Source organism: Dipodomys merriami, unplaced genomic scaffold, assembly GCF_024711535.1.
Source record: "Dipodomys merriami isolate MVZ:Mamm:240054 unplaced genomic scaffold, mDipMer1.0.p SCAF_412, whole genome shotgun sequence".
Lineage (NCBI taxonomy): Eukaryota > Metazoa > Chordata > Mammalia > Rodentia > Heteromyidae > Dipodomys > Dipodomys merriami.
This window is the reverse complement of record NW_027205738.1, coordinates 340,961-461,654: the sequence shown is the minus strand read 5'-3', so window position 1 is coordinate 461,654 and position 120,694 is coordinate 340,961. Positions and strand designations below refer to the sequence as shown.

General features: G+C 42.7%; 3 protein-coding genes across 6 annotated transcripts; 2 read left to right on the top strand and 1 right to left on the bottom strand.

Moving 5' to 3' along the window:
• Nucleotides 1-21,049: 21,049 nt before the first annotated feature.
• On the bottom strand, nt 21,050-71,832 carry LOC138807155 (transcription elongation factor A N-terminal and central domain-containing protein 2). 2 transcript variants are annotated; one of them, XM_069992754.1, is made up of 5 exons: nt 71,761-71,832; nt 70,967-71,108; nt 46,310-46,451; nt 29,364-29,557; nt 21,050-22,055 (listed from the first exon to the last, which is right to left on the bottom strand). In XM_069992754.1, the coding sequence occupies exons 2-5, from the start codon at nt 71,066-71,068 to the stop codon at nt 21,867-21,869; spliced, it is 627 nt and encodes a 208-aa protein (XP_069848855.1). In that variant the 5' UTR covers nt 71,069-71,108; nt 71,761-71,832; the 3' UTR covers nt 21,050-21,866. The 2 variants fall into 2 exon arrangements, with proteins under 2 accessions (XP_069848855.1, XP_069848854.1); XM_069992753.1 differs by lacking the exon at nt 71,761-71,832 and adding an exon at nt 71,645-71,753.
• Nucleotides 71,833-72,090: 258 nt separating this feature from the next.
• LOC138807141 (transmembrane protein 59) lies at nt 72,091-94,057 on the top strand. 2 transcript variants are annotated; one of them, XM_069992727.1, is made up of 8 exons: nt 72,091-72,375; nt 76,597-76,702; nt 78,711-78,805; nt 80,357-80,509; nt 83,097-83,178; nt 85,393-85,474; nt 88,050-88,158; nt 93,406-94,057. In XM_069992727.1, the coding sequence occupies exons 1-8, from the start codon at nt 72,187-72,189 to the stop codon at nt 93,559-93,561; spliced, it is 972 nt and encodes a 323-aa protein (XP_069848828.1). In that variant the 5' UTR covers nt 72,091-72,186; the 3' UTR covers nt 93,562-94,057. The 2 variants fall into 2 exon arrangements, with proteins under 2 accessions (XP_069848828.1, XP_069848827.1); XM_069992726.1 differs by having other exon boundaries at nt 72,117-72,375; nt 85,390-85,474.
• Nucleotides 94,058-101,810: 7,753 nt separating this feature from the next.
• LOC138807154 (low-density lipoprotein receptor class A domain-containing protein 1-like) lies at nt 101,811-108,282 on the top strand. 2 transcript variants are annotated; one of them, XM_069992751.1, is made up of 7 exons: nt 101,811-101,893; nt 102,268-102,322; nt 103,265-103,291; nt 104,082-104,207; nt 105,371-105,508; nt 107,121-107,249; nt 107,826-108,282. In XM_069992751.1, the coding sequence occupies exons 1-7, from the start codon at nt 101,873-101,875 to the stop codon at nt 107,975-107,977; spliced, it is 648 nt and encodes a 215-aa protein (XP_069848852.1). In that variant the 5' UTR covers nt 101,811-101,872; the 3' UTR covers nt 107,978-108,282. The 2 variants fall into 2 exon arrangements, with proteins under 2 accessions (XP_069848852.1, XP_069848853.1); XM_069992752.1 differs by lacking the exon at nt 103,265-103,291.
• Nucleotides 108,283-120,694: the final 12,412 nt, after the last annotated feature.

Genomic DNA, 120,694 nt, shown 5'->3' with positions numbered 1-120,694 from the left:
TTGAGCTGAAGAGCTGAGGGATAGCGCCTAGGACCAGAGTTCAAGCCCCATGACCGACAAAAAAAAAAAAAAAAAGACACATGTTCTGCTTCACTGTTGGTTTTAGATCATTCTGGAAGAGCCTGGAGATCAAAGGCCCCAAACAAAACATGATTGTGCTCTCAGCCCCTAGTACTAAGGCCTGGCACAGTCAGAGTCAGCAAATGAATGAAATGAGCAGCCAGCTTCCAGTGGCATGAGCCACCTAGCTATCAGGAGGCTGAGATGAGAGGATTTGGGGCCAAAGCCAGTCCAGATAGTGAGGTCCATAAAACACCATCTCCAAAATAACCAGCAAAATGTAGGTCTGAAGGCATGGTTAAGTGGTAAAGCACTAGCTGAGCTAGCAAGCCCAGGAAGTTCGAGTCCCTAAGGACAAGCCACAATACCAGCACACAAGAAAGAATAGAGAGAGCAAGAGGAGGAGAAGAAAGAAAAGATTCTAGATGCCAGTGGCTCATGCCTGCAATCCTAGCTACTCAGGAGGCTCAGATCTGAGGATCAAGATCATGGTTTGAATCCAGCAAGACAGTAAATTCCATTATCTCCTATTAACCACTCCAAAACTGGGAGTGGTACTGTGGCTCACATGTTAGAATGCCAACCTTGAGCAAAAAACCTCAGAAACAGTGCTCAGGATCTGAGGCCCCAAGGCCAACAAAAAAAGAAGGAAAGAAAAGAAAAGGAAGGAAGATAGGAAGGAAGGAAAGAAGGAAGGAAGGAAAGAAGGAAGGAAGGAAGGAAGGAAGGATGGAACTGAGGATGTGGTGGCAGTTGGATGTATAAACTAGCACTGAAATTCACCCAGGAGCTGAAGGCTACCCAAAAGCTATCCAGTAGCTTCTGAGTTAGGACTGCTGGACTCTCTAGCCCAGCCCATTTCTCTCTAGGCTCCTCCAAGTCTCCTTGAAGTGCTAAAGAGGATAACCAGTGTCAGGGATCTGGGGAGGGACCAGAGAGGGAAAAACCCTGTTATGGTCACACATGTAGGTGCAAAGAAGCTAGAACCAAGGCTGTGGTGCAAATGGGGCACCAGAGTGCATTTCTAGCCCACGCTGGACTTGTGGCTGTTGGACAGTGGCCTGGAAGTTTAAGTAAACCCTGCCTGGGCTCTGCCTCCCCTGAAGCTCAACTTTATAGCAGAAGGGGCCCAGGAAAGCACGCCAATGGGTGTCAGAGGTTCAGAGAGACTTTGGTCTGAGCAGTGGAGCAAGTTCTCATACCACGTGGCCATATGTCCCTATGCTAAGCCCAGGTGTAGCCCACCATGGAGGGCAGGGCATAGGGGTGAGCAGCTTCATGGGTTAGGGTGGGTTGCATGTGTACACATCTATGATGTTTCTTCTGCTGCATCCTTGAATGTGCCTAGTGGCTTCCGTCTAGAAAACTCCATCTCCCCATTTATCTCTGTGATGCCCACCATGGGACTGGAGGAGCAAGACAGGGTTCCTGAGAAAAGGAGGCGGCAGGCCTTGGCAAAGCAGAGTACAAGGAGGGGCCAGAATTGCACTGGCACCTGGCTGTATGTGTTTTCGTGTGTGTGCATGTATGCATAGGTGTGTATGTGTGCCCAGAAGAACTTTCTCTGGAGGGGACTGGAGCTTTCCCAGGCTCTTGCAGCTCTGCCTAGCATGTGGGGTTGTATCATGGTATTTGGGGTCTGTGCCACAGGGAGGGGGTATGTGGGTTCTGTGGGCGGTTCCTGAGCCTCAGAACCAGAGCTGGGTGAGGTGGAGAGGACTTGGAGATCTGGAGTGGAGTCTATCTCAGCGGGCTGCTCGACTCTTTCCAGGCCATGCTGCCCACCTAGTAGAGGCCTGGGCTGGCGTTGGACACAGCGCCACCTTGTGGGCCCACAGGAATGGACATGTGGCCAACCTGGGGAGAAGGGATGGAGGACCTAGATCAGTCCTGACAGTTTTGCTCCCATCCCTATTGTCACCACACACATCCTCGCCCAGCCTTGCTGCCTCCTGCCATTCTCTAAGCTCACCCAGATCATAGATATGGCACTGAGGGGCATCAGCACTGTGATGGGGTTGGGATGAGGGGCGGGCAGAGGCTCCTGATGCAGGATGGGAGGAGAGACAAAAGTTTTCCCAAGGGAAATAATCTCTAGGTCCGGCTTCAAAGGATAAATCATGGACGAGTTAGGGGCTGGAGGCAGGGCTCTGTTGGCAGAGGGCTAGCTAATGAGCAACAGCAGGTCCCACCAGTGAGGAAGCTGAGGGAGTTCTGTGTGATGCTCTTAATTTCTTGTGTCATGGAGGCAAGGCCTTCTATGAGGAGTAAGGCTGAGGATGTGGGGTTGGAGGCTGGGGTGAGGGAGCAGCTTTGACTGGTGCCAGGAAACATGTAAATGGAAAATGGGAACCAGTGGATGTGGTAAGGGCCTTAAAGAAGACTGGAGGCCTGAAACTGGAGGCAATACCAACCTGCTGCCCCAGGAATATCACACTATGTGACTCGAGGAAGCAACCAACACTGACTTCCTCTTCTGCATCCTCAGGGGCCAGCTAAGGCCTGCCACAGGCCCGGAGGTTGAGTCAGATTTGCGGATTTTCAAAGGTGGGCAATCCCAAGAGCCCTTGCGAGTAAGAGGCTTGATCTAGAGAGACGGAACCAAAAGGCCTCATGTGTGCCGCTTGGGGTGGGAAGCACCCCTGTAGGTAGGTTTGGGGGATTGAGTTTGGCTGAGTGGCCTTGCTTAAATCCTTTCCCCTCTCACACATTTGAAGGACTGTTCTTGGTAGATCTGTGACTACTGTATGCTTTCCCAGCTGTACCTCCTCCCAGGTCCTCCCAGAGCCAGCTCTTACTTGGTGCTGTGACCTAGGGCCTTTGACTCTACACAGGTATAACCCTTTGGGAAGTGCTCATGATGCCTGGTTTTAAGTGTTCTTGGGAAGTGGGTAGGTGGAGAGAGAGTGAGACAGCTAGAAACTTCCAGCTTTTCTGCCAGAGTTTTCAGAATTCCAAACAGCTTTCTTACCCTCTGCTCAGCTGAGATTTTATTATTATTATTATCTCCAACGTATATAGCTGGGAGGGGGAAGGCATCTGGGAGGAGCTGAAACACCAGAAGCATGAGAACCAGAGCTGGCTCTGTGAGACAGGAGACAGATTCTAGTTCCAGCTTGGCCTTGATTAGCAGTCTGACCTGGGCCTCAAAACCTGTACAGACCAGAACCCTTGGAAGGTATAGAAAGCACAGACTGGGCTGGGAAGGTGGCTTAGTGGTAGAGTGCTTGCCTAGCATGCATGAAACCCTAGGTTCGATTCCTCAGTACCACCAAAAGAGAAAAAGCTGGAAGTGGTGCTGTGGCTCAAGTGGTAGAATGCTAGCCTTGAAGGAAAGTGCCCAGGCCTTGAGTTCAAGTCCCAGGACTGGAAAAAAAAAAAAAGCACAGATTGCTGGCTCCACCCCTGTTGGAATTCCTGACTCAGTAGGTGGAATGTGGAGCCCAAGAATTTACATGGCTAGCAAGTATTCTGGTGCCGCCCACGAAACAGGCCAGACCCACTGACCTAGCCACCTCCCTCTGCATTTGAATGGCCTCAGATTTGACCGGAAGAGCAATGATGCTATCCACCTCCTCCTAAGGGAGGCTCCAATTAGAAAGCCAGGTGAATATGGAGTCTGAGAGCTGGTTGAACTCCCCATTTCATAGGTGAGGAAACAAGACCGCAGATAGCAGAGACAAAGGTCACATGCTCAATGTGAAGGTGATGGCTAGAAGTAGATTCCCCGGCAGCCCCCACATTCCCCCGGTTTCCCCATCCTGAAGAGATGCTGTCCTGTTATCTTATCTTTCCAGATGACTTCCTGGTAACTGTGGCATAAGCTGGGAGTTCCTTCTGTACTTCACAGTGCTGTGTTTCTGAGCATGCCAACCTGACTGCTTCTGGGTGCCAGTCCCTGTCTCTCTCTGGGGACCCTCTCTGGTTGTGGAGCCCTCTTGGCCTGGTCTGCATGTCTGTAAGAAAGGGAGCAGGGAGCTAACATCCATCCTCACTGCAAATCCAGGGCTCATGACTAGGCTCCCAGATCCTTGCCCCCTGGCAGAGACAATTTGGGGCAAGTTCTGCTGCCATCCAGAATTTCTCAGTGGAACTGAGCCTGGCTGGTTACAGCAGATACCTGAAGCACCCTGTTTGCTGGCTTCTTACCTTTCTGTCTCACCTTCCAATACATTTGTGAAGAATTGTCTGCTCCAGTTACCTCAAAGCCCAGCAAGAATGAATGGCATATAATGTGTTGGGCACTGTGTTCCTAGGACCTTATTTGATCACACTTCCAGGTGGGCATCATCATTTTGTGTCCTGCTAAGGTTGCCTGGGTTCAGAAGTGGGAAGTAGCCTGACCGAGGACTTGCAGTGGGGAAGCTTTCTATCCACAAGAGGCCCAGGTAGACTGCGTAGACTCTGTGTAGGACTGACAGTCAATGACCCAGGGACTCAGCCTCAGTCTCTAAGGCCCCTGGTATCATGCCCTGAGAAGAGGCAACATTGGCACCAAGATACAACCCCATGGTAGGTACCATCAAGAGTGGCAGTCAAGCCAGGCACCAGTGGCTCATGCCTGTCATCCTAGCTACACAGGAGGCTGAGATCTGAGGATCCCAGTTCAAAGCCAGCCTGGGCAGGAAAGACAATGAGATTCTTATCTCCAATAAAAACTACTCAGAAAGGGCTGGGAAGGTGGCTCAGTGGTAGAGTGCCTGCCTTGCATGCATGAGGCCCTGGGTTTGATTCCTCAGCACCACATAAGCAGAAAAGCCAGAAGTGGCGCTGTGGCTCAAGTGGTAGGGTGCTAGCCTTGAGCTGAAGAGCTGAGCAACAGCACCCAGGCCCAGAGTTCAGGACCCATGACCACCACCACCAACAACAAACTCCTCAGAAAAAGCCTGAAGTAGTGCTCCGGCTTAAGTGGTAGAGCACTAGCCTTAAGTACAAAGAAGCTTGGGGGCAGTGCCCAGGCCCTGAGTTCAAGCCCCAGGACCAGCAAAAAAAAAAAAAAAATTAATTAAAAGAGTGGCAGCCACAGGGCTCCTCATCCATGGACCTTGCTGACTGAGATGAACACGAGGAAGGACCCTCAGCTGGAGAAGAAGAGCAAGGAATGATCTGAGGGTGACAATAACTGACAGGCTAGTCAGGAATAACTGGGACCTCTGAGAAGAACACGTTCCTGCTCAGGTAGAAGAGGGTTCAGAGTCTTTGCAGTTGTAAGTCAATGAAGCCGGTATTTAGGTGGATCAGTGGTAGAGCGCTTGCCTTGCATGCAAGAGGCCCTGGGTTCGATTCCTCAGCACCACATAAGCAGAAAAAGCCGGAAGTGGTGCTGTGGCTCAAGTGGTAGAGCGCTAGCCTTGAGCTGAAGAGCTGAGGGACAGCGCCCAGGCCCAGAGTTCAAGACCCACGACAACCAACCAAACAAACAAACAAACAAAACTTTCCCAGTATGTTTGTGGGACAGTCTCTGGTCCTTGTCTGTGGAAGTACAATGTTTTGCTTTCAGTTTAAGTTTCAAAGCCTGTTCCATAGTAAACATTTTCACCATAGAGAAAGAAAGTCAAAATCAGCGGGGCACGAGTGGCTCACGCCTGTAATCCTAGCCACTCAGGAGACTGATATCTGAAGATCATGGTTCAAAACCAGCCTGGGCAGGAAAGTCTGTGAGACTCTTATCTCCAATTAACTACCAAAACACCAGAAGTGGAGCTGTGGCTCAAAACAGTAGAGCGTTAGCCTTGATCAAAAGAGCTCAGAGACAGTGTCCCAGCACCCAGGCCCAGAGTTCAAGTCCCAAGACCAACAGAAAAAGAAAGCTTTGTGGCTTGTGATGAAGTCACGGCTCCCCAGGTGCTCAGGATCTGTATTAGGCCTCACACCAGACCCACTTTCTCTGGAGGGAATCTTGAATACACCTTCCTAGGTCTAGCCTCAGTTTCCTCTTGTGTGACAAATGAGGCAGCTGAAGGAGCCCCTGCTTTCTGTGGTCCTGGGGTGGGGGCGCTCACCCTGTGACAGGGCCTGTGGCTTTCCCTCAGGGCCACTTGGCAATTGCAGGCAGGTTCCTGCCCTAGTCTAGCCTGGAAGCAAGTCTGTAATTGAGCCTGCAGGGTCACTGTGACAGGCAGAGCCCGTAAATCTCAGCTGGGAAGCAGCCTGGAGAGATCAACTGTGCTGCAGTGGGCTCTTCCCAGAGCTCACATGGAGTGAGAGGGAGACTGACAAAGGCATCCCCCACAGATGAGACTCAGCAGGATGAGGCCACAAGGCCCTAGGCCACCTCTGGTAGGAGGACTGGATGCAGAATGCTGTTTGCTCCTTGGAGCCCACAAACCTGACACAGCATGATTTAGACAAACAGCAGTGGAATGAACACATTGTCACGGAGTGTTGGAGGGGCCCTCTTCTCCCCAGGTTCTGAGGCTGGAGATGGCATCTGAGTCAGCTCACCATGCCCAGCACAGAGAGGGGAGGGGCAGAGAGCAGGCAGGCATCCCTGAACACAAAGCAAAGAAAATGGAATGATAAAGGCCTGTAGCCAGCGCTAATTCTGCACCAAGCCCTGTGCTTACCGCTCTCCATGGGCCAACAACACCCCCAGGAGCTTCTTCACCGTGCAGCTGAGAAAGGATCTGCAGATGTTAGGAACAGAAGTGGAAGGAGCTTGTTCTGCTCACTTAGCTATGAAGCTGAGCCATGCTTTAAACCCAAGCTCCTTGGCTCCCAGAACCTGGCCACCGAACCACTCTGCAAAAGCACCAATTTAGAAGTGATCACAAGGACAGCGGATACATCAACAACAGATGAGCACAAGGTACCCCCCAAGCAACTTGGGGACAAAAACAAGGGGTTGAGGAGTGTCACTGTGTCTAAGGAATGACAATCATTCGGAAGTCTGGAGTATATAAGCATGGCTGGGATTAGGAGCCTGGGCGGTGGGTGGGAGCCAGTGCTCAAACTGGCGGGTGTGGGCAGGAAGGTTTCAGCAGGGTGAGACAAGGCTATCCCTCACCAGTTCTGGTGCCTTGGCCAAGTCACTGCCCTCTTGGAATCTCAATGTCCCTCTTGGCAAACCAGGAAGGACGATTTCTGCCTCACCAGGGTTGATCTAGAACAATGATAAGGCCCAAAAGGATTTTGTGAAGTGTCAAAATTTTCACAAATGCCAGCTGTTTTATATATTTGTGTGTGTGTGTGTGATACTGGGACTTGAACTCAGGGCCTGGGTGCTGTTCCTGAGCTCTTTTGCTCAAGGCTAGCATCCTATCACTTGAGCCACAGCTCCACTTCTGGCTTCTTTGATAGTTTATGGGAGATGAGTCTGGCTTTGCGCCTTGATCCTCAGATCTGAGCCACCAGCACCGGCATTGCCAGCTGCGTCACAAAGGGGCTGCCTAGGCAATGTACTCCAGTTTTTTCTGTTATTAAAAACCAAAACCAACCAACCAACCAAACAAACAAACAAACAAACCCAGCCCCACTTGCAGGGGCTTTGCTACTAACCATTGGCTCTCAGCACTTCTCCAAACTTTTTGAATTAGGTGGAATGATTCCCATTTCACAGACAGAGTGAGGGCAGGGAGGCCGCTGCGGGTGTTTGAGGCACTGAGCTGGGCTTGTCCTGTCAGCCTTCCCATAACATTTTTCATGCAAAACACTAGTCTGAGTCTACACCTCCAATGGCAAACCAAGGACACAAGACACAAGAAGCAGGAAGCAGCAAATACTGATGGCTAGCTAGATTCAGCACTGCCATATCCAAGGTTTTGACTATTTGTCAGTAATGTTGAAGGTCTGTGACAGGCCATAATTTGTCATGTTCCTGAGATCCAAACTTGAATTCCTCACTCAAATTTTCCCCCAGTGTGGGGTGCTTCCTAATGACATTTTCTGGGTCTCTTTTTGACGTGGGAGGCAGAGTAGACCTCGGTATACGGATTTTAAAGTGAGTACACCTAGGGCTTAATCCCAGCTCTGTGGCTTGACCTTGAATAACTGAACTTCAGTTCCTTGATACGCAATACAAAGATAATAAGACTGACCTGTGCTTGGATTAAATGAGACAGTAGCAACTTGCAGGCTATGCAAGAAACTAGTCAGTGACGTGGGGAGGAAGGGGGGAAGCGCAGGAGTGCTGGGGGGGGGAGGGTGATTACTTTCCTACATCCTTTATTGTAGTTTCTTTCTCTTTTTGAGACAGGATCTCATTATGTAGGCTGGTCTTGAAATTGCTTGATAGCCCAGGCTTTCCTCCAGCTCTTAATCCTCTTGCCTCTGTCTCCCAAATGCTGGGATTATAGGTGTGTTCTACCATACATGGCTCTAGCGTCTCTTATTTTAAAAATTATGCATAGGGGCTGGGTGCCGGTGGCTTACACCTATAATCCTAGCTACAAGGGGTTGAGATCTGAAGATCATGGTTCAAAGTCAGCCTGGGCATGAGACTATCTCCAATGAACTACCAAAAAGCTAGACATGGAGCTGTAACTCAAAAGGTAGAGCACTAGCCTTCAGCAAAAAAAAACAAAACCAAACTAAAAACACACAAAAAAACTAGCTTCAGGGACAGTATCCAGGCCCTGAGTTCAAGCCCTAGGACCAGCACACATATACATACAGAATTAAGTGTAGGGAATGTCTTATTCAGATAAATTAATCAATGGAATTTCATAAAATGAAATAGTATATGAAGCATTTAGCACAGTTGTGGCCCTGAACTACTCCATAAATAGGAGCTTTCCTTGTTTTACTGCACATCATTACACAAGTGATTTTTTTTAGAACTTCCTGACTCTTCCTCAGGCTGGGTGCCAGTGGCTCAGGCCTGTAATCCTAGCTACTCAAGAGGCTGAGATCTGAGGATCATGGTTCAAAGCCAGCCAGGGTGGGAAGATCCGGGAGATGCTTTTTTACTTTTTCTTTGTCAGTCGTGGGGGCTTGATCTCTGGGCCTGGGCCCTGTCCCTGAGCTCTTCAACTCAAGGCTAGCGCTCTACCACTTGAGCCACAGTGCCACTTCCAGTTTTCTGGTAGTTTATTGGAGATAAGAGTCTCAGGGCCTTTCCTGCCCTGGCTGGCTTTGAACTGTGATCCTCAGATCTCAGCCTCCTGAGTAGCTAGGATTACAGGCATGAGCCACCAGTGCCTGGCCATGAGACTCTTATGTCCAATAAACTACTCAGAAAAATCCAGAAATAATGCTGTGGCTCAGGTGGGAGAGTACTAGCCTTGAGCATAGAGAGGCTCAGGAACAGAGCCAGGCCCTGAGTTCAAGCCCAGCACCAGCTAAATAAATAAATAAAGTTTAGGGACAGCATTCAGGCTCTGACTTCAAGCCCTAAGATCAGCACAATAAAAAATAAATATTCCAAGCTGGGAATGTGGCTTAGTGGTAGAGTGCTTGCTTAGCGTACAAGAAGCCCTGGGTTCAATACCTCAGTACCACATAAACAGAAAAAGCTGAAGTGGCGTTGCTCAAGTGGTAGAGTACTAGCCTTCAGCAAAAGCAGCTCAGGGACAGTGCCAGGGCTTGAGTTCAAACCCCAGGACTGGCAAAAAAAAATCCTCACAAAAGCTAAATGGCTCCTGACAGAGCTGAAGGGACAATGGAGGGATCAGGGCAAGTGGTACCTTGTAGGCAGAGCGGAGAAACTTCACCAGCTCTGACTTATCAGCAACATCTAGGTGAAGGTGGGGGGCAGAGAAGGAAGGAGGAGGAGGGGGAGAAATGTGGGTAGAGGAGGGGAAAGGAGGAGGGTGGGAGCTTTCCCCTCGGCCTATGTGCTGAGTCCTTGGGCAAGTCGACCTCCTCCCTGAGGAGAGTGTTAAATGTAGGCTGCTGGGAGGGTTTCCAGGGGACCAGTGTAAGGCTTTCTGCCTGGTGAGGGATGGCTGGCTGTAGGGATACGTGGGCCCCTCCCCTCAAGGTCAAGGTGCACAGGTGCTGAGAGAGATGTTCTGTCTGTCCTGTCCCCAGCCCAGCCACCCCATCTTTCCTAGGAGCAGCACCTGAGCCTAGAGCCTGGCTCCCCCAGCAGCAGGAGGGCTCAGGATTGCAAAGCAAAATCCCAATGTAACTAAGGGAGCTTTGCCTTATCCACTTGCTGGGTCGGTGCTTATGCTAATCCCATTCGGGGCCAAAGCAACTCAGACTAATAAATCTGCACCCACTCTGGGCTCCACACCATCTGTCGCTGCCCGCAAGGGCAGACTCTGCTCAGACGAACTGGCCACCTGCAGGCTGGGTGGGAGCCACCTGGTGCTCTGCCCCAGATCCATTCAGCACAGTGCTGGTCCTGCTCCGCCACACTCTGCACCTGCATGGTGGCCAAGGAAGGAGGGATCTAAGAGGCCACAGAAGCCCTCAAGGAATAAGCAAATGTGGTCAGTTCAGATGTCATTACATGTTACGAAGAAAAAGCAGCACCGATTAGGCAGTCACTAGGGATGGGGAGCAGGCGTGGGGGAACGGGGAAGGAATCAGCCTAATTAGATAGGGTGCCCAGGAAAACCCCTGGGAGGAGGGTCTGAAGGTCAAGAAGCCACCCTTAGATGCTCAGAGTGTGCTGGGAAGGAGGATTGTGAATACCCAAGGGAAACTCACAGCCTGCCAGTTTAAAGGACAGATACAGCCAGGATAGGAGACAAGATGGAGCCCATGCCAGAGGCCAGGACATGAAAGGCTTGAAGGCCACTGGACAAATTTGGATTTGTTCTTACTGGGATTGATAGAAGTCCATAGAGGGTTCTGGACAGGACAGTGTCATGACCTGCAGTATGTTCTAGATACTCATTGTCTGCTGAGAGAACAGAATAGATGTGGAGCAGTAGTGTCCCAGAGAAGCCATAAAAGGCTCCGGCACTAGGGATGAGAAGAGCCGGGAGTGAGATTCTAGGTAGGAAGAAACAGTGAGAAGAGGTAGAATATGAAAGGTAACAATGGTTCCTAGGCCATCTCTATCCGGAAGTTACAAATAACTAGGAGGTTGAGGCTTTTTATTGACTCCCTTCTGGCACCTAGTCTCCCCTAAGCAACCAGTGGAAAGTATAATAGTTGATTGACTCAGATACTGGCCTGATGTTCTCTGCAACAATTCTAGATGCCTCTTCCTTTGTGAGCCTGCCTCAAGGTGCATCCCCACGGCCACGTAGACTGCTTTCCTGAAGTAAACCTGTCAGAGCCTTGTGCTTTCTGACTCTAAGTCTCCTTACTGCTGTCTCAGGGAGGAGGTGACACAATCTTGCCTTGATCCATCACCAGCTTCTGAGCCCTGGGAATCCACAGCCGAGGGAGGGCATGACCCCAGGTCTGTCTGGTCTTCTACTTGACTCATTCAGTGCATGTTTACTGAGCCTCTGACCTGCACTAGGGAAATGAATGGGGCCCAATCTTTGCCTTGGAGAAGTTCAGGTTCAAGTGCAGAGGGAAAGCGATAAAGGGCCTGGCGTGCTATAGGAACTCCATTTTTGTTGTTTGACAACGTGGCAAGCCCTGGATGATGCAACTAGGATTTTGCTTAGTAGGTTCCTAATCTCCCATCTTTAAAATAATCCAAGTAGAAAAGCCCAGGCCAACATCTGGGCCACTCATGGACCAGTCTCCACTACATTCTCCAGTTTCACTTCAGGCCATTTTCCTTCTCCCCTGCTTTTGCTCCAGCCATATTACATCTATGACTGCGCCCTGCATATATGCATGTTGTATCTTTGCTTGAGCCTGGATTTCCACTTGTCCTCGTCACTAGCTGGCAAGTTCCCTGATACCTGTCAAAGACCTGCTCAGAAATCAGCACCTCACCAAGCCTTTGTTGGTCTGTGCAGATCAGGCCCTCCACAGGCTTTAGAGAAGCCGCCTACCCACCTCAACCCTCCTGTCACCCCGTATTACACCAGACTGCTGTGGGTCAGTGACTTGGTTCCCTGTTGGGCCATGAGTCCTTGTTGGTTCACTTACAAGGTCTGTGAGCATCAACAGGGGCAGGATTAGAAATGATGGTGTCCAATCAGTATTCGCTCATTTCTACTAGGGCTGCCACAACCAAGCAACACAGGCTGTGCTGGAGACCACAGTTCTGGAGACTACAAGTCCGAGATCAAGTGGCAACAGATTTGGTTTTTCCTAAGGCTACTCTTTGGTTTGTAGGGAGCCATATTCTTGCTGTGTTTTACATCGTCTATGTATGTCTGTGTCTGAATCTCTTCTCTATGTATATATCATCATAGTGGATTGGGGGCCAGTCATGACTACTTCATTTTATATTAACTATCTCTTCAAAGGCCCTATCTCTAAACCTAGTCACAAGTAAGGTCTCACCTCTGAATGTGGGGACACAAGCAGCCTATAAGAGGGCCACAGGATGATGGCATGCCTGTGGCACAGGTAGACGAAGGGCCCAGATGAGACCTTGGTAGGGCAGAGTCTCCAACACTGGGTTTCAGGGTAGATTTCAGTCACTGGAGAAAAAGCTGTGGTAGAAGAGAACCACTTCCCACTTAGAGAGGGAAAGGGCAGGTAAGGAGAGTGATTTGGGGTTGGGAAGGTGATATAAATATTGATTATATTTATGGGATGTTCTCCAAGGGCTGTTAGCTCTGCGTTTACTTTCCAACATAAATAAAAGAAGATAATCATTAAGGACTTAAGGTCTCTTTAACAGGCAGCAAAATACTCAAAACACTTATAAATACCATCATCTCCTTTATCACCCCAAGACCATCTCATGAAGCATCTATATATTTGGATGGGGAAACTGAGGCTTGGAAAGTTGAAGCAGCCTGTCTCAGGTTGCTACTTGAATAGTGATGAATAAATGCTTATCTCTTCAAAGACAGTCATGACTAGATGTGGGTAAAATGTCTTGGGCCATCATAGGACTTGTTTATTACACAGCATGGTTATTTGAATGTTTTACAAATTATATATATTATACAAGTTTATCTGACTGGATTACAATCCAGTATATAAATTAAGTATACATGAGTCCATATTGATATAAATAAATAAAAAAGAAGGAAGAAATCTTCCTTAGAAAAGACTTCAAAGTAATGTAAGTAGATATTGCACCCTCCCCCCAGGAGCTGGGGGTGGAACTCACCCCCATTGTCCAATCTTTGAGAACAATCTGGACTTAATCTTTCCTCCCAGGTACACAGCATAAGAAGGGAAAATGGGGAGTCTGGCAAGCACATCTTCAGAGCCCCATCACCAGGAATAAGCCATGCGCCAGGGGCCTGGTGGGATCTGAGAGAAGAATCCCTCACCTCGGTGGTATGCTTGCCAGGAATTCACTGTCTCAGTGTAGACAGGAGGAAATCCTCATACAAACCCAAACTACCAAATACCTGGACTGTGCTGAAGACTGGTAAGTCATGGGAGAAACAAAGAGACTGAAAACCCACAGAGAAGGGGCGGCAGGAAGAGACAGGATGACCAAATGCAAAGTGGTGTCCCAGGCTGAACCCTAAGCAGAGGAGGGACATTGATGGCGAGGTCTGAATGATGACTAGGCTTAGTTAATAGTAATGTATGGCAGGGTGTGGTGGTACAAGCTTGTAATCCCAGCACATAGGAAGCACATCCTACTCAGGGTACGGCCCCTGTACTTGTTTATCTAGTTTATAAATACCGGTCAAGGGGGGGAAAAAATAGTCTTCAAGGGATCAATGGGGCACCAAATATCTAACTTCCTGCCTCTACTGTTAACAGCAGCCTGATGGTCAGGGTTAATGATCTCTGAAAGAAGGTTGACTGCTATTCTTGCCTAACATGAAGAGCTCCAAGTGGAGTCACAGCATAGCTAAAAGTTGAGTGGCCATCTTGTTTCTTCCAGCAGAAGTATTGCTTCCCACTTTGGGACTCAGGAACTCTAAACCCGCTGATCCCAGAGTTGTAGGGACAGAAAGTTTGAGGCCCAGGTGGGTCATTAGACAATTTATCTCTACTGGAGACTCTAGTAAACTGGGAGCAATTTTTCGAGAAGTACTTGGTTATAGATGGCGTGGCCCTGCTCCAGATCTCTAGGGGTCTACCTTGTGATTCTCCTATTGGCTCTTGTAAACTTCATGGGCATCTTTTCCTACAATCCTTCAACACCACAAGTTCTACTAGCTGTGTAGTCCACACAGCATGGCCACTTATGACTATAGCCTTCAGCTCCTTCTTAGACTAGTGTTCTTGGCTCCTATAAAAACTGGCAGAATCCAATGAGGTCTGTAGCATTGTGCTGCCTCCTCCTCCTCCTCCTCTTCCTCCCCCTCCTCCTCCTCTTCCTCCTCCTCCTCCTCTTCCTCCCCCTCCTCCTCCTCCTCCTCCTCCTTTTTTCATTTATCTGTTTTGTTTTTTTTTTTGTCAGTTGTGGGCCTTGAACTCTGGGCCTGGGTACTGTCTCTCAGCTCTTCAGCTCAAGGCGAGCAGCTCTATCACTTGAACCACTCCTGGTTTTCTGAGTGGTTTATTGGAGATAAGAGTCTCACAGACTTTCCTGCTTGGGCTGGCTTTGAACCAAGATCCTCAGATCTCAGGCTCCTGAGGGGCTAGGATTACAGGTGTGAGCCACAGGCGCCCGACTATTTATCTACTTTTTAGTGCCAGTACTGGGGCTTGAACTCAGGGCCTCAAGATCTTACTTGGCTTTTTTGCTTAAAACCACTTTTGCTCTACCACTTGAGCCGTACCTCCACTTTGTGCGTCCTTTTCTTTTCTTTTCCTACTCTTCCCCCTTCCTTCCTTTTTTTTTTTTTTGGTCGGTTGTGGGGCTTGAGCTCTGGGCCTAGGTGCTGTCCCTCAGCTCTTCAGCTCAAGGCTAGTGCTCTACCACTTGAGCCACAATGTCACTTCCAGTTTTCTGGTAGTTTAATGGAAATAAGCATCTCACAGACTTTCCTGCCTGGCTTTGAACTGTGATCCTCAGATCTTAGCCTCCTGAGTAGCTAGGGTTACAGGCCTGAATCACCGGTGCCTGGTTTTGTGTTTCTTAATAGTGGAAGTGGCATGTACAACTTGTCCTTTACTTTGGAGTGAATGTCCCTAGCACATCCCAGAAAAAGTCACAGACCTGGCCTCTGAATTATCATAGGGTTTTCTCCTGTTCTCTCAATGCATGTCTCATGGACGTTTCTAACACATGTGCCATTTTTTTGATCCTCTGGTCCAATTAGCTGATGGCTCCAATGAACTGGCTCAGTGTGACATCTAGGCAGATGTCTAGGCAGTGTAGGTCCTTTTTGGACTAGGTAGTGAGAGGGCTAGAGTTTACATTCCTAGGGTGAGTCTGCAAATGTATACGCCTATTTGTTCCAAGAAGATGGGAACTTTTTCTGATCTCAGTGTAATGGTGACTTATCATGTATCTGAGGCATGTTCATGTACTCTAGGAAAGATTCACATCTGCCACAGCAGCTGAACCAGAGCTACCTCTTGACAGGGTTTGCTATATATAGTCATCTTCAGGGATCCCTCAGCTTCAAGGCCTCTCGCTTGTAGGCAGATGTTCTACTGCTGAGCCATATCTTCAGTCCAATACCTGGGCTTGGTAGGGGCCAGACCAGGAATTAGAGAAAAATAGAAAATCTCCATTCCAGGAGGCTTAGGTTTAAGATTGGAATCCATCTTTACCATCCTGATTACCAGTGAGCCTGAATATCTTTTAAAATTGGCCTGGAGGTGTGGCTCAGTGGTAAAGTACTTACCAAACATTCATTCACAAGGCTCTGGGTTCCATCTCCTGCACTGGACAAAAAATTAGAGCTGAGTGTATTATTATATGCCTATAATCCCAGCACTTAGGAGGCTGAGGCAGGAGGATCAAGAATTTGAGGCCAGCCCAGGTAACATAGCAAGACCCTGTTTCAAAAGCAAAATAAAACATTGTGATGGATTTTTAAATTTTCTTTTAAAAGTCCTGTCATAATAGCCTTAAAAAATGGACTGCTTATTGTCTGTCTACATCACTGAACTGTGAGCTTCCAATGTTTTACTTGTCCCTGTGACCCCTGTAACCAGAAAGAAAGAACTCAACAAATAGGCATTGAATGAATGATTTCAACAAGATCAAAAAATGGCATTTCATTGGACATCTTAGGCTTCTTGGACCTTGAAACCAATCCATCCAGCTGATGGCTAAGTACATCCCTGATGAAGCAATTGTTTCATTCTGGAAAGTTTAAAAGAAAGCACAATGTTGTCCAATTGAATTATTCCTCCTTTGAAATAAAGGCAGTGCCACAACCCAATGGAAGCTCCCAGAGCCTTGTCTTCTGTCTGGACTCCCTTTGATAGCAATAATGGGCAGTAACAAACTGAGCCCTCACCCCATCCGACTGTGATAAACACATCCAAAACACATTACAAATCTCACAGTGAGGCTCTGAGGCCTGAGGCTGCTGCAAAAGAAAACCAAGGTTGACAGGCACAAGTTTAAGAACCCGATATCTTATAAATGAAAATGGCCTGCTGCCTGTCCCTTCACCACTGAGCATGGTAAATGTGTTATCTAGGCCTTCTGTCATCTTTCAAACCTGGGACTCTCTAATATCTGGACAACTCTAAACTTCATTTGTCAAAAAAAAAAAAAGAAGAAGAAGAAGAAAGAAAGAAAAAGCCTCCAATTTACCGAATCGCAAGTGTTTCTTTGCCTTAAACTATTGAAACATTTTTGAAGGTTTCATTTTTTTTCTGAAGTTATAGATTAGGAACATTTTTATCTTTCTGAAACACACACCTAATTAGGTTGTTCATCTCTTTAAAAGCTTCTCATGTTCCTCCATTACTTGATCAAGGTCCTGAATGTTTTCTTTTTTGGGTTTGTTTGCTTTTTTGTCTCCTCCTTATTCTGGGACTGGGTGCTGTCTCTTAGTTTTTTTTTTTCCCCCCTCAAGGCTGGTGTGCTACCACTTGAGCCACAGCTCTACTTCCAGATTTTTTGGTGATTGATGATGGAAGTCTGATGGACTTTCCTGATCCTTAGATCTCAGCCTCCAGAGTAGCTAGGATTACAGGTATGAGCCACTGATGCCTAGCTCATTTTCCTTTCTTTATTGAAGAAGGAAGTGTTTCACACTGTTAAGAACTCTGACCTTTCTTTCCAGCCTTAATAAATTCTTAAATAAACTCTTCTGTGAAGCTTTCCTCCTGGAGAGTAATTCATTCCTTCTCTATTTCCATAATATTCTGAGGTGCAGACTCAAGGACTCATGCTTGCTCAACCCCTTGAGTCACAGCTCCAGCTGGACTTTTAGCTGTTATTGTGGAGATCCAAACTGCAATTCTCCAGATCTCAGTCTCCTAAGCAGCTACATTGGCACCTAGCTCCTCACTTCCACAATAAATATCTACAGTGAACACCTAATGTGCTACATTACAGTTATTTAAACTTATATGCCCATCTCCTCTACAGGTTAAGTCCTTTAAGAACGAAAATCATATCTTATTAATTGCTATTCGTCAGTCTAGTCCTTGCTACACAGAAGATATGTAATATTTGTTGAGTGAATGAACAAAGATAGACTCAGTTCCTATCCAATGGACCAAGATCTCTAATTCAATCTCCTGAAGGATTATAAGCTGCTAGAACTCTCTAATGGTGTTTATGGCCCCAAACTGCCTCTAACAAATGAACAGGCATAGAAGCCTGTTTGAAGCTAGACTCAAAGGTAACTCAGAAGGACCAGGAACCTGTGCCTCATTCTAGGAACAACCCTTTTGTGTTAAGCAGGCCAAAGCAACAGTGCTTCTTAATGTGTGGGCAAGTGGGGATTGCTGTCTGCAAGCCTCTTTCCTTTCAGCAAGGGCTCAGAGTAGCTCTATTAGTGTTCATGGAAATTCTGCTCATGCATCAGGAGAAAAGAGCCACAAATAACACAGCTGCCTTCCCAATCTTCCAAGAACATCTCTACAATCATTTTACTTTCTAGCTATCACCACCAAAGCCTTTCAGCCAGAAAGCAATTTGCTTCCAACTTACTCTAGGTTCCTAAGTTAGCAGAACTCTTTGGTTGGTTGTAAATGAAGCCCCTAACCTTTTTCTCTCTCTCCTGACTCCAGCTTCTCCTTATATAGCCTGTTAACACAAAATTGACCAGTCCGAATTCATCTGATGCTCAATACCCTTCAGAACGTCCTGGTCTTTGCCTTCCTCTTCTGCCTCATCCACAGCAACGTGTCCTCCAATCCAATCATGCCAGCTACCTTTGAGGTGTCTCCGCTTCTAGGTCTGTGTATAGTCTGCTTTCTCTGTGGGTATTCACCTCAACCACCAACAAATCATTTCTGCTCTTGAATCACAAGCAGGTGTCACCTTCTTCAGGAAGGATTCCCAACTGGATTTGATGCTTTCAAACAACATGCTGTTATCCAACTTTGCAATACATACTTAGGAGGCCCAATTTGTACTAGGCTCCATTCCAGGTGCTGGAGATAGAGCAGGGAAGAAAACGAAAACAAAGACCAATTCTACAAAGAGTACATTCTTGAAGAGGGGAAGACAGTGAAGAAATAAATAGCTGGGCATGCTGACACATACCTGAGATCTCTGCACTTGGGAAGCTGAGGCAGGAGGATCACACGTTTAAGGCCAGCCTGGGCTACATAATGAAACCCTATGTCAAAAATAAGAAAGTTGAAAGTGGAGCTGTGGCTCAAGTTGTAGAGCACCAGCCCTGAGTGAAAAAGCCAAGCCAGAGTGCCAAGCTAAGTTCAAGCCCCAGTACTGGCACACACAAAAAGGAAGTTAAATAAGTAAATAAATAACTGTGCCAAGGGGTAATAAATACCGTTAAGAACAATAAAGCAGGATAAGAAGGTTTTGTGTTTTTTTCTTGTTTTGGGTGCTGAGAATCAAAGAAACTCAGGGCCCTGCACATGCTAGGCAAATGCTCTACCACTGAACTATCTGCCAGCCCTAAAGCAAGGTAGAATATTAAAGACCATTTGGAAGAGAATATTATTTTATTTAATCAGTACAGGCATTTCCGATAAGGGCAAGAGAGATCTGAATTAACAGATACATGCAGATATATAGGGAAAGAACATTCTGGTCTGAATTATTTGTGTGTAAAACAGCAAGGGGCCAGTGTGACCACAGAGGCATGAGGAGCAGGAAGTGTGAGGAAGTGAATTCAAAGGCTGCAAGGGCCAGATCATGGTGGGCCTTGTAAGGTCATGGTAAGGGATTACAATGGAAAAGACTCATTCTGGCTATTCTCTGGATAAGACTATGGGAAACTATGAAGATCACAGGCATCTGGACATCCATTATTTTCACTACAGTGTTAACTGGATAGTACCACAGACAAGTACTACTCTAGGCACTAACCGTATGCAATGAGCCAGAAACCCCTGATGGTAAGCTTACAATCCAGTAAGAACCAACCGAAGTACAAAACACATATGTCTAGGATAGTACACAGTGAACTCTGTAGGAAAGGAGTTAGGTAGACAAGCATTTCTAAAGGCACAGCATGTGAGCTCCACTGCTTCAAGAGGGCACAGATTAGGAGGAGGTAAGAACAGAGAAGAGGGAGCTGGGTCAGAGACAGCCTTGCCAAGCAATGCTAAGGCATATGACAGGTGTGAGTCACCAACTTCTGGTGGATTTCCATTGTGACGTCACTTAGTTCATACTGGAGGAGCAACTGTGGAGACAAAGGGACCAGGTAGAGGCCATGTAGTCATCTGGGCAAGAGGATGAAATCCTGAGCCGGTACTGCAGATAGAAAGGAGACAAGAGGCAGGCACCAGTGGCTCCTGCCTGCAATCCTAGCTACTCAGGAGGCTGAGATCTAAGGATCACAGTTCAAAGCTCAGCTTGGGAAGTTAAATCTGTGAGACTCTGATCTCCAATAAAACTATCAAAAAGCTGGAAGTGGAGCTGTGGCTCAAGTGGTAAAGAAGCTCAGGGACAGTGCTAAGGCCCTTAGTTCAAGCCCCAGAACTGGTGCATGTGTATGCGCGCGCGCACACACACACACACACAAATTCTAAATAAACACACACACACACACACACACACACACACACACAAATTCTAAATAAACACACACACACACACACACACACACACACACACAAATTCTAAATAAATTTAGGAAGCCAGGCATTGGTGGCTCATGCCTGTAATCCTAACTACTCAGGAGGCTGAGATCTGAGGACTGTGGTTTGAAACCAGCCCATCAGGAACAACACCCAAGTTCTCAGTTCAAGCCCCATGACTAATAAAAACATACATACACACAAACATACGTATGTACATAAAATATATACATTTGGGAAGCATTAGGACTCATCTGGCCACAGGAAGGAGAGGTGGGAGCTAGGCTGACACCCTCCCTCCAATGTTGGTTCCCAGCTACAGTGCTTGGGTTGCTGGAACCAGTAACTTACAACACCTCTCTGAATCTCCAGTTCTCATCTTTAATTGAGCATTTCCTTTTTTGTTGAATGTTACCACAGTGGGAAGTGCTCAATTAGTATTCTAGCTGCAATGGTTACTAGCAGTGGGAAATTGAACAAGATAGTTCTGCTCCGTGAGCCTCAGGGTTTTAAGCGAAGCTACTGCTAGGTGTCCACCAGGTCTCATGGAATGAGAGCTCAGGTAATGGGTGTGGAACAAGTGAGTAAATCTGAAACGTGGGAACAATACCTACGTCATATAATAGGTAGGAACGTTAAGCAGGGTTTAAAAAAAATTGAAGAAAGATTCATCTCAATCAACTATCTTGAGCAAGCAGCTCTTTGAAAGTAGCAGCCCCTTTTCTCCTAGCCTTGCTTTCCAACTCATCTCTTCTTTTCCTTAGCTTTTAATCTTTCTCTATTGCTTCCTTCTCTTTCGATGGCAAACATGCTCCCTTCTCCCCTGATCTACAAAAAGCATTCCTTGGGTCTAGCTACCTCCTGCAAACTCTTGTCCTGCTATTGTTTGGTTACACCAATTGTTCCTTTTCTCAACCCCAAATGCTTTTCAATGAAGAAAACATGCCTTTTGTTTTAAAATACACATCAGTTTATTATTATTTTAAAAAAGCAAATATCATTTACATAAATGTTTACAGGGCAGGCCCTATGAAAGTATTCCATTTTGAAATCTCTATGTATGTGTTTTTTTCAACAGCAGTAATTCATTGCAAGAGCAATTTCATTATGCATCTTCTACAGAGTCTTATACTGAGAGCAGAAGTATTCAAATAAACCCTGAGGTGCGGGGAAGGCTTCGGGCCAGTTCCTCATTAGAAGCCTCAGCATGGGGGCTCCGGAGACCAACGCAGAAGGTCTTCCAGGGAGAGCTGAACCACTCAGATAAGTGAGCTGTGGAAAGCAGGGCTAGTGCAAGGCTCTGGCAGGCTCACCCCTGGGGTAGAGCAAAGAGAACAGACAGGGAGTTCTGAGAGGCACCGGAGCTGTCTAAACTCAGGGGGATGGAACCGAGTGAGCAGCAGCGGTAATTGAGTTTCAGTTACCTGCAGGGTGGCGAAATAAAGTGGTAACTTCATCTGCCTGACATGGGAAGTTTAGAGGTGTCCTTGGCATGCTCACAGTGAAATCCATCACCCTTCCCCCGTGTTGGGTGATGGCAACCGTATGGCGCTTCCCAGTGACAGCCGGCGTGCGTCCTGTTAGGCAGCACCCGTGCACCGCAGCTAATGAAGCATGCTCCTGCAGGCCTGTCTCCCATGGCTCCCGCCTCCTGTCTGAAGGAATGGCACCATGGGAAAATTTAGCACAGCCAGTGCCCGCCGTCACCCAAACTCAAAAGAGTCTTTGAATGGCAAAGAGAAGCCCCTTTTCCTCTCTGCCCAGCCCAGGGTTGGAACGGTCCTGGGTCACTTTTTGTGGGTCTGTACAAACGTGCCGACCGGCAGTGAGCCGTTCTTCACCTGATCCCGGATCTCAGCTCGGTGCTTTAATGTGAAGACCAGAGCTCTCACCGTCCGCCGGTACGGCCCGTTAATGAGGCGGGAGCAGAGATGAAACGTTTCCCGCTCAATATTTTCAACCAGTAGGTGATCCATCTAAAAAACAGCAAAATTATCAAATTAGGGCCTTGCATTGCATAAGGATTAAAAGCAAGAGAGGCTGGAGCACTCTGCTCTGAGGCCTCCATTAATCAACTGAAATTCAAGGACATCTACTTCCTGTCACAAGAGAAACAGGAAGAGCAAATTAATTCCACCCTGGCAATTAAGGAACAAGGCCATGTGCTTTGTGACAGGGACCTCATTCACAACCCCTGCCGGGTGGTAATATTTGCCATTATAACAGGAAACTGGCCTGAACTAAGCAACCGGTACTGGGCTCTGTACTTTCCCAACCAGGAAACGAAGTCCGAGGATAATAAATCAGTGTAACAGTTTGTACTTCTTTTTGTTTTTCAAGTGCCTTTTAACCCCTTACAGCATTCTAGAAACAGTGGGCTAGGATCCTAAGATGTGTACAGGACAGGTTATAAATCACTTTGCGCACTGAATGTTCATAACTCATATGATCACATGTGCTAGCTAAGGTTCAAGGTAAAGAAGTCAAGCTTCTTGAAACTACTACAAGACAGAGCTGGGATATGACCCAGACTCCGATTGACCTCCTCCATGTCAGCATAGGTCCTAGAGGCAACCCACTGAATTTGGAGAGACCTCAGCAGACAGACTTAGTTATTAACAAAGCAAGCCTATGGGATGAGACCTGTAGCAATTCTGGGGACTTTGTCCACAGTCTGTCCTACTTTCCTTTCCAGCCCCACCTCCTCCTCCTCCTCAATCCCATCCTGACTGTGCAGTGTAACCACTATAACCTGCTGTCAGGCCCCTCTTTCTGTGCCTCTGACTGGCACATGTTCCCTCAGCAGGGCACTCCTTTCCCTAGGAAACATACTTCTGTGACTTTGTGTTAAAACCTAGGCAACACATGCATAGACACATACACACAGACACACAGAGAGCACAAAGGACAGGAGGTTTTTCAAGCTCCCCATAGCCATTGTTATATGTCATGCTATAATTATCTCTATTTGACTGTATCACCCCACCCCCAATAAGTTCTTTGAAAACAGGAACAGATTTTTCTCTCTTCCTTTGTTTCTCTCCTCCCACTAGGCATTATTCTACTATCTGATCAGCATTTACTATGCACCAAGCCCTGAGCTTGGGCAGAGGACCAAGCAGTGACCCAGGTAGGCCTGGCTTTGAGTCCAGGGGGAACCTCAGGCGGGGATTATAGGGGCACTGGCTGACAGAAAAGAGGAGGGGCTGAACAGTGAGGAGCAAGGCTCTAAGGAAGCCACCTGACCCAGGAGGCCAGCACCTGATTTTGGGAGGAGACTATATGTAGCTTGGGAGAGTGAACAGGAACTGGCAAGCTGATAAGGTATTTGTTTTGCGATAAATTCACCAAGATGGACACCGTGTTTTATATTCTATTATGCACATCTATTCTACTTCTATGTAAGAAGAAAAGATCAGGCTGGGTGCATGCCTTTAATTCCAGCACTCAGGAGACTGATGCAGGAGGACAGCAAGTTCAGGAGGAAGAGGCAAGAAAACAGAGTCTGCAAACAGCCTAGGAAGCATAGTAAGACCTTGCCTCAAAAAGCACACGAAAAACAAAGGGTTACCTGACATTTGACAACATGTCCTTATGTAGGAAAGAAGTAGGCAGAGGGGCTGGGAAGGTGGCTCAGTGGTAGAATGCTTGTCTTGCATGCATGAGGCCCTGGGTTCAATTCCTCAGTACCACATAAGCAGAAAAGGCCAGAAGTGGAGCGATGACTCTAGTGGTAGAGCGCTAGCCTTGAGTTGAAGAGCCAAGGGACAGTGCCCAGGCCAGAGTTCAGACCCCACAACTGACCAAAAAAAAAAAGAGAGCCAAAAAAAAAAAAAAAAAAGTAGGTAGAGAGAGAGAGGGGAGAGGGAAGAGAATTTTTAAAGATGTAAGGACCAAGCTGGGCTCTGATGGCTCATGCCTGTAATCCTAGCTACTCAGGAGGCTGAGATCTGAGGATTACAATTCAAAGCTAGCTTGGGCAGGAAAGTCTGTGAAACTCTTCTCCAATTAACCCCAGAAAACCAGAAGTGGTGCCGTGGCTCAAAGTGGTAGAGCATTAGCCTTGAGCTGAAGAACTTAGGGACAGTGCCCAGGCCCATGAGTTTAAGCCCCACGACTGACAACACACACACACACACACACACACACACACACACACACACACACACACACACACACACACACACACACACACACACACACACACACACACACACACACACACACACACACACACACACACACACACAGAAAGAAAGATGTAAGGACTAAGAAGGGAGCAGAATAAGAGAGACAGAGAGAGACACACAGAAAAACAGAGAGAGACAAAGAGACAGAGACACAGAGAGAGGGAGGCAGGGAGGGAGGCAGGGAGGGAAGGAGAGAGAGACTGAGAAAGAGAACTCTGATGAGTATCCTGAAGTTCACAAAACTGGATACTCATACATACTCCATTCAAGAAAGAGTTGCTACTAGCTGGGAACCAGTGCCTCATATTTGTAATCCTAGATACTATGAGGCTGAAATTGTGAGGACTGGGCAGAAAAGTCTGTGTGGTATTGCATGCCTGTTATCCTAGCTACAGTCCAGGCAAACACTCAGGTGGGAATCCAGATTATCTACAAAATAATCAGCACAAAAAACAGGCTGGAGGCATGTAGATCGACTATCCAGCAAGCATGAGACCCTAAGTTCAAAACTGGGAACTGGAGAGAACAAAAATTGCCACAATGTCTGGTCTGATCTTGGAGACACAGTACATAAAAGACCTGACCTCTCAGCCTAGAGGGGACAGAGTATACAAGAAAACTGTAGGCCACAGACCGGGGAGAACAGGAGCATCAAGAATTTTTGTCATGCTTCCTGCTAAATGATGGCCAATCAGTAAGAAATAAATCACAAAGGAAAATGATTCATTATACATTATTGTGTGTAACAAGTTCACTGAATGCAGTAAGGAACACCTCTAGGTGACCCAAACTTGCCCAAGATGATGAACCCTTTCCAGTGGGAGCTAAATTAGTGCTTTAAGGAAGTGCTTTAGGATGAAAAGACCAGTGTCTGACTGAGACTGAGAAAAGAGGTTGTTGTGAGGCACTTGTGGGAATAGGGCTCCTAGAAAGGAGTTTAGGGGTTTACTGCATTCAGTGACCAGATCTTTTCTTGGTATTTCATGAGATGCCTGGTCTCTTTTTACATGGTTTCATATTGCTTTTGCTTTTTCCTTGGCCTTACTACCAATCCCAACTGTTGCCCCTTTCCCTCCCTTTAGTCTATCCATTTCCCCACCTACAAAACCTGGTCAACCTCCTTTTTTCCTGTTTCAGTACCAAATGAAATTTGCTTTTCTTATCTATTGTGTCTATGTGTTATTCAGTTGTTCAATGCTGAACAAGTGGCTGGCTATAGCTGGAAGAAGATATAAAACACAACCACCTAGGGCTGTCCTTCATTAAACAATAGACTTACTAGCCAGGCACTTGCTGATGGCTCATGCTCATAATCCTAGCTACTTAGGAGGCTGAGATTTGAGGACTGTGGTTCAAAGCCAGCATGAGCAGGAAAGTCTGTGAGACTCTTATCTCCAATTAACCACCAGAAAACTGGCAGTGGAGCTGTTGCTCCACTCAAAGTGGTTGAGTACTAGCCTTGACTAAAAGCTCAGGGACAGTGTCCAGGTCCTACAACCAATAAAAAACAAAAGAGAATGGAACTTATACTTGGTAGAAAACTACCATAACTAAAGTGACTCAAGTGGTAGAGAGAAAAAAAATAAACAAGAACATCAGGCCCTGAGATTAAGCCCCAGTACTGGCATGTACATGTACATGTGTGTGCGCGCACACATACCCACACCCCCCCCCCCCACATACACAAAGAAAGAAAGAGACAGAGAGAAGAAAGAGAAGAGGGAAACAGGGAAAATGAAAGAAAGAGGAGAGAAAAGAAAGAAAAAGGAAAGGAAACTATCATAATCAATCAGTGTAGCTATAAGCTCTTTAAACACAAGGGAACAAGGTCTTTATATGTTTCTCTGTAACTATGCATTTGTCTAGCTTCCTTAGAAGACTGTGAGCACCTCTAGAGCTGACACCATATATTGTATCCATTTCTAAGTTTTCCATACCCAGTCTAAGTGCTGACACATATTAAGTGTTCAATAAATATCTGTCAGATGTATGTCTTTTCTCCCCATGCATACTCCCTCATTTCCTACTGTTTCAAACAATGTCTACCACCTCTTCCATGAAGTTTCATGATCAGCTCAGTCTTAATTGCTTCATACTTGGTGTTTCTAATATGATTTGCTAGCACCACTATTTCAGACCCCATCACATTTTTATTAGTCATTTACAGGTTCTAAGACAACAGAATAAGCTTTCTTAGAACAAAGTATGCAACTTAACTGTCTGCAATATCCTCTAGCACCTTAGTAGATCCCCACCAAACATTTGTTGAATTAAAATATCCACTGGAAGCAAACTTTGAATGGGTTTTCTGATCATCTGATTAGTTTTGTATATATCTATCTACACTTCTTTTTGACCACTTGATAACATTTATGAGAGAGCTGGTCAAAGCCAGGGGTGCAGTCCGAAACCATTAAACAAAGGAAAAACTAATAGTCCCATATGAGAACGTCCCCCTGACCTGGATCTCATTAGCACCATCTGACAACCAACTGCGCCAACCAGCCAGTGTTTCATAACTCTTAATGATACAGGCTCACTTTGAGAATCAGGTTCATTTTTTTTTTTAATGACATAATAGGAAAATGATCACAGGCCAAGAGGTAGGAAGGAGAGTGGATAATGAGGAAGGGGAAGTAAGAGAATGACACCACAGGGGATGTTCATGGGAGGAAAGATCTAAAAGACAAGGAAGAACAAAGATGATCCAGAAGGGAGAAAGAGGAAGGGAGCCTGGGTTTCAATGATGGAGTTTTTATTCATCTGTTCTATTATTCCAAGAACAAGGAAATAATCCATGAATTTAGAAAGCAAGATCTATAAGGCAATAAAGAAATGAACATTTGGCTGTGTGCATATTCTTCATTGGTGGTATTCACTATTAAAGGATATAACTGAAACAAATAAAATGGAAACATATTTTTCTATCAAAAAATGTAATGAGTAGATTATGGTATTTGCAAAAAACACATGCTAAGATCAAACTGTAAAGTCCTGTCAGTCACTGTGCCAATAACTTACCTGTGGTTCAGTACTGCCTGATAACAAGAACATTTATGGAAACTCAGTGTCTGATTTGAATACACCCAATATAGGTTATGGCCAAAGACAAGAAACTGGATTAAATGGTTCACTGATTTACCCTAATATGGAAATGTCTCATAATGATGGGTGCTAGAGTAAAAATGTTTGTATATTTAGTAAAATTGTTTGTATTTATATTTTCTGACATGCCATACAAAAATATCACTAAATGCTGCTTGTGCAAGGAAGAGCCATCAATTTTTCTTTTGCCAAGGAAGATAGTAAGATACATATTTAAAAAAATTAATTTAGGACCTAAACCAGTCAGTTATGCTTAATCTGATCTTTCCCCCAATTAAGTTGGAAAGCACTAACGAATGTATCACTTTTTTAACTTTGCTTTGTAACACTTGAGTGCTTACCACTTGATGTGCCATTTAAGGGATAATTAATGGATAAACTAAAAGGATAATTATTATGGAGTTTAATATAGCAGGCAAACTGCTCATTAATTCTTACAAGCATGGCTTCGTTATTATCATTTACTTAAAAAGATACCACAGGGAACTGATATTTACCACCACATTAGCTACATATTATATACCCACACTGTATGCGCAGTAATTTTAGTTTATTTCAAAAGTAAACTTTATTTAAAATAGCAAGTCTGTTGGCTAATCAATACTCTGGAAAATTACTTACAACTTTCACATTTTTCCCCCCTCTCTTTAATTCATATTGAAGTTTCCTTTAGGAATTCACTGAACTATCAAGAAGACATTAAAAATCATAAACATGAAAAACAAAGACATATAAACAAGGATACACAAAATGACACTAATTGAAATTGATCAATAGTCAAGAGACAACACAAACGTAAATAATTATGTCAATTTTCTGCATTATTATTTACATGATCAATAAAAAGTATTACAGAACATCTGATACATAATTCACTCTAAATAAGCCTTGGATAATCATAATTTGCCCAGTATTTCTTTAAAATGCTGTAATAATTCACCGAAAAAGATTATGTCTGGGTGATAGGTTTAGTGATCATTTTTTTCTTTTCCTTTCTGCATTTTTCTCATTTTCTTGTTTTAAAAACCCAGTACCTTATTTGGTATATATCAAACTCCAAGTGATTTTCTTTTGTGGATAAATAATTGAGATAGAAAGATTAAAAAGGTTGGTTTGTTATTTTTTTGAGGATATAGTAGTAATAGCTAGAGATGTAGCTCAAGTGGTAAAGGACTTTCTAGCATGTACACAGCAGTGCAGAAAAACAAAAACAAACTTCTCTAAGAATGTATGATATCTAGCACTTAAATTAGACTTCTGAATTCCATTGTTAGTAATACTAAATTATACTTTAAAAGTATTTCAATAAGGATATTTTGGAGTATGATGGGGAAAGAAAAAAATAAGTATGGTACATGTCTGATTTTTCAGGTACTAACTACTTTCAAGATTTGTTATTTGATAATGACTAATATTATTGTTAATGAGCAAAAATCCTCTGTCCACTATATATATATATATATATATATATATATATATACATATATATATACATATATATATACATCTCAAACCACTAATATTATGGAAATTTCTGGTAATGGAGATGATAGGGAATATGTCTATCTAATTCATTTTGGTTTTTAAATTTCTTTTTTCTTTTTTTTCCTTTTGTCAGTACCTGATCTTGAACTCAGGGCCTTGTGTTTGCGTCTGGCTTGCTTACTCACAGCTGGTGCACTACCACTTGAGCCATGCCTCCAGCCTAGCTTTTTGTTGATTAATTAGAGATAGTCAAGTTACTCAGGTTTTTCTGTCCAGGATGGCTTCAAACTGTGATTCTCCAAGTCTCAGCCTCCTAAGTAGCTATGCTTATAGGCATAAGCTACTAGCTCAACCCAGATCTTGGTGGTTCCAAAGCCTCTCTCCCAGAATCCTTAAAAGAATTACCTATTAGAATAAGACTACAGTGTTAAGATTGAAAGTTCTTCATGAAAAAAAAAGTTTAACCAAGAGACCCTAGTAATTACACTCCAATTAGTATATTACCTTTAATTCCAAGGCTTCTGAAAGTAATTTCTGGGCATTTTTTCTAAATGACTCAGTTTTGGGATCACTTCGAACTTCAATAGGAGGTCTGTCCAAATGTTTTTCAATGAAAGTTTTCCACTCAGTATAAACTTCTTTGGCAAGACTAGCCACCTCTGAATCTGAGTGTTTACGCATCTTGTTCACAGCATGACCTGGAACAGAGGAGAGAAACTGTCTTCTGAAAAGCACAGGACTAGATGAACTGGTGTATCCCTTAAACATACCCAAGGACGCAAAGGCTCCTGTGCAGAATCAGACATGCTTTCACAAATTAGACAATCTCTGGGAGAGAACCAGGACTGGCCAGTGTAATATCAATAGACTCTTTAAAAAACTAAGAGGTACTAACTCTTTAGTTCAAAAATTTCAAAGAAAATGAGCTAATCATTTCCTGTGGGTTTTTTTGGTATGTATTACATTACGAGACAACAAAACAACCCTAGGTATTAAAGGAAATTCTTTATTTAACTAACTGATAGAAATAAAAAATTTTGTAGCCCCTGATGAAGTAATTCAACTCAATGGAAGGTTGATGAGGCACCTTCAGAGGGATGAACTGTTAGCACCTAAAAGCTGGCTATGGCATCAAGGCAGTGCTTGACAACTCTGCCTGTAAAGCAGTTCTACAACCTCCCCCACAGAAAAAGTGGACCACAATCCAATTAGCCATTCAAAACTAACCTCCAGTCAGGAAATATGAGAGACAGGGATAAGTTAAAACATCATTATGCAGAAACAAAGAAGTTTAGAATGTGGAACATTCTACAGCACAGCAGACGTGTTTTCAATAGTCAATGGCTTTGTTTACAAAAGGGGCTTAGGGCTAGAGACTGCTAAAGATTAAAAGAGCCTTCGGAGTCCAAACTACCAAATGGGATGCAAATTCCTACCATTGAAAGATATTCTGAGATAAACAAGAAATAGGACTTTGCATTAGATATTAAATTATATCAAGGAATTACTGTTAATTTTTTTTAAGACAAAAATAGCATTAGGGTTTCCTAAGAAAACATGTGAAATTTGGCCTGGTGGATTGGTGAAGTGGTAGAGTGCTTGCCTAGCAAGGGCAAGGCCCTCAGCTCAAACCCCAGCACCATCCATAGCTTTTAGACACACAAACTCAAGTATGTTGGCCCCAAAAGACAAAAGGTTTAAGACCTGGCTTTAAAAAATACTTCAGTAAACACCACATACACATACATAAAAGAGAAAGATGAAATGGGACAAAAAGGGACTATGGGAACTTGTTAAAGTAGTGAGTTTATTTCTATGTCTTTCTGTATAGAAAAAAGGGAAGTATAAAAATATCAATATGCAAAAGTACCTCTACAAAAACAAATATCTAGAAAAGCCAGAGAAATGCTGCCTGAACTAGTGGAAATCACACAGTACCAAGTAACACACTAACAGCAATGGGATGAAAGCATGATAGGGGCTAAAGGTATATGGTGTAGGGGGCGAGTTTGCCCACAGTGCACTGGGTTCATATATAGACATATCACACAGAAACCCATTAATACAAATGTATGCTAACTCAAAAATAAAATGAAATAAAGAAATATTTAAGCCAGGCACCTGTGGCTCAAGCCTGTCTGTAATCCTAACTACTCAGGAGGCTGAGATCTGAGGATCATAGCTCAAAGCCAGCCTGGGCAGGAAAGTCCACGAGACTCTTTATCTCCAATTAACCATCAGAAAACCAGAAGTAGCACTGTGGTTCAAGTGGTAGAGTGTTTGCCTTGAGCTGAAGAGCTCAGGCAGCTCCCAGGCCCAGAAAAAAAAAACTGACTAGAAAAAAATTAATTAATTTAAATAAGAACTATTGGGGCTGGGAAGGTGGCTCAGTGGTAGAGTGCTTGCCTCACATGCATGAGGCCCTGGGTTCAAATCCTCAGCACCACATAAACAGAAACAGCCGGGAAGTGGTGCTGTGGCTCAAGTGCTAAAGCGCTTGCCTTGAGCTAAAGAGCTGAAGGACAGCTCCTAGGCCTAGAGTTCAAGTCCCATGACCAACCAAAAAAAAAAAAAAAAAAAAAGAAAAAAAAGAACTATTTAAAGATGCTTCCTAGCTACCAATGCTGAGGAAAATACTTTTGATACATATGCCACTTAAAAGCAAATTTACTGCTGAATACTTTCCTTTTCTGGGTAGAATTTTCCATATCCTGGAGATTATTCACTCGGCCAATAGCATTTGTAGTTAACTACTATTTCAGATGGTAATAACAAAGATAAGATTGGGGGTATAACTCAGTTATAAAGTATGTGCTTTATATATTTGAGAATTTAGATTTAATCCGTGGCATCAAAAATAAATAAACAAGGGCTGGGAAGTTGGCTCAGTGGTAGAACGTTTGCCTTGCATGCATGAGGCCCTGGGTTTGATTCCTCAGCACCATATAAGCAGAAGAAAAAAAAAAGCCCGAAGTGGCGCTGTAGCTCAAGTGGTAGAGTGCTAGCCTTGAGCTGAAGAGCTGAGGGACAGCACCCAGGCCCAGAGTTCAGGCCCCACAACCAGACCCCCCCCCAAAATAAAATTAAATTAAAAAATAAATAAATAAAAGATAAATGTTATTATAGGACTTGAAAGTCCTAAATTCAGGATGCTGTAACACTTTTACTGAGCATCTACTTCATGCCTGGTACTAAGGACCCAGAAATGATTAATACTCAATCCTTGGACTTTTGCCAACATTTATTCTGCTAAAGGGTGCAAAGAAGACAGAAATATTCACCTTAGTACTGTTTAAGATAGTAAAAACAACAACAACAACTAGAAGCAACCTACAAGCTCATCATTAAGGGTCTACTCTGCACAGAAAAAAAGAGTATAGTCCATTGAAACAATAACTGCTGTGTTGTCATTAAAAACAGGAATAGGAAATCAGGTGTGATGGCACACACCTGTGATTCTTACTCTTGAGAGACTGAGGCAAGGAGATTATTGAGTTTTAGGCCAACCTGGGCTTAAACAAACAAACTCTGACTCAAACAAACAAAAACTAAATGCTGGAATAGTTCTGCATGCAGTAACATGGAAAGATGATCACTGTGTTTAAAGAGCATGCTCATTATGTGCCAATATTTACTTTTAAAATTACATATGTGTATACATGTAAACACCATATTTGTTTATAAGCAGAGAAAAAAAAGCCTTAAAGAATTGATAATAAAATTATTAACAGAGGAGTCGCTTCTGAGTAGTGGGACCATATGCATCTATGCAGTTCTGTTCACAATCTAGTGGCTAGCCTAGCTAAACATCTAATAGCTTGTGCTGTTCTGTAATAGAGATACATCCAGGGTTCTTTGGAACAGAGCTCCTTCCCATCATGTAATCCTTACCTTATCCTTGTATTTTCTCTCTGGAAAGTCACTGTTGACCCAGTTTAATATATGTGAAATAAAGATGTGGAGAGCCCTCATGCCGAGTTCTTCTTACCAAATCCAGTAAACCTTCCCTGTCACGACATTGCTTATCCTGTCTGCATATAATACTGTTGCCTCATCCTTCAGAAATATTCTCTTCCTTCCTTGATGAGACAATACCTGTACTGGTACTGTTCCTTCTCTACCTCTTCTGCTGGCTGCTGATCCTTTGCTAAACATTTAATTAAAGAACTTCAACTTGGGACTGTACTTGGCCTTCCCTTCCTTTACCTGCCTTGCCTGGAGTAATCCTACCTACACTGGTAGTGCAACCTCTACCTACAAGTAGATGACTGCTAACTACTTAACTTCTAGCAAAAGTTTCCACTGAGTACAAGACTCAAATACCCAATTCTCACTGCACATGTCCACTTGCTTATTCCACATGCCCTTCTAACTCAGCATTTCCTGTCACACAGTGAAGCATCCTTCTGCAATCCACAATTTCTCTCATCCTATGTTCATGCAGTCATTCCAAGACATGCAGATCTACTTTTTTGTGTGTACCACTACTGTGGCTTGAACCCAGGACCCCATGATCTCCCCTGACTTATTTGTTCACAGATGGTACTCTACCACTTGAGCCATGCCTACTACCTAGCTTTTTTTGCTAGTTAATTTGAGATAGAGTCTCTCTGACTTTTCTTTTTCTTTTCTTTTTTTTTTTTTGTCGGTCGTGGGCCTTGAACTCTGGGCCTGGGCACTGTCCCTCAGCTCTTCAGCTCAAGGCGAGCGCTCTACCACTTGAGCTACAGCACCACTTCCGGTTTTCTGGTGGTTTATTGGAGATAGGAGTCTCACGGTCTTTCCTGCCAGGGCTGGCTTTGAACTGCAATCCTCAGATCTCAGCCTCCTGAGTAGCTAGGATTACAGGCGTAAGTCACCAGCGCCCGGCCTCTCTCTGACTTTTCTACTGGCTTCAACCACTCAGTCTCCGGTGTAGCTAGGATTACAAGCATGAGCCCCAGTTCTTTTTTTTTTTTTTAATATCAGCATAGATTAATTTTACAAAGGGGTTCCTTTGTGTTATTTTCATACGTGCAAATATTGTACTAAATCACATTCACTCTCTCTTTTACTCTCCTATCCATTCTACCTCCTTTTCAAACAATTTTATTTTCAAACAATTTTATTGCCATGTAGGCATATATGGTGCTTTGATCACATCCCCCACTTCCACTGGGGGTTTTGGGATTTCCACCCCCCCCAAACAGTAACAGTCCCTAGTCCCCATTTTATACTTATAAACATTTTTATTTTATTTTTTTAGGTCTAGATCGCACACATGCGAGAAAACACCCAGTACCTGTCTTTCTCAATCTGGCTTATTTTACTTATAAATGACCTCCAAGTTCCACCCATGTTCCTGCAAATGATATAATTTCATTCTTTATGGCAGACGGACCCACTTCTTATCATTCTCTACATCCTTTACTCTTCCTCCTCATTTCCCTCTCCTTCTTACTGCCCTGATTCAGATTCTCCTCATTCTCTACTGGTCTACTGCAGCAGTTTACTGAACAATTTCTGTCTGCAATCTGGCCCTCTCCAACTCATCCTCAACACTGAAGTCTGTTTTAATGACTGTTTTAAGACAATTTGACAGGCATGAGGACATACATCGGTGGAAGAGAGTTTGTCTAATGAATGTGAGGCCCTGAGTTCAAATTCCAGCATGGGGAGGCAGTGGAGTGAGGAAGGAATGGGGGAGGAGGAAGGGGAAGGGAAGAGGAGAGGAAGAGAGGGAGAGAATATGAACTGGATCACATAACATACTTACTTAAAACCCCTCAATGACTCTCCACTGCCCTTAAGCCAAATGTATCATTAAAGCTCTGGATGTTCTGGCCTTCTTGTCGTTACCTCTCACATGCTGCCCTCTTTCCTTCCTCCCCACATTCCTAGTCCTTCCACAAAGTTCTATCTATAGAAAGCACCTTGTATGTCCATTTTGGGTCATGCTGTCTGGTCTTCTCCTACATTCCTGACCTATAGTTTACATTGTTCCCTCGCCTGAAATATTTACTTAATTTTTTTATGTGGTGCTGGGGATTGAACCCAGGATCTTATACATGCTATGCAACGGCTAGCTTGACCCCGAGCTACCTCCCCAGCCCTGCCTACAGTATTTAAGTACCTATTTTATCTCTCAAGCAAAAACATCTTTTTTTTTTTTTTTTTTTTTGGTTGGTTGTAGGGCTTGAACTCTGGGCCTGGGCACTATCCCTCAGCTCTTCAACTCAAGGTGAGGACACCACTTGAGCTACAGCACCACTTCCCGTTTTCTGAATGGTTTATTGGAGATAAGAGTCTCACAGACTTCCCTGCCTGAGCTGGCTTTGAACTGTGATCCTCAGATCTCAGCCTCCTGAGTAGCTAGGATTACAGGCATGAGCCACCGACACCTGGCAAGCAAAAACATCTTGAGGCAGAACATGTATGTTAAAGCAAAAAAAGAAGCTAGGCTGAAGGTGTGGCTCAAGTGGTAGCACTACCTGTGAGCAAGCAAGCTGAGCAAGAACATGTTATCCTGAGAATTCAAGCTTTAGAACCAGAAGGAAAAAAAAAAAAAAAAACTAGAAAGGCAGAAATGTCCATGGGACTCCATCTCCAATTAACTAGCAAAAAGTTGGGCTGGAGACATGGCTCAAGTGATAGAGCACCAGATGTGAGTAAGCAAGCTGAGTGAGAATATGAGGCCCTGAGTTCAAACGCCAGAACCAGGAGTGTAAAACACAACAACAAACAAAACAAAAACAAAACCCCACTGTCAACTGGTTGCTCACACTTGTAATCTTAGCTACTTTGGAGGCTGAGATCTAAGGATCATGGTTTGAAGCCAACCTAGGTAGAAGAGTGCGTGCGTGCATGTGTGTATGTGTGTGTGTGTGTTTATATTCAGCCCTGCCTTTTGCCCTGTGTCCTGAGTTAACTTAGTCTTTCAGTACCTCAGTTTCTTTACCTGAAAGATAGAAATTATGTTAGCCCCTACTTTGGAGGGTTGTTCTTAGGATTACATGAGTGAAGATACTGTGTTAGTTTCCCATTGCTGTGACAATTACCTCAGAAAATGAACTAAAGAAGGAAAGATTTATTTGGGCTCATGGTTCAGAGATTTCAGTTGATAGTCACTTGACTCCATTGTTCCTGGGCCTGTGGTGAGGGAGACCATCCTAGGAAACATGTGATAGAACAAAGCTGCTCTCTCAAGCAAAAAGAATGAGGAGGACATGGGTATTCCAATATTCCCTTCAGAAGTGTGTCCCCAGTGATCTACTTCCTGCAACCAGCCCAACATTGTACAGCTACCACCATCTCACCTTTGACAAATGGTTCTCAGATTTAACATATGAACCCAGGGCTTTAGGTGCTATCCCTGCGCTGCTTCTTCTGCTCAAGGATAGTACTCTACCACTTGAGTCACAGTTCCACTCCCAGCTTTTTGGTAGATAATTGTCGTGAACTTTCACACCTGGGCTAGACTTGAACTGTGACCTTCAAACCTCAGCCTCCTGAGAACCTAGGATTATAGATGTAAACCACCAGCACCGGCTTATGCCCCTGCTTTTACTCTGTAGTATGGTCCATGCTGTGATCATTCAGATGGAAAAATGAGGCCCTATAACCCTTCCCTAAGGTCACAAGTTGGTCAGTAGCTACATCAAGGAAGTTAATGATCTGCAAAAAGTCATTATTTGCTCCACAAAGTTTCTGTTTTAAAATAAGCAATACCCCTTGCTGGTCCTATAACTTGGGTCAGATCCCCTGGGTTTAAAGTTAAGGGATTTCTGCATCCTAGAACACTGTTAAGGCAAATTCCTTGTGAAAACAGTCTTTTGCTCACTTAGTAAACATTACTAAATACTATATATAATACTAGGTATATACCAGGCCCTATGCTGGGCACTGGAATAGAACATTAAGCCAGTCATTGCCTAGAACTAAGGGGCTCTAGGCAGGTCTAAGCATAGAAGACAGCTAAATACATGAAAATGTCACAGGTCCTAGTTTCACAGGAAAAAGAACTTCAAGGAGGACTAAAAGGACAGAAGAGTCAATTCAGCTGGGGAGGGAAAACCACAAAATTGACAGCATTTATCCTGAGTATTGACAATGACTCAAGGGGACAGGAATAGCACAAGAAATAAAGAACTTTATGGTATAATCTGATTACTACAGTAAACAATAGAATGGTACCAGGCTGGGAAGTTGGCTCAGTGGTAGAGTGCTTGCCTTACATGCACGAGGCCCTGGGTTCAATTCCTTAGCATCACATAAGCAGAAAAAAGCAAGAAGTGGCGTTGTGGCTCAAGTGGTAGGACACTAGCCTTGAGCTGAAGAGCTGAGCGACAGCGCCTAGGCCCAGAGTTCAGCCCCCATGAGCGACCAAAATAAAACCCCCAACAACAAAATGCTTAAATGGAGGGGTGGGGGGGGATAGTTGTGGAGGTGGGAGGGAAGGGATGGTAGGTGTAAAACAAAGGAGGAGGCAACAATGTTCATAGGAAATGTACTCATCACCTTGTTCATGTAACTATAACCCCTCTGTACAGTATTTTTACAATAAAAAACATACAAGAAATGGTATATAGCCATTCACTAGTCCTCAGAAGCTGTAGCTGTTATTTTAAGTGGCGAAATAGACTTCAGCTATTAAGGACTCTGAGAGGGGGATTTTAGCCTTGATTCTCTAGGTGGGCTCAATCCTTAAAGATGGACGAACAAAACAGTAGAAGAGGCAGAAGGGTAGGTTGAGAGACAAGGATGAGGAGAATTCAACTTAACCCTGCTAGTTTTGAAGCTGGAAAAAGGAAACCACAAGCCAAGATATTCAGGCAGCTTTCACAAACCAGAAAAGGCAAGGATACCAACTGTCCCCTAGAGATTCCAGAAAGGAATGTAGTCCTGCCAAACCCTAACTTAATCTTTCATGCAACTTTAGGTTTCAGGAGATATCACATAGTTTAAGAACATCTTAGTGCTGTCATATTGTTTGATTATCTGACTTGAGGCAAATGAAAGTCTCCAAGCTTGAATTTTCATATTTGTGAAATGGAGAAAATAATTATATGACTTACAGTCATATGCACAGTACCGTAAGGTAGCACATGTCTGCTCACCAGGCTGAGTGCAAGGCCTAACTAACCCCATTACCTTATCAGCTGTGATAAGGCAATGAATGCTCCTTGCTTGCTGGTTTCTTTACAATAAAGGTTCCACTGTCGGGCCTGAATGCCAGATCCAGAGGTGTTTCCTGCAGCTTCCTCTCACCTTCCCAGACCACTGGGAAACCCTGAGGACCCTCATTTCCTCTGTCTCTGAAAACACCCCAGGTTCAGTCCTCCAGTCCTTAATCCTTCCTTTTACTCAGGATGTATACATTTGGATGATTTTAAACAAACATTTCCTAGAAATAGTCAAATTTCTCATCTTAGCTTCAATCACACTTCTTCTATATTGGGACATTTCCACCAGAAGAATTTATATGGTAGAGCAAAACACTACGGAAATTGACTAAAATGGAAATAGTAGGAGAAAATTCCCATCTAAGGTACAAGAGAGAAATAACTGAATTTTGATTTAAAAGAGGTTAAATCTGAGCAGATGGTAGAACCCACAGAGAAGGTCTGACAAAATAAAGGCACATATGGCTGGGGTCCAAGGCACAAGGCTGCATGCTAACCAGAAAGGAACTCTGCCCCCAAAGAACTGGGTGCTCACTGCATCTCTGGGCCTCTCACTTCAGCAAAATGTGTCTTACATTCCTTGTTTATATACTGAGGCAGCTAAATGGATTTATGGAATTCACAAAAACAAGTAAGAAAACTCTAAGATGTCACCAATACATCAACAAGAACACAAACACTTTATGAGAGAGAGAGAAAGAGAAGGAAGGAAGGAAGGAAGGAAGGAAGGAAGGAAGGAAGGAAGGAAGGAAGGAAGGAAGGAAGGAAGGAAGGAAGGAAGGGAGGGAAGGAGGGAGGGAGGAAGGGAGGAAGGGAGGGAGGGAGGAAGGGAGGAAGGGAGGGAGGGAAGAAGGGAAGAAGGGAGGGTACCAATAAACACATGGCAAATCATTCTATACAATAAATGAAGAGGTTACCTTTATCTATTAGATTGGTAAGATTTTAAGAAATGGTAGGGATTTTATTAGAACAACCTTTCTTTAAAAAAACCATAAGATTCAAAAATGGATCAAGACAGGTAATGTATAATCTTATTCAACCTTATCATTTTTCACTCCCTTGACACACATTCACTAAGCTTCAGTAATATGCCACACTAAGGCTTAAAACATATTGGTAAATTAAATAACATGGTCCTGACAGCATGGTATTACTGTCTAGCAAATAAAAAGTAAGACGTAAATAATTAAATAAATTATAAGCCAAAGCTGGCATAGTATTACACACTAGCAATCCCAGCACTAGGGAGATACATGCAGGAGGATCACATGGCCAGCCCCAACTACATAGTGAGGCAGGCCTCAAACAACAATTACAAGACAAAACAAGAAATGATAAACCAAGATAACGTTTTGGTAGGAAAATGTTTAAAAATAGATGCAGAAGTGACAACCAGGTAGGTGTCATTTATGTCAATAGAAAGCAGAATCACTGTTGCTGTCCAATTCATAGTTCTGGGAAGAGAACATCAATAACTCTGGATAGAACGAAACCACTTGTGTCCAAAGAGAGGAGAGAGGACTGACTGTGACAGAAGCCACAGCCTGAAAAGGCTGGAAAGGTTTTCATAAAGAAGTGGGAGGGTCAGAAATTCAAGTTGTGAGTATTGGCCAGTTTTAACGGAATCTGACTATAAAAGGAAAAAGAGAAAAACAATGTCTGGAAAAGGTGGCAAAGATAATTAAAGGGAAGATTTGTGCAGAAAGAGCCAGCATAGAGAATAACAATGGTAACAGTGTGAGAGGCATTGGGATGATACAGTTCCAAGGTCAGTCGTTAGGTCCAGCACCTTCTGAGGTCTTGCTAAGGAGCAGTTTCCCTTCTCTACTCTCTGGATCCTCCATGTGATCACTGCCTCACCCAAACAAGCACAGCCATGCTCTGGGTCCCATGATTCACTTCTTTGCCCTCACTCCTCTCTGCTCATCTACTGCCACCCCCCACTGTACCTGTCCCACTTTTCCCTTTTCCACAGCATTTATCATCTTCTAACATACACAATATGCTTACGCTGCTTCTTTACTGCCTGTAAAGAAGGGAAAGTTCACACTATTAGGAGTTTTATTCATGTCAATCTTTGGCACTCCCAACAGAATCTGGCACACAGTGGACATTCACTAAGTATAAGCTGAATGAATGTTGGAATGACTTCCTGTCTGATCTCCCTTTCTCTTGTCCTGTCCTCTCCTATACATTCTTCTCTTGGCCACCTGAAGTCCTACAACCATATCAATCTATAGCTTAAAATCCATTTAATAGTTCCATTAAGTTTTTGTTTTTGACAAAGCTAACACTGAATAAAACAAAATTAAACTCATTTTTGTTGATGTCTATTTGTAGTGCAGAGGATAGAAGCCAGGGGCTTCTACACTGAGCTCATCCCCAGCACAGATTTCTTTGTTGTGCGATTTCTCAGTCTATGTACATGAGAAATTAAACTAAAAATCTCCAAGGGAGAAGAAACAGTCATGCAGCATTTTCCAGCTGATCTGCCTTTGTTCCACGGGACACTTTACTACACCAGAATTCTGAAAAATATACAACAGAAAACACTGACCCAATTAGCCAGCTTTTTAGTTTCTTTATAATCAAGTCCTATCTCTACCTTGCTCTTGCCCATCCTGGTCACACATCCTAGATTCTCTTGCTGTTCTCAGATTTTTAGGCCTCTCTTCTTTATACTTCTGCCTGTAATCAGCAGGAAACCCCCCCCCCCCACCTCTGTCTCTGCCTCTCTCAGTGGCAATACCAGGGTTTCAACCCAGGGCCTGGATGCTATCCATTAGCTTTTTGCTCAAATCTAGTGTTCTACCACTTGAACCATAGTGCCACTTCAGGCATTTTGATGGTTAACTGGAGATAAGGGTCTTATGGACTTTCCTGCCTGGGCTGACTTTGAATTGTAATCCTCAAATTTCAACTCTCTGAATAACTAGGATTATAATGGTGAATCACTGGTGCCCAGACCCATGTGCAGTTTGTAGACTAAGCTATTGGCCCCCTTCACAGCCATAGACACTGCTGATCAATTTCCTCTGCCCCCGGAAAACACCATTTCCTTTGCATCCTATGACAGTATTGTTTCTGTTTCCTTTCTGTTCCTTTGATCACACTTTCTCAGTCTCCTTAAATATCGGTGTGCTTCAAGATTTTGGACTTGGTACTTCTCTTTCATTTTTGTTTACTGAGATAGTCTTAACTGTGTAGTTCAAGTTAGCTTGGAGTTCACAATATAACCTAAACTAGCCTCAAATTCATGATTCTGCTGCTTCAGCCTCCTGACTGCTGGGATTATAGGCATTTATCAACATGCCAAGCTTTTGCTTTTCTTATATACTTCTCTGGAAAAGCTTATCTATTTTCACCACCTTAATTCCTAACCATTTGCTGATAATAACTTATGCATACATAATTACAATCTTTCCTTAGTTTCAGCCTGTGCATCCAACATCCTGAGGGACATTTCCTCTGGAATGTTCTATAGAATGCCAAACATAGTAAGTCTAAAACTGAACTTACTATTTCCCCACCCCCAAACCTGCTGTTCTATATTGCTATAGTAGTACTACCATCCATCCACTTACTTGTTCATACCAGACACCTACGCTTCTACCTTCCCCCCATCATCATTCCCAATATCCAATCACATTTATATCTCTTGATTGCATTCTGTACCCCTACCACTATCAGTCTCAGGCCACTCTCATGTCTTATCCAGATGTTTTAGCAGCTTCCTAACTGGGCTTCCTACCTCTAGGCTTGCTTCTCTCCAACACTTTCCCACAATAGAAACAGATAGATTTTTCTAAAATAAATATCTGAGCTAGGACTAGTGGCTCACATCTGTAACTCTAGCTAGTCAGGAGGCTGAGATCTGATGAGGATTGCAGTATGAAGCCACACAGGGGAGGAAGACTATTATCTCCAATTAATCACAGGAAAAGCTCAAGTATAGCCGTGGCTCAAGTGGTAGAGAACTGAGCACAAAAGCTCAAGAATAGTGCCGAGGCCCAGAATTCAAGCCCCAGGACCAGCAAAAATAAAAATAAAAATCTGAATGTCTTTCCTTCATTCAAAACTCTTGAATAATAACAGTATTACTTTTAGGATAAAAAGTAAACACTCTGACTAAATTTAGGCTAAAGCTATCATTTCACTACAGTACAGCTAGATATGAGACAAAAGTCACCTCATGCCCACCAGCCAAAAAGTGAGCAGTAGCCAGAAAAGCAGGTTCAGAGAGGAATAGGCTAGGCCTAAGAGCTAAACCAATCAATAGTAATGCTGCTGAAATACTTAGCTGTAGACTAATGGTAGGTGAGAGAGCTAATCCTGAAACTCCTATATTGACTGAGATGAATCTTTGAGATGTGCTCAAGTGTCCCAGGCCTGAGGTGCCCCTGACTATTGGCAGAAGCGAAGCAAGAAGCTAATCCTCTTTAGCGGGAAGCTTCACCAATTTAGTCCCATAGAATTCCTTTATACTGAAAAATACAACAAGTTCACAATGGAAAATCAACAAGCTGAAGGGAAAACAAGCACCATGAGAGTCAGCACACACTAAATAAACAACAGATTTAGATCCCTAAGGACTATCAATATTAGAACAGCCAGCTGAAGGATACAGAAGAGCTATGTGCTAAATGTTTCAAGAAATAAAAACATAATCATAATGTACAAATAGCATTGACACAAGTCAGATTTAGAGGAAAGAGCAAACTTGCAAAAATGAAAAGCAGTTTTTGAAATGAGCTTAATGAATGGGTTAGAGTCAACTGAAGGAAGAATTAGTGGGTTGGAAGAAATATCAGAATAAACTACCTAGAATGCTGTGAGACAGAAAAATTATGGCAGAAATGCCATAAAATTGGCTATAGAAATAGCTATAGATATGGCTATAGAATTTGGAAAATGGAAGGCTTAACCTAATTCTTTTTTTTTTTCAACATTTTTTTTTTTTTTTGCCAGTCCTGGGGCTTGAACTCAGTGCTGTCCCTGAGCTCCTTTTTGCTCAAGTCTGGTGCTGTACCACTTGAGCCACAGTGCCACTTCAGGATTTTTCTGCTTATGTGGTGCTGAGGAATTGAACCCAGGGTCCCATGCATGTAAAGCAAGTATTCTACCACTGAGCCACCTTCCCAGCCCGGCTTAACCTAATTCTAACTGTAGGATCTCAGAAGGAAGAAACAGGGATAATGAAAGGGAGACAGGGCTGGAAGTGAAACTCAGTAGTAGAGCCTGCCTAGCAAGCACAAGGCCCCCAGTCCAAACCCCAATACTACCAAAAATAAATAAATAAATAAATAAACAGGAGACACTTTAAAAAATATGGAAAGCCAAGCACTAGTGGCTCACTCCTATAATCCTAGCTACTCAGCAGGAGGCTGAGATTTAAAGATTGTGGTTCAAAGCCAGCCCAGGCAGGAAAATCTGTAAGACTCCAATTAACCAACAGAGAACTGGAAGAGGCACTGTGGCTGAACATAGTAGAGCATAGCCTTAGTAAAAAAAAAAAGTTCAGGAACAGCACCCAAACCCTGAGTTCAAGCCTCACAAACAACAACAATAACAAAAATATATGGAATGCTTCACTTATTTGCCTGTCATTGTTAAGAGGACATGCTAATCTTTGCATTATTCTTATTTTAGTACATATGCAGGCCAAAACAAGCATAGGGAAGTATTTTAAAATTGAGAGATAATGGTTGAAGTTTGTTTTCAAGTTTGAGAATTATCTATAAGACAGCCCCCAGACAGTCGCATCCCCTGGTATCCACATCTTGTCGAGTTGCCTTTCAAACTGTACCAACATTGGTCTAATAGAGATATAGGATGGATATAATAATGTATCCCTTCTGAGATTAGGCTACACCAGAAACTGTGACTTTCACGTGCATTATTCTCTTGTTCTCTCCTGGATCACTTGATCTGAGGACAGCTTCCATACCATGACAGCCCTAAGCAGAGGCCCACACAATGAGGAACTGAGACAATCCTGTGAGTAGACCATTTGGAAGCAGATCCTCACACTGGATGACTGCTGCCTTAGCCAACAGCTTGACTGTAACCTTTTAAAAGATACTGATGAGCTAGAACTGCCTAGATAAGTAGTTCGTGGACTGCTAACTCTCAGAAAAACTATGTGAAATAATACTGTCGTATGAAACTAATTTTTAGGATAATTTTTACACAGTGACAGATATCTAATACATTGCCAAAACCAAACAGTTTTGAATGGCTTACAAAAACCCTTTTCCATCTGGTCCAGACTATCTCCAGCCACACTTCTTACCACGCTCTCTTTAGAGTATTTTATTTTAAACACACCAAATAAATTTGAGTTTCTGGAATGTACAACGTTCTTTCCCACCTCCACCTTTTTACAGTTTACATGGTGTACCCCCTGCCTGACACATTCTTTAACACTTTCCCCCTTTCTCTTAACATACACAATTGACTAACTAACTCCTCCCCGTCTTCAGAGCATTTATCACTGTATGACAAAGTCTTGTTAACTTGCATGCCTTTCCACTAAACTTCAGGTTCCAAAGAGATGAGGCCATGACTTTTCTCTTTCATTATTGTGCCAGCACAGTTCCCAGTACAAAGAAGGTGCTCAGTAAATATTTGTATCTTACAAATATCCTGTTCACAGGACAGGGTCAGGCAGGAAGGCCAACCATTGGAAAATACAAATATTCTTAAGAACAATCCCAATGAAATCTTCAAGCACCACACAGGGCATAACTCTCAGAATCAAGAAACCCCTGTATTCCACATATCCTTGTTTAGGAAAGGACTGGGTAGGTCAAGATCCCAAAGTTGGATGGTTTCCAGTCCTTCTAAGTCAAGTACCATTGCAATTTCATTATGATTCTTGAACTGTAATCTTTCAACATCAGACACACCCATTCTTGAAAATAAATACTTACCATTGTACTCAAAGGCCATACAGAAATGTTTTGAAAATTATTACCTGTTTTGCATTTTTAGGGAAATTCTAGTTTATTATGCTGACATGTAAGATCTGATCATCCATGGCATGTGTGGCACATGCCTAAATATAAACATATACATACACATATGTACACATACACGTCATAAAATATTAATCACTAGTACCCTCTACTGGTAGAGGTGCCTCATGGGCTCATATGAAAGGTCTTATTGCCCTCTAGTGACCACAACCTATAAAGACAGGAAATCCAGCAGCAGATGGAGAGTCTCCATGGCTATAATGATAGGGTTTTATGTTTTTTAAGCATCTAATTTTCTCCAATTCTGGTTTATATTACAGGGGTGCAACTCTAAAACTCTTGGGGGTCCTCCTGGGGATTCTACACAGCCCTTCCCAGCTGTTAGTGCCAGGGTGAAGCAGCTTTCTCTCCTCCTTCTCAGAACAAGAGGTCAGGGAAAGGCAGGCGAGGCCCTGGCTGCACTACTGAGGGCAAGAGCAGCAGCTGTGAATGATGCCCTGGGCTCTCTGGAGACTCAAGAGCAGCTTGAGGAACACATGTTGGTCCTCCCTTGCATATTATCCACAGTTGTGTACTGTACTAAAATGGCAATTCAATGTGCCTCACTTACCTTTGAAATACCTCCAAAGCTACAATAAATGATATGGTGGAAAGCAAATGTTGCTATCATCTTGCTTTACAATCCAGGCTTTTATTTCAACTCAAGACAGAAAAGCTAAGTTTCTTTCAAGATTAACTAAAATGTCACTTCTTCTACGATGTCTTTTATTTAATTCCTCATATCTAAGTGATTGCTCATTCTTTAGAGACAGCACAACAATTGTCCACAGCAGAACAGTGCTCAGAAAATTATTTATGTGTTTATTTATAACCTACAGGATTTTACACCTCCATCTGTCCACATTGTTGTCTCTGACCAAATCCTAAGTTTTCTGAGGTCTCTTCATTTTGCATACCACACTCAAAATGTTATGTGTCATGTAGATCATTGTTAGTTACCATTCCACAAAGTTAAATACCAAAAATTAATATAGGCATTTACAAACGTACAGAAATTTGACAGTAATTTTACATCTGATGAGTTTAATTTTAAAATTGAAGTTTGTACATTATATATTCTCAATTTTACTTTTCTTGTTATTTTTACTATCTTACAAAAGTATTGGCTCATGGCCAATGAACATTTCTAAAACAATGGTCTTCTCCCAGAGATAGTTTTAAAAGTCCTGATGAGGGGACACTACTTCAAGGAAGGTAGAAATGGGGGTAAAGGAGACAAAATACAAGTATGTGTCAGAAAATTAGACAATACCTATTCTCGTTGACTTTAACACTTCCCTTGAGGGTATCTTCTTCTTTAATTCTTGTAAGGCTTCAACTAGATTCTCTTTGGTTTGGTCAGGAAGCTCCAACATAGACTTCCATCTTTTTATGTCTTCTACAACCACAACTCTCTGAGAAAAAGAAAAGTCATTTGGAAAATGGAACATTTTCATTAGAAAGACATCTGCCTTCACCTGAGCTAATGGGGTTCCTATTGACATATGAATTATTGATTATGACCTGAACCAAAGCACAATGTGTCTGGATGGCCCCAAATGAGGGGTAATTGCTTAAAAGCAGGTCTTGCTCACTGCAAATCAGGAAGAGTTGTATCTATTAGGAAAAGTGCAAGTTTTAATCTTACTATGTCAGACACTACTGGGCACTTAGCAGTGAGAGGTAATAAGGAAGAGAAAAAAAAAAAAGAAAAATGATGTTGAGGTGAATCAACCTTATAGCTCACTTAAGAGAGTCTTAATTCATATTAAGGAAAAAACAGAGAAGTCATAAAGATATATTTATTTCAATAGTACAAAGCACCTTCAAGTCTCCCAACTTCCCAGAGGGGAAAACTGAACTCTTCCATTTTAAAGGAATTCTTTTAAACTTCAAACACATAGAAAACTATAGAGAGTAAGCCACAAGTTATAGTGGAAAAGGCTAATACTTTGCCATTTTCTGCAAAATATTATAAAATTTAAGTCCTTTTACAGACTTCACCAAAGTAATTTCCTTCCTTCCCTTTCCAGAAACAACCATCTTAAAAGTTGGTATGCTCTTTCCCATTAAGAGTAAAATATTAGCAATTAAGGAATATGGGTAAAGAATAATAGAAAAGTTCTTTGTATTATGATATAACTTCTCTATAGTTTTAAAGTTATTCCAGCTAAGAACTTTTACTAGTGGTGCTGGAATTTGAACTAAAGCCTTTGTGCTTTCTAGGGAAGTGCTCTACCACTTAGTAGAACCATACACCAAGCAGTTGCTAACCACAACCAAAGGCAATGTGACAAGATACCATACTGAAGAAAAGTAGAAAAGGCAGAGACAGAGAGATACGAGTGGGGACCAGGGGTTCCAAGCCTCTCTGGCACTTAGGACCTGAGTCCCCACAAGCAAGCGTATTTATTTGAGTTCACACAGGGAGGGTTATCATGGATACATGCAAAACATAAAGCATCTATATTAATATTACAATCAGAGCTAAAACAGAGTTTGTGAGAGACACTGGCTCCCTTATTCTCTTGAGACAGGAAGGAGACTGCAGCCCAGAGGAAGTCCAGACACGATGTCCACTTAGCTAGCCCAAGCTTATGCTCTGCAAGTCTTTCCTCCAGCCTACAAGGTCCCTAGCACAGCGGCCAACCTCTTAAGGAAAGTGGGGGAGGGGAGCACTCCAGTCTCTTCACCTTCTCCAGAGCTGTTTTAACCCTTCTATGGCCAGTGCTCAGCATTCTGAATGCTGTCTAGGTAGTGTTCCAATCTCTCAAACCTTTTCCAGGATTCACAGCTCAGCTTCAGAGTTCCCTACATTTGTCCTCAACTAAGAACTTAATTAAAAGCACAAAGCAGAAGACAAAATTTAAAATTGCTTTTATAATCACAAAATAACAAATCTTGCTTTGGATCATTATTAGCCCCAGGGAGGTGGGCTGTTAGGAATTAAAAAGGGGCATGGGTTTCTGAGATCCTGGTAAGGTTTCTTGATCGCATGCTGATGCATTCACATTGTAGAAGTTCCTCAAGATATATGCTTAGGTTTCTGTACACTTTTTTTTTTTTTTTTTTTTTTTTTTTTGGTCCTAATCCTGGGCCTGAGTACTATACTTGAGATTTTTTTGCTAAAGGCTAACACTCTACCAGTTGAGCCACAGCTCTAATTCTGGGTTTTTGGTAGTTGAGGTAAGAGTCACATAGACTTTCCTGCCTGAGCTGACTTTGAATTATGATCCTCAGACCTCAGCCTCCTGAGTAGCTAGGATTACAGGCATGAGCTACTTGTACCCAGCAATCTGTACACTTTTAAGTACACAATTTTGATATGACAGTTTGGTAAAATGTACCCTCAATCAAGTCTCATCTCCTTCCCTTGGAGGGAAGTTTTTAGCCTAGAAGTCCATGTTGGGAGGAGGATATTTGACTCCCCTATTTCCTAGTCCTGCCCCCCCCCACCATTTTTTACCCCCACCTCCAGTAATCTTCAATGTTTGCTTTGGTTTCTATGACCTCCAAGTTCAAAGCTGGGAAAAGGAACAGCTTTGCTTTCTGCTTCAATACTGCACTAATAAGGTTTTGGTGCTCTCTGAACTGACATATTTAAAGCTGACTCTCTTTTTCTTACAGGGTAGCTTTTGTAGTCCCTTGGAGAGCCCCCTACTGCTGAGAACTCACTGGCAAGTACCCATAACATGGGGTAATGCTTCTTTCAGCCAGCCACTTCTAAGTCCTTCCCTAAGTCTCCCATTTTGGCAACACACTTCACAGTGTGACTCTCTGTAGGGGTTTCAAAATCCTTCCAAGGATCCTGTGAACCTGGCTACCCTAATTCAACTCCAGGCCAGCAGTATTTTCTCCCATGATTGCCATTTTTGTAATGGTCTATTCCCACTGGCTTTTGCCAGTCGGTCTCTGTCTCTAAACTTTCCCAAGGGCAGGACGTGCCTGTGTTCACCAACCAGGAACTGAAATTAAGTTTCCCAAGTGAAACTAGTCACAGCATATGCTCCACCCAAAGCAACTCCTCTCTGTGGGCTTCATGAAACCTCACCCCTCTTTATAGCCTATAGTGGGTGGAAGGTTCAAAAACTGTTCTACATATACCATGCAGGTAGTCTAGAAGCTCATTTGGGAATATCATTTTGTATCTTATTACTTTGCTCACAGCCTTCAGAGTCTCAATCAAAATGAGACAAAATGTACAACCTGGTCCCCACAAACCTGAGACAATGTCCTTGCCTATGATCCACTACATTACAAAATAGTATTATTATTAGTGCTAAATCACATGAACAATAAAATCAAATAAGAGGAAATTTTCTTTTGGAAAGAGGTATAAATATTTTACTGTTCTCAGTGTATCTTCTTGATTCACCCAAATAGAGATATATAATCCCAGTTAATCCACTTGATTACATTGGAGAGTGTTTCATTATTCTTACATACAAATAATTTAAGACCATGAAATCAATTCACCTAATGGATACTGAAGAGTTCTTTCACCTGTATTTTCCTGTTATGAACTTCAATGAACTCTTGACTGTGATACTGTTAGATATATTTTGTATAATTTCTTTTATCCTTACTTTTGACTTTTCTGGATTATTATGGTTTAAATAGCCTATGGCTGTTTTATATTGCTTCTCCAGCTCCACCTCTATCTAATCTGAGGTTCTTCACCTTTAATAGCATATTTAGTTTTATGTGTTTATATGGTTGGTTGGTTTGGTGTTTCGAGACAGGTCTACTATGTAGACTAGACTGAACTGGGGGTTCTCTTGCCTCAGCCTGCAGAATGCTGAACTCATGGCTGTGTACCACCCTCCTTGGCTGAGTTTAAGCTGTTTTGCCTTTTTAATTTGCAAGTTAGACATTATATTTGTTTCATTTTGGTGTTTTGCCTTACAATTTTAAACATGTATGTATTCTCAATAAAATCTGACCCTCACCAAAAACTCTATTCAAACCTATTCATGACCTCTATTTAAAAAACTATTATAGACCTTTTCTTTCATATTTCTGTACTTTTCTCAGATTTACCTATTTCTCCCTTTAGCTATTAGCTTATTTCTTTTTAACCTGTTTCTGTACCATAAACAAATTTTCCCTCATTGGACAAGTTTTTTTGTTGTTTGTTTTTTTTCCCTGCTAAATCTGCTTGCTGTCTTTCCATACTCTATTCTTACGATTTCTATTTCTTTTTGGGGTTCTGTGAACATTGCAAACATGTTTAATGGCTCTTTAAGATTTTTAATCTCATTTTTTGGGGGAACAGAGAATCTATTACATCTAACTACTCATTGTATCTCTAGGCAATTTATTGTCTTACAGAGTTTGTTAACTTTTTTGTTGTTGTTGGTGGTGGTGGTTGTGGGGGCTTGAACTCTGGGCTTGAATGCTGTCCCTGCACTCTTCAGTTCAAAGCACGTGCTCTACTGGTTAAGCCACAGCACCACTTCTGGTTTTCTAGTGGTTTATTGGAGATAAGAATGTCACTTTCCTGCCATGGCTGGCTTTGAACTGAGATCCTTGGATCTCAGCCACCTGAGTAGCTAGGATTATAGGTGTGAGCTACTGGCACCTGGCTCCCAGAGTTTGTTAACTTTTTGCCAAGAGTTTTTTTTTTTTTAAGCGAATTATTTTTGATGGAGTCCTGAGTACCCTAGGATGTACACAGCCTTGTACTTGTTAGACAGGTAATCTATCTACTTGAGCTATGCCCTGCTCCTTTTTGCCTAAGTTATCCTTCAAATAGGGCCTCATGTTTATATACAGATCAGCCTGGATCACAGTCCTCTTATGCCTCCCACATAGCTGGGATGAAAGACATGTGCCATTGTACCTAACTTCTTATTGGCTGAAATGGGGTCTCATCAACATTTTGTCTGGACTGAACCACAATCCTCCCAAAAGACATCTTGTTAAGACACATATGAGCCATCACACTCAACCTTTGGCCATACTGTATGTTAATTTTTAGGTAGTATAAATTTAATGTATGGTAATAAGTATGTGGTTCTAATGTGTGACAGTCAACTCTTTTTCTACATAAGACCTTAAGAAAATTGCCCTCTTCATATTGCTTTCTTGAAATAGTGGATGGAATTTTTCTAGTTCACCTATCACAAACATGATACCTGTTCTGGCTCTCAGATTCAAGTGTGTGTCAGTTCCAGTTCCCATCACATTAGCCTGAGGCCTTCTCTCCTGCCTCTTAAAGTATCAAGTCCCTCAGTATTGCATCAATATTCCCAGTTGCAGATCTGGCTTTGTTTCCTCTTCCTGGCTGGCACTTGAGGATTTTTTGCTTTCAAACTCAGCTCAGACTTTTTTTTTTTTTGTGCTAGGATTTGAACTCAGGACCTGGGTGTTACCCCTGAGCTTTTTGGTCAAAGCTAACACTCTATCACTTGAGCCACAGCTCCACTTCCAGCTGGAGATAAGAGTCTCACAAACTTTCCTGCCCAGGCTAGGTTCAAACCACAAACCTCAGATTACAAGCATGAACCACTGGTACCTGGCTAGTAGAGACTTTTTTTTTTTTTTTTTTGTCGGTCGTGGGCCTTGAACTCTGGGCCTGGGCGCTGTCCCTCAGCTCTCCAGCTCAAGGCGAGCGCTCTACCACTTGAGCTACAGCGCCACTTCCGGTTTTCTGGTGGTTTATTGGAGATAGGAGTCTCACTGTCTTTCCTGCCCGGGCTGGCTTTGAACCGCGATCCTCAGATCTCAGCCTCCTGAGTAGCTAGGATTACAGGCGTGAGCCACCAGCGCCCGGCAGTAGAGACTTTTATATAACATTTCTACATGGTTGTAATTGAGTTAGAGATGCCATATCAGATCATATTAATTAGAACTACAGAAGTCCAAACTCTTTAGTATGGTATAGAAGACCTATGACTTGGCTCTGACAATCCTTTTTGGTCTCATCTTTTTGCTCTTAAATGGGAACTACCTAAATGAGTCACAAAATTTCAGACCCTTTGCCTACACATGCCCTTGCTCTGCCTGATAACTATCTGTTTTTTTAAGACTCTTTATAAAAATCACCTCTGCTAGCCTTTCTTGCCTCTCTCCTACCACATTTGACCAATTTGCCTTCTGAGTCCTTTTACAACCTGTATAGGCTCCTTGCTATTGCTACATCTATGTTTTCTGCATATACTAACCAACCCAACTATCTTTCTCACCTGACTGAGTAACTCAAGAGTAGGTTCAACCAGTTATTTGCCTATTTATTTTCTATGCTCAACATAGAATAAGTGTATCTGATTCAAACTATTTTTTGTGTGCCAGTCCTGGGGCTTGAACTCAGGGACTGGGCATTGCTCAAGGCTAAGTGCTCTACCACTTTGAGTGACAGCTCATCTTCTAGCTTTTGGTGGTTTATTGGAGTCTCACAGCCTTTCCTGCCCAAACTGGGTTTGAACCCTGATCCTCAGATCTCAGCCCCTTAGTAGCTAGGATTACAGGTGCAGTGGCTCAGCCACCAGCATCTCACTTGAACTAAATTATAGTTTTCAGAGCTGAAATTTTAGGACAGAAAAAGTCGGAGAACAAAAGAAATCCATTTCTATCAAAGAATACCTCCTTGCCAGATACCGGTAGCTCACACCTGTAAAAAAAAAGCATTTCAGAAATGAAAGAACATAAGGCAAATGGACACAAATTGTCAATGTTGGGAACTAAAATGAGTAGAAAAAGTTATCTACAGAAAGAAGACATACCTTTCATCTGGTCTTATACTTGGGGGTACCTAGAATATGAGGTTTCACAAAAACACAGATCAAAGTGGTACAGTGCCATGACTGACCTCCCCATCCTCCAAAAAATAATCAGGGAAAACAATCCACTCATAAGTAATAATATGATACTATTCCACTGTGGGGGTAGGACAGGAGACAACACATTCAATCCTATGACGGAAAAAAGGTTCATAGAACAGTCAGAAATGCTGAACCTGGAAGAACTGTCCACCTAAAAGAATTAGCATATTCTAGGATCCTTTTTATTTTTGTGGTATTGAGATTTGAACTCAGGGTACTGAACTTAGGAGGTAGGCCCTCTGCCATTCAAGTTACATCTCCAATCCTTTGTACTTTACTTGTTTTTCAGACAGCCTCATGTTTTTGCCTGGGCCAGCCTGGACTGCAATCTTCCACCTAAGGCCTCTTGCATAGCTGAGATTACAAACACAAGCCACCACACAGCTTTTTTAGTTGAGATAGGGTCTTGCTAAATTTTTGCCTGGCTGTCCTTGAATCATGATCCTTATCCAAGAAGCTGAGATTACAGGCATAACCCTTTATTCTAGGACATCTTTAAAAAAAAAAATCAACCAGAAAAAAAGATCACTTCTAGATTGGCATGGTAGGACATATCTGAAATCCAGTACTCATAAAGTTGAGGTACAAGGATCCTAACCTAAGTTCAAGACTAGACTGTGCTAAAAAGTGATACTTTGACTCTAAAATTAAAAAAAAATCACTTCCCCTTTAAGGAATAAGAACAGATTAACCGAATTAACCTTTACCATTTAAATGTACTCTACATGAGCTCTATTGAGATCACTTTTATTGACTGTGATAAGGCTACACGGAATTACTTGTAATGCACTGATAACAGAAGTACAATGGTCCTAATAGTCTAAGATCCTTTACATCTCAGCCTGGCAGTCAGAAATCTACATTTTGTGGGGGTAAGTTTGAGCATAGTGCATGCATGCATGCATGCATGTATGTGTATAAATGTCACAATTGCCCCACCTTGTACAATCAATATATGCTAATAATAAATCTTAAAAATAAGTCTCCAGGGCTGGGAAGATGGCTCAGTGGTAGAGTGCTTGCCTTGCATGCATGAGGCCCTGGGTTCGATTCCTAGGCACCACATAAGCAGAAAATGCTGGAAGTGAGGCTATGGCTCAAGTGGTAAAGGGCTAGCATTAGCTGAAGAGCTGAGGGACAGCACCCAGGCCCAGAGTTCAGGCCCCATGACCGACAAAAAAAATAGAAAATAAAATAAATCTCTATCTTTTTTTGTTCTTTATAGGACAGATTATGGATTTAGATTACTAGTTCAAGTCCAAACTATGCCAGTATAAGCTGCATGACTTTAGTCAAGTTACTTAATCTCTTATTCTTCAGCTATAAAATGTCCATAACAAACTCATGTATTTCATAGCTATTATTAAGATTTAGAGTTAATATACATAAGCATGGTGGTTCACACCTATAATCCTAGTACTTGAGAGGTTAAAGCAGAAGGACTATGGGTTTGAGGCCAGCCTGGGGTGATATACACATACAAAAACACACATACAATTGAAGAGTTAAGACATGTGAAGCACTAGCACATGCCTTCCTTGTCCATAGAACTGGACTCAGTGTTAGTAGCAATCATTACTGCCTCCATTATCATTATCATTATCAGTTTGAGTTTTACTACATAAGCCTCTCCTTTTTTGTAAACAAGGAAACTTTTTACTGCATGTCAGCTTTTATAAATACACATTTATTTAGTTAGTCCTCATAAAAATTCTTCAGGTAGCCAGGCTCTAATGGCTCACGCTTGTACTCCTAGCTATTCAGGAGGTTGAGATCTGAGGATCACAGTTCAAAGCCAGCCCAAATAGAAATGTCTGTGAGACTCTTAATCTCCAATTAATCACCAGAAAACCAGAAGTGGTGCTGTGATCCAAAATGGTAGAGTGCTAGCCTTGAGTAAAAAAGCACCCAAACCTTGAGTTCAAGCCTCACATCTGACCAAAAAAAAATTCAGGTAAGGTATATGAGGTATCATTCCTGATATTCATGAGGAAAAGACAGCTTTAACAGTCAGCAGATTTGTGGCATTAAAACACAATGCTAAGCATAGTGTGGTGATATAGGCCTATAATCCCATTAGCTTGGGTGGTTGATATAGGAGGATTATGGGTCTGAGGCTACCCTGAGATTCATGGAAAGACCCTGTCTGAAAACAAATAAACCAAAAACCAAACCCAAACATAGTGAGAATGAGTAACTTAAATGTATACATTCAATACAATTTGGTTTTGTTTGCATGTATGTGCGTGTATATGTGTTGGAATTTGAACTTAAACTCAGTATTGTGTTTTATGGGTTTTTTTTGGGGGGGAGGCAGTCTTGGGGCTTGAACTCAGGGCCTGGGCGCTGTCTCTGAACATTTTCACTCAAGGCTAGCACTCTACTACTTTGAGTCACAGAGCCACTTTGAGTCACAGAGCCATTTTGAATCAAAGAGCCACTTCTGCTTTTCTAAGGGTTAACTAGAGACCAGAGTTTCATGGCCATGCCTGCCTGGGCTGGCTTTGAACAGTGATCCTCAGATCTCAGCCTCCTGAGTAACTAGAATTATAGGTGTGAGCCACTGGTACCCTGGATTTTTTTTTCTTATGCTGGAGTTCTACCACTTGAGAAGTGCCTCTGGTCTGGCATTTTGCTGGTTAACTAAAGATAAGAGTATCTCAGATTTTCCCGTGCAGGTTGGTTTTGAACAATGATAATCAAATCTCAGCCTCCTGAGTAGTTAGGATTACAGGTGCCTAACACAACTTGCCACTATATATACATAAGTAAAAAGTTAACAGAATAGCAAGTACTACTCATCAAATGGTATGTTATAGCTTTCTGCTACCTAACCAAACTGCCACACAGCCTCTGACCACTAATTCCCTGAGCTCTCTTCTCTACTGTCTACATGACAATTCTGCAATAAATTACAATAATTTGCTGGTGGTTCATGCCTGTAATCCTAGCTATTCAGGAGACTGAGATCTCAGGATCACAGCTCAATGCCAGCCGGGCAAGAAGGGCCATGAAACCCCATCTCCAATTAACCACCATAAACCAGAAGTGGTACTGTGGCTCAAAGTGGTGGAGCACTAATCTTGAGCAAAAGAAACTCTGGAACAGCACCCAGGCCCTGAGTTCAAGCCCCATGACGAACAAAAAATAATAACAACAATTTGTATCATTATTAATTTCTTGTATTCAGATCCTTTGTAGGAAGTCCCAACAGGTCTTAAACTTTGATCTTTAATTTCTCCTATGTTCCCTATAGGACTTAGCATAATTCTGGGCACAGAGTTGTTTCAAAGTAGTGTGTGTGTGTGTGTGTGTGTGTGTGTGTGTGTGTGTGTGTGTGTGTGTGTGTGTGTGTGTGTGTGTGTGTGTGTGTATCATATATATTCTTTATACATATATATCATATATATATATATATATATATATATAGAGAGAGAGAGAGAGAGAGAGAGAGAGAGAGAATAGTTTACTATCAAAACACCAAGGGTAGGTGCAGTGGCTCACACCTATAATACTTGCAACTTGGAAGGCTGAGATCAAGAAATCATGGTTCAAGGTCAGCCTAGGCAAAAAAAATGTCAAATCCCTTCTTGACCAATAACTGGGTCTAATGGCACACACACACAATTGTACACCAGCTATGTGGGACGTTAAATTTGGAACTCTGTTGCTCTAGGCCAGCCAGGGCAAAAAAAAAACCTTGTGAGATTTCATCTCAACAGAAAGAAGCTGAGTGTGGTGTTATACATCTGTCATCTTAGCTACCTCAGAAGAATACTGTCTAGACTCAGGCCTGAAAATAAAGTGAGACCTTAAACTCAAATGGTATAAAAAAGGGCTGGAGGCCTGGCTTAGCTTGAGATCCTGAGTTCAAACTAAAGAACCACACACAAAAAATTAAATGTACATGCCAAAATAAGGGATGATACTGTTTATTCAATAGATTTCACTTACAATGTAGCAGGCACTACATTAAGTTCTGGAGCAGAATTAGAACATAATAAGATACTATAGTCCCAGGCCTCAAGAGCCTATAGTGGATCTCAGACAGCTACAGGTAATCGCATTATTATCATACACTGATAAGTGCTATTTCAGATATTTGAATTAAATGTTAAGACAATAGTGAAGAGGGAAGGATTCAGTCCCCACAAAGAACGCAGAAGGTATTTCAAAATTCACTAACTTATATGTGCCAGGTCTAGGACACAGATGTAAATAAAATACTCAAGGGTCTCTATACCCATGGTCATATAATAATCTAGGATTCCGAGGTGAAGTGGTTCTGGTACGTTGACAAATGTGTAAGAAAGCTCTCTATAAAAAGAAAGAGAAAGGCTTTTCAGGAAAAGTGATCAAAAGAATCCTCAGGACAAACAACAACAACAAAATAATCTAGTTTACATAGTAAGAAATGGGATATAACCAGAATGCTTTCACATAAATAGGGAGCTACAAGGATAAAGCATATTTGGGCAGAATAGGAGAGGCCTCATATCCCATGCCAAAGCTTTATTTAGAAAAATATATTGTGGCCTATTGTGTGCCAAGTTTTATGCCAGGTACAAGGAACACAAAACCATTAAGGTACAGTTTTTCAGGAAGCCCAGTCATATTTAAAAAAAAACTGTAATGAAGTATAAATTGGTGTAATGTGAGGGAAATGTTTAAGATATTAGGATGGCTCAGGGAAGAACCAGCCTCAGGTTAGACTGGCTGTATTTCAGAGAGAAGAGTAGTTTGGCTTCATAGACTCTTGAACTAGGTCATGGGTGATAAACAGTATTTCATAAAGCAATGTTAACAACAATGATAGCAAATACTTACATAGTACTTGGCATGTACCAGAACATTTTATAAATATTGCTTCATTTAAACCTCATAGCACATTATAAAACAGGTGTTATTAGTCTCATTTTATAGATGAGGACTCAGAGATGTAAAATAACTTACCCAAGGTCATAAAGGCAGAATTGGATTTTAACACAAACAGTTTGGGCTCATGTTAAAATTAAGAACTCAGGGTCTGTGTTCTAAAGTACTAGTGATTTTACCTTCATGGCATTAAGTAGGGTAAGGGCACTCATGACAAACAGGATCCTATCTGAAAGTTACAGATATATCAAAGGGAACCTCATAGGGAATATAGTTCACTGGTAGAGCAATTGTTAGCATGCAGGAGGCCCTGAGTTTGATCTCCAGCACTGCCCACTTATTTCCTCCCTACGTCCCACAAATAAAAAGAACATAATCATCTTTGTTGAATTCCAAGTTGCTGATAATTGGTGGAGCGTAAATAGTAAGATTAGGAGGAGATGATACAGGCAGGTGACAGGTAGGAGAAGGTACAGGGTGCCTTATGGTAACATGTGGTCTTTATTGACAAGAAGAAATTACCAAACGAGGGCTGGGAAGGTGGCTTAATGGTAGAGTGCTTGCCTTGCATGCATGAGGCCCTGGGTTCGATTCCTAGGTACCACATAAGCAGAAAAAAAAAAGCTGGAAGTGGCGCTTTGGCTCAAGTGGTAGAACGCTAGCCTTGAGCTGAAGAGCTGAGGGACAGTGCCCAGGCCCAGAGTTCAGGCCCACAACCGGACTCAAAAAAAAAGAAAAGAAAAAGAAATTACCAAATGACTAGGCATGGAAGTAATCAAAGTAGATTTTCTTTTTTTTTTTTGGTCCGTCGTGGGGCTTGAACTATGGGCTGGACACTGTCCTCAGCTCTACAGCTCAAGGCCAATGTTCAACCACTTGAGCTACTTCCAGTTTTCTGAGTGGCTTATTGGAGATAAGAGTCTCATGGCCTTTCCTACCCCAGCTGGCTTTGAACCATCACCTTCAGATCTCAGATCTCAGCCTCCTGGAGTAGTTAGGATTACAGGTGTGAGCAACCATGCCTGGCTCAGAGTAGATTTTATTTTATGACTGAGACAAACTTCTCCAGCACAAGCATGGAGAAGAGACCAACAGGGGATGCCAAGGTCAGGAAGACAAAATAGCAGACTATAGACAGCTGAAAAACCTGAATGTGTACTATGAAGTCACAGTACTGAAAGACTAGGAGAAACTTTAAAGATCCTCTAGCATTCATTAGGTCTCAACCAAGGGTTGCTTGGAAATGAAGGAACCTCAATGGGAGGTGCTATTTACATTTAGTCAGGATGTTAAACATCCTATAATTTCAGGATAGCTTCAGTAATTTAGGATTCTCTTGCTCCAAATGACAATTGTACCATTTGTAGATATACTACAGTAGCTCAACTTTCACATTTTGAGAAGAATGTCTTGTTTAAGATGACCAGTTGCACAGTTGGACCTTGAGTCTAGGGCTTCTGTTCATAGCTAATTAATGCTTTCTAAATGGATCTATAAACCCCCTGGGGGGCAAGGGCTCATGCCTGTAATCCTAACTACTAAGGAGGCTGAGATCTGAGGATCATGGTTCAAAGGCAGCCCAGACAGGAAAGGCTGTAAGACTCTTATCTCCAATAAACCACTCAGAAAACCAGAAGTGTCTCAAATGGCAGCCTGCTAGCCTTGAGTTGGAGAGCTGAGGAACAGGGCCAGGCCCAGAGTTCAAGCCTCATGACCAAAAAAAAAAAAAAAAAGGATCTGTAAACCTGAGAGCTGTCCAAAAAAGGAGTCTCACAGTATTTAAGTCAAGTCCTCAGGATACTACATTGCTATCAGGGCTTTGGCACATTGTTTCTAACCCCACATCCTCTTTCACTGTCAGAGATTTAGATTGGAGGTACAGGTTTGATAGTCTTCTTGCATAGAAAGCCTTGAGATGGAAAAGACCCCCAGGCCAAATACTTTATGGACTACTGGGTGACAGAATACTGGAATGTGCAAAAGTTAGAAATCTAGTGAAGAAACAGGAACCAATAAAAGGAAACTGAGTCAGACATATGGGATAAGTAGCTCAAGATAAAAAAGGGACTAACTGCAAGTTGTTTGTGTTTAGATAATAATTACTGAATCATTTATAATGTATCCATGTTAACTGATTCTGCATATATATATATATGTATACACAGTGCTTCTTCAATGCGAACAAAAATCAAAAGTATAAAAAAGGGATAAAAAAGGGACTAACTGCAAGTTGTTTGTGTTTAGATAATAATTACTGAATCATTTATAATGTATCCATGTTAACTGATTCTGCATATATATATATGTATACACAGTGCTTCTTCAATACGAACAAAAATCAAAAGTATAAGGAATATGAAGAAACAAGACAACATGATTTCCAAAATTCAACAACTTTGTAACAAACACTACTGACAGTGAGGGAAATAAAAATCACAATTTTAAAAAGTGATTATAAGAATGATCAGTAAAGGGACTGGGAAGGTGGCTCAGTGGTAGAGCGCTTGCCTTGCATGCATGAGGCCCTGGGTTCGATTCCACATAAGCAAAAAGAAAAAAGCCAGAAGTGGTACTGTGGCTCAAGTGGTAGAGTGCTAGCCTTGAGCTGAAGAGCTGAGGGACAGCGCCCAGGCCCAGAGTTCAGGCCCCATGACCAGACCCAAAAAAAAAAAAAAAAAAAAAAAAAAGAATGATCAGTAAAGACTATGCACCAGTGCTCATATCTGTAATCCTAGCCACTTAAGAGGCTGAGATCTAAGGATTGCAGTTTGAGGCCAGCCTTGGCAGGAAAGTCTGTTAGACTCTTATTAGCCATCAAAAAAAGCAGGAAATCAAACTGTGGCTTAAGTTGTACAGCACTATCCTTGAGCAAAACAGCTCAGGGACAGCACCCATGCCCTTAGTGCCTCAGGACCAACACCACACACACCCACACCCACACCCACACCCACACACACACACACACACTCATGAATAACATGCCTGAATTCCAAAAAACTCAAACAACTAAACAAAACAAAGAAGACACAGTAAGATATAATAGAAGAATTCAATAAAGATAGAGAAATTCTGGGAAAGAAATCAAATTGAAATTATGGAAACAAAAAGCTCAATAAGCCAAACGAAAACTCAGTTAAAAGCCTTTCCAGTTTGGGTGCTGGTGGCTCACACCTGTAATCTCAGGAGGCTGAGACCTGGGGATCACAGCTTGAAGGCAGTCTGGGCAAAAAAGTTCTGTGAAATTTATTGCCAATTATGTATGGCTCAAATAGTACATAGAATGCCAGCCTTGAGTAAAAAAGCCAAGCAAAAACATGATGCCCTGAGTTCAAGTCCCAAACTGGCACTAAATTAATTACTTAAATAAAAATCACACACATCTCTGGGAGCTAGAACAAATTAAAGACAGAATACCAGGGTTTGAAGACCAAGTAGATAGATTAGAGCATGCAGACAAAGATAAGAAATATAAAAACTAAAGAAATATGAATAGAATATGAAAGACCTCTGGCTTACTATTGGAAGACCGAACTTACAAATCATAAGTATATCAGAAAGAAAACAGGCACAAGTCATAGGCATAGAAAACACCAAATAAAGGATAGTAGAAAACTTAAATCTTAATATGGTAGTCCTCCAGGTACAAGAAAGCTTTTAGAACTCAAAAAAAGATCAGAGGGGCTGGGAAGATGGCTCAGTGGTAGAGTGCTTGCCTTGCATGCCTGAGGCCCTGGGTTCGATTCCTCAGCACCACATAAGCAAAAAAGGAAAAAAGCCGGAGGTGGCGCTGTGGCTCAAGTGGTAGAGCGCTAGCCTTGAGCTGAAGAGCTGAGGGACAGCGCCCAAGCCCAGAGTTCAGGCCCCACTACCGGACCCAAAAAAAAAAAAAAAATCAGAAAAGAACCTCTCCAAGACATATTATAGTTAAAACATTTAGGCATACAGAATAAGAAAAGAACATTGAGGGGTTGGAGAGTTAACTCAGTGAAAGAATACTGAGTTGTGTCCTCAGCTCTGAAAAACAACAACAACAACAACAACAACAACAACAACACTGGAAACTGCAAAAGAAATATGCCAAATACTCCTATCAGAATAAAAGCAGATTTCTCAACAGAAACTTTAAAAGCAAGAATGGCATGGAATAATGTATTTCAAACCCTGAAAGGAAATAAATGCGCGCGCACACACACACACACACACACACACACACACACACACACACTCTCTCTCTCTCTCTCTCTCTCTCTCTCTCTCTCTCTTAAAAAAAATAATTGAATGATAATGGTCTCAATTCTCCAATCAAAATTCAGACTGGCAAACCGGACTAAAAAACAAGACCCAATCATTTGTTCCTTATAAGAAATGTACCTAGCCAGGTGCAGGTGGCTCACATCTATAATCCTAGCTACTCAGGAGACTGAGATCTGAGGGCCGGGCAGGAAAGTTTGTGAGACTCTTATCTCCAATAAACCACAGAAAATTGGAAGTGGTTGCTGTAGCTCAAGTGGTAGAGTGCTAGCCTTGAGCTGAAGAGCTCAGGGACAGCGCCCAGGCCCCGAGTTCAAGCCCCATGACCACCACCACCAACAACAACAAAAAGAAATGTATCTAATTCGCAAAGACAAACCCAGGTTTAAAGGGATAGGATAGAAAAAGATTATCCCAGCAGATGGAATCCAAAGACAAACATGAGTAGTTATACACGTATTCAACAAAGCAGACTTCAGCTAAAATTAGAAGAGACAAAAAAAAGTCACTTCATAAAGAGAACAATCTATCAGGAGGACATAACAATTGTAAGCATACAGATATACTGGATTTCATAAAACACACATTCCTGGCCACAAAAGCACCAGTAGAAGCCAGGTACAGTGGCTCATGCCTGTAATGTTAGACACTCAAGAGGCAGAGATCAAGACTGCCAGGTCAACCAGGGCAAACAGCAAGACTCCACCTCAAATCAATTAAAAAGTGCAGTGACATGTGCCAGTCAAACCAGCTATATGGGAAGCATAAACAGCCGGATTACACTCTAGGAGAGCTTAGACATAAAAACAAAACCCTACTGGAAAAATAAGGCAAAAGGGCTGGGTAAATGGCTCAAATGGTAGATTTCTTTATTGGCCAACTCAAAGCCCTGAGTTCAAACCCCAGTATTAGCAAGAGAAAGAAAAGTACAGACTGATTTCCAACATAATAAGAGTGAATGACTTTAATACTATATCCTTTATTAATAGATTGGTCACTCAGAACCACCCCACCCCCCAAAAAAACAAGGAAACATCAGAATCAAGCAAAACTATCTTTCTCAGTCCATGGAACTGTCTCCAAAATAGATCATATATTGAGACATAAATCAAGTTTTAACAAGTACCAGAAAATTGACACAACTTCTTGCATTTTATCAGAGTACAATGGAATAAAAGTAGAAATCAGTAACAAGAAAAGTTACAGAAAATATTTAAACACATCAAGACTGAACAATATACTTTTAGTTTATGGTTGGGTTTTTGTTGTTGTTTTTTTTAATTCTTTCTTTAAAGCCCATGATTCTTTGGGAAGTGATACGAGATTGGTAGCCAGGAGTCAGGAGGCAATTCCCAAAGTCTCCGTAACAACCATAAAGACAAAAGGCTCCAGCTTGGCCCACCCCCATTCACTTTTGGTACCTACATATGAAATGTTCACATCCAAAAAATGGGGTAAACGTGCTAGAGGCTTTTTTTTTTTATCACAGCCCCCCTTTCCCAAGAGTTTCTAACTGCCAGGAAGAGAGAATGAATGCTCTCATGAGCGTATTTCTTTTTCTAAACAACTCCATCAGACATTAGGAGCAGCCATCTCTCAGAGGTAAGGGGACAATGGCTTATGATTCTCCATGTCTCATTGTACATTACAATTACAGAGCATTCCTGTGAGAGGTAGCAGAAGGTCTGGCACAGGCTCTAGCTTTATGATTTTAGAATACAGTTGCAACACATCACACCTGTCAGAAGAATTTGTGTGTCACTGAGAGAAGAAAAGCTCAACCTCGGCGCAGCGAGGCTGCTCGGGAAGATGGCTTGAAGTGAACAATACACTTTTTTTTTTTTTCTGGTCATGGGGCTTGAACTCTGGGCCATGGCGCTGTCCCTCAGCTCTTCACATCAAGGCTAGCTAGCTCTCTACTACTTGAGCCACAGCGCCACTTCCAGCTTTTTCTGTTTATGTGGTGCTGAGTAATTGAACCCAGGGCCTCATGCATGCAAGGAAAGCATTCTACCACTGAACCACCTTCCCAGCCCAAACAATAAACGTTTGAAGTATCACTGCACTAGGTCATCAAAGAAATAAGATGGAAGGCCAGGTGGCGGTGGCTCACTCCTGTAATCCTAGCTACTGAGGAGGCTGAGATCTGAGGATCACAGTTCAAAGCCAGCCCAGGCAGGAAAGATCCTGTGAGACTCTTATCTCCAATTAACCACCAGAAAACTGGAAGTGGTGCTGTGGCTCAAGTGGAAGAGTTCTCGCCTTGAGCTAAAGAGCTCAGGGACAGTGCCTAGGCCCAGAGTTCAAGCCCATGACTGACAAAAAAAAGGGGGGGGGGATTAAATTCCTAGAATAAAAACACAGTTTACCAGAAATTATGGGGCACGGCAAAAACAAGAGTGAGAAGTTTATAGCTATGAGTGACTATGTTAAAAAAAACCGAAGGGATCTCAAATAAATAACCTATGTGTCTTAAACTCCTAGAAAACAAGAATAAGCCAAACCCCAAAGTAGCAGACAGGAAAGGGAGAATCAATTAAATGGAGACTAAAAATAATAAATAGGCATCAATTAATCCATGAAACAAAAATTGGTTTAAAACAAAACCAAACCACAAAATTGACAAGACCTTAGCCAACTAAGGAACATGAACTAAAAGAAGATCCATATTAATAAAATTCAAGATGAAAAAGGAGATATCACAACAAATATCAATGAAATTCACAAAATCACTAGGGCATACTTTCAAAGTATATTCTAATGAACTGGAAAAATCTAGAAGAAACATTAATTTCTAGATGCATATGAACTACCAAAATTGAACCAAAATGGATATAAACCACTTAAAACATTTATCACAAGGACAGAACTAAAGCAGCAACAAATAATCCCTTAAGGATGGAGTTTGAGTTCAAAGCCAGCCTGGGCAGTAAAGTCTACAAGACTCCATTTCCAATTAACCTGCAAAAAGCCAAGCTGACATTAGAAAGAATAATATTGCCATTTGCAGGGAAATGGATGGACCTCGAACAAATCATGTTAAGTGAGATAACCAAGCTCAAAGAGACAAATGGCACACATGTGGAAGCTAGATCTAAAATACACTGGGACACGATAAATTATATAGGAATCTAGTCATTCACAAAAAGTGAGACTAAACGAGGATATGTTTAGGGGAGGAACACAAAGGCACAATGTCTATGTGCTTCTGATCATATAAAATAATATTTATTGAAATGAACTCCAGGAAATATAAACAAGAGGGTTGTTCTTTGTGGATTGTGTTTCCTTTTCTTTTTGTCTTGCTTGTTAATTTATCTGACTTTGGGAGGAAAGGGGGGGGGGGCACAGAAATGGAGGGAGAAAGCATAAACAAATGCAGCAGTACTAATGAGACACTACCTAGATAAAATGGTAGAGTGGGCGCTGGGAAGGTAACTCAGTGGTAGAGTGCTTGCCTTGCATGCATGAGGCCCTGGGTTCGATTCCACAGCACCACATAAGCAGAAAAAGCCAGAAATGGTGCTGTGGCTCAAGTGGTAGAGCTCTAGCCTTGAGCTAAAGAGCACCCATGCCCAGAGTTCAGGCCCCATGGCCAACAACAACAAAAAAGGTGGAGTGGCAGCCACAAGCAAGCAAGCTCATTGAGAGCTCAAAGCCCTGAGTTAAAGCCCTGATACAGCAAAAAAAAAACAAACAAAAAAAGCAAAGAATCCTTCAACAACAAAAGTCCAGAAATGGATGCATTCATTGTTGAATTCTACCAAATCTTCACAGAAGAACACTGAAATTAGTTCCTTAAACTAGTCTATAAATAGAAGGAAAAATGCTAACAAACATTCTGAGTATGACCAGACAGTATTACCCTGATACAATACCTAGACTAGAGAGACACACATTAAAAAAACTTCCTTGATGAACATGAGATAAAAAATTTTAAATGAAATACTTGAAAATTGAAAGTAATAACACATCAAAAAGATTATGCAAGCTGGGCACAGGCTAAGAATTGAGAATCATGGTTCAAAGTCAGCCCAGGGAGGAAAATCCAAGAGATTCTTCTCTCCAATTAACCATCATTAAACTAGAAGTAGAGCTGTGGCTCAAAGTTGTAGAGCACTACCCTTGAGCAAAGAGCTCAGGAACAGTGCCCAGGCTCTCAGGTCAAGCCCATGATTACACACACACACACACACACACACACACACACACACACACACACACACACACACACACACACACACACACACACACACACACACACACACACACACACGCACACGCACGCACACACGCACACACACACAAAGATTATACACAATGATCAAGCTGATATCATTCCAGAGACACAAGGAAGGTTCAAATACAATCAATAAATGTTATATAACACATAAAGTATTAAGAACAAAAATCATATTATCATCTCAATAGTGTAGAAAAAACCTTTTACAAAATCAAATATCCTTTCATGATAAAAACCTTGTACAAAAAGGAATAGAGGGAATGTACTGCAACATACTAAAGAGTATATAAGGGGCTGGGGGTTTAGCCCAGCGGAAGGGCACCCGCCCGGTGCGTGCAAGGCCCTGGGTTCGGTCCTCAGCCCTGGAAAAAAAAAAAAAAGGAAAAAAAAAAAGAAAAAGAAAAAAAAAAGAGTATATAAGACAAACTGTAGATGACATTATACTAAGCAGAGAAAAACTGAAATCATTTTCCACTAAAAGCAAGAATAAGAAATAGTGTCCACTCTCCCCAGTCTTATCAATATAGTACTAGAAATTCCAGCAGGAGCAGTAAGGCAAGAAAAATAAAAGGAATTCAAACAGAGAAGAAAGAAGTCATAAACAGTATCCCTATTTGCATATGATATGCTCCTATATGCAAAATACCATAAAGAGCCTATCAAAAATCCCCTCAATCTGATAAATATTATCAGAAATGTAGCAGGATATAAATTTAACATATAAAAATTAGCAGCTTTTATTTATACTAACAATGTAAAATATGAGAAAGAAATCAGGAAAATAATTCCATTCATGATTGCCAAAAAACAAACAACTGTTAACAACAAAACAAAATAAAATACCTAGGAATAGACTTAACCAAGCAAAGAGCGTCACAATGAAAATGACAAAACACTTTGTTTTGTATAAAAGTTTATCTGTTTTGGGCAGGATAGGGAAGCACAGAAACTGAGAGACCAAAGGTGAACCAACTCAGCAGTGAAACCCACTAGATACTATGTTGGAAATTAACTATACAATTTGGGGGGAAGTTGGGATGGAAAAACTGTTCAAAAGGAAATGTACTCATTACCTGATTTATGTAACTGTAACCCCTCTGGTACATCACCTTTACAATAAAATTTTTAAAAAAGAAAGAAAACGACAAAACTTTTAATTAAGAGTGAAACTGAAGACACTAGAAGACAGAAAGACCTTCCATGTTGATGGGTTGGCAGTATTAGTTTCATGAAAATGGGCTATATAACCAAAAGCAAACTACAAATTCAATGTAACTCACATCAAATCTCAATGTCAAAAATCAAAAATGTCAAAATCAGTCTTAACAGTCATATAAAAACATAAAAGATCCCAAATAGCAATAATAATCCTTAGCAAAAAGAGTAACATTGAAGGTATCTTAAAACTTGACTCTAAGTTACACTACAGGGCCATACTAACAAACTTAGTATGGCACTGGCACAAAAACTGACATGTAAAAATAAAGAAAAAAAACTTCAGATGGAGACCAATGGAACAGAGCAGAAGATCCAGAAAAAATTATACACAGATCCAGCCATCTGGTTTTCATCAAAGGTACTCAACACATACACTGGAGAAAAGACAACCTCTCCAACAAATGATTGTGGAAAAACTGCATATCCTCATACAGAAGACTAAACTAGGTCCCTAAATATCACCCTTTACAAAACAATTAATTCAAACTGAACTAAAGATCTAAATGCAAAATCTGAAACTTCTAAACTATTACAGAAAAATATAGGGGAAACCCTTGAAGACATAGGCCTTTCTGAATACTCCCATTGCTCAGAAACTTAGAAATGACAAATGAGATTTATAAAACAAAAAAACAAAAAACAACCAACAACGACAAAAAAACTTCTGTACAAACTAGGTACTGATGGCTCATACCTCGAATTCTAGCTACTGAAAAGGCTGAAATCATGACTGTGGTCAAAGCCAACTGGAGCAGGAAAGTCCAAAAGACTCTTAGCTCCAATTAGCCACCAAAAAGCTGGAAGTGGAACTGTGACTTAAATGGTAAGGTCTTAGCCTTGAGAAAAGAAAAGCTAAGAAGAGTGCCTAGACATTGAATTCAAGCTCTAGTACTGGCAAAAACAAGCAAACAAACAAACAAAATACTCTGTACAGCAAAGGAAATAATTACCAGAATTAAGAGACAACCTACAGGGGCTGGGAAGGTGGCTCAGTGGTAGAGCGCTTGCCTTGCATGCATGAGGCCCTGGGTTCGATTCCTCAGCACCACATAAGCAAAAAGAAAAAAAAGAGACAACCTACAGGGAAGAGGAATAACAAAATGATGAAATAAGGACACAGGATGACCCATTGCAACAATGATACTCACAAGACACTATGTTGGAAATGAACTTTACAATTTCTTAGGGGGGGGGAGGAGTGGGACAGATGGGGGAGGGAAGGGATAGTAGAAGAAAAACAAAGGAGGGGGTAACAATGTTCTACAAGAAATGTACTCATTAGGGCTGGGAATATGGCTTAGTGGTAGAGTGCTGCCTAGCATGCATGAAACCCTGGGTTCAATTCCTCAGAACCACATAAACAGAAAAAGCCAGAAGTGGTGCTGTGATTCAAGTGGTAAAGTGCTAGTCTTGAGCACAGAGAGGCTCAGGACAGTGCCAGGCCCTGATTTCAAGCCTCAGGACTGTCAAAAACAAATAAACAAACAGAAATGTACTCATTACTTTACTCATGTAACTGTAACCCCCTGTGCAGCATCCTTACAATAAAATAAAACTGAAAAGAAAAAGAACTGGGTGCTGGTGGCTCATGCCTGTAATCCTAGCTACTCAGGAGGCTGAGATCTGAGGATCACAGTTCAAAGCCAGCCGGGCAGGAAAGTCCATGAGACTTTTATCTCCAATAAACCACTCAGAAAACTGAAGTGGTGCTTCGGCTCAAGTGTAGTGTGCTAGCCTTGGGCTGAAGAGCTGAGGAACAGCACCTAAGCCCAGAGTTCAAGCCCCACAACCGACCAAAAAAAGAAAAAAAAGAAAAAAAAGACAAACTACAGCATGGAAGAAAATCTTTGTCAGCTACTCATCAGGAAAGAATTAATGTCCAGAATATATAAAGAGCTCTAAAAATTAAACATCAAAAAAGAACAATCCAATTAATGGTCAAATGAGTTGCAGACAGTTCTCAAAAGTAGAAATGGTTAATTAATACACACAGGAACATATACTTAGCCATTAAGGAAAAGCAAATAAAAACTACACTGAGATTCCATCTCATCCTAGTCAGAATGGCAGTCATTAAGAAAACAAATGCCAACTAATACTGGCAAAGACAGGAGTAGGTGAGCAATGTAAATTAGTGTAAGCCAATATGGAAATTTGTATGGTGGTTCAAAAAAAACACGGTATGATTTTGTTACACGACTGTTGCACATATATCCTAAAGAACGTAAGCTAGCACACACTAGAGATAACCACATTTTATAGCAGCACTATATTCACAAAAGACAAACTATGGAGTCATGAATAAAGAAAATGGGTATATATACAGAACCAAGTATTATGTAGCCCTAAAGAATTATATTGTTTGCAGGAAAAATAGCTAGAACTAGAGATCATGTTGAATGAAATGAGCCAGACTAAGAAAGACAAATATTACATGTTTTCTCATATTCTCTTATATGTCGAATCTACACTTTAAAATAAAAGAGTGGCATCAATGTAAAATGGAGACTGGAAGTGGGAACAGCGGGAGTGAGGAGGGTAAACAGAGAGGGTGAAGGGGATGTAAGATCATAGAAGCATTTTATTCTTTCTCTTGTATGAAAATAGAAGGAACCCTGTTTAAATCGGTTTTAAAAGGGGGGAAAGAGGATACAAAAGAGAAGGTGAATGTGATCCAAGTGTATTATATGCATGTATGGAAATATCACAATGAAAGCCTTTTGTATAACTAATGTACACTAATGAACATAATTAAAAGGGCTGGAGGCATGCCTTAAGTGGTAGTTGCCTAACAATCATGAATCCCTGGCCACCTAAGAATAATAATGAAAAGAAAAAGATACAGTTCCAGGTAGCAAAAGCCCACTGAGTCTCTTTCCCAGTCCCAAGTGTACCTGTGGAGGCTATGTGATAAGAGTTCTGGCCAATAAAAGTAGAATATCATTATTTAGCCTTACCAGTATGTACAGGGCCTATAGAATCTTTTATAGTTTGACGTTATTAAGAGATGAATTGTTTTTCAAAAATTTATAGTCTTGGTGGACCCACTGCAACAATGAGATGTACAAGATGTTATGTCGAAAAATGAACTTTACAATTTTGGCCAGGAAGAGGGGGTGAGTGGGGAAAGGAAGATAGGAAGGGATGGGAAGGGGAAACAAAGGAGGAGCCAACAACGCTTTATCAGAAATGTATTCATTACCTTGCCCGTGTAATTGTAACCCCTCTGTACGGTATTTACACACACACACACACACACACACACACACACACAATTTAGTCTCTACTTTCAGCAAGCAAACATTCCATAAAACCAGAGTGATTAAAAATTCTAGCAGAGGTGGGTGGTGGGGAAGGGAATTGATAAACAAAAGACACCCTGCACTGGTTATGAGGGAAACAGAAAGAGTAAATCAGATCTGTTTTCAGGGAGGGTGTAGCAAGAATTCAGTCTCCCATAATTAGTACCCTTGGTATCCCAATCCTCTGCACATTTCCTCTAGCCCAAATCCCCTCTCACCTTTAGAGATTCAATCGTAGCCTGCTTGTAAATCTTTCCTCCAGTACCTTTCTTCTGTGGGCTATTCTGGGTTCTAGGAGTTCGAATGACAAACTTATCCATTGTTAGGACTCCAACTATTTTCCCGTGCTTGCAGCGTATTCTGCTCAAGAAAGATGGAAGATTCTAAAATTTCACCAAGACTGTTGTGCTGTGTATTCCCCAAAATGACAGGACGGGGTTTTAAGGAAACATTCCTAAATTATGGCCACTCTTGGGTGGTATTAACAGGAGTAAGCTTTTCTATTGGGCTTGGGGGAACACTTCCTAAGCACTGAAAGTGTATACACTAGTCGTTCTACTTCTGGGTTAGGAGTTCCTAGCTTCCAGAAGTGCAGGGAAGTGCGGGGGGCGGGGGGCGGATGGGACTGGTTCACAGCCAGATCAGGCTCTAAACCTGACTTTAAAACCCTCTTCCACGCTTAGAATGGGCTGGGCAAGGTTAGGGGTTCCAGTGCGCTCCACGGAAGCTCAGTCCTAAAAGGTGCCCTTAGAACCCCAACAACCATCTTCACATCTCCGCGGTACAGCAGAGGCCCCAATCCATGTCAGATTATGGACCCAGATGGGAGAGAAGCACCATTAGCACTCCAGAGGCCCGAAAAGAGGCACCCCAAAACAACCCCACAGGGGACCCACCAGGAAAAACAGCCCTGGCAGCAACTAGGTCCCTGTATTCCTACAGGCTCCAGGCCATGAAGTCGGAAATATACACTTGGTTCCTCCCAAGGCCTAGTCTCAGGGTGGTTGCTTACGAGGGTCCTTCCGGGACCACGCTTCCCAGAACGCACCGCGAGACGCACACGCGGGAGGGCGACGCAGACCGATTTGCGTCATCCGAGGGCGACTCTCCGACGGCACCAGGCCGAGTGAGAACTACAGGCCCCAGGCTGCCCCGCGAGGGGAAGGACAAGGAAGGCACCGCTCGGCCGGTCCGCCTGTCCTCCCCTATTCTCGCGATGGTTGGACCACGTCGTCAAGCCCAGCCCGGAGAGGCTGCTAGTCCCGGAGGTGGGGCGCAGGCAGCCGGGTGGGCCAGTCAGGGCGGAGCCGACGAGACGGCGGAAGCGGCGGACGGCGGGGAAGGGGGCGGGGAAGGGGAAGGAGGCTGGCCCGGAAGAAGGAGAAACCCTGAAAAGAAAACAGCAACAAGCCCGGCCGCGGTGACAGAGGGGAGCAAGATGGCGGCGCTGAAAGGGAGCTACTGGGTCCGGGCCCGACTGGGACTCCCGCCGCTGCTGCTGTTGACCATGGCCCTGGCTGGGGGCTCGGGCACCGCTTCGGCCGAAGCGTTTGACTCGGTCTTGGGTGATACGGCGTCCTGCCACCGGGCCTGTCAGTTGACCTATCCCTTGCACACCTACCCCAAGGTAGGGCCCGTCCGAACCGGTCTTCCGCCCTTCCATCGCCGCCCATCTCTCCGCTGCGTGCCCCGGTGTGGGCTCTGGGACCCTAGCGCTTCCGCCGCGGCCTCCCCGGGGGTATAGCTCCGGTTTTCCTCCTAAACCCCGTCTGCACCCCGCTCCTGCTGTAATTACCGGAAGTTTGTGCTCCTCTCCTCGGTGATAGGTGGGCAACACAAAGAGGGGGAAAGACGCGCGACCCCTTCCCTCGGTGGGGAACTCGAGGGCAGCGGCGGGGGCCGGGGCCGCTCGGATCTGGAACACCGGGTCCAGATGTGCGTGGAGCCCTCGCGACGCGAGCTGGGAGGCGCAGATGCACCCGTCCAGGAAAGGCTGATCCGCCACCCCATATTCGCTGCGGGCAGTCACTGTAGTCTGAAAGTGTTAAGTCAGCCCCCAGGAGTTGTTTGAGACGTACAGGAAAGACTTCCTGCCTGTGTTGAGTATACTCTGTGCGAGACGGCGCCACTAGGAATTAGAATGTCTTAAGAGAGGCAGATTTCTGCCTTCAAATAACTTGCGCCCCCCCCCCCCATTCAGGAGACAGGAAATCCCGTGGGGTGGGTGGGGAGATGCGACTGGCCTCGGGAAGGGGGTGTCCATTGCTTAGAAGAGTTAACCCCATTCGCATCCCTAATCCCTTCACTTCCCCCACCCGCCCCTCAGTTGCTCCCTTGCTTTTAATTTTCTCTTAGGTTTTTCAGCGTCTTAAGAACTGTTTACTCAATGCTCAAAATTGCTTGCTGACTCTCCCCACACCTTCCCCACATGTAATTTGGGTGTATTCCCCTCCTCCACTCTGGAGTTATAAATAAGTACTTATGCCGGTTGGCTGGTCTTTCTCTTGTTTTTCTTTCATCCTCTGTATACTATTTGCTTAACTGTTGTGTCTAACCCTCTGCCTTCAACTACTACAAAGTGGCTACAAGGACAGTGCCAGTGACATTTGCTTACTAGGTAGAGCAGGCGTGTTTTGAACTCTCTGCCCTTCCTCAGCCTCCAAGTGCCAGTATTACAGCTATGTACCACTTTGGTTCAAAATATATGGATTCTACTGTTAGGCAATATAATGGGCTATGCCATACCGTTATCTCTAATCCCCAGAATAATCCTACAAAGTTTGATTTAATAATTAAGTTGAGGCTTAAAAAGTTAAGTGACTTTCCCAAAGTTCCATAACCAAGAAATATTTGACAGAAGTTTGATCTTCAAATTAGCTACACTGTACTGTCACCTCCTTGTACATTGGGTTACAAATAGTTACTTCACTGATTTCTGTCAGTTCTCCATTGTGTGTGTGCCTGCTAGGTTCTCATGCATGCTGTACATGCACTCTGCAAACTGTGTTACACCTCAGTCTCTTACTGAGGTTTGCAGTTCAGGGAAAAGCAGTGTATTGTTTAAAAAAAAAACCAACTAGATAAAGCCAGGCACTGGAGGCTCAAGCCTGTCATCCTAGCTCCTCAGGAGGCTGAGAGCTGAGGATTACAGTTCAAAGCCAACCTGGACAGAAAAGTCCATAAGACTCCTATCTCCAGTTAACCACCAAAATCAGAAGTGGCACTGTGGCTCAATGTGATAGAGCGCTAGCCTTGAGCAAAAGAACTCAGGGACAGCACCCAGGACCTGAGTTCAAGCCCTATGACCAATTGAAAAAAGAAGGGAAAAAAATTAGATCAATTCACAAGTTCTTATAACTGCTCTTGATCTGGTACCTGTAATTAGAAAGTAGAAATCTCATTTTAATGACTGTTTTTCAGAATTACTTGTTGTAAGAAAATAGAATGCTCTACCTGTTTGTAAGTAGCTATTTTAAAATTGCTGAATTTTATCTTGTGTCTTCAGAAATGTACTAGTGTAATTTGTCTGGCTTCAAAAACAAGAAATATAAGTCCTGTTAATAACAAAGCTAATTAGAATCACTATGGCCTTTTTTTTTAATTGAGTTTGGGCTTTGGAACCATGCAGGCTTGGTTTCAGCTCCACTATTGCTCCCTGTATGTCCGTATATGTTACACGCTTAGCACAGTGCCTAACACACAGCCACATATATTACCTGATATTCAATATGATTAAAAGCACTATTTTCCTTGTACTGTATATTGGAGGATTTAACATTTACATAAGCTTGCCATCATTTACAATTTGTACAGCATAAAATATTTATTATATAGAAAGGAAGTATTTGGATTTGATTCTTAATACCTATTGAGTGCCTAGTCTGTGCAGGTATTAAATAATATATTAGGTGTTTACACAGTACCTGGCACATTATTTTATTATTATGTTAATTATTAATGTGATGTATTTATTAGATAATACAGTATGATAGTAATCTGAATTAGATGTGATTTTATAATTCTCCTAATGTGTAATCAAGACTGACTTCAGCATGCTGTGTAGTTTCAGCATGCCATATGGTTTTGTGAGCTTTACTTCTGGTTACCTTTTGGGATTGGTTTAGTAACTAAAGGTATATTGGCTTACAACTGTAATCTCAGCACTCGGAATGCAGAGGCTTGGAGCTTGAGTTCAAGACCAATTTGCTGTCTAGCAAAACCTTATCTTAGGGGGAAAAACATATCTGAAAATATAATGACAGTATTGATGGTGTCCAGGAGCTCATGCTTCCTCTGTACAATAAAAGGAAATATGTTGGTGCTTCAAATACAGGAGAATTATTTCACCATTTTGAAAAGCCTGCAGATTCTATTCAGTATGAAGTACATCTTAATTATAAGAGTTCTTTAAATTTTCCCAAATTAAATACAGGTAGAGCTGAGGTCCAAAAAGATACCACTTTCAAAATTGTATAATAAAGGTATTTAATATTAAACTTGCAGCCACCTCTTCTTACAGATGGTTGCTGCTGCATTAATTTTAATAATTCTTCTGCTGGAAAGAAATGCATACTATTACACTCCATTGGATGCTAACTGGTGTATACACATGCTGTTTCTTTATTAGTTGCCTGCCAGTTTGTACACAGTGGATCACACAGTAAGTTGGGGGCTCCCCATATGCACTAGTTTGTTTCAAGTACTATATGTATTTCAACAAGGGAAAAAAAAACTGAAGACATTGTTATTAGTTTTATTAAGCAATTGCTATTTTCTAGTAATGAGGAATCATTTATCTCATTTTTGCCCAACACACATACACCATGATGCTTGTCTTTATTTTTGAAATCTATTATGATTAACACTACCATTAACTAAGCACCTTTCGATGTCTCAGGCACTGTGCTAAGAATAGCAGCTTCCACAATTATTGAGGAATCTGGAGACAATAGCTATTGTCTCTTTTTACAATGAAAAAACAGATTTTAACAGATAAAATAAAATAACTTGTGCAGTTAGCCCCCTAAAAGGTTTGATTCTCATCAGGTAGCTTACAGTGTCCTTTTCCATATATCACTTTGTTGCTCCTGTATATGTTTTCAGTTAAGCCAAGTTTTCAAAAACCTTTAATATAAAATTTTTATAAATATGTACCTCATTTTATCAGGGGAAAATGTTTCACCATTTGCCTCTTGAAGTGAGTCATGATACTTTTCCTGCTAAATCTGATTTTTTTTTTTTGGTCGGTCGTGGGGCTTGAACTCTGGGCCTGGGCGCTGTCCTTCAGCTCAAGGCAAGCGCTCTACCACTTGAGCTACAGCGCCACTTCTGGTTTTCTGGTGGTTTATTGGAGATAGGAGTCTCACGGTCTCTCCTGCCCGGGCTGGCTTTGAACTGGGATCCTCAGATCTCAGCCTCCTGAGTAGCTAGGATTACAGGCATGAGCCACCAGCGCCTGGCTTTAAATCTGATTTCTGTAAGCTTGGCCTTAGGAGAAGCATGCCCTTAAGCCTAGTGGACTTTCTTACTCCTTCCTACCTCTGTGAGATAGATTCTGTCACTGCTATTTTTATTTCCAAATGTTCTTACCACAAATTATGGGAAAAGGATGTTATTTTTAGCCACTAGACCTTTTCTTTGTATTGCTTTTAAAATACAGAATTAAAACCTTTTTGTATGGCTAAGATCTTGAACATTGCCTTCCATTATTTTTTTTTTTCCTTTCAGTTATCAAACTACTGGATGGTTTAAAATAAACCCTACTAACATTGCTTTTTTTTCTTGATTTCTTTCAACTGAGAGAAATATTTTATGTTTTCATAATGCTCTCTGTTCTTAAACTCCCCAGGAAGAGGAGTTGTATGCATGTCAGAGAGGTTGCAGACTGTTTTCAATTTGTCAGTTTGTGGATGATGGAATTGATTTAAATCGGACCAAATTGGAATGTGAATCTGGTAAGATGCTACGCTAATGACATCAGCTGTGTATAACATTGTTTTTTCTTGAGTTGTGTTATGTTTTTTTTACGTTTTCCTTAGAAAATGACATACTGTTTAAATTAGTTATCCATAATTACATATATTGTAATAATTACAAATTTAGAGTTTTAACAGATGCTACTAAAACATTACATGGACTTTAAATTCATCTGTTTGTTGGGATGATGTTTATTTTGTACTATGGACAGAATGTCTTTGTGTAACCTGAGTGTTCTACTTCCACAAATGCAGCAGTAATTACCCTGCCTATCATTACCTTTTCATAGATAGTATAATTTTCCTACTAAGCCTTTCAATCATAGGATAGTTAACTTCATTCCAGAATTTTTACTGAATCAAGTCTTTGACTCATTATTTAATAGTGTATTCTTTATTGGTCATGCCAGTAAAAGTAATTGGAGACTTTGTAACCTGGTAATCACTGTTCTGATGCTGAAAGACATATAAGCCTATAATCAGGACACATGAACATTTACCTTTTTAGAAAACTAATGGGATTGTCTCCATTTGTTAGTTTATTCACAAAACAACTCTTGTCAGTCATTGTTGTAACTCATACCTAGTTTTCTGTGATACTGCTTTATTTTTAAAGCTTTGTCTACTAACTGGCCATTTTTCTATGTGCACAGTACTGTTCAATTTATTATTCAGCACCTTTCAAAAGAGTATTATAAATGCATATATGACTTGAATAAAAATAAAATCAGTACATACATACAAAAATGACTATAATGAACTAAATGAAGAGATTATATCTAGTAAAGATGCATTTCAAGCCAGCTGCCAGTGGCTCACGCCTGTAATCCTAGCTACTCAGGAGGCCTAGATCTGAGGATCTCGGTTCAAAGCCAGCCTAGGCAAGAAAGTCCATGAGACTCTTATCTCCAATTAACAACAAAAACCAGAAGTGGTGCTGTGGCTCAAGTGGTAGAGCACTAGCCTTGAGCTGAAGAGCTGAGGGTCAGCGCCCAGGCCCAGAGTTTAAGATCCATGACCAACAAAACAACAAAAAAAAGATCTATTTCAGTGGATAGTGACTGCTCTACCATTTGAACCACAGCTCTACTTCTTGGTGGTTAATTAGAGATAAAAGTCTCACAGACTTTGCTGACCAGGCAAACTTCAAACCAAGATCCTCAGATCTCAGCATCCTCAGTAACTAGGATTATAGGCGTGAATCACTGGCACCCAGCCTCAACCTTCCCCCTTCCCCCCCCCTCCCCCGTGCTGCAGATTAAACCCAGGGCCTAGTACATGCCAGGCAAGAACTGTGTCACTGAGCTACAGTCCTAGCCCTATTTCAGTTTTAAAATCACTTGCTATAGAACAGTTCAGTTTTCTTAAGTCTTAGGGTATTAGACTCATTGTTTCATCTTACTTTTCTCTTTCCTTGTTGTTTCATCTTATTTTTTTTTCTTTCCTTGTTTCTCAGCTAAGTGATCCCTTTTTTTTCTACAAAATCCAGTACCCTTTAATGATAACACCATTAATCAGAATACCAAATGGTTCATTTCTTAACAGTAATCACAAATATTTGTATAAATGACTTAAATACGTTATTTTTAACCCTATGTAGTAAGCAGTGATATTTCCACTTTAGACCTATAGAAATCAAGTTAGCGGTTAAATACTACTGCCCACATAGATAGTCAACAAAAAACTTCAAATGGCATCTTCAGGACACTAATACACAAAACTTAGCTTTAAGGTTTCACTTACATGAATGTTATCACATAACCAAAACCTGGATATTAAGAGATTTACCATGACACATTTAATTTGTAAGAAATACACACAGGGGGAATTCTCTTAAAATAATACACTTCTTCTATTAATAAATTTGTACGTTCATGTTTAAAATTTGTACATTCATAAGAAAAATGTCAGTTCTAGCCTTTACCCTATTCTTTATTTTTTGCTTACCCCCGTCTCTTTTTTAAAATGTACTATTTTTCTCTTTCAGCATGTACAGAAGCATATTCCCAACCTGATGAGCAATATGCTTGCCATCTCGGATGCCAAGATCAGCTACCATTTGCTGAACTGAGACAAGAACAAGTAAGAAATAATAATAATATCTTTTAAAATTGTCTACTTTTGAGGACTGGGAATGTGGCTTAGTGGTAGAGTGCTTGCCTAGCATGCATGAAGCCCTAAGTTTGATTGCTCAGTACCACATAAACAGAAAAAGTCAGAAGTGGCTCTGTGGCTCAAGTGGTAGAGTACTAGCCTTGAGCAAAAGAAGCTAAGGGATAGTGCCCAGGCCCTGAGTTCAAGTCCCAGGACTAGCAAAAAAAAAAATTGTCTACTTTTTCACTTTGTCATAACTATTCCTGTTGTACCATGAATAACTTGTTCCTAAGTCTTAAAATATAGTGATATAACTGGCATATTATTTATATGTTCAAAGATAGAATGAGGATCTTAGACAAAGAGTAAAGATGTGACATTTCTTTATTTCCCCTTAGTAGAGAAAAAGTCTGTCAGCTAAGCATTCTGGCCCATACCTTTAAGTCTAGTGCTGGAGAGTTTGAGTCAGGAAGACCATGAGTTCGAGGCCAATCTGGGATACATAGCAAGATATTTATTTATTCATTTATTTATTTACTGCCAATCCTGGGGCTTAAACTCAGGGCCTGGGCACTGTCCCTGAGCTACTTTTGCTCAAGGCTAGTACTCTACCACGTGAGCTGCAGCACCACTTCTGACTTTTGCTGTTTATGTGGTACTGAGCAATCAAACCCAGGATTTCATGCATGATAGGCAAGCACTCTACCACTAAGCCATATCCAGCCTGCAAGATCTTTCTTAAAAAGAAAAAAATAAATGCCTGTTTAGATGGTATTGACTTGCATTATTTCAAAGTGTTTTTTACCTGCTTTGTCCTACTTTAATAGTGATTCATTTCTTTATTCATTTAAGATTCATTTTGTTTTGAAGGACTCGGGATTAAACTTGGCCTTGCTCTACCACTTGAGCCTTATCCTCAGTCCTGTATTTAATTTTCATCAAGTGAAATTATGTTTGTAGCTGGGCTCCGGTGGCTCACACCTGTAATCCTACCTACTCAGGAGGCTAAGATCTGAGAATTGAGGTTGAAAGCCAGCCTGGGTAGGAAAGTCTGTCACTCTTAACCACCAGAAAACCAGAAGTGGCACTGTGACTCAAGTAGTAGAGCACTTGCCTTGAGCCGAAGAGTTCAGGGACAGTGCCCATGCCCACATTTCAAAACCCACTACCACCAAAAAGAAAAAAACACACACAAAAAAAACTGAAGTTAAGAGAAACTGATAAGAGTCCTTTTTTTCTGCCCTAACTTCTAATTGCCTTGCTTGACATTTCATCAGATTTTGATTTTCCGTATATTTGGACCTGACTCAAAAACTGACTATTCTAATAGAAGTGAGAGGTAGTGCGTTAATATGTTTGGTGGCAAGTAAAAGCAGCCTGGGATTTTAAGTTTTACTCTAGTTAATGTGCATAAATAGCAGTTTAATGCTAATGATTGTGGTAAATTCATTTAATTATTTTTATGATTATATTGATTATATGTGTATGTTCTTTATAATACATAATAAATGCATTTCAGATTTAATTTTTTTTGTTTAGCTAATGTCCTTGATGCCAAAAATGCACCTCCTCTTCCCTCTAACTCTGGTGAGGTCATTCTGGAGTGACATGATGGACTCTGCACAGAGCTTCATAACCTCTTCATGGACCTTTTATCTTCAAGCTGATGATGGGAAGATAGTAATATTCCAGGTAACTATTGTGCCTCAGATTCATCTAAGTACCAGCAACAGTGAATGTATATGATTATGTTTTGGCATAAAACTATGTACTTGGTCACTTAAAAATACTTATCAAATAAAAATTACTTATTTGGCCTTGATGAAAACATTAGGCATGAGGACTCTGTAATTGCCCTTTCCTCTTTCCCTTGTAATCAGAACTCTTGAATTTTCTAAATTTTCTAGTGGCTAAGTAAATAAAATTAAAAGGAGATAATATATTTATATACTTTGAACATAAGTAGTGGTATATAATATGTAGATACTTGTGACATAATATTTAGAAAGTTTACTTTTTTCCTATCTTACCATGTACCATGTGATATGATAATAGCTACTATTCTTAGAAGTTTCTGTTGTAGTAGACATTTTGTATGTACATTTGTCCCAAGTATTGGAGATGGTTCTGAGACTCCCTTGGAAACCAAAATTTGATAATGTCAGGTTCTTTTTTTTTTTTTTGGGGGGGGGGGGTCCGGTCATGGGGCCTGAACTCTGGGCCTGGGCGCTGTCCCTCCTCAGTTCAAGGCTAGTGCTCTACCACTTGAGCCACAGCACCACTTCTGGCTTTTTTTTCTTTTTTTTGCTTATGTGGTGCTGGGGAATCAAACCCAGGTCCTCATGCATGCAAGGCAAGTACTCTACCACTGAGCCACCTTCCCAGTCCCAATGTCAGGTTCTTTAATCTACACACATCTCCCTACTATGTAGTTTCCTTTTCTTTTTTCTGGTTTTTTTTTTTTTTTTTTTTGTCTGTAGTGGGGCTTGAACTCAGTGCCTGTGCACTGTCCTTGAGCTCTTATGTTCAAGGATAGCATTCCACGACTTTGAACCATAGCTCTACTTCTCTTGTCCTGGTGGCTAATTGCAGATAAGAGTCTCATAGACATTCCTGCCTGAGCTGGCTTTGAACCATGATCCTCACACTGAGTAGCTAGAAGTAGCCATGAGCCACCAGCACTCAGCTTGTAATTTTCTTTTAATGCAGTAAATTTCTCAAATATACCATTCAACAAATTATATTGTTAAAAAATACATGGGGCTGGGAAGGTGGCTCAGTGGTAGAGCGCTTGCCTTGCATGCCTGAGGCCCTGGGTTCGATTCCTCAGCACCACATAAGCAAAAAGAAAAAACCTGGAAGTGGCACTGTGGCTCAAGTGGTAGAGCGCTAGCCTTGAGCTGAAGAACTGAGGGACAGTGCCCAGGCCCAGAGTTCAGGCCCCACGACCAGACCCCCAAAAAAAAAAATAATAACATTGTGATACTCAATTTTTTCAGGTAATAAAGTAAATATTTTAATTATTTTTGCTAATAAGGTACATCTTTTAATTATTTTATTTTTTTAGGTCAGTGATAGGGCTTGAACTCAGAGTCTGAGCTCTGAGTACTTTTTTTTTTTTTTTTTTGTGGGTTGTGGGGCCTGGACTCTGGGCCTGGGCGCTGTCCCTCAGTTCTTCAGCTCAAGGCTAGCGCTCTACCACTTGAGCCACAGTGCCACTTCTAACATTTTCTGCTTATGTGGTGCTGAGGAATTGAACCCAGGGCCTCATGCATGGTAGGCAAGCACTCTACCACTGAGCCACCTTCCCAGCCCCGTCTGAGCTCTTTACCCAAGGCTAGTACCCTACCATTTTGAGCCACAGTGCCACTTCCATTTTTCTGGTAGTTTATTGGAGATAAGAGTCTCACAGACTTTCTTGCCCAGGCTGCCTTTGAACCACAATCATCAGATCTCAGCCTCCAGAGTACCTAGGTTTACAGGCATAAGCCACCAGTGCCCAGCTATTTTTTAATTTTTTTTAAGCATTTTTTGGTTTACTCATATGACTACTGTGTGATCATGTTATAGCACTGTCGTAGGCCTGGATCTTTTGTACTTGATTTAGTAATAAGTGACAGTAATTTTCTCTCCTTAAATTTCTGAGCAAATTTTATGTCCTAAACCTTCTTGTGTTAAAGCTTCAGTTGATGTTCAGCATAGAACGCTAATTCAGTCCTCCTTAAATGTAAGAGTAGCTCTGTTGCTCTCAGAAATATGACTATAACTGGGAGTAACTCTCATTCCAGAGGATCAGAGCTATTAAAAAATGTAAAGTATGGTGTGTTCATCTGTAAATTACAAATTATTCCTATTTAGAGAATGGGATGTTTCAGATAAAGAATAGAGATAATAGATGTTTAGCCAAAAGTTTTGGCAATCTGCTGAATTATTCCTGATCAACTAGAATTAGAGCTCGTTTTTTCAAAGTATAATGTTTAATGCAATGTTTTGTCGTAATTTTTCCCTCTCTTGTCTCTTTTTTTTTAAGAGACAGGAAGTTGAAGTGACTAACTAGTTGATGATGCCAGAAATCTGTCTATTTATCTGAAAGGCACTGGATCTGATGTTCAGGAAGTGCAATTAAAATTATATTGTGGTTAATGTGTTTTATGTTTTATACTATACTTTTGTTACTTTCTCTCAATTTAAATGTTTATAGAGATGATGTGTTATAGAACTAGTTACCAAAAAAAGCTTTAAGTACAAATGACTTAATTGACTTTCATTACCATTTTAGTCAAAGCCAGAAATTCAGTATGCACCACAGTTGGAGCAGGAGGCTACAAATTTGGGAGAATCATCTCTGAGCAAAATGTCCTGTAAGTTTTATTTTAAATAACTTGTATAAAAAATTAGCATCAGGGGCTGGGAAGGTGGCTCAGTGGTAGAGCGCTTGCCTTGCATACATGAGGCCCTGGGTTCTATTCCTCAGCACCACATAAGCAAAAAAGAAAAAAGCCGGAAGTGGCGCTGTGGCTCAAGTGGTAGAGTGCTCGCCTTGAGCTGAAGAGCTGAGGGACAGCGCCCAGGCCCAGAGTTCAGGCCCCATGACCGGACCCAAAAAAAAAAAAAAAAAAAAAAAAAAGCATCAGGCTGGGAATATGGCTTAGTGGTAGAGTGCTTGCCTCACATGCATGAAGCCCTGGGTTCAATTCCTCAGTACCACATACACAAAAAAAGCCAGAAGTGGTAGAGTGCTAGCCTTGAGCAAAAGAAGCTCAGGGACAGGCCCAGAGTTCAAACCCCAGGACTGGCAAAAAAAAATTTTTTTTAATAAACAAATTAGCATCAAGGGGCTGGGAAGGTGGCTCAGTGGTAGAGCACTTGCCTTGTATGCATGAGGCCCTGGGTTCGATTCCTCAGCACCACATAAGCAGGAAAAAAAAAAAAAAAGCCAGAAGTGGCGCTGTGGCTCAAGTGGTAGAGTGCTAGCCTTGAGCTAAAGAGCTGAGGTACAGCATCCAGGCCCAGAGTTCAGGCCCCACGACCGGACCCCCCCCCAAAAAAAAAAAAAAATTAGCATCAAATCTGGTAGAATTAGTTGCCCATCCTCTGATTTACTAGATCTGAGAAGTGATCTGAGGATTTGTATTTCTAACAAGTTCTACATTTTTGCTGATGCTATTGGTATGGAGACATTTGAAAAGCACTATTCAAAAATATTTAACTTGTTTCAAAGGATTTGTGTCTGCGTGCGTGCGAGCGTGCGTGCGTGCGCATGTGCGTGTGCGTGTGCGTGTGTGTGTGTGTGTGTGTGTGTGTGTGTGTGTGTGTGTGTATACGTACATATGTGTCTATACTAGGGCTTGAACTCAGGACCTGGGTGCTGTCCACAAAGTTTGCACTCTACCACTTGAGCCACAGCTCTGTCTGCTCTTTTTTTTTTTTTTTTTTTTTTTGGTCAGTCTTGGGGCTTGAACTCTGGGCCTGAGTGCTATCTCTGAGCTTCTTTTGCTCAAGGCTAGCACTCTGCCACTTGAGCCATAGCACCACTTCCAACTTTTTCTGTGGTTAATTGGAGATTAGAATCTCATAAACTTCCTCTCCAGGCTGGCTTTGAACCATGATTTTCAGGTCACAGTCTCCTGAGTAGAATTCCAGGCACCCAGCCACTTCCAGCTTTTTGGTGGTTAGTTAGAGTTGAGAGTCTCGTGGACTTTGCTGCCAGGACTGGATTCAAACCTCAGTCCTCAGATCTCAGCTTCCTGAGTATCTAAGATTACAGGAGTGAGCCACCAGCACCCAGCAAAGGATGTTTTAAGTATGAACCAATCAAACATTTAGATATTTCCCAATAAATTAAATGGTAGAACTACTGAAAAATGTTTCCTATTTTATTTTCATAGTAGAAGTGAATTTTAACCCATAAGAACACAAAATATCAAACTAAGGCAGAGAGTACCTTTTAAAACTTTTATTTTAAATACTTAATTAACCTGCTGATTATATTGGTGAATGGGAATGGGTGGATAATAGCACATAACACTATTATATAGACAGTTTTGATTAGAGTAAACCAAATTCTATTATTCAAGCCCACGTGTTTTTAAATAGAAAGTATCAATGTCAAGAATTTGAAAATTAAGCCGGGCGCTGGTGGCTCACGCCTGTAATCCTAGCTACTCAGGAGGCTGTGATCTGAGGATCGAGGTTCAAAGCCAGCCCGGGCAGGAGAGACCGTGAGACTCCTATCTCCAATAAACCACCAGAAAACCGGAAGTGGTGCTGTAGCTCAAGTGGTAGAGCACTCGCCTTGAGCTGAAGAGCTGAGGGACAGCGCCCAGGCCCAGAGTTCAAGCCCCACGGCCGACCCAAAAAAAAAAAAAAAAAAAAAAAAAAATTGAAAATTAAACAGGAAACCAATAATATGGTAAAATAACTTTTCATCACTGTTGTACCAGATGAATTTTCACAGATTATAAAATATGTCATTGAAAGCAATTAGATGTCTGTACAGTGTTTCTACCTAGAAGTAGTTATGAGACTAGTGTTTAGAATATAAGATATAAACTTGGACCTTATTTTTTCAGCAGATCTGCACTTGAGAAGTTCCCAGGCACACAGAAACTATCTTGAAGATGGAGAAAGTGATGGCTTTTTGAGATGCCTCTCTCTGTATGTATTCTTTCTTCTATGTATAAAAGATAAATATGGTTTATCTAAGAAACTAATATTTTCTTAATATTTTTTGTTATTCTCTCTCTCCCTCTCCATAGTGGTGTAAGCCTGTTTTCCCAGCTATGATAGGAAGTGAAAGGGGTGTTACTTTCTGCCTCTGTTTAGTTCTTAAGTCTAGACAGACCTGAAAATGATTAGTAGTTGCTCCACATATGCACACACCTTTCCATATACTTCATGTGCAGAGCATAGGAATATCCCTACATCTATTAGAGGTTTCAAGGAGAAGAAAATATTGCCAGGAGTTGGTGGCTCACACCTGTAATCCTAGTTACTCAGGAGGCTGAGATCTGAGGATCGCAGTTCAAAGCCAGCCCAAGCAGGAAAGTCTGTGATACTCTTATCACCAATAAACTACAAGAAAACCGGAAGTGGCGTTGTGGCTCAAGTGGGAGAGCACTTGCCTTGAGCTAATAGAGCTGAGGGACAGCACTCAGACCTAGAGTTCAAACCCCACAACTGACTGAAAAAAAGAAAAAGAAAATATTGAGGTGATAGAAATAAGTCTTTAATGATGAATAGAGCTCTTTGCTAGTTATAGGAAGAAATTTGCTAGCACTGGAGCTTGAGGCTTGGGTGCTGGCTAACATTTGGAAGTTAATTGGAGATATGAATCTCACAGCTGGAAGTAGCACTGTGACTTAACATAGTAGAGTGCTAACCTTGAGCAAAAATTGCTTAGGCCCTGAGTTCAAGCCCCATGACCAACCAAAAAAAAAGAATCTCACAGACTTCCCTGCCAGGGGTGGCTGTGAACCATAATCTTCAGATCTTTGTCCCCTGAGTAACTAGGTTTACCGGTGATGAGACACTGGCAACTGGCGACGTTAATTTTTTTAGAATTTCAGATAAGCTGTCTTTCAGCTGAATGTGTAAGATGTATCATTTTGTACTATAGCCCAAAGAGCCAAAAATTAGACCAAACCAGGTAAACTCCTGCAAATACAGTGGCAAAGAAAGCAATGTGTTAAGAACCCTCTATGTGAAGGGTAATCAGAGGACCAAGCTAGAGAGCTTTAACCAAGAAATTATAAGGCCTAAACTAGAGCCATGGACAAGAAAATCAAGAGATAATGGAGATAGTAGAGAATCTATAAGATCTAGGAGTTGTTTTTCTGTGGAGTGAGGAAGATGATGGATTCTAAGATGAACCCCAGTTTTCTGTTTTGCTGTTGCAGTCCAAATATCAAACATACCTTTCTTTTTCATGGATATAAATTCCTTAAAAACAAAGGAAAGTAGCTGGGCACCGGTGGCTCACACCTGTAATCCTAGCTACTCAGGAGGCTGAGACCTGAGGATCGAGGTTCAAAGCCAGCCTGGGCAGAAAAGTCCATGAGACTCATCTCCAATTAACCACCAGAAAACCAGAAGTAGAATCGTGGCTCAAAGTTGTAGAACGCTAGCCTTGAGCTGAAGAGCTGAGGGACAGGCCCAGAGTTCAAGCACTACCACTGACAAAATAAAAATTTTAAAAAGTAAAGGAAAGTGAGTATTTTTTCACTTAAAGCTTTATAGCAGAATTCCCTGCATTTCACTTTCTGGGCAACAGTGTCCAGCGGTACCTTTTCCTTTTGCATACCCCAATGTTAACAAACCATCAAGTGAATGGTTTATGGTGGTAATACAGGTCTTTTTTAGGCAATGTTTGATGAGCAGTGACTCTCTTAAATTATATAGTTTTTCAGAATTAGATCCTTTAGTATTAAAAAATGTGTTTTGAATCTTATTAAATCGATTATAAAAAAAACCTCAGTCACTGATTCTCATAAACTGGCCTTCTACCTTAAAATGTTTTAATCATAAGTAAAATATAACTCTTTATTAAGACAGATTATAATAGCCACAAGATGCGTCATTTGAAATGTAAATAAATTGTTGCCAGTTAAATGTTTGAGCTGTTATAAGAAACTGACTTCTAGAAATCTGTTGTGAATCCTTTTATAAAACAATCATCTCATAATGTATGTATTGTATACTTTAATTTTTTGGGATACAGTTTTCTTAAAGTGAGTATAATTATAATACTTTGTAAAATAATTGTAACATTTATATGACTTAAATTTATAGGATACTTATTTTTAGTAATTAGGAAGTACTCTTAGCAGAGAAGCAATGTGACTGGTTTTATTGTTATTATACAAGTTCTTTAGCCAGGCTACAGAAACTTTTGGAATAGAAGAAAATGTCATATCAAGAAGTGGTGCTGTAGCTCAAGTGGTAGAGCGCTAGCCTTGAGCTGAAGAGCTAAGGGACAGCGCTCAGGCCCAGACGTTAAGCCCCACGACCAACAAAAAAAAAAAAAAAAAAAGAAAGAAAATGTCATATCACCCTAACATACTGGCTCTTATTTTTCCTTCTATAATCATGTCTTTTAAATAATTTTAAAGTTAGCACACCAAGTTTCAATTCAGGTATGTAAATACATAAGGTTGATTGCCTAATTAAGACTCTCCTAATTTTTACATTGTGAGTTTTAATATGACTAATTGTCATTTGTTTTGTTTTTTAGTAACTCTGGGTGGATTTTAACCACGACTCTAGTCCTCTCAGTGATGGTTTTGCTCTGGATTTGTTGTGCAGCTGTTGCTACAGCTGTGGAACAGTATGTTCCCCCTGAGGTAAATTTAATTCTAACCCTTGGGCCATTTGAAGAATGAGCCATGACACAAACCATTTTAAGTGCCTTATTTGTTTAATTAGTAAAAAGAAACAAAGCCTCTGTACTAATATAATGAGAGAAGATCTGAGGACTTTACCCTATCTGTTTGAAGTTAACACACATGAAAATTGTAAATTTACAATCACTAGCTCAAATTCCTGGTTCCAGTGTTCTGGGTGATATGTGTTGGCTGGCTTGAGTAATGTCTCCCTGGTACTCTGAGACTGACAAGAAAGGTTGATACAGTTTTCTAAGATAGTATATAGAAAAGAACACTTGTAGACCACTTAATTTTGAGCCAATTGCCATGACTGTTCAGAAGTAATTGTTACTTTAGAAGCCACAAAACTGGGACTTTTGATTCTTAGTTATTTTGCTCTGATTGCTAACTACCAGAGAGTTGGAAGACCATTGTGTGAATTATTTGGGAATTAAAATATAATGGTCTAAGAAGCTTAATTGTTAAGATAAAGGGGTTTTGTTTCATTATGAGGGATGATTGCTAAATATCTGTAGCCCTCTTCTGTTTATAATATGAATATACTGACAGTGTCCTTTTTTCTAGATTACCTGCTATATTCCCTGATATGTATTTTTTAATTATTTACTTATTAATTTTACTATGCTGGATAATGGAACCCAGGGCCTTGTACATGCTAAGCAAGTGCTCTACCACCAAGCTATACTTCTGGTTTCTTTATCTTAAGAAATTTATTTTCCCTAGTAAAGCTGAAATTGTACATCTTGCATAGAATTGTCTTTTCTGTTTTTTTTCCCCGTGAACTACCTCATGCAGTCTAAATCCTCATGGTGACCAAGCTGCAAACTTATGATAATAAATACCCTGGGAGGGCTGGGAAGGTGGCTCAGTGGTAGAGTGCTTGCCTTGCATGCATGAGGCTCTGGGTTCAATTCCTCAGCACCACATAAGCAAAAAGAAAAAAGCTGGAAGTGGTACCATGGCTCAAGTGGTTGAGCGATAGCCTTGAGCTGAAGAGTTGAGGGACAGTGCCCAGGCCCAGAGTTCAGGGCCCACGACTGGACCCAAAAATATATTAAAATAAATAAATAAATACCCAGGGATAGTTGGTTCCTTTCTCTATATCTTATTTCTGGGAAGCCTCTTGTTAAAGGAAGATATATATATCTCCATTGGTCTAGCTATTGCCTAGAAAGACTAAAACCAGCTTCAGGTAGAATTTACCCTGATGAATCCCCATAGCCTGGTTTGTGACTAGTGTTCAGTGCTTTCTAATGGGTTCTGTTCTGAGTGTTTCATGTGTAAGGTGACTGCTGTTGTCATCCCCATTTTTCAGATGAAGAAACTTCAGGAGAGAGTTTGTAATTTCCCCAGTGTTAAATATCAGGAAGTGTTAGAACCGGACATGAACTCTAGTAGTATGATTCCAGAGCTGTTGCTCTTAGCTAGGGGAGATGGTTATATGACTCTTATCAAGAGCTGCTGTCCTGTGTGTCAAAGATAGACACCACTGCGACCACCTGATTCATGTGGTAAGCCCCACAATGCCCAAAACTTTTATATAATGGTTCTCAGCCAGGCAATTCATGGAACTCTATTTTTTCCTTTCCTTTTTTTTTGGGGGGGGGGGGGGGCGGGGGGCGGCCGGTCGTGGGACTTGAACTCTGGGCTTGGGCACTGTCCCTGCGCTCTTCAGCTCAAGGGAGTGTTCTACCACATGAGCCACAGTGCCACTTCCGGTTTTCTAGTGGTTTATTGGAGAGTCTCATGGACTTTCCAGCCCGGGCTGGCTTTGAACCACGATCCTCAGATCTCAGCCTCCTAAGTAGCTAGGATTACAGGTGTGAGCCACCAGCGCCCGGCTTATTTTTCCCTTTACTTACAAAGGTAACTCCTCTTCGGAGGTGTTTTCGCCCTTTAGTGCCTCTCATACTTTTGGTTAGATATGCTAGACATGAGGATCTTTCTCCCCTTAGGTGACTTTTGCTCTTTTTCTTAGAGTTGATGTCTCTGTTGGGACAAGTTTTATTGGGAGCATATATCTTTTTAATTTTGTGAGAAAATTTCACCCCTAAGTTCTTGGGGAGTATATCACATCATTCCTAGATGTGTCCCTCTGTCACCATAAAACGTATAGCATCAGAGACACACTTGTGGCCTTGTTGGCTGCCATTGCATTGCCTCTGGATAATCAGCCATGAAGGCGCTACTTCCTTCCCCTTCACTATGGTCTCTTCTTCCTATCCTTGGCAGTTAAAATGATGACTGCATTCTAAGAGAACCTGTTCTCTTCTAAGGAAATACATTTTCTGAGAAAATGTGCATTAAAGAACCATTTGGGGTGGTTTTTGGTTGTTGTTTATTTAAAAGAGCCATTTGGATGTATTACTTTTAGACTTGACTTTTACATGTGAAACTATACTTTGGCAAGGTAATAATTTTGTTTAAGTATGTTTTTCTATAAAAGTGTTACGCACTTAACGTACCTGTAAGGCAGGAAAATCACTCATTCTACCATCCATAGTTAGTGTGCTGTTTATTTCCAGTATGAGCAGTTTGCAATACATATTAATAATCAGTTTTTATTTTAGAAGAAACAAAGGCTATCATTTACTTGGTTATCCTCAATTAGTATCTTTTTCTCTTCTCTCCTAGCCTCTCTTCTCTTTCTCCATTCTTCTTCTTTCCTCTCTTTCTTTTTTGGTGCCAGTACTGGGGCTTGAACTCAGAGTCTCAAGCTCTTACTCAGCTTTTCCTTACCACTTATGCCATACCTCTTGTCTTTTTGCAGATTAATTATAGATAAGAGTCTCTTGGATTTGTCTGCCCCAACTGGCTCTAAACCACTACCAGTGAGCTGAATAATTAGTGTCAGTTTAGTTTCATAAAATTTTGATGCTTTGTTCCCATTTCTTTTGGGGGGGGGAGAGTCGGGTCATGGGGTCTGAACTCTGGGCCTGGGCGCTGTCCCTCAACTCTTCAGCTCAAGGCTAGCGCTCTACCACTTGAGCCACAGCACCAACTTCCAGCTTTTTTTTCCTTTTTGCTTATGTGGTGCTGAGGAATGGAACCCAGGGCCTCAGGCATGCAAGGCAAGTGCTCTACCACTGAGCCACCTTCCCAGCCCTCATTTTTTTAAACAGTTATGATGTCATATTCATTCATTCATTCATTCATCTAGAGACAGAATCTTGCTATCTATGTAGGCAGGCCTCAACATTCTTCTGCCTGAGCCTTCCAAGTACTAGGATTATAGGCATGTACCACCGCATTTAGTTTAGAATGAAGCTTTTCTTTCTTTCTTTTTCTTTTTTTCTTTCCTTCCTTTTGCGCGCGCGCGCGAGCGTGCATGTGTGGCTTTAATTCAGGGCCTGGGCACTATCCCTGGCTTTTTCTTACTCAAGGCTAGCACTCTACCATTTCAGTGGTTCTACTTCTGGCAGTTGTTGTTGTTGTTGTTGTTGTTGCTACTTAATTACAGATAGGATAAGAATCTCACAGAATATATCTCCCCACACCACCAAGCTTGAAACTGTAATCTTCAGATCTCAGCCTCCTGAGTAGCTAGGATTACAGGCACTGACATGAATCTCAGGTGCCCAGGGAATATTTTTGTTGAGCTTATTGTTGTCATTCATAGTGTTGTTTTTCAGGCAGGCCCAACTTGGCATGAGAACAGAGTTTACCAGTATTCTTTCCTAAGGACTAGGCAGCCTCAGACAGAAATTTGCTATGGCAACAGATAGTAATGATAGGTGCTTCCTTGGTGGTGTCTCATTATCTTTGCCTGCTACTTTTTCTGAAAGAGTAGTGTTTGAAGCTATTTGTCAAGACCATGATTGTCTTAATTTCATACAGTTAGTTAAAAGTGGTTAGGAAAAGCCAGAATTGGAGCTGTGACGCAAGTGTTAGAGCACTAGGCCTTATCGAAAAAGCCCAGAAATGGTATGCAGTCCCTAAAAATCAAGTACCAGGACTGGCACCAAAGTTAAAAAAAATTTTTTTTTAAGTAACTTATCTCAGATCGTTTAGTTGCAGGGCTGAGCCTGTAGCCCATAATGTATTTGTTGATTAAATTTCTTAACTTTCAGAAAGAAAGCATACATAAAACTTCTTGCTCATTCAGATTTTAACATCTATTTTTGTTATTGTATCAACTTGAGATATTATCTAGTATCTTCCTGCTAAAGGGAGAGGAATTGGTTCTCTTACATTTCTTCACTGATGGTTATTGAAATGCGTATTATTTTGTCTACTTTCTATAATTATTTTATAAATTTCTACTGATAACATCATTATCTTTCCCCTTTTCTATAATTTTTAGTAATTAAGTTACTATGAACTTTGTTTTTTGTTTTTTGTTTTGTTTTTTTGGTCCGGTCGTGGGGCCTGAACTCTGGGCCTGGGCACTGTCCCTCAGCTCTTCAGCTCCACTTCCGGTTTTTTTCTTTTTTGCTTATGTGGTGCTGAGGAATCGAACCCAGGGCCTCCTGCATGCAAGGCAAGTGCTCTACCACTGAGCCACCTTCCCAGCCCTTATTTTCTCTTTTATAATTAACATTTGTACAAAATCCTGTTGCTACTCAGAATGAGAGTTAAGATCTTAAAGAACCTGGTCGTTTTAGCCTTCAGAGTCAGAGCTGTTAATAGGAGTACTCTTAACTTTATATAAACTTAACTCCACTTGGTACTCGTTTGCTGTGCCTTAGGTCACATGGGAAGTCTTTACATGTGAATCACATCATCTCTAATACTTTGGATTTTTATTATTGGTTTTTGTGCTGGTACTGGGGTTTGAACTCAAGACCTAGTTTGCTGTTCCTTAGCTGTTTTACTCAAGGAACCTGAATCATAGCAGCTCTAATACTTTGGATTTTTTTTAAATTTGTTTTTGTGTTGGTACTAGGGTTTGAACTCAGGTCCTAGTTGCTGTCCATTAGCTTTTCACTCAAGGCTAGAACACTACCACTTGAGCCACAGCTCTACTTACAGTTTTTTGTTGATTAATTGTACATGAGTCTCATGGACTTTCCTGCCCAGGCTAACTTTGAACTATCATCCTCAGAGCTCAGCCTTCTGAGTACCTAGGATTTCAGTTATGAGCCACCAGAACCCTGCTAAATACTTCCTTTCCTTTTCAAAAATATTTATAGAATTTTTTAAACTAAATATCGATTGATTAAATTGCTATTTGGAAATAAATTTTTGTTTTGTTTTTTGTTGCAGAAGCTGAGTATCTATGGTGACTTGGAATTTGTGAATGAACAAAAGCTAAGCAAATATCCAGCTTCTTCTCTTGTGGTTGTTAGATCTAAAGCTGAAGATCATGAAGAAGCAGGGCCTCTGCCTACTAAAGTAAATCTTGCCCATTCAGAAATTTAAGAGCTCTTCTTAAAAAGAAAAGTGTCAGGGACACTGAAATTTCCATTCCTCATAGAGCTTTTAAAATGGTTTCATTGGATTTAGGCCTTAAGTCAATATGAAGTGCAAATAAACTCACCCAAATGTGTGAGGACTGTATTTGCTATAACTTTACCTATAGGGTTTTTCCCCCTAGTAACTTAAGACATGGACATTTGGGGTTGTATTTTTATTTTACTAATATCTGTAGCTACTTTGTAAGTTGTGTTGGTTTTGTTGTTTGTTTTTTTCTCTGTTAGCCAATTTCTATGAGCTGATTGTAGTTCTTCCCCACCTCCTGTCATGATACTGTCAGTTATCTTAGTTAATAAGCTGAATACTTAGTAGGATATGACGCTTTTGCTCAGCAATGGCCCACAAAGCTGTAATTTGAAATTTAGCAGAAAATGGCATTTAATGACACTACATTTTCAGTTGTATTGAACTGAAATCATTAAAATTTTATTTGAATAATTATGTGCTGAAATTTGAGTATCTGATTTCCCTGGTCTTCCCACCCATTACTTCCCAGCCTAGAAAAGAATTATGTAGTGTTGTGTTTACTCCTCTCTAACAGGACTGAAGCACAGTGACCCTCTCAGCAATGCATTTGCTATTACTTTGTAAAATAACACAGGTTGGAGGAGTTCCCAGAGAACTGCTTTTCCTCTACATTTGACAAAAACTAATATTACAACCATTCTTTCGCCAACAAGAATACAGATTTAAAAACTAGAGTGATGTCAGGTAACAATATACCAGAATCTTAACGTGCTCCAGCATTGTACTAAATACCTTTGCAAACCAACAGTTGTTTTAATCACAGAGGATGGCTGGCAGATGCAGTAGTGCTGTTCTACTAGTGAGTCATACTCGCCCAATGGCCTAGTCTTCAGATTTTCCTGAGTCCAAAGAAAATAAGTAAGACTCTTCACACAAAAATATAGGTTTTCATTTCTAAAATAGTTTGTCTGGATTTGGAAGATGGAGGGTCAGAAAGTGGTGAACACATACAGATGGGGAAAGGAGTAATTACTAAGCAGTCATTGCCAAGCAGGCAAAACATGACTATGAGTTACCTTAAAAGACATTGTCTCACATCACATCCCTAGTGTATGCTGACACTTCTTAATCAGACACGTTTAACTGAAATACTCAGTGAAGAAGGCTGAGAAAAGTACACAATTCTACAAGCTTAGGAGTTAGCCCACTGGGAAGAAATGCTTCCCTTCTAAAAGCAATACCAAGAAATATTTAGATAAGAAGGTCAAACTAGGCTGGATAAAGTGGTTCACACAGAATCCTGGTAACTAGGGAGGCTGAGATTGGGAGAATTGTGGTTGAAGGCAAGTCCAATGGAAACATTAATAAGACCCTAACTCAACAGAAAAAGCTGGGTGCAGTGGTACATGTCTTTAAAGCTATAGCAGAAGCATGAATAGAAGCATCAAGGTCCAGGCTAGCCTAGTCAAATAATAAGACTTTATTTGAAAAATAAAAGCAAAAAGGGCTGGTGGTATGGCTCAAGTGGCAGAGCACCTGCCTAGCAACCACAAGCCCCTGAGAAATCTGAGGGAAACACTGTTAGTACAAGTACTAGGACCCGATGTGTACTTGTTGGTGCTGTGACAAAATAGAAAATCAACTTGAGGGAGAAAAGATTATTATGATTTGGGGGTTCAAGCCATCCTCGCTGTCTCCATTGTTCTGGGCCTGAGGTAAGGTACAACACGGGAGCTGCTCCTCTCAAGAAACAACTGATGCCTCTCCAGAGCACAGCTAGAGGCTTGCTTTTTTTGACTGGGACCAACTTCTAATAAATAACTTGTTTAGCTATTAGCACCCTCAGGATCTAGCCACCTCTCAGTAGTGCCACAAGCTTGGGAGCAAGCCTTTAATATACGCCTTGATGAGGACAGCACTTCATATTCAAGTCATATCACCAGCATGGAATACTATGGAGCACATGGGCAGACCCCTAATTTCTGCAGGGAACTGATAGCCAAGCTTCAACCTGGAGGAAAGGGAAAGCCAAACAAAATATTAAGGAGTGGCTTTCTAGGCAGTGCAGGCAGGGAATTGCAAGTTGTGCAGTAGGCCCAGACCCAACTTAGAAAAACAGCAACAATGAGCTAGAGAGGCCAGATAATAAGGAATGTTGTTAAACCTAGACTTGATCCTGAGCATGGAGGAGAGCTGCAATGTGTTAAGCAACAGAGTTAACAGTGTTTTAAAATAATTGAAATGACCATGTGGAAAGTAAATTGGGACAGAGTAGTCCTGAGGCCAACATTTTATCCCTGTTCTTTTAATACCCAACAGCCCTACTTTTATGTCACTCCATTGCTCTTATCTAAAAAGGTCTCTTGTTCCTCACTGTTCAGAGGATAGGTCTAGGAGTGGTCTTGGCTGGGTCTTGGACAGTGCTGCCAAACCAACAAAACCAGCCCACCATTAACAGCACTTCCCACATGCTTCCTGTTGTGCTGAGCCTTAAACTACAGTGCTAGTCAACTCATTGCCGTCCTCTAACCCTCTGTTGGCTAGCCAGCCTGTACATGCTCAGCAGACTCTTGAGCTGTTCCCCTTCTCCCCTGGGTTTCCAGTTGCTAAGCATGTCATGTTGTGTTTGTATGGTCAGCTGGAGGTTCTTTCATAATCTCTCCTTGACTACTTGTTCTCAACTAGATTCTGGGGTGGGGAGATCTTGGACAGCAATAAAGACAGAGATAGAGGGAAATGTAGTCTGCGGGAAACTAGATTGGACAGTTAGTGTGGATTTTCTGGTTCCTTGCAGTGATGACATTCTGAAGCACCTTTTCTAAAGTTTATAATTGTTGTTTTGTTTTTTGCTGGTCATGGTACCTGAACTCTGGGACTGGGCTCTGTCCTTCAGCTCTTCAGCTCAAGGCTAGCACTCTACCGCTTGAGCCACAGTGCCACTCCTGGCTTTTTCTGTTTATGTGGTGCGGAGGAATCGAACCCAGGGCCTCATGCAAGCTAGGCAAGCACTCTACCACTGAGCCACCTTCCCAGTCCAAGTTTATAATTGTTTAAAGTCAAATATTTCACTTTCAAGCACTGTCTTCCTGGGATGTTCATGACTTAACTTGTTTACAGCAGAGAGTCTCAACCTGTTCTGTTGTCATAGACCTTTCTGGCAATCAAGTGATCTGTGAATACCTTCTCAGAATAACGCTTTCTAATGCATGAACACTAAATATGAAGGGTTGTAATATTTTCCAGAAATGTATTATCTTCTTATTAACACAAAATAAGATTTAGTGGTAGTTCTAAAAATTCTGTGATTTCAAAGTCGTGTTTTGAAATAAGTTCAATGGAATACATCTACATCTAAATATCTGAGTTTCTATAGGTAATGACATCACAGGCACTACTAATAACACTGGATTGTTAAAGGGTACATTTCAGCTAGAAGCTGCTAAAAATTATTTTCCCCATCCAGATTCACCAAAACCCTGGCCTGATTTTACTTCATAATCTAAAGAGCAAACTATTTTCATTTGCCAGCTCAGTTCTAAGTTATTTGTTGCTTCTTATATTGCTTCTTGCGTGCTTTTTTATATTTGAATTTTTTTTGTTGTTTTTTGGATCCGGTTGTGGGGCCTGAACTCTGGGCCTGGGTGCAGTCCCTCAGCTCTTCAGCTCAAGGCTAGCGCTCTACCACTTGAGCCACAGCGCCACTTCCGGCTTTTTTTTTCCTGCTCATGTGGTGCTGAAGAATCGAACCCCGGGCCTCATGCATGCAAGGCAAGCACTCTACCACTGAGCCACCTTCCCAGCCCTTGAATTGTTTTTGAAGTGTTGGAACAGCAATAATTGATGGCTTGAGTGGAAAGAAATCAGCAATGGATTGGAAAAGAAAGGCTTCAAGACAAGCTCCTGATATTGTTCCTTAGGTGTACTATCTTGCCATTGTTGTGGTACTCCAAAATCTATTAATTTCATGATGCTTAAGTGTGTGAGCGTTAATAAAATGTGGACCATCTACATTAAACAGTGGTATAATGCAATCTTGTAAACTTAGATAATTCACTGTGGGGTTGGTTTGTGTATCTCCCCATGATGTCTGCAAAGCCGTTTATAACAGCCTTACATGTCTACTGAGTGAATCCTAATTTCTCTCCCTCTAGGAGAACAGGATGGGGTTGTCATCTCTGTTTCACAATTGAGGAAGTAGTCTCAGAGAGTGGAGCTAGTCAGCTGGAATTCTCAGTTGTATAAGGCTACAAGGAAGAGTGATAATGGCTGTGACAGGCTGGGCCTCCCTCTAAGCAGACTTGATGCCCTCTCAGCTCCCTTATCAGTCCAGCTAACTTCAGTGCCCACAGCATTGCTCAGTGCTGGGCCCCAACAGCACTCAACCATCAAGAATCTCTAGAACTGGAAAGAAAGCAAAGCATCCAGGAAAAAAAAAATCCTATCTTCAAAGAATGTACTCATTCCATCCCCATTATACCTCTTGAGTTTAGTATTATCCCCGTTCTTCAGATAAGGAAACTGAGGCTTAGACAGACTGACCTGCCACCATGGGTAGACACTAACTTGGCAATCAGGTATCTGTGTAGTTGATATATCTACTGAGTGTCTCCTGACTACAGCTTGGCTAAGATGAAGACAAAGCCTAAGAAATGCAAGGAAAGAAAGAACCTGGGAGAGAAAGGAGAATCAGAAGGTTTTGTGGAGTGAGATTTTTATCTGATCTGGGCAGGAAAGAGATTTAAAAGGTAGAAGGAGCCAGCACACATGACAAGCAATATACTGAGAGATGTATAACCACATAATGAATTATTCAAATCCAGCCTGTAGAAATCCATAGGTAGAGCCAGAATGACATAGCTGATATGGGCCATGGGTATAGAGGTCCTAATTAGCATTGTTTTTGGCTTCAAGGTCACCTACTGATTCTATGCTGGCCTTAACTGTATCAGCAAGGGCAATCAGCAACGACTATATCCTTGTTGACACAGAAATAGGTCAGCATCAGCAGGCCTATCTAGAGGCCAAGGACAACCTTGTGAAGAGCTTGAGGAAGTATATCCCAGTCTATAAACTGGACCTGATGTTCAACTACAAGGTTTATACAGCCGTGAATGAGTTATTCTGTGGGACCAGCCCAACAAAGATGTTAGAACAGCTGCAGTCCCTGAGGTAAGGCAGGCATGTCCCTTCCCCCTCACCTGCCCACTCCCTATTTCCAGGGAGTGGCCCACCTTCTGCAGCTACCAGGAGGAAGGCACCCAACCATGTCTGGACCACCAGGGAAGAAACTGTACCCACCAATGCCTCTGGGCCCCAGCTGTGAGCAAAGGCCACCTTGTATGCCCCAACTATGTTTGTTTATATGTCTTTGGGAGGCACAGAAATGGAGGGACAAAGAGTAAACAAATGCAGTAGTGGTACTCACTAGACACCATATTGAAAATGAACTATGCAACTTATGGGTGGGGATGGGAGGGAGAAACGGAGAGAGAAAAGGAAGGGGTGACATTGTCCAAAAAGAAATGTACTTTCCCAGTTCTTACGTAACTGTCACCCTTCTGTACATTACCTTTATAGCCATTTAAAAAATACACTGGGTGTGTGCATTTCCTTCCTGGTGAATTGTTTTTCATACATGTGGCCTTCCCCTTTTAGCTTTGTTGGGTTTTTTTGCTGTTTGTTTAGTTTTGTTCTGTTTTGTCGGTCATGGGTCTTGAACTCTGGGCCTGGGTGTTATCCCTGAGCTGTTGAGCTCAAGGCAAGCACTCTACCTCTTGAGCCACAGCAACACTTATAGTTTTCTAGTGGTTAATCATGCATAAGAGTCTCACGGGTCGAGCACCTGTGGCTCATGTCTGTAATCCTAGCTACTCAGAAGGCTGAGATCTGAGGATCACGGTTCAAAGCCAGCCTGGGCAAGAAGGTCCATGAGACTCTTATCTCCATCTAACCACCAGAAAACCGGAAGTGGTGCTGTGGCCCAAGTGGTAGAGTGCTAGCTTCAGCTGAAGAGCTGAGGGACAGTGCCCAGGCCCAGAGTTCAAGCCCCACAACTGACCAAAAAAAAAAAAAAAAAAGTCTCATGGACTTTCCTGCCAGGGCTGCCTTTGAACTGTGATTCTTAGATGTCAGCCTCCTGAGTAGTGAGGATTACAGGTGTGAGCCACCGGCGCCTGGCAAGGTTGTTTTGTTTTTGAATTCATACTTCACATAGCCTCTACCAGTTGATTGCAGTTGACATAAAGAAGAAGATTAGTGTCTTCTGAATATGTTAGACTCCTCAGCCCTTCTCATTACAAGTTCCAGCAGGCCAACTCTCACCTGCCATCCTGGGCCTCTGTGCCTACTGTAGGCCAGTGTGTGGTGCCAGGGAGGAAGGCTCCATAGTAGTTCCCAGAAGTGGCTGTGCCCTCAGCTTTCAGTGGATACCTAGGGTAGGAGATATTAGGGTTGAAGTTAGGTCCTTGCTCTTGCTAGGCAGCATTTGAGCCACAGCTCCACTTCTGGTTTTCTGGTGGTTTTTTCTCTCAAGTTTTTTTTTTTTTTTCTCTCAAGTTTGTTTTTCAGATCAGATCTCCATGTATGCTCTGGCCGACCTTGGACCACGGATCTCTTAGCTGCAGTAGCTGGGATTACAGATGTGCAATACCACATTCAGATTAACCTCCTTCCATTCTTAAGGTCTGATTCTGAGGAACTCTAAAACATTTCTTTTGCTAGTCTATCCCTTTGTTTTATGGATGTAAACACAAGTGACTTCCTCAAGCCAGAGTCAAGCAGGGCTCTAATGAGGACTCTGTTCTCCATGCCTAGCCCAGGACTCAGCGCTTCCCAACATCGCTTGCTGCCCCCTGCAGGCTGCTCCTGGTTTGGCATCTTATTTCCCAATGCAAAAGAAGCAGTTGACCACAGGTTAGAAAGCCTACTGGCATGGGAGAAGTTTGCAGGGGCTTGCCTACCTGGAGCCCCTGAACTTACTTCTGGAGGTGCAGGCCTTGTTCTCTGGGTACAGGCCCTTGAATTCAGCCCTTCCATTTCTAGTGCACTTCTGCTGCCAGGAAAAAATGGCACCCTCTGAGTGGGTGCAAGAGTTGGGGTATGCAGTCAGCTCCCTGCCTTCCCCCAGCCTAAGGCATCATCTTAGGGGAAAACCAAAATGTGCTTTACATGTTCTCTTTTTTTGTACGTTTTTATTGTAAAAATATTGTACAGAGGGGTTACAATTACATGAGCAAGGTGATGAGTACATTTCCTATAAAGCATTGTTGCTTCCTTGCTTCCTCCTTTGTTTTTCCCCTACCATTCCTTCCCTCCCACCTCCACAACAACCCCGCTTCCCCCCCCCCGCCGAAGTTTTTACTATGTTCTTAAAGATGAGTTCAAGATTGTATTTGCTTTAGCTTTACCAAAAAAGCATCTTTCAATCTAGATTATGTAACTAAATAGAAGGACATGGGTGACAAAGTGAACCTGATTTCTGGCCATGGAAAGGGGGGCTTGGAATGTGGCTCAATGGTAGAATGCTTCCCTAGCATGCATGAAGCCCAGGGTTCGAATCCTCAGTACCACATACACAGAAAAGCCGGAAGTGGGGCTGGGAAGGTGGCTCAGTGGTAGAGTGCTTGCCTTGCATACATGAGGCCCTGGGTTCAATTCCTCAGCACCACATAAGCAGAAAAAGCTGGCAGTGGCACTTTGGCTCAAGTGGCAGAGTGCTAGCCTTGAGCTGAAGAGCTGAGGGACAGCACCCAAGCCCAGAGGTCAAGCTCCACGACCAAAAAAAAAAAAGCCAGAAGTGGCACTGTGGCTTGAGTGGTAGAGTACTAGCCTTGAGCACAGAGAGACTCAAGGACAGTGTCCAAACCCTGAGTTTAAGTCCCAGAACTGGCACAAAACAAAAGAAAAAAAATAAGAGAGAAAGGTGGCTGTTGGTATTCGTATCTGCAGCCCTATGAGTGGAGCTTTTAGGTCCAGTAGCTTCAGCATAGATGTAGAGGAGAAAACATGCTAAGTCCTCACCCATCTACTGTGTGACTCTTCCTCTATAGAATGGGGATGAGGGCTCCCAGCATGCTGCATTGGAGAAGGCCTGCTCTGAGCAGGATTCCCCTGCCCTCTTCATGCCAGGAAAGTAGCCCAGAAGTAGACTGCCCACAGGGAAAGGTGTGGCCTGGGGTGAAGCCTTCTTCTGTCTCACCCTCCCTCCCCCAGGTTGTCCCTGGTGACAGGCAGGAAAACCTGCCTTAAGTTCTGTGCACTCCATTGGTTCTGGGAGATAGGAGCCAGAGCCATGAACAAGATCTTCCCTCAGGTAGGAGCTGTCCTGGGGAGACAAACCTGCATTCAGTCCTACTTGCACCCTGGGATGCTGGGAGGGAAGAGGCAACCAGGAGAGTGAGAAGGAGCTGCTTAGACTGGCCTGAAGGACCGTCAGGTGCCAAGTGGACAGCAGAAAGAAGCACAGCACAGAAGCCACTCACTTCCCAGGCAAAGTGTAGGGATGTGAGGCAGGCAGGCAATATGAATGTGGGGTGCTTGGCATGCTGGGATGTGAGGGACCAATAAACTCAATGCTCTCAGAGACCCATTGTGAATACCCTGAAGTCTACAGCCCCTACCCTAGCTCTACTCCCTGGCTTGGTCTGGTCTCTCCCAAGCCCACCTTGGCTCTGCTGTCTTGGGCAGGGAGACGCAGAGGACAATGCTGCTGCCAGAACAAAAGCTGGCCCTCGAGGGGAAGGTAAGAATGGAGGGCTGGGCTAGATGCTGTGCATCCAAAGTGCTTCCTTAAGCCCATAGTTGGCTACAAATGCACGAAGAGTGTCCAGGGCTCCCACCGTCACTCTTGCTTCCCTCTTCTCTGTTAATGGTGTCAGCTTTCTAGCTTCCTGCTGTGCTGAGGTCACTTGCTTAATAGGATTGCTTATGCTCTCCATGCAAGAGCATTTATTGAGCTCCTACTGCATGCTGTGTACCTACCAGGTACTGCACTGTATACAGTTCACACCTATAACCTGAAGAAAAAGGGACCTTAGAGCTAAATTCCTGATTCAGAGAATGACCTAGACAATTTGCTTTACCTTCAGAGGGATAAAGTGAATGCCACACTTAGTATTTACATGTGTTACTGACTCCCTGTACAACTCTGACCATTTTTCTTCACCTTCATGGAATGAAGGAAATGGGTGAGGAGGGAGAGGAGGAAGAGCATCTTCTATTCACCCTATCTTGGCCCATGTTTGGCAGGTGAGGAAGCAGACCTGAGAGGGACAGGACAATGAAAGCTATAAAGAGCCTGCCCAGGGGCTGGGAAGGTGGCTCAGAGGTAGAGCGCTTGCCTTGCATGCACGAGGCCCTGGGTTCGATTCCTCAGCACCACATAAGCAGAAAAAGCTGGAAGTGGCACTGTGGCTCATGTGGTAGAGCGCTAGCCTTGAGCTGAAGAGCTGAGGGACAGCGCTCAGGCCCAGAGTTCATCCTCCGGACAGCTCTTAGGGACTGGGAGGACATTAGCAAGACTGAGAAGTGGGAGAGGCTGGGTGTACATTCCAGCTGAGGTCCTTCTGGCTGCAAAATCCCAGAGCCTTCTTAGTGCCACATTGGTGGTAGTTTATTTCCAAGTCCTGGCTGGTAGAAGGGGTGGTAGTAGAACCAAGAACCTCCTCTTTTCTTCATCTTCAAGGGAAAGGACTACACCTCAAGCGTTTTGGTATGCATCTTCACCTGGGCGACAACCTCAGCTCTGCAGCTTCTCCTCCAAGTGACCCCACTTTGTGCCTGGCTTGTGCTGCACAAATATTTGAAGAGCAGCCACTTGGCTGGCCAGGACACCTGTCACAGCCTGCTTTACCTTGTCCCCCTGGTTACCTGAGTTTGCTAACAACTAGAGTTGGAAGGATTCCTGGTTTCAGATTTACACTGAACCTCCTGTGGCCTGCCAGCCCCTACTGTCTCCACCCCCCCCCCACAGTGCCCTCTTCATCCACTTCTGGGGAATGTCTGCGCTTCTCCCCTCTCATCTCCCCTACCTGTGGAAATCACCAGAGCTCCAGTGCTGCGATATGACCTTTCTAACACACACTCTCTCCTCTCTCTCTCTCTCTCTCTCTCCTCACCCACCCCTCTCTCTCATGGGCCAATCCTGGGGCTTGAACTCAGGGTCTGGGCACTATTCCTTAGCTTTTTCACTCAAGGATGATGCTCTACCACTTGAGCCACAGCCCCACCTCCAGATTTGGGGTGATTAATTGGAGACAAGAGTCCCTCAGACTTTCTTGTCAGGGCTGCCTTTGAACTAGGGAACTCCTTCCTGTCTCAGCCTCCTGAGTAGTTTCAATTACTGGTGTGGGCCACCAGTGCCGGGCTTATGAAGAAGGCCTAGGAGCCCTTTCCAGGGCCATCCCTGGAGGGGAATGGGCTGTATGCAGATAGCAGGGCAGGAAATCCTGGACCAGCCTGGCCATCCCTGCACCCCCATTTGTGTTTCCTCCTGTCCTCAGGCTACAGCCTCCTCTGCTGCTCTCGCCGTGAGGCCTGCCTCTCTGCCTTCCTGCTGCTCCTGCTGGCAACACTTGCAGCCCTTCTCGTCCTAGTCGTCATCCTTGGACTCCCATCCCGCACACCAGGTCAGAGTGGGCAAGAGAGGGCGACTCAGACCTGCTGAGGAGAGGGTGGAGGCACAGAGACAGGGAGCCCACACTCTGCTTGGCTCTATAAAGAGACCTGGATGATTCCTTATATTGAGTGTGGATAGACACACAGATTCCTGCCCACACCCTAGACAAATGCCTGAGCCTTTGTTTGTACATCTGTGACATGAGCTATTGAGACTAAGCCTGCTCTGATGTCACCTCCGGGGCCTTCCCAGGAAAACCGTCTCCCAGCCCCAGGCTGGCTCATCTGCCCAGTTTCCCTCTCATTCTTTGAGGCAGCCCTAGGGCGGTATTCCCCCCCCACACACACACACACTGCTCAGTGGAGAACTGATAATGACTCCTGCACCTCTGGCAGAGGTGTTTGGGGGAATGGTAGAATAAGAATGTAGAAGATATGCCCAGCCAGGTGCTGGTGTCTCACGTCTATAATCCTAGCTATTCAGGAGGTTGAGATCTGAGAATCTCCATTCAAAGCCAGTCCAGATAGGACTGAGACCGTACATGAGACTCTTACCTCCAATGAACCCCCAGAAAACCAGAAGTGGTGCTGTGGTTCAGTGGTAGAATGCTAGCCTTGAGCAAAAGAGCATAGGGACAGTGTCCAAGCCTTGAGTTCAAGCCCCATCACACACACACACACACACACACACACACACACACACACACACACACACACACACACATACATGTACACGCTCACACACACTCACAGACATAGATGTGCCCAGATGGACAAGATTATAACACGTGCTCTCTGAGATGGCCCAGACTCATTGATCCAACAGCTTGCCTGTGGCCAGAGGTCCACTTCAAGCCACATTATTGCCTAGAATATTGCCCTCAGCTCCTGCTCCGCACATTGAGTTCACCACCTATCCATAGGGAAGCTCTCACCGAACCCCTCTTCCTCAGCAGTCCCCATCCCAGGGGTTCACTACAATCCCCACGTTGCAGACAAAGAACCTGAGACTCAGAGAGGTTATATCACCTGCCCAAGGCCATACAGTTGCAAATGCAGAGGCTGCCACTGAGCCCAGAGCCTCCCTACTACCCCAGTTCAGGGCGGGCCTCAGGTGGGAGAACCCGTCCAGGTGTTGTCCGTTGGTCCTCAGGCGCCTCCTCTGCCCATGCAGGGGCCCAGCTCTGTGTGACACCAGCCAACAGGACAGGCTTCTTGTGCCATGACAGGAGGAGCTGCATCCCTGCCCACGGCGTGTGTGACGGCGTCCGCACGTGCCCGCATGGCGAGGATGAGGACGAGAGCTTGTGCCGTGAGTAGCTCGTCATTGGTACTTAGGCTCTGTGTGGCCCTCCCAGGGCTGATTCCATTCCCCCTGAAGCACTACTGAAGCCCTGCCCTCCAGAGCATGCCAGGCCCACACAGCCCCACTGCCCCCAGACAGCCATGTTAAAGGGTGCTTCACTATGCATCTGCACCCCTGAGCATCAGTGTTCATCCTTTAGCCTTCTCTGACTCCCATATGCCTCCCACAGCCCTTGTGCCTCCCTATATGCCCTAATCACACTGTTGTTACATCTGCAACTCTCAACAGGCTGTGAACTTCTCTGGGATAGCGCTGGTCTGCTTGATCATGATGCCCTAGTATACAGGAGTTATTCTGAATGAATAGATGAATAAATGAATGAATGAGTGAATGAATGAATGTATGATTCAGTGTCTGGATCTACAGCTAGGAGAGAGGTGCGTGAGTTGGGAAGAACAGCAGCCGAGCCAGAAGTGTTGGTTCATACCTATAATCCCAGCAATTGAGAGGAAGAGATAGGAGGATTAGTTTGAGGCCAGCCTGGACTACATACTAAGTTTGAGGCCAGTCTGAGTTACATAGTGAGGTACTTTCTCCAGAAACCAAGGACTATGGGTAATAGCTCAGTTGTAGAGTGCTGGCCTAGCACACTCAAGGTGCAGGGTTTGATCCCCCACATTGCGGGGCAGGAGAAGACTCTGAGGAGTCATCTAGTCTCCTACCCCAACTCCTGCTCAGTCTCCTCTGTAGCAAGACCCAGAGGCCAACTCGCTGCTGCTTGCATGTTTCTGGAATGAGGAGCTCACTCCCTGAGGTAGCTGCTCCTAGTTCTGGGGTAGATTTTCCTCAGGGGGTTTCTTTGTTCTGAGCTTAGAGCTGCCTCCAGAGCCCCCTCCACCCCTGCTCCCATAGATCCCATTTAACCTCTCCCCAAGATAGTAGGAGGTGCTGTCTTGCCCTATGAGTATCTCCTTCTCCAGACCATGCCTTGAACCCCAGAGTCTCCAGCACCTCCCATGACTCAGTTCTTGGCCCCTCAGTACACTACAGAATACATTCTACCTGCCTGCATCCTTCTCCTTGCACACACCCCTGCAGTAACCATAATGTCTCTAGTGGAATCTGGCCAGACCAAAGAATGAAGGCTGGTTCTTTCCTGTTTTGTATCTGAGACAATGTGGCTGAGTTTGCGTGAATCTGGGCAGCCCTGGCCTACACCTGCCTAACACAAAATCTGCATCCTTAGCCAAAGCCTAGCTCTACAGTGTCTCATTTCTCCTTGCTACACACACCCCAGTTGGAGGAGGCTTTCCTTGAGGTGGCATAGTTTTGTGGGGGTGCTAAGGAGATCTTTCTAGAGGGAAGAATAGTGCTAGCACTGATGTGGGGTAGGGAATGAGAATGAGGACAAGACAGTGGCTTTGGGGGACCACCTGCTGGTGGGGAGCAGGCATACTCCTCTCCCTTGGGCTGACCTCCTCCCCAGGAAAACTCCTGGTGCTCTTTCTGGGTTGGGTGGAAGGCAACCGGGTGCCAGGATCCATCCATCTTCACATGGTCCTGGAGCAGCCATGGACTTCAATGTGGACTTCATCCTGACTCATCTGTCCCCTTGCAGAAGATGTGCCCCAGAGCCTCCCCAGCTTCCTCGTGGCCCACTGTGGAAACCCGGCCTCCTGGATCTACTCAGACCAGAAGTGTGACGGAATCAACAACTGTGGGGACTGTTCGGATGAACTCAGCCCAGGTGGAGGTCTAGGCACAGGCTGGGCCAGAACAGTGGCCAGACAGTGGCCAGAGGGTAGAGGCTGTCAAGGGCACCTCTGAGGTTCCCCATATCCTCTTTGACTCCTAGGTATGCTCGTGGGTGTACATCTCCCAATGGGGTATCCAGTAGCCCTCTCGTGGCTCTCTCTAGAGGTTCATTCTTCAGGAGGGGAGTATTGGAATGCTGGGGACCAGGGCACAGGGCAAAGGACAGAGCTGAAGCACCCTTAGGGAGTCCTAGGGGTGGGCATGGCTGGAATCAGGGTGAGGCAGAAGGAAGAGCTAGATGATGGGGAAAATAGTATACACCCATTAGTATCAGAATTGCCTGTCTTTCTTTCCTTAACAACCTTCAACGATGAGAAACAGAAGCTTAGACAGGGTGTTGGAGGCACAGTCTCAGTTCTGTCTGCTGCATTCAAACTCAGTCAACCCACACCTGACAGGGCAGGCCTGGCTCTGGAGAGCTGTGGCAGGTTTCACAGCAAAGGAATACCCTCATGTATGAAGCAGTCCAGACAAGCAACTGTTCCCATGCTGACTTTTCTCTCTCTAGTGACTTCATGCCCACTCTGTGGCCCTGGGTGGTGGCGTTGCTCTTCGACAGTCTTCAGGTACTGCAGCTGCATTCCAAAGAACCTGTGCCGGGACCACGTGCAACACTGCTCAGACTGGTCTGATGAGTTCTCCTGTCCTGGACCTGAATAGGGCCCCCAGGCAGGGGTGACTGGCTGGTTGGAATGGTACTGATAACCCTTCTCATAAACATCAAGTCCTAGACCATGAGGGTAGGAAGGAACCTTTAAATCAACCCCCCACCCCACCCCCCAAGATCTTCTGATTAGGAATTTCTTCTTCTACTTTCAAGTTGCTCTGACTCCGTTTGGAGGGCTCCAGTGCCAGGGAGCCATCTACCATGTTGCCCAGCTTCTAACAAAGAGGTGAAGAAGCTGCTCTAGGATTATAGGTCTATCTCTGGGTCCTTACAGAGGAAATAAATTCTCCTGCTCCAAGACAGGCTCTTGTATCATTTTTTTTTTCCAGTCCTGGAGCTTGAACTCAGACTTGGGCACTATCCCTAAGCTGCTTCTGTTTAAGGCTAGCACTCTACCACTAAGCCACATTCTCAGCCTCCCTGGATCATATCTTGTTGACCCTTGAGAGAAGATATGTCTGGCCTTAAGTGCCAAGATGAGGAGTTCAGTTCCACAGGTATCACTTAAGGTCACATACGAATTTTCCTGTCCCTTTGGTTAATTAAGGTAGATAGTTTGGGGTTTGGAGCAGCCTTTGAAGGCTGGATGGACTGATCACATGAGCCTACAAAGGAGGCAGGGTGAGGGTCATCCTCCCAGAAGGAAGCATGCCAGGAGGCTTGGGCTGGAGAATAGAAGATCTGGAGAAAGGACGGCTTGAGGGACCTCTTTCCCGCTCTGTCCATCCCCACCCACCACAGCCCTTTCTCTTACGTCTAGCCACCAGCTGGACAGCCCAGGGTTTTTGAAAAGGAGGTTTTATTTTGATCCTGGAACTGGAATGAGCCATCTCCCTACATAGCTTCCCAGCTTTTCAGCATCCAGCCAGGCAAGGATGGGTGGTCCCATCAGACAGATGAGGAAACTGAGACCCAGAGGAAAAATGACTTACCTAAGATCTCCAACAAAGTCAACTGCTGGAATTGGGACTCAAACACAGTTTATGGCAGCAGCCCAACCCCAAAGTCCTCCTAGTTACCGATGTGACCATTATCATGGTTGGGAAGAGTCTCTGTGGGATATTAAAGAGGGAGCTTGAGAGGCACAAGATGCCCCACCTTTATCGTGAGAGTCATGGAATCTAGTCAAAGTAGAAAACTCCTGTTGAAAAATACAACTCTATCAGCTATACAGTCAATACACTTGGTTTTATACATCAATCTCTTGTTGACTTGGAAATGGTGAGCACTGGGTCATTTGGTGCCTCATTCCTTCATTCACTCATCAGTCTCTGTACCAAGCCATAAGCTGGGCGCCAGAGCCGGAGTGGCAAAGCATGGATCCTGGCACATGAGGAATGAGGGGACTAATGAAGGCCACACCTCACAGCACTGAGGGACCAGTGGGACAGCAGGAAATGCTGGGCCCTAAAGAGACAGCATTGGAGGACCAGCTCCTGAACAGGTGTCTCTGGAATCTGGCCTGAGGATGGTCAGCCCCTTCTGCTAAGATTCTTTATAAACGCAGCCCAAGCAGGAGCGGTGGGGCCTCTGGCTCCATAGAGATGGAGCCTCCACATGGTATGGCTTAGTCAGGAGACAGCCAAGAGGCTACAGTGGCCCAAACATAGAGCAGGGAAAGGAGACGGGAAGAGAAGGGAGAGAGGAGATAGGGGCTGGATCCTAGTGGATACAGCAGGTTACACTTCACCCCAAGGAAGTGAGATGTCCTGGGGGTTGGGGGGGAATGTAGCAGGGAAGCGTCTATTTTTAGAGTGCCTGTTGCTTGGAGAGGTGAAGCAGCTTCATGGATATGTGACTGATGGAGGCCAGAGCCTGGTGTGTGGATTGGACAGCGAACTATGTTCACGGTTCTAGGCCATCTCTGCAGGTCTGGGAAGGCCTGCGAGCAGAGGTGATGCCTTGGCAGATCCGAGAAGACTGAGGCATTTGGGAAACAGGGAAAGGCATGGCTGAATCCTGGGTCGCAGTGGGATACCAGGTTGGGGGGGGTGGTGGCATTGGAGAGACACATCTGATGTCTCCTTGGGGAGGAGGGTTGCGATGAAGGCTCAGGAATAAAGATCCAGCAGCACTAGGCAATCTTGCAAGCTTACTGAGTGGGAAGAATAAGATCTGGAATGTGAAAGCCTGCTTCACGCAGAGGAAATGGCGCCCGGCATGGGACAAGTGGCTGTGTGTTAGTGAAGGAAGGGAAAGACTAGGTCTAAGTAAATCATTTTGTTTTCACAGCCATCCTGATGCTTAGGTGATGGGGGCTGTCCACCCTCTTCCAAGGCCATGGTTTGGGGGCATTAAGCCATGCCATCTTGACATTTGGAGTCTACCTGGCCTTCTAACAAAGACTCCCAATTCAATCTTTCAAAATGCAGCTTCTCTGTTTTCTCCTGACTGGATTTTGTATCTGATTTACCTGACAACATTAGCAGCCTGTGAATGTTCAGGAAGCATTTAGTTCATGTCAGGCACTGTGGCAAGCCTTTGTCTGATCTCTGCAGCAGGATCACTTTTTCTGATCCTTACAACTGCTCTGGGAACCTGGTTTAGTAATCTGTGCATTCCACAGGCAGAGAGAAAGAGAATAAGCTAGAGGTGGGGGTGGAGGAGAGGCGTGCTCAAGATCACACAGCTTTTTTTTTTTCCTTTTGTGTAGTTCTGGAGCTTGAACTCAGGGCCTTGGCACTGTCCTTGAACTTTTGTGCTTAAGGTTAGAGCTCTACCACTTGAACTACAGCTGCACTTCTGGCTTTTTTTTGGGTGCCGGTCCTGGGGCTTGAATTCAGGGCTTGGGCCTTGTCCCTGTGCTTTATGAGTTCAAGGCTAGCGTTCTACCACTTGAGCCACAGCTCCACTTTTGGCTTTGGGGGTAGGTAATTGGAGATAAGAGTTTCGTGGATTTTCTTGTCCAGGCTGGCTTTGAACATGGTCCTCAGATGTCAGCCTCCTGAGTAGCAAGGATTATAAGTGTGAACCACTGGCACCAGCCATACAGCTTTTAAGATATAGAGCCAGGAACTAAACTTTGGTAGTCCCAAGTCTGGCTCACCACAACCCTCCTGATGTCTCTCCCTCTTTCTCAGCTAGGTATCTTTAGGTGGAAAGCTGGAGCTCAGGCAGAAGCCACAGCCTAGAAGCAGGGATTGGCTGGTGTTGGCACAAGTGGCATTTATTCTTTTCTTTCTCTTTCTCCCCCCCCTTTTCCCTCCCTCCCTTCCTCCTTCCTTCCTTCCTTCCTTCCTTCCTTCCTTCCTTCCTTCCTTCCTTCCTTCCTTCCTTCCTTCCTTCCTTCCTTCCTTCCTTCTTTCCTGCATGCTTGCTTTTTGTTGGTTGTGGGGCTTGAACTCAGGGCCTGGGCCCTGTCCCTGAGCTTTTTTGATCAAGGCTACTCTACTACTTTGAACCACAGAGCCACTTTAGGTTTTCCGGTGGTTAATTGAAGATAAGAATGTCCTGCCTGGGCTAGCTTTGAACCACAATCCTCTCAGATCTCAGCCACCCAAGTGGCTAGGGTTGCAGGCAGGGGCTACCAGCATCTGGCTGCATTTATTCTTCTTGTCTTGTTTATTGGCTCTTACTTTCAGAAATGAGCAGGTATCATAGCTTCTTCCCAAACAGATTTCCCAGGAAGATGCAGGGCCTAGGAGGCTAGGCAGGCCCTCCCCTGGTGCCCAGCCGCAGAGCAGCAGCCGGGAGACAACCCAGAAGCTTGTGTCAATATTTGTCCTCTCCCAGCCTCCCTGGCCCCAGCTCCAAGATCAGGGCTCTAAGTACAACAGGTTCTTTACTGTGCAAACACGCAGGGATAGATTAATGGAATTTAAAGTGGCTCAGGCTTGGCCCCAGGGTTTGGATGGGAAAGCTGGTCTGGTTTAACTGTCTGCCATCACTGTTTGCCAGGGGCTCTCCTTTCATCCTTAGACTCACAGAATCACAGACATTAGCTCTGGCAGAGACCCCAGAGCTCAGCCAGGCTTATGACTGAAGAGGAGAGGAAAGACAGGAAAGAGACCAGCTCAACGCCTCACAGAGACTCTGATTCTCAAAGCCATCCTACTCCAAGCAGAAATAACATCTTTGAGTTCTTACACACACACACACACACACACACACACACACACACAAATGTATTTAAACAGTAGTTCTCATCCTTCTAGGTAATACATCTAAGACTTCTATAATTCCCAGTAGATGGACAATAATATCAAACTCTATAATACTAAGCCCCTCCCCTACACATACCTGTGATAAAGTTTAACTTATAAATCCAATACAGAGATGAACAATAATGTACTGTAATGATAGTACCAACATCAACCACCACATAACTACTTTAAGGCTGTTTGTTTCCTTGTTTATTTGTTGTATCACTGGAGATTGAATTTAGGGTTCCATGCTCCAACTTAGCTTTTACAATTCAAGACTGATGCTATAGGGCTGGGAAGGTGGCTCAGTGGTAGAGCGCTTGCCTTGCATGCATGAGGCCCTGGGTTCGATTCCTCAGCACCACCACATAAGCAAAAAGAAAAAAGCCGGAAGTGGCACTGTGGCTCAAGTGGTAGAGTGCTAGCCTTGAGCTGAAGAGCTGAGGGACAGCGCCCAGGCCCAGAGTTCAGGCCCCACGACCGGACCCAAAGGAAAAAAAAAAAAAAGACTGATGCTATACCATTTGGCTTTTTTCTACTTCTGGCTTTTTCTGATGAATTGAAGATAAGAGTCTGTTGGATTTATCTGCTTTGTGTACCTTTGAATCTCAGTCCTTAATCTCAGCTTCCTGAGTAGCTGGGATTACAAGTACCTGGCTGGGTTTTTGTTTTGTTTTTGTTTTGTTTTGTTTTTGTCTTACCCCCACCCCTACCCCCCTCTACCCACCGTCCTAGGGCTTGAACTCAGGGTCTGGGTGTGATCCCTGAGCTGTTTCTACTAAAGACTAGCACTCTACCACTTGAGTCACAGTGCCACTTCTGGACTTTTCTATTTTTTTGTTTTTTTTTTTTTGGGTCTGGTTGTGGGGCCTGAACCCTGGGCCTGGGCGCTGTCTCTCAGCTCCTCAGCTCAAGGCTAGCACTCTACCACTTGAGCCACAGCACCACTTCCGTTTTTTTTCTTTATGCTTATGTGGTGCTGAGGAATCGAACCCAGGGCCTCAGGCATGCAAGGCAAGTGCTCTACCACTGAGCCACCTTCCCAGCCCTTGGCCTTTTCTGAGTAGTTTATTGGAGATAAGAGTCTCATGAGCTTTCCTGCCCAAGCTGGCTTTGAACTGCAATCTTGAGATCTCAGCCTCTTGAGTAGCTAGGATTACAAGTATGAGCCAGCGGTACCCAGCTTGACAGTCTGTTTTTTGAGATAAGGTTTTGCTTAGGCATCCCAGGTTGACCTTGCACTTGAAATCTTCCTTGTCGGCCTCTGATGCTAGTATTACAGATCAAGTTAATTGACAGTGTTGTCAACTGTTTCCTTGATGGTTTTCTGACTACTTGTTCAATGACTTTTTGACAACCAAAATTCTGTATTTGTCTATTTTTCCTCGTAAGTTTATCACTTTTGCTTCATCCACTGTAAAGCTCTGTATTTAGTGCATAAGCTTTTAGGATTGTTAATCCTCTTGATTCATTGACCTATTTCTCATTGCTAATTGGTCTTTATTCCTCAGATATTCCTTGCTCTGAAATCTACTTGTCTGATACTAATTTAGCCAAACTAGTAGTTGTCTACTCAGTGTATCTTTCCCATCTTTTACTTTTAACATATTTGTGTCTTTATAGGATGTCTCTTTTAGTCAGTATATACTTAGGTCTGACCTGGATGACTATCTATTTAATGCTCCCTCTTGTAAGGATGACAGGCACATGTTACCACATCCAGTTTCTTCTGTTGAGATGAAGTTTTGTGGACTTTTCTGTCTGGGCTGGCCTGGAACCTTAATCCTCCCATTCTTAGACTCCTAACAAAGCTAGGATAACAAGCATGTGCCACTGCACTTAGCTATGGGCTGAGAAGGGGTCTCTCAAATGTTCTTCTCTATCTGGGCTTCAAACACAATGCTCACAGTCTCTGCCTTCCAACTAGCTAGGATTACAGGCATGAGCCAGTAATGCCTAGCTAAGTCTTACCTTTTTTTTTTTTTTTTTTTTTTTGTCAGTCATGGGGCCTGAACTCTGGGCCTGGACACTGTCCCTCAGCAATTCAGCTCAAGGCTAGCATTCTACCACTTGAGCCACAGCGCCACTTCCGGCTTTTTCTGCTTATATGGTGCTGAGGAATTGAACCCAGGGCCTCCGTATGTTAGGCAAGCGCTCTACCACTGAGCCACCTCACAATTTCTTCTGGTTTTTAATTAAGTCATTTAGTCCATATGAATTACACTTAGTGAGATTATTGTTATGGTTTAAATTATCTGGCTATTATTTTCTCCCCATCTGTTCTTCATTCTTTTTCTTTATGATTTCTTTTGGGTTAATTAGATATTTTAAATTTTATTTTTATCTCTTTGGTTGGCTAATAAACTAAAAGTATTTTAGTTTTTTTTTTTTTTTTTTACCGGTCGTGGGGTCTGAACTCTGGGCTTGGGCACTGTCCCTCAGCTCTTCAGCTCAAGGCTAGTGCTCTACCACTTTGAACCACAGCGCCACTTCCGGCTTTTTTCTTATGTGGTGCTGAGGAATCGAACCCAGGGCCTCAGGCATGCAAGGCAAGCGCTCTACCACTGAGCCACCTTCCCAGCCCCTAGTTATTGTTTTAGGATTTACAGTGAACATCTTTATCAGAGTCTGCCCTCTTCACTTCTATATTTTCCATCTAACCTCATGTAATTGTTGTCATGAAGTTCATAACACATTGCTGCTATTCTTAAACAATCAAGCATTTTTTTGTGTGTGGTGGTAAAGGGGTTTGAACTTAGGGCCTCATACTGGCTAGTCAGGTGCTCTACCACTTGACCCACACCCCAGCAATTTTGGCTTCAGTCCTTCCTTCCCTTTCCTTTCCTTCTTCTCTCCTTCCATCTGTCTCTTTGTTTATTATTAACATCAATTTTTTTTTTTTCAAATAGAGTGTCTCTCACGATTTTGCCTGGGCGAGGCTGTTTATGGTTCCTGCATAGCTGTGATGACAGGAACACAACACCATGCCCAGCTATTTCCTTTTAGAAATATGAAAAAATGAAATTTTTGCCCGGGCAGGCTTTCCTACTCTTAAGATAGAGCAGAAGAGGAATGGAGATTGGGGTTGGAGATGAAACCAGAAGCATGCTGAATATAAACAGGTTCCATTGTAACCTTTGGGGATCTTCTGGAACCCACTAAACCAAACCCTAATAACTTTCTTCTTAAGAGTTATCTTAGCTGGGCGCTGGTGAGTCACACTGTAATCCTAGCTAATCAGGAAGTTGAGACCTGAGGATTCTATTTGAAGCCAGCCCTGGAAGGAAAGTCCATAAGACTTTTGTCTCCAATTAACCTCCAGAAAACTGGAAGTGGTGCTGTGGCTCAAAGTAGTAGAGCGCTGGCCTGGAGTGAAAAAAGCTCAGGGACAACATTCATGCTCTAGATCATGACTGACAAAAAAGAAAGAAAGAAAAAAGAGAGAAAGTTAGTTTAACAAAATAGCAAGTATTATAACTCCTAAGGAGAGTTCGTTTTCACAATCATGTTCTCTCTCTTCTTGTCTCCTAGTTTCTTTTTTTCCTTTTTGCCAGTCCTGGGGCTTGAACTCATGGAGGGAATTGCGGGGAGGTACGGGGGGAGGACTGTCCCTGAGCCTCTTTGTGCTCTACCACTTGAGCTACCACTTCCAGCTTTTTCTGAGTAGGTTTTACTGGAGATAAGAATCTCACAGACTTTTCCAGCCCAGGCTGGCTTTGAACCATGATCCTCACAATGCAGCCTCCTGTGTAGCTAGGAGTACAGGCGTGAGCCACTAAGCCACTGGTGCCCAGCTTGGTTTCCTTTTTTTTTTTTTTAAATCATTTCTTCTCAGTTGCTTACTACTGCTTACTACTGTTTCTCTTTAAATATTGGAATTGCCTTAGCTACCTGCTTGCCCCCATCAATCTAACCTTGGAGAAAATTCTTTTCTTTTTGAGAATGTAGTGATGACTGTAGGGTCTCTCCTCAGGATGGGGAGAAACTTAAATCCCAACACACATTTTGCATACCTATTTTTCCTGCATGATTTTATTCTCACCCCTGGCTTCTTTCCAAATCTCTCTGTTGGTCTCATAGCTCTCTTGACTAATAAATCAATAGCCAACACTATCCTTTCTGTCCCAGCACTCAGCTCCTGAGCAGCAATATGTGTGTTTATTATGGCTCTCCATCATGAGCAGAGGCTGCCTGGTAACAGGTGTACCACAATATGTGCTGATTACATCTCACTTCCATCTCCTGCTCTGCATCTGTATTCCTTAACTCATGTCTCATCTGGGTCCTCAATAGCCCTACTCACCAGTCTTGCTTCAGCGGCACCTTTCTGCAACACAGGTCCCTGAATCCCTGAATTCCATGCATAGATCCCTATTGTTTCTAGGATAAAGGCCTTTGCTTGAGAGTAATCCTTACTGGTGTCTCTACCTCCATCACTCAACTCTAACACCTATGGGCTCCAGATACCCAGAAATTCTGTGAGATTCGCATGTGAAAATGCTGTCACTCTTTTCCACACTCTCTAGATTTGGAAGGTCTGGCCCCTCTTCTGGATTTGCTAGCACACAATTATCCTTCAAACCTATTATCTCTCAAGAAATATTTCCTGCCTTGTAGCTCCTTGCTTCACATGCTAGCCAAGAGCTCTACATCTCCAGCTCCAATAGTTAATTTTCAAATAAATGGCTTTTAAAAAAAATCAAAGCATAAAAAGGCCAAATACAAGCTTAAAAAAAACTCTGGTAAAAACGGGTAGGGTGCTGGGAAGGTGGCTCAGTGGTAGAGTGCTTGCCTTGCATGTATGAGGCTCTGGGTTCGATTCCGCAGTACCACATAAGCAGAAAAAGCCAGAAGTGGCACTGTGGCTCAAGTGGTAGAGTGCTAGCCTTGAGGTGAAGAGCTAAGAGACAGTGCCCAGGCCCAGAGTTCAGGACCCATGACTGACAAAAAAACAAACAAACAAACAAAAGAGTTTAAACATTTAAAAAAAAACAGGTAGGTTCTAAAAATTTTCCATTTTAATACTCAGATGACTCTTGGGCAGAATTCCATCTGTAGATCATCCTTATGAAAAACAATGATCTATCCATTCTTGCAAGTATTTTATTACTTAGGTAGGCAACAACGTTTTCAAGATATATGAGAAGCCAGGCATGGTAGAACATCCCTGTAATCCTAGCATGTGAAAGACTGAGGCAGAAAGATTTTGAGTTTGAGGCTTGGGGTATATAGTATAAGATTTCATTTTAAAAAAAGAAGTATGAGGATCAGAAGAATTAAGTCATTTGTCCAAAGTTCATAATGAGTCAACCAATTTCTTCTAAGGAAATAGGAGAAATTCTAATTTAAAAAATTGCTTATCCTAAGGGTTGTAGAGGTAACTCAGTAGCAGAGTGCTTGCCTACAAGAAGTGCTTGTACAAGGAAGGGAAAAAGTTACCCTTAAACACACATAAAAATTACCCATAATCTCAATTGCTAAACAAAGCTTAGCAAAAGACCCTAAAAACCGTTAGAATCAAAACAAGAAATAGTATTTTAAGAGATCACCAATTAAAAAAATCAGAATCTTGAAGAGATTAAAGAACATGTATCTTGCTTTCAAAATTCGTTGTTTACAAAAGCAAAGTAATCATTAGTTGCTCTGAGGGGTAAGTGTGAAAGGAAGATTTGCCTCCCATCTGATCATGCAGGAGGGATCTCTGGGGAGTAATTTCACATATGACTTTGTGATGAAGCACTGAAGAGAGACACCATTGCATATGTGTGAGGGGGCAGACAATCAAGTTCAAGTTTCACTTGAAATGCATGCCAAGTTTGAAGTGAATATGGCTATGCAGTTTTGCTAGGAATTTGGCAAGGTGTGCGAAATGACATTTTGAAGTTTTGCTCTAACAAAGAAAAAAAACCCATCTGAACTGTGTTAGTGAACTTCACGTTGCTTTGATACAATAAGATACAGCAAAAGCAGAAAAGACCTAATTTAGCTTCTTGTTTCAGTTCATGATCTCTTGGCTCTGTTGTTTCTAGGGCTGTGGTAAGGCCAAACCTCACCATTGCATGGAGCTCATCTCATGGTAGCAACAAAGCAAAAGGAGAGATTTTGGAAAAGTATAATTAAGTCCACACATCCGTTAGTCAGGTTGTTGTGACAAAATACTTGAGATAAACCAACTTAAAAGAAGTTGGTTTTGGCTCACTGTTCAGAGGTTTCACTCTGTGTGTTTAGTGTGGTTCCTATTGGGCCTAAGGTGAGACAAGTTTATAAAAGCAGCCAAAATGTGGTAGAAGAAAGCTTTACTCAGTTCCTGGTGGCCAAAACAGAGTTAACTTGCTTTTGTCAGAAAAACATTAAAGCCGAGAGCTGTTGGCTCATGCCTGTAAACCCTAGCTACTCAGGAGACTGAGATCTGAAGATCATGGTACAAAGCCAGCCCAGAAGGTAAGTCTGTGACACTCATCTCCAATACGCTACTCAGAAAAAGCCAGAACTAGTGCTATGGCTCAAGTGGTAGAGCATTAGCTTTGAGCAAAAGAAGCTCAGAGACAGTGCCCAGGCCAAGTTCAAGCTTTAGGACCAGTTAAAAAAAAAAGAAAAAAAAAACCCTAAAACATTAAGCTAAGAATTCAAAAATGGACTAATTCATCAATGAGGTCAGAGCCCTCATGATCTAATCAATTAAAGTCCCCACCTTTGAACACTGGGATGATGAAGCTTTCAACAAGCCCAAGTTTCTGGGGGACATGTAGGATCAATTGGTTGAAATGTATTATAAATGTATGGAAATTTAACAATGAAATCTTTCTCTGTATATCTAATGTAAGCTAGTAAAATATTATATAAAAAAATCAAACTGCACCTGGAGTTAAGGCCTTGTGCCTGTAATTACTTGTCAAGTTGAGATTTGAGAGTTCTACTTCAAAAGCCAGCTTGGACAGACAAATTCTAGAGACTATTATCTCTATTAACCAGCAAAAAGCCAGAAATAGAAATGTGGGCTCAAGTGGTAAAATGCCAAAGTTAAGCAGAAAAACCCAAGCAAGAGCTTGAGACCCTGAGTTCAAACCCAAGTACCTGCATTACATCAGGCTGGCACAGGTCTATAATCCTAGTTCTGGGAAGAGGAGGCCAACGTTGAGGCCAGTCTATGCTACCCAGTGAGACCCTATCTCAAAGAAGCAAAAAGCCCCATAGATCCAAACCATAATATACACTGCATTTATCTTTTTCATGTTATAAATGTCAGAAATCAGAGCTTTTGACATGATCCCAGATAATAGGCCATCTTTACAAAGCTAACGCTGTGTACCCCAGAACAGCAAATGAAACAAACCAGATCCAAGATCTAACTTTATTACAATCTTGGTTCAACTCCATAGCATTTCCAATTGTCAAACTCCTGCTTTCAATTTTGAGGTACTTTCTCTCATTAACTGCCTGTAAGTCTTGATGCTAGCTTGCCTTTTAACAGTGGATGATTTACAGCAGCACTGCCCAACAGAAATAAAATGCAAACCACAAAAGGTAAGCCATGTATGTAATTAAAAATATATTAGAAAAATATAAGCAGGTAAACGCTTTTTTTGTTTTTTGTTTGTTTCCAAGAGGGTCTCACAGTGCAGGCCAGGTTGGCCTGGAACTTGAGCTCCTCCTGCCTCTGAGCCCTGCACTGTATATGCATCAGCTGCCACATCCAGTTCAAAGTATTTTTAACCTCCATTCATGTAACTAAGACTTGAAATGGAGGTACTCATTACTCATACTTTTGAACTCTCATGTTTAAGGTCCAGTGTTCAACATAGAAGGGGCTACTGATTTGGAAAGTGAGTGTCAATTAGAGATTCTTGCTGCTGGGTAATCTACAAATGAGAAGCACTGGTATCATTTGGACATTGGTTAAAAACAGTAAGTCTTAAGCCCACTACAGACCCGTTCAATCTGAATCTGTACATTTTTTTCAAACTTTACTTTTTAGATATGATCTTGCCAAGTTGCTAACGTTGGCCTCAAATTCCTAGTTCTCTTGCCTCAGTCTCTGAAGTAGATAGAATTAAAAATGTGAACCAAAAAAAAAAAAAGTGAACCATCACACTTGGCCTTAATCTGCATTTACCAAGAGCCCCAGGTAATTTGCATACATGATAAAGCTTCAGAAACATGACTCTAACATAGCAAATTATGGCTAATTCCACCTATTTGCCTAAACATAACTTTATTGGAGTATAGCCATACTCATTTTTTGTGTGTGATTGCTTTTTTGCTATAAGGACAGATTAAGACTTGTTGCAACAGAAATCTATGGCCTTCAAAGCCTTAGATATGACTTGACCTTTTCTAAAAAAGTGTCTCAAGGAAAGAGGAAGCCTCTGCCCCTTAGGCAAGGAACAAGTCTGAGTTACTTTTATAACTATTGTAAAGATCCCAAGGGAGTTACTAGGCAGATGATATTTAAGAGGGCAATGTAACAGACTAAGCTTTCGAGATGGTCGGAAAGGAGTATAACTTCTGTCACCTTTAAACTCTGCGATCTTAGACAAATTGCTTAATGAGGCTGTTTGCTCTGAAGTG

Coding starts and splice junctions, on each gene's coding strand:
- LOC138807141 (XM_069992726.1), top strand. CDS start 72,187: ATGGCGGCGCTGAAAGGGAGCTACTGGGTCCGGGCCCGACTGGGACTC. Junction 72,376..76,596: donor CCTTGCACACCTACCCCAAG/GTAGGGCCCGTC, acceptor TAAACTCCCCAG/GAAGAGGAGTTGTATGCATG. Junction 80,510..83,096: donor GGAAGATAGTAATATTCCAG/GTAACTATTGTG, acceptor TTACCATTTTAG/TCAAAGCCAGAAATTCAGTA.
- LOC138807154 (XM_069992751.1), top strand. CDS start 101,873: ATGAACAAGATCTTCCCTCAG. Junction 101,894..102,267: donor TGAACAAGATCTTCCCTCAG/GTAGGAGCTGTC, acceptor TGTCTTGGGCAG/GGAGACGCAGAGGACAATGC. Junction 107,250..107,825: donor TTCGGATGAACTCAGCCCAG/GTGGAGGTCTAG, acceptor TTCTCTCTCTAG/TGACTTCATGCCCACTCTGT.
- LOC138807155 (XM_069992754.1), bottom strand. CDS start 71,068: ATGGATAAGTTTGTCATTCGAACTCCTAGAACCCAGAATAGCCCACAG. Junction 29,558..46,309: donor GTTAAAGTCAACGAGAATAG/GTATTGTCTAAT, acceptor CCTCTGTTCCAG/GTCATGCTGTGAACAAGATG. Junction 22,056..29,363: donor CAGAAGCCTTGGAATTAAAG/GTAATATACTAA, acceptor GCTGTTTTTTAG/ATGGATCACCTACTGGTTGA.